The sequence below is a fragment of the Mixophyes fleayi genome, chromosome 1, assembly GCF_038048845.1.
Source record: "Mixophyes fleayi isolate aMixFle1 chromosome 1, aMixFle1.hap1, whole genome shotgun sequence".
NCBI classification, from domain to species: Eukaryota; Metazoa; Chordata; class Amphibia; order Anura; family Limnodynastidae; genus Mixophyes; species Mixophyes fleayi.
Window position 1 is genome coordinate 270917118 of NC_134402.1, and position 117017 is coordinate 271034134.

Below are 117017 nucleotides of genomic sequence, written 5' to 3' on the forward strand. Positions count from 1 at the left end.
GGAAATTGCCCATATTTAATGCCCGCACAATGTTACTGGCATTGTCTGACACCACAAATCCCCATGAGAGTCTAAGTGGGGTAAGCCACTGGGAGATAATTTCCCTCATTTTCTCTAATATGTTGTCAGCGTTGTGCCTCTTATTAAAGCCTGTAATGCACAATGTTGCCTGCCTTTGCATGAGCAGCCATTTTGTAGATGCTGCTACTGATGCAGCTGTTGCTGTTGCTGCGGAAGGGGATGCATCTACCCAGTGGGCTGTCACAGTCATATAGTCCTTCGTTTGCCCAGAACCACTTGTCCACATGTCCGTGGTTAAGTGGACAGTGGGTACAACCGCATTTTTAAGAGCACTGAGGACACTTGATCGTACTTCTCTGTACATTTTTGGTATCGCCTGCCTAGTGAAGTGGAATCTCGAGGGGATTTGGTACCGGGGACACAATACCTCCATCAACCCTCTAAATCCCACTCCACTGATGGCGGACACCGGGCGCACGTCTAACACCAACATTGCAGTTACAGCCGCAGTTATACGCTTTGCAATAGGGTGACTACTATCGTATTTGGTGGTCATGGCAAACGACTGTTGGACGGTCAATTGTTTTGTGAAAGACTTAGCGGTCTTACGACTTCCCCTCTGGGAAGATGACCGACTAACAGCAGCAACAGCAGCAGTGGCAGTAGTAGGCGTACCGCTGCAGGATTCCTCGGATGAATCCCGTATTGAGGAGGACTCAGTCTGGCTGCTGACTTGGGCTGCAGGACTGAATCTGATGGAGATTGTGGAGGAAGTTGACGAGGAGGGTGTTGCTGGTGTGTATCCAACTGGACCACGGGATTTAGGTGTCCCTGTACCGATGAGGGTCCTAGCCCCAGTTCCTGAACTAACCACTGAACTATGAAGGTTATTCAGGTGACGTATAAGGGAGGATGTTCCTAGGTGGGCAAGATCCTTACCCCTGCTTATTTGAGCTTTACATAAGCTACATATTGCCATACATTGGTTGTCTGGATTTGGATAAAAATAACTCCAGACCGAAGAGGTGCATTTTTTGGTCTTCTGACCAGGCATGACGATGGGCTTTTTCATCCCATGGACATCAGCTGTTTCCCCCCCTGGTGCCTCATTTACAATAACCACATCACCATCCTCATCATCAAGTTCCTCCACAGCGCCAGCTACATCATCAATAGCCTCCTCCCGAGCCACCTCTTCCCGTACAGTGATGGGAAGGTCAGGCTTGACAACCACCAACACCCTTGGACTCGCCTTGGGGATTTGTGATAATTTCTCTTTAGAAGGCAGAGTTGTTTGCTGTTTTGTTGCTGACAGCATAACTCTCTTCAATTTTTTGTAGGGGGGGGGAGGAGGAGGAGGGCTAAGATCCGTGGGTGAAGCTGAACCACTAGTCATGAACACGGGCCAGGGCCTAAGCCGTTCCTTGCCACTCCGTGTCGTAAATGGCATATTGGCAACTTTACGTTTCTCCTCAGATGATTTTAAGTTTCTCTTTTTGCTACTTTTTCTTAACTTGGGCTTTTTGGATTTTACATGCCCGGTACTACGAGATTGGGCATCGGGCTTGGAAGACGACGTTGATGGCATTTCATCGTCTATGTCATGACTAGTGGCAGCAGCTTCAGCATTAGGAGGAAGTGGGTCTTGATCTTTCCCTACTTTATCCTCCAAATTTTTGGTCTCCATTATATGTAGCACAAGATACTGCAGAATGTGTGAACTTGGTAATATTGCAGTACCAATGGACTTATACTGCTGTATTGGTTTTGCAAATTTGGTTATAATTATTATATATTTTTTTTTTTTTAAATTTTTTATTTTTTTTTACTTTTTTTTTATTTTTAAAAAACTTGGGAATAATGGGGAAATAACTATGCCCTTAGAAGCACAGAGCACAGGACACAGCACCACTGGACTGAACAGGACACGGCACAGGACCCAGCAGCACTACGGAACTCAGCAGGACAGAGCACAGGACACAGCACCACTGGACTGATACTGCAGAATGTGTGAACTTGGTAATATTGCAGTACCAATGGACTTATAATGCTGGATTGGTTTTGCAAATTTGGTTATAATTATTATATATTTTTTTTTTTTTTAAATTTTTTATTTTTTTTTACTTTTTTTTTATTTTTTAAAAACTTGGGAATAATGGGGAAATAACTATGCCCTTAGAAGCACAGAGCACAGGACACAGCACCACTGGACTGAACAGGACACGGCACAGGACCCAGCAGCACTACGGAACTCAGCAGGACAGAGCACAGGACACAGCACCACTGGACTGATACTGCAGAATGTGTAAACTTTGTAATATTGCAGTACCACTGGACTTTTACTGCTGAATGTGTGAACTTGGTAATATTGCAGTACCAATGGGCTTATACTGCAGGATTGGTTGTGCAAATTTTGTGGTAATTAAAAAATATTAAAGTAGTTTTTGGTATTTTTTAAAAAAACTTTTTTTTATTTTTTTAAACACAGGGGAATATTGGGGAAATAACTATGCCCTTAGAAGCACAGAGCACAGGACACAGCACCACTGGACTGAACAGGACACAGCACAGGACCCAGCAGCACCACTGACCTCAGAAGGACAGAGCACAGCACACAGCACCACTGGACTGATACTGCAGAACACAGCACAGCACAGCACAGCACAGCACTAAACAGCACAGAACTAAACAGCACAGAACTAAACAGCACAGAACTAAACAGCACAGAACTAAACAGCACAGAACTAAACAGCACAGAGGACCACCTAACACACCCTCCCTCTACCCTGATCAATGCCCGAGTGAAGATGGCGGCGACTAGCGGGGAATTTATAGGATCCGAGTATCGCGAGATCCGACAACGGGATTATGAGTCAGAGCCTCAGTTTCACTTTTGAATTTGGCGCCAATACCCGGATCTGTCTCGGATCCGACTCGGATCCGCAACGTTCGGGTGGGCTCGGATTTCATAAATCCGAGTGCGCTCATCCCTAGTTATAATGAGCATTTATAGAAAAATAATGTGATTTAACTCTTGCTCATGGATGTGGTACTAGTTGTATGCCACTTAATGAGGCATTGCCCACCACGTGTGGCCAGTATGGTGTGTATCATTGTTTAGTAATGTTTGGAATTAGGAGGCATGCAGCACCATTCTTTTACCAGAAACTCAACTGAAGATGGTGGTGGAAAATTTTGCCTCGGGTGACATTCCAGAATATTCCTTATATGCTTGATCAATTGAGACCTGATAACTCAGACAGGCATGACCTGGGATAACATTAATGTCATGCTCATCAAACCACTGGATGACCACACGAGCTATGTGGATGGAGACATTGTCCTCCTGGAAGCCACTCGCCTCCTAAATTAAAGAACTGCTGCCAGTGCCGTAACTAGACATTTTAGTGCGAGACAGGGCACCGGCCCCCCCATCTAAGTGGGAGTGGCATTTGACAAGTGGGTGTGGCCAACCTAATGTGTGGGTGTGGCTAGCACTTTACGGAAAGAATATATAATATATATATATATATATATATATATATATATATATATATATATACACACACACACCCACACACTCTGGTGGGATTCCATTAAGCTAGCTTTTTTTTTATATAGAAAGGAGAAGCCCTATGCCATACATTGCTATTTTAATATAGTACACTAAAAAGAGGCAAGATGGGAATATTAGGTCAAGTAACAGAATAGATCTTATAGGTCAGAGGGTAGTAAAGAAAATAAATGTTCACCAGTGTGCCTCCTTTAGCACTCACAAGCGCCCACAAGCAAAAAGGATATTTAATTTTGCAGAACACAAATTTTTTATTTTTTTTTATATTTTACTTTTTTTTCTAAAATACAATTGACCTACTAACTTGCTGGATAAGTTAATAAATAAGCACTTTGGGTACATTCCAGATCGCTTATAGATCAATTGTTTAGTAAAACAGTTACTGGATTGTTGTAAAAGGCATTTTGCAAAAAAATGCTGGCTTTTGAATATTGAGTGACCTCCTAAGCTGAGTAAAAATACATAGCTTGCCCACACACACATAATATAAATACAATTTTACTTACCCGTCCTGTGTCCTGTGCTGTTACGCTGCCTCTGCCCCAGCAGTGCTCCTCGCTGAATACGACGTCACATTCAGTGGGAGCGAGGAGACTGCCGGGAGCCGCCGGGAGATCAGGTGACTTTCTTTTTTTTTTCTCTCCTTTTGTATTAACTTTATTGACACGGCTGCAATTTCCTTTTTTTTTTTTTTTTTAATATGCCGGTGGGTAGGGGAAGGTAGCGGGCGGCTGCTGCGCCCTCTTGGGCTTGCGCCCGGGGCGATGGCACCGCCCGCACCACCCTAGTTACGGCTCTGACTGCTGCAACATGAATTGATGCTCTCTCAGTACCATTAAGTATCAATTAGCATAGACTTTGCCTTCTGCATCCAAACCATGCCAGGAAAATGCACGCCACAACAGTATGGGACCACCCGAACCCCTCACTCAGTGCTGTAAAGTTCTTTCGGTTGGCGCCACATGCATACTTGTTTGTTAGTCGAGAACATGGTAAAGATAATTTTCTGATCATATCCCCTTCCTCCGCTGCTTGTTAGCCTATTGCCTGTGTTCTTTGCACCATTGAACTCACAAGTCCATAAGACAAGTGATGTTTAATGCATTGCAGCCAATGATATATCCTGCTCTCTAGTTCTCAATGGACTGTTGTTGATGAAACTAGCTGCTAAATCTACAGGTTGAAATTTGCAGTTGCGTGCATGATTTGCCTTGCACCTCGAATTTATGCACAGAATTAACAATTCTGGAATATGCACTTCTTCCCACTGATACCCTTTGCTGTTAATTTTTTTTCCCTTGGAGTTCTTTGCATATATAGCTATTTAAAGAGCTACTTACTTATGCAAAATATATCTAGCCATCATCTGTGCTGTATGTCCTACTATTTTGCTTAAACGTACTGGAAATTAGCTTAATTCATTAAGGAAAGTTTAGCAAAAACTTGAGTAAGTTTCTTACTCAAGTTGTCTTATTTTATACATAAGGAAAATACTGTCTTTTTTTCATGTAGCACACAAATACTTGATAGCTTATTTAAAGTTGATCTAGGACATGACCTACCCCAAATATACATCTGCCATGACATTTTAAATTTACCTCCCCCTCCAATGCAACATGGTTTTGCCTTATTTACTTTTGCTTAACTTTCCTTAATGAATCAGGACCCTGATATAGTCATTAAAAGCCATTAAGAGGTCTGCATTGTAAACTGCAGCTTATACTAATGATTTCACAAACAGATTCTCAAGAGTACAGTGAGCATGCTGCCAATACATCGTTCATGCACACTTTAGTACTCATGATATTTTAAATATGTCCAGTAGATGGCTCTGTTCATTTAACTACATGTAGAAAGGTGAATATACAACCATATGGATTTAACATTAAATATATCAAATGCTTAGATACACTGTGTGGGCACTTTATTAGGTACACCTGCTTATTAATTCAATTATCTAATCATCTAATCATGTGGCATCAACTCAATGCATAAAAGCATGCAGACATAGTCAATAGGTTCAATTGTTCAGAATGGGGAAGAAATATGATCTAAGTGACTTAGACTCTGGAATGATGCTTGGTGCCACACATGGTGGTTTGAGCATCTCATAAACTGCTGATCTCCTGGGATTTTCACGCACAGCAGTCACTAGAGTTTATAGAGAATGGTGCACTAAACAAAATCAAGCTGACAGGAAGACGACAGTAATTCAAATAACCATGCATTACAACAGTGGTATGCAGAAGAGCATCTCCAAGGTTTGACAGGCTGTGCATTTGAAGTGGATCGGGTACAGCAGCAGAAGACCACACTGGGTTCCACTCCTGTCAGCTAAGAACAGGGAAGTGATGCTACAGTTAGCACAGGCTCACCAAAACTGGACAGTTGAAGATTGGAAAAATGTCACTGGTTAGCTAAATCTCAATTTCTGCTGTAACGTGCAGATGGTAAGATCAGAATTTGGCATAAACACATGAATCCACGGATCCATCCTGCCTTGTGTCAACGATACAGTTGTGTGTAATGGTGTGGGATATGTTTTCCTGGCACACATTAGGCCTCTTACTACCAATTGAGCATCATTTAAGTGCCACATCCTACCTGAATATTATTGCTGACTATTAATTTCCTTCTGGCTACTTCCAGCAGGATAATGCACCATGTCACAAAGCACATGTCATCTCAAACTGGTTCCACAAACATGATTTCAGTGAATGACAACAATTTTAGTTTACTTGAGTGGCCTCCACACCAGATCTGATACCACCACATCCCAAGGGTGCTCTATGGGATTAAATTTGCAGCATGAATGTGCTGCCGGCAAGTTTGCAGTAACTGCTTAATGTATAATGTTAACATGGACCAGAATGATAAGATCCATGTTGACATTGTAGCATCATGTAGCAGATTGTTGAATCCATGTCATGAAGAATTCAGGCTGTTCTAGGGACGGTACTACCCATACTTGAAAGATGTACCAGATAAAGTAGCAACTGAGTATATATGCTGCTTTATATCTGTTAACTGTGTTAAAAACAGTTCCATCTTATGTTAAGAGATACACTGGTGGGCCTTAAATGGAACTAGGCGTTTGGCATGCTTATCATGAGGAAATCATGTTAAGAATTACTTTCTTACATGAAAGCCCCCAAATCCATGATGGGCATTTTAAGGGCCTCACTTTCACCACTTACCCCTCCAAACAGTCTCACATGACATTTAGAGGGTGGTTTACAGTTGGGCAAAAGATGCTCTTCTGTGCATAGAAACCCGTGCATCTGCATTTTCAGTAAGACGCATCTTATGATAAGTGCACTTTTAAATATGCGCTTTTTGTGTTGGTGGGGATCTTATGAACACGCCCCATATCAAACTTCATCCCCATGACTCTTCTTTTATCTTTCATCGCCTTGTTATGAGCAGTAGGAACTATAGTGTGATTTTGCCTCTTGTGGACTGCTCTGATACTATAGATGCTTCCAAGTTTGAAGTGCTATCATATATAAACTCTACAGCCGAATCTAGCTGTGGGGCTTAGCTTCTAGGGAGCAATCTGATTGGCTGCCTCCATCCTTATACTATAGGTTGCTGTACCCCTCATTGCCCATTATAGGTGCATTTACATTTACTTGGCTTGTTTTTGTCCATTCTTGCTTGTCTTCTGCCCTGGTCTTTGCCTGAAAACCGGAACTGATTCTATACCCAGGGCGTCATTAAGGGATCAAGTCGCCCTAGGCTAATAAGCTCAGAGCACCCCTTGCCTTCTACATTAGGCTAATACACAGTAGGCAAAAACAAACTTGTCCTTAATTTAAAATCCGGCTTCTTTCACCCCTCCCCCCACGTCATGATCTAAACCTTACAACATTTTTCTTTCAGGTTTTCTTTTTACTTTGAAAAACAACTATTCACTGATATTTTAAAATTAATTTCAGTTTATACCATTCCCTGTCACAAAAAAAATTGAACCCCCCCAAAAGCCTTGCGCCCTAGGCTGCAGCGTAGCCAGCCTACTGGATAATCACTTACTGTCTATACCGTACCACCCTGACCTCTGCCAGATGTTTGAACTCTCCTGTCATTTATATTTAAATGGTGTGAGTACCTGCTTTGCTCTGTGCACAACTAGTTCTGTGTGCATGTTTTGTTTATCTGTCAGGACTAGACTGGTTCTAGAGGATTACTGAGGATTTTGGTGTCTGGTGTAACACTCCCTAGATCACTACTTCGCAACTTGTGTCCCTCCCCTCCTCACGTCTATGCTCCCTTTCTCCCAAGTCTCCTTTCTTTTACTCTCCCAAGACTCAATTCCTCTTACCATAGTCTACTTTCTACCACTTGCTCCTTACATCCTTAATTTTTATAGCTAGTAAGAATAGAAAGGGAAACTTTATTTTAAATATTTATATACAGTGTTCCCTGCTTTTTTACCAATGTTTTTCTTCCCTCTGGCCCACCATCATTGTCACCAATCAGTGGATTGGGAATCACTAAAGGCATTATCAGATTGTTGTAGAATGCCATCTTATTCAGACCAGGAAACCATGGCATTCTAAAGTGAAGAGACTCTCAGTCAGAGTAACATTAAATTGTATAGGTAATGCTGTTTCTCTGTCACTCTGAAGTGATTCTACTATCAAAACATAGTATGAACAGCATTCCTAATTAATTTTAATGTGTTACTGTCTGAGGATATCCTCACTTTAGAACGCCGCAGATTCCTGGTCAGAAAATCTAATACGTTTATCTGATGCCGCTCTTTTTAATACGTGGATGATGAAATTAATGAAACTGGATGTCTTTCAACATAGGTGATGTACTTTAAAATAAAGTTGTATGATAATGCAAATCTATACTGTTTCAAGTGTAATTAATTAAATGTCCTTGATTAAGGATGTGGGACAGTTTTGCACAGAAATTTAGCAACATGCAGTTTGCAAATATTTAATAATTTTCTGATTAACCACTGCTTTTCTAGGGAAAGCAGTAGAGTACAGTTTTCCCTCACTTACAACATCAATTTTTTTTTCAAGTACAATTCCTTATCAAAAGTGATCTCCCAGTTGTTAGGAGATCTACAAAACATGCACTATAAGACAGTTTTCATGGATGAACCGAATGCACTCTAAGCTGTGCCTGTAAATCAGTAACAATACAGCTGGTCTGTACTTAAGTTATTTATCTGCCTTCAGCTTCCAGTTACAGAATGCATAGGGAATTCCTTTAACTAACTACTGCAAACATTTCATCGTTTGTCTATTGTACCTATTGACACACCTAACTGAGTTGCCAATGTTAACCTTCCTGTGAAAGATAGCAATAGCTGCCTGCTGAACTTGGCCCTCTCATGGTGATTAGAAAGTTAATGGCACACCCAGTTTACAGTCTATACGTTACACACCCACAAAGAACTCTGTGACAAAGTCATCAGGTTACATTTTGACAGGTAAGAACAAGAGTTAAAAAAAAAAAAAAGAATTTATAACATGGTAGAAAACCTATAGGTGTTAATTTGTTTGTATTAGAGAAGTTAATACATTTATTGTAGATAAAATCAAAACACAATTTTGATTATCAAGTAAATCAATAAATATCATTATAAAATTGTTTCAAATACAATATCCAAAGTCTAAAAAAAAGTTTGAAGTGGTACGTTTGACTGTGAATAGGACAAGTCCTAAACAAAAACATTTTGCAAGTATGACACATTAAAATACAGGAGAGATTGGTATGGTTTTAAGGCTGACAAATCTTTGGAAATTAGGTATCAGATAGCATTGCTACTGTTATCCCAAAAAGAGATAAACAGTCTAACAAGAGAATATATTGAGGGAAATTTACTAAACTGCGGTTTGAGTAAAGCTAGGTATTTCAACAAAATATCGTGCCACTCACACAATAAATGAGTATTAGGTACGATACTGCATTAGTGTGTACGCTCCCACGATCATGTTTTTTTGGTACCAAAGCACATTGTATCGTTTGATTTGATTTAATAAACTGATTAAAATTCACTATCAACGATGGATCGATGTTGGGTAAATGTGGAAGTGTGTATGCACTCACAACCAGCAGTGTAGGCAGATCGCTATGAAGTGTGCAGAGTCACAATCTTTTCAGCAGATGCTTATGACATATGAAGAGCACAGATCTGAAGGTAAATCGTGTAGCTGTGTATGCATAAATCTGAATGCTCATCGTAACAGAAATCGCATGTGCAGTAATTATCTGTAGTGTGTACCCAGCTGAAGCCAAAAGTTTTCATGCAAGTTGGTGTGCAGTTTGTAAATCATGCAATTTACTAAATGCAAAACTGCAAGAGAAAACGCATGAGACAAAACTGCAAGTCACAAACTACATTTGCAGTTTGGAGATCTTGCTGGGAGACAAACCATTCCATTTATCACGTGACAAATTTGCCAAACCGCATGGCACTTGTGGCCATGGGCACTAGAATAAATAATACCAAATATAGCACAAACTCTCGAAGAACAACAAGCCTCAGCATGTATATGAGCAAGATGTATGTCCTTGTCCTAGTAATAGAAGTATTGCCCTTTTCTTTATGTAAAAGATCCCACGCTTACGCCTTACTTGGGCACTTTAGCTTCGTATTCTGTTCCTGGATACGCTTGTTACATAACCATACGCTTTTATACTTTAAATGCCTAATTCAGTCAGTTTATCCTAATTTACTGTATCTCACAGATTTTGATATATAATCTCCTGTATCAAGACATTAAAAATTCATACCGCTGATTTTATATATATATATATATATATATATATATATATATATATATGAAATAGGACCTTTACTTGTACAATAATGTAATAATATAATTTCAACAACAATCTTCAACATGGTATATATAATAGATGACACTCTATGTGTTGGTCCAAAATCTTATTAATTTCTTGCTAATTATGTATGTGTTCGTGTGGGTATGTTTCTCAGAATTCATTACAATTCACATGTTGGCTTTGTTATCTCAACATCAGTGCTTGCCAAGACTACCCAGTCTCTGCTTAAATGGTGGACCTCATACCATGCTTTGTTGTGAGCACATGCTAACAGCATGTGGCTCTCTGGTGGCCATTTTTCTAACAATGCAACCTTCACAACCATAGGAACAGGCCCAATCCTTAACTTATTAAACTACACAACCAGTATTAGTAATAAATCTCCAGTAATACAATACAACACAATACTTGCAAGTCCACCACAAATATCTCTCTATCTAGCAGTCATTACACATTTTCCACCAATCTCTCACAGAGATGGTCTCACAGAGTATTAACACAAAACCATGTAGCAGCCATTACACATTGTCCTCTTTACACGTCTCACAGCTTCCCTTACGGGGAGGGGGTGAGAGCACATGCTAGCAAGGCAAATTATACAATACAGCCCGTATTAAAATCAACAACCATTAGTTGGCAATATTAACCAGGGATGGGTGATCGGGGCAATCGCTTTCCCTAGCAGGAGCTTGCTGCCGACAGCTGCACACTGTGCAGGTCCGCTCGGCAGTGGCAGTATGCTGCCCGGCTACTCTGATTTTTAAACACAATCATAGCAGCGGGGCAGCACACTGCCACTGCCGAGCGGACCTGCACATACTGTGCAGCCGCCGGCAGCCTTAGAAATCAGAAAGGGGGCGCAGCATAAATTGCCCCCCTAAAATCGCCCCGGGTAGAGCAATTGCCCCTGCACCAAAGTTCAATAAAACACTGCAATCTTTGTAAATATCCACTTGCTGCCATATTAAATAACAAAACTGAACTTATTCCATGTAACACTGTGTCCCATAATTGTACAGTATTGTAGGAATCACTGTATCTAGCCACACTGTTCAAGTATAATGCTATCTCAACAATATATTTCCAGTGTTACTCAATACAACTTGTATCTGTAGCTTGCAGATATTCTCAAGCTATATTATAGACACAGTCAAATACAATGTAACTATATTTCATACTTGCCAACCTTATGTTGGCTGGGTTCAGGAGATCCTGGAGGGCAGAAGGGGTGTATGAGTGGAGTGGGGCGGGGCTTCACACCATTTTGGCCCCGCCCCCGGTGACGTAATGCCTGTTTTGGGTCTTTTAACAGTGAAAAAAACAAAAACCCAAGCATTACATAACTGGGGGCGGGGCCAAAATGACGCGAATCGCGAAGCCCTGCTCCCTCCGCCCGTACATTCCGGCTCTAATTTTATTGAAGTGGGCAGATGGGCCAGATGTGGGAGAATCGCCAGCTCTCCCGGGACTCCGTGAGACCGACCCGAAATTCGTGAGTCTCCTGGACATTCCGGCAGAGTTGGCATGTATGCTATATTTCTCGAATAAGAGTTTGCAAACACTTAAACTAACTTATCTTATTTAAATTATATCTTCCAAAATAACAATATCTCTTACTTTTCATTCACTTACAAAGTAACACTTCTTAAAAGGTAAACCACATGGCCTATGACTCTGTCGGCCCTTTTTAACAAAGACATATCTCATACAAGAACCTCTTCTATCTTAAACTAAAACACCATAACACCTTTATGTCCAGCAAGGACATGAAGGTCTATTGTATTGGCACAATCAAACTCCTAAAGTATTACTAATTTCAATTTACTTAAACTGCATTACTGCGTCACTCCCAGGGCCGGACTGGGACTAAAAATCAGCCCTGGCATTTAAAGCACACAGGTCCACCTCTGTTGAAAAAAATGTGTGCGACAGTGCAGTGGCGGTGCCGCCAAGGGCGTAGCTACATTATGTTGGGGGCGTGGTCAAAATGGTGCGTTGATACATACATTATAATAAAACATTACATTTATCAGACCCTCCCCATCCACATTACGCCACCCCTACAGATACATTATGACACCCCCAGCCCACTGTACTTATCTATGCTTCTGATGCTGCTGACATTCCTGTAGAGTGAGCAGGGAAGCTCTTAGTTTCACGAGATTAATAAATCTCATGAGACTTAGAGCTCCTCGGCTTGCTCTGCAGGCTGTGTCCTGGGCGGAACTGGGAGCACAAATTCCTCCTGCTGACCAGAACTGGATTAAGGCTCGGGGGCCCGGCACTTAAGTCATAGGGGCTCCTATAATGTAATTTGGCTATTAGACAAATTTTAGACAAATACACAGGCAATACTGTGTGCACTACTGTTAGGTGCACGCAGTTCTGCCTTAACAAGCAGTACAGTGTGAAGTAGGACATATCTCCCAACTGTTCTTGTAGTCAGACCAAATCCTGACTAAGCGGGACAGTCACCCACCAAATTCAGAACAGTTGGCAGACTGTCCTGGTCTCTCCTACCTGTCTTGTCATGGTCACCACTTGTGGCTGCTGGTGTCTTTAGATCAGTTGCTGCTTGTCTGGATCCTGGAATGTTGGATGCCCTATTAGGAGAAAAAGTACATGAGTAAATGAAATTTAGCCCTGGTGTTAAATCAATATAGCATCCACGTTTTAAAATTAGGCCTCACTGCAGTCACTCATTAAAATACTAGTATTCACATTTGATAAATAAATCTATTTCCCTCCAACTAGCCCTGACATTAAATTGCATTCCCATTTAATAAATAAAAATATTTTCCTCTCTCCAAACAACCCCAGCAAGAAATTAAATAGCATTTAAGTTTAATAAATATATCCATTTCCTACAACCACCCCAGGCATTAAATAACTCATAATCACATTTAATAAATAGACCTCATTTTCCACACACAGCCCCACATTCAATTAATAGCTCCCAAACTACCCCAGCATTAAATTAAAAATCCAATCACCCCATCTTAAATTGATAGGCCCCACTATTAAATTGCCCCTCCATCCCCCCACAAATTGAATAGCACCCAATAATTAGCCCCTACCTGCAATTCACCATTAGATTAACCAGCCTACCTCCCACATTATATTAAGACCCCCCCATCCACACATAGTCATACACCGATCCCCCCCCACACACACACACACATTATAGTCGTACGCCGGCCCACACACACACACACACATTATGGTCATACACTGACCCCCCACACACACATTATGGTCATACACTGACCCCCCCACACACACATTATGGTCATACACTGACCCCCCCACACACACATTATGGTCATACACTGGCCCCCACACACACACACATTATGGTCATACCCTGTCACACACAAAACATACTATATTTTCACTGTCACACACGTACACACTATAATCATACCCTGTCACACACACATACTTTACATACCCTGGCACCCACATACTTTACATACCCTGGCACCCACATACTTTACATAATCTGGCACATAAACTACCCCCCCTCCCTCCTTACCTTGTGCGCTCCGCGGCGCGCTGTGCAGTCTTTCCTATCACATGGGACGGCACCTATCACGTGGTGCGCGTCCCATGTGACATCGCCAGATCCATTCATAGGAGAGGAGGGGAGAAGAGGACGCGCGGCCACCAGGAAGTAAGTATACAGCCGGCCCCATTTCTCAGCGCACAGACTGTCATGCAGGAATTCTGGCATGACAGTCTGTGCACTGAGCGATGGGGCCGGCCAGCTAGCAACCGGCCCATCTGACCATCGGCCCTTCTGGCATTTGCCAGAAGTGCCAGATGGCCAGTCCGGCCCTGGTCACTCCTATTGCTACTTCACTTTCTATGCTTACAGTGTTACACCAAACAAAACTGCATTACCATTACCATCTTCATCATCATTTATTTATATAGCGCCACTAACTCTGCAGCGCTGTACAGAGAACTCACTCACATCAGTCCCTGCCCCATTGGAGCTTACAGTCTAAATTCCCTAACACACACACAGACAGACAGACAGACAGACAGAGAGAGAGAGACTAGGGTCAATTTTTGATAGCAGCCAATTAACCTACTAGTATGTTTTTGGAGTGTGAGAGGAAACCGGAGCACCCGGAGGAAATCCACGAACTCCACACAGGCCATGGTCGGGAATTGAACTCATGACCCCAGCGCTGTGAGGCAGAAGTGCTAACCACTTAGCCACTGTGCTGTCTATTAGAAGAAGGAGATAGAATAAAGTTGAGTACATTTTGATGACAGAGACATTTCCCCAGAAAATGGAGGGGGTGATGGAGAGTGCTTGTATAGCCCCTGGGAAAATTTTATATGGTGCTAACTAAATAAACTGGGCATTGAATCCATCCTAGATGAACACCTATCAGAGAAATCTTAATGAGAATGGTACCAGGTGAAGATGTGAGACAACACTTGAGTAATAGTGTAGTCAGAGAGTTCTCATGCCTCTGCCATAATCATGACCAGTAAATAAAATGAAGTCATCAGAATGTGTGGTGACTAGCATACCATTGACAATATAATGATCCATGACCAATATACAATTACTTATATTAATGAGGCCCTGATTTTCCTGTAGGGAAGCCAGTTGTTCTAAGTACTTAATCCAAGGAGTTGTTACTATCAGAGATCAAGGAGGGAGGTTGATAAAGAAAAACCGCCTTTGTACGTCACCTGGGGTTCTACCAACTTGACAGAGTGCCTCAAGGAATGTCTGGATGCTCTCTTATTACCGGTCAAGGGAGGAATACACTTACTAGAAGTCATTGCAGAAGTGTTGCCAGCTCTTTGCAATCAAATAACCTGGTTGGAGATGGACCAATTAATTCAAATGAAGAAACATGACTTGATCAGATTGCAGTGGGATGACCTCTCCATAGTGGCTGTATGTCACGGTTTAGGAATTTGGATCCTAGGTTTGCCTAGATTAGCACTACTCCAAGAAGGTGCAGAGTCTAACAGGGAGACGGTTTTCACCAGGGACCGCTGCAAGGTGGTTTGGTCTTAGCTGCGTCTATGATGCAGGTTGCGGACATCACTAAGAGTACCAGGCGAAACACTTTAGGGAATATACAGAAATGGTCAGCAATAGCAGACAGCACAAAGAGAGGAGAACTCACTGCCAGCAGGTAATATAGGAACTTAGATACAACTGAGAGAGGAATAGTCTGCAGGCTGCAGGGTTACCATTGAGATAGTGAAGAATATGTGGAGGTATAACAGTCGCTTTTCCCACATTGAAAATGTGGGAAAAGTCAATATGGTTGTGTTTATTATAGGGTATAGATTTGCAAAGTGCAAATATGAGTACTAGTGGGAAAAAAGTGTGAGGTGATATACAGTCACAGGGAAAATGTATGAAAAAACAAACTTTGTTCTGTGCAGTGTAGTGAAACACAATTAACATTAACCTTAATTAGATTGTCATTATTAATATATACTCTGTTCATATATTAACAGATTGTTATCAGGTAACACTGTTATTGAATAATGAAATAACACACACTATATACAATGCTATAATACAATGCTCTTGGCATATCTATGCTTGTAACTGACAACAGTATGGCATGTCTTTCTTTGTACATGGTTGATCCTGAATTACTTATTAAACACTCTTACATAGTAACTCAGTCATCATTACTGTGGATGTATGTGGGTAGAGTGTTAATAGCTCTAATAAAGCCACTAAACAATGGCCTATTACCTGTGGGTTTGTATATATACACAGCAGTGCTCAAAAATGTTTTTCCTCTAAATATAAGGTGAAATTAAAAACAGTATTTGGTCTCCAAATTTTTTTTGCTTAATAGACTGAATTTTTGTTTTTTTATTTGAAATTTAATGCTGTATGTCCTATTAAATCAGAAAATGCAAAGAAATTGTATTAACAGCCTAGACTTAACATTTGGTAGCACAGCTGTCACGGCTCTGAGGTTTTTTGCAGATCCCCTGCCTCACTATCGAGGATGGTGGAGGCAGAATACACTGATATTCACAGGATAATTTCACGGCTTACAAGCATCAATAATAACACAAGAGAAAATAGAAGTGCTGCAACGTAGTATATTTAATGTTGGTACAACAGGAATAGATAGATTATATATATATATTGGCAGAAATGAATACACGGCAATTCGTAGTAATGCAGACACAATTCACATATGCTACTTCATAGTCGATAACCCTTGGCAACAGCATGAGATGATATACAGTTCAACGCAGTGATGATAAACAAGAACACTAGGATCCAATAGAGAACCACACAGCAGATGAATGTGAATCACTGGTACAGCTTACAGTCCAAACAGTAGTATATAGAACCTAGCTGATCCGACAGTAGAGATGAATCAACATAGCAGGTGGTACTGGAATCGCTGATCCTTATTAAGTAAAGCAGTAAGCATTAAACATCACCCAAGGACTTGGATGAACACTGACACATGCAGTAGAATGTTGCCTAGAAGTAGCAGAGACGTGAGTAGTATCTGAATCATGCGTGGAACTACAGGTAGCAGGATTCGTTGTAACTGCAATGGTAAGTTCGCTGTAGTATGGAGCAACTGAACAGAGACAGGCAACTTGAGCTCAAGTACTAGCCACCGGCACAACAAGTAGTTCACAATTACAGTCCAGTAACCAGGTAACAGCAGAGTAAGGATAACCTGTGTCATACGTGGAACTACAGATGACAGGCAACTTGATAGTAGCTCTAACAGTGAGATGCAGCGATCTTAGCCAGCCAGCAGTAAAGTTGAACCAATAGATAAAGCACAGGTTTAGCAACAACTCACGATACTCGTTCAGCGTGCAGATGAATAGCGGAGAGAAGTAACAACTTGCAGGTGAACAGCAGTGAGAAGTTTGCAGCTTGCAGCTGAACAGCAGTGAGGAGTTTGCAGATTGCAGCTGAAGAGCAGTGAGGAGGTTGCAGCTTGCAGCTGAAGAGCAGTGAGGAGTTTGCAGCTTGCAGCTGAAGAGCAGTGAGGAGTTTGCAGCTTGCAGGTGAACAGCAGTGAGGAGTTTGCAGCTGAACAGCAGTGAGGAGTTTGCAGGTGAACAGCACACAGAAGGAGAGGTATACAGCCAGATCCAAATGCAATCAGAGTAACACGAAGAACAGGCAATGAGCCCATAACCATGGGAGGTTAATATAGTGCTCCAGGACCAATGAGGTTCAGGAGGAGGTCCAGATCACAGTAGCCAGGAACACCTGTGAAAGTAATGTCTCTGAGGCAGAAGCAAGCAGACTCATGGTTCTTAAAGGGAAAGTGACAGCGCCGGCACCTAACTATGGGACCGGCATGTGATAACAGCTTTTGCTCAAACAACTGCTATACACAGCTTCCTTTAGCCATGGATGGTCTTCCTGTACCTCTCTACTGGCAGCTTGGTCCACTCAAAACTGCTCCAGGTCTCCCAGATTGGAAGGGTCCCTCCTCACAACTTCTGTTTTCAGATCTCTCTGCAGGTGTTCTATTGGAAATAGATCTGGACTAATTGCTGGTCACTTCAGAACAGTCCAACATCTTGTCTTGAACAATTTCTGGGTGATCTTTGAAGAGGCCCTTGACCATCGATGTAGACCCAGCTCTCTGACACTGGGTTCAACATTGTGCTCCAAAATGACCTGGTAATCTCCAAATTTCATGATGTCATACACATATTCAAGTCATCCAGTGCTAGATGCAGCACAGCAAAACCTAAGCATCACTGAACCTCCTACATGTTTGACTGTAGGAAGGTGTTATTTGTTCTTTTCATTTTGTTTTCTGTAAGCATAGGGATGTCGCACTTTACCAAAAAGCTCTAAGGAATTTGGCTTATCAAGGTGTGTTTTGGCAAACTCCCGTCAGGCATTTTTATGTCTCTCAATCAGCAATGGGGACCTTGTGGTCTTCCTATATACATGTAACCCCTGGGGATGCTGCAGTTGGACTTGAGCACCCAGGGGCTAATAATCACACTTGCATCAGTAAGAAAAGAGATGCATATAGCTATTTACCAGTCAAGGAGAAGGAACTACATCTCCCAGAAAGCTGTTATGAAGAGGGGGCGGAGCCTAAGAAGACTGAGAAACCTGAGGGCGGAGAGAGAGAGGGAGAGAGGAGCATCCTGGGAGAGACTGAGCTGTGTGACGAGTTCAGATAGGTGACCCTAGGCAGAAGGGCACTGGATGAGTGATCTGAGCAGAGAGAGCAGTCTGCAGAGATATCAAAGCTCGGTGCAGTTCTGAACAGAACCTGCTGGAAGCCACAGTTTGAAGCTGTAGGAGGAGGTTTGCATGCATCTCTGAAGAAGGACATTTTACAAGTCAGCCATTTTGGAGATAATCAAGTTCAGACCTGTGACACACTGGTGCAGATAAGTTACTGGTTATTTTTATCTATCTGCTGTTGTTCAAGTGGGGTTTGGACTATATCTGGCCACAAGGGCTGAAGAGTTAGGGATAGATGGGTGGGCAGGTAAATATGCACCAAGTGTGTGTCTAATCAGCACTTGTGGAACTACAAGTCCCAGGATACAAATTAGAAAGGATTTTACAGTTGTTGCTAGAGGAGGGTCTGCATACTGTGACTGCTGTACCTCACTGCAAGTGATTTAAAGACCTCCAACATCTGCAAACTGGACACATGATGTTTCCATGCCATGCTGCATACATACAGAAGGGCCCCAACTTGCAGTGCACTGCTCTATTTGTGTGGTGTGTTTGAATACTGCTGTGTGTGTTTGGCAGTACATTGTAGGGCTATAAGGGAAAATATATAAATTCACCCTGCAAGATATTCACAATATCAGGAGCAAGTAAGATATCTGATATATTTTTTCATGTGTATAAAGCTGTGACAGTTAATGGTTATATTGTTATATATTATATTATATTGTATGCTGTTATTGATTTATTGCGAGTTTTTGTGTTAACTTGGTGTGCATAGTAAGAAGTGGTGCGCCACTTTCATCCACACTGTTTTATTACTGTATTGTATTGTTTGCACTATTATTTCAAATTATACCAAAGTATATTTTTCTATAAAATTACAAAGCTGCATTTAGGATTTCCATTTAAATAAATGTGCCTGGCTGGCTTTTGCAGCACACATTTTGTCACAGAGTGTTAATACTGGGCAGGGGGTTTCCCGAATCTCCCCCTGGTGTATCTTTTGAACACCCCCCAGAAGAGAAAGCAGAGATTCGGGTGGAGGCACTGAAAACCAAGTACCAAGGTGAGAAGCATCTGCGTGGTTCAATATATATATACCCTCACAACGCTTAATACACAAGGGGGTGTTACAGTGGAGGCACTGCTGAGATACTGAAGACACACTCAGTGAAACCCATCAGCACAGACGTCATGGATAGTATAAGAGAAGAAGTGTTTCTGTGGTGTGAACAACAGACTGTGGCCCCAACTCGATGTTTAGGGATCTATGGTGACTCTCAGGGAGTGACAGATGAGGAAGTCCTGCATGTGCTCCACAGGATTTATGGGGTAGAACATCCTAAAATCCTTGGATGGAAAGGTAGAGATCAGCATAAGACCAGTCTGATCCTCTGTGAGACGCAAGCAGAATTGGATAAAGATTTTCTTCCCTCCCTCGTTTCTGGGCCACAAAAACAACATTGGCATATTGTGATACCGTTAAAGCCAAAACAGCTAGTCGCAGCACCTCTTAATGCTAAACTTCCAGATGGAGATATTAACCGACAAGTATTCCCTCAGGCCAGGGAAGAGAATTCTCAGTCACCCTCCAGTACTAGGAAAACTGATGAGGATCAAAGCGAACTGTTCCTCACTGCTGTACAGAAACTGGTAGACCAGTTAGGAAAGTCACAGCATGAAGGGGGCTACAGAAGGCTCCGGCTCTTCTCAGGAATAAAACCAGTCCCTACTGGGGAAGAAACTTACGAGGCATGGAAAGAGATGGCTTCCCAATACCTGGAGGAATGGCATTGCTCCGAACCCTATAAGAGACAGCGGATCGTTGAAAGTCTGCGAGGTCCCGCTGGAGAACTAATCCAAGCTGTACGGAGAAGTGACCCCCAAGCCACTGCACGACACTACTTAGCGACTCTAGATCAGGAATATGGAATGGCAGAGGATGCAACAGATCTGCTCTATCAGCTACGCCACACCTATCAGGAGTCAGGGGAGACATTGTCCAATTATATCTATCGGCTGGACAAGCTGATCCACCTTATTGTGTCAAAGAAAGGAATACCCCTAGCAGAAGTAGACGACAGGCGTATGCAACAGTTGTTACGGGGTGCTCTGTCCCATGACCCAGTAGCGATGAAGATAAGAAATGCTCAATTGGGACAACCATCACCTACTTTTCTTCAGTTGATACAAGATGTTAAACAAGAGGAAGCTATAGTTAAATCCCGAGAGAGGGTGACCAAGAAAGTCAAGGTCGTACAGTCAAAGCCCGAGGCTGACCTTCCCAGCACTGAGTTAATGAAGATTGTGGAGAAACAAGGTGAGCAGATTGCTCAGTTGTTGGAGATGCAGAAGCAGATTCAAGCACAGATGCTGAAATACCACACTACCGAGCAACTGCACCCGAACATCCACCCCCGGCAAGTTCTCGAAGCTAACACTACTCGGAAACAGAACAATTGTTTCACTTGTGGAGAAGTTGGGCATCTCGCTAGACAATGTCCTCAGAGGAAGGGAGGAAGGTGGTCACCCTCACCATCCCACCGGGATAGGAAGCTTTCGGAAAACTGAAAGGGAGGACCAGGAACCCCCACACTGGCCCTCTAAAGAAAGCTGACATTAACACTGTGGGGAACTCTCACCTGGAATGGGGTCTTTTGCCCAAAGGATTGCTGGGACCCTCTCCTCACGTGCCGGCATGTCTAAATGGGAGACCTTGTATGGCCTTGCTAGATAGTGGTTCACAGGTGTCCATTGTGTTCGAGAAGTGGTACCGAGATAATCTATCTGACTTGCCCATAAAGCCATTGTGTGGACTGACCATCTGGGGTCTGAGTGACAAGAATTATCCCTACCTTGGGTACATCACTGTACCTTTGTAGTTCCCACGGGAAGTAGCTGGAATAGAAGAAGAGGTGAACGTGCTTGCACTTGTCTGTCCTGAGGCCGAAGGAGAACCTCGAGATGTCTCAGTGATTATTGGAACTAACTCCCATTTGTTCGAGATACTGGCCAACTGGTGCCAAGAGGTGGGAGGAGCAAGTTATAGTAAAACACTTAAGATTCATCCTATGTGCCTTGCTGCTTATAAGAAGAAAGAGGAAAAAAAATCTCAGAAAGAAACCACATTACAAATAGGAAGTTTTGATCAATGCTTTAATGGTAGTGATGCTAGTCAAGAAGACCGACACTGGCTAGTTATGCAAATGCTACAAAGAGAGGCTGCCTTCTCTTCGGGGGACTGGGATTTAGGTCTAGCGACAGGAGTGGAGCACCACATAAGGCTAACGGACGACAGACCTTTCCGAGAACGGTCAAGACGCCTAGCCCCTGCTGATTTGGATGATATTCGGGAACATTTAAGGGAGATGCTAGAGAATGATGTGATTGAGAGATCTGAGAGTCCCTATGCTTCTCCTATTGTGGTGGCTAGAAAGAAGACGGGAAAAATACGGATGTGCGTGGACTACCGGACATTAAACAAGCGCACGATTCCTGATCAGTACACTGTCCCTAGGATAGACGAAGCCCTTGATTGTCTTCAGGGAAGCAAGTGGTTTTCTGTGCTAGATCTACGCAGCGGGTACTATCAGATATTGATGAGTCAGAAGGATGCTGAGAAAACCGCCTTCATCTGCCCGGTTGGATTCTTTCAGTTCAAAAGATTGCCACAAGGATTATCAGGGGCTCCAGCCACTTTCCAACGATGCATGGATGATGTTGTGGGTGACATGAATTTCAGGGAAGTGCTGGTATACTTGGATGATTTGATAGTATTTGGCCAAACATTGAATGAGCACAACGAAAGACTCCTCAAGGTATTGGATCGCTTAATAAAGAAAGGGTTGAAGTTGTCCCTTGACAAGTGTAGCTTCTGTAAAACCCAGGTCAAGTATGTGGGATATGTTGTGGATCGGGAAGGAATTTCTACAGATTCAGCGAAGATAGAAGCGGTGAAAGAATGGCCTCGACCAACAATACTAAAGGAATTAAGGTCTTTTTTGGGGTTCTGTGGCTATTACAGAAGGTTTGTCCCAAACTACAGTAAACTTGTCAAGCCTCTTACAGATCTAACTCGAGGTTATCCTGCTCCAAGAGGTTCCCATCGGAAAGAGAAACCATTGTTCCGGGTAAATGATGCGTTCGGGGAAAGGTGGAGTGAGGCTTGCGAACAAGCTTTTGAAGGATTGAAAACCTGCCTGATTCAAGCGCCTGTTCTGGCATATGCCGATCCAGAGTTACCATACATTCTGCATGTAGATGCCTCCTTTGAGGGACTTGGGGGAGTGCTATACCAAGTGCAAGAAGGAAGGTTAAGACCAGTCTATTACATCAGTCGAGGTCTCTCACCCAGTGAACGGAACTACCCGGTGCATAAGTTGGAGTTCCTGGCCCTTAAGTGGGCAGTTGTTGACAAACTTCACGACTACTTGTATGGAGTACCATTCGAAGTGCATACAGACAACAATCCCCTCACATATGTGCAGACCACAGCAAAGCTAGATGCAACTGGGCACAGATGGTTGGCGGCGCTGGCCATTTACAATTTCACAATAAAGTACAGGCCTGGGAGAAGAAATGTAGATGCCGATGCTTTGTCAAGATTACCGGGAAGGTTTGTGGAATCTCAGGAAGAAGAATGGATAGAGTTGCCAGCTCCAGAGGTGAAGGGGATGTGTCACGAGGGACGTGTGGTCGTGCCTCCAGTCAAAGAATGCTTAACAGCTCTAGGGGCAACGACAGATGCACTACCAAGACAATATTGCTGGCTGAGTCAAATGGAGCTCAGTGTTCTTCAGAAGTTGAGTTCAAGCCAAGTCAAAGAAGATCAGCAGAATGACTCCTCTATAGCAGCAGTTAGGTGGTCTGTTAAACACAGACAAAGAATCCACCCGAGTAGTTTGAAAACGGAGGAAGCTATTTTGCTAAGCAGACAGAGAGAGTCATTGGTGGTGAAGCAGGGGCTACTGTATAGAGAAACCAGCCGCAAAGATGGCAGAGAGAGGAAACAGCTAGTATTGCCAAAGAAGCACCGTCCCATGGTTCTCCGTGCGTTGCATGATAAACACGGCCACCTGGGAATAGAGAAGACCATGAGTTTAATTTCAGATAGATTCTACTGGCCGAAAATGGAGATAGACATTGAGAGTTATTGTAAATCTTGTGGGACATGCATACTTCGAAAATCCCTCCCAGAAAAGGCTGCCCACTTAAAGAATATATCCAGCAATGGGCCTTTAGAGTTAGTCTGTATTGACTTTCTATCAGTGGAACCGGATGAAAGCAACAAGTGTAACATTCTAGTGGTGACAGATCATTACACCCGTTATGCTCAAGCCTACCAGACAAAAGACCAGAGAGCTGTGACCGTGGCAAAAATCCTATGGGAAAAGTTCTTTGTCCACTATGGACTGCCTGCCCGCATTCATTCAGATCAGGGTCGGGATTTTGAGAGCAAGCTAATAAAAGAACCGTGCGAGGTCTGCGGGATAAAGAAGTCCAGGACTACTCCTTTCCATCCCCAAGGAGATCCGCAGCCGGAGAGATTTAATCGGACCCTTCTCAGCATGATGGGCACTTTGGACACTAAAAAAAAGGCACATTGGAGTAGGCACATCAGCCATTTGGTCCACGCCTACAATTGCACGAAAAACGAGTCCACGGGGTACTCCCCATATCTCTTAATGTTTGGAAGGGAGGCTAGATTACCAATCGATATCTGTTTTGGAATGGACACTGCTGATCCCCAAGAAAAGCCCCATTTGAAATATGTGGAGCAGCTGAAACAAGAACTAAAGGAGGCCTACAGACTAGCGGAAGCAGCTGCATCAAAAGCTGGACAACGAAACAAGGGTCGTTATGATCTACAGGTCAAGGAGCATATTCTGGAGCCAGGTGACAGGGTTTTACTTAGACACTTGGGCCTCCCGGGGAAACACAAGTTAGCCAATCATTGGCGAAAGGATCCTCATGTTGTGGTTGCAAAATTGCCAGACATCCCAGCCTATCGAATTAGGCCCGAGGGGCTAACAGGCCCTATAAAGACATACCATCGACATTTGCTTCCCATCAGAGATGGTGTCCGGTTTTGGGAGGAGCCTGAAACAGATGAGCCAAAAGTGTCCACACCCAGAAGATCACGGCGAATCAGAGAACCGACCACAGAAGAAGATGATGGAGATGATTGGGGGTATGATGCTCCAGGTAAATTGGGAGAAATAGATTGGAGACAAGATATCAGAAGGCTCACTAGGTCTACCGAGGGGGCCGCTGTAAGACCTCCACAAGTAGAAGAAAGGAGAACTATGCCTGCCATTTCAGATGAAAGTGTCAACCCAAGAGTAGCTGGACGGTTGGATTCTCAGTGTTCAGTAGAGGAAGGCTCTAACCAGGAAGTTGACATGGATGGGGACGTCGTTGATCCAGATGGAGGATGCACTGAACGCCCCAACAGGGTGTTGGGGGGAGAGGAAGGGAACCCACCAGTCCAGGGTCGGCCTAAAAGGACCCCTAGAGCCCCAATGATGTTGACTTATGATAGTCTAGGTCATATGACTGAGATTCCTAAGGTGATTCATCCTAGCTGGGTCTATCAGTGGCCATATCTGACTCCCATATCTGTTATGCCAGGGCCTGTTGTGTATGGATGTGAAAGTGTATTTAGACAGGATGTCTTAACCCCTTTAAATTTGCAGGATGTGGGACAAGCCTCATCATTTGTTCATTGTGGACTTGCCCCACAGGGGGAGTGTGTAACCCCTGGGGATGCTGCAGTTGGACTTGAGCACCCAGGGGCTAATAATCACACTTGCATCAGTAAGAAAAGAGATGCATATAGCTATTTACCAGTCAAGGAGAAGGAACTACATCTCCCAGAAAGCTGTTATGAAGAGGGGGCGGAGCCTAAGAAGACTGAGAAACCTGAGGGCGGAGAGAGAGAGAGAGGGAGAGAGGAGCATCCTGGGAGAGACTGAGCTGTGTGACGAGTTCAGATAGGTGACCCTAGGCAGAAGGGCACTGGATGAGTGATCTGAGCAGAGAGAGCAGTCTGCAGAGATATCAAAGCTCGGTGCAGTTCTGAACAGAACCTGCTGGAAGCCACAGTTTGAAGCTGTAGGAGGAGGTTTGCATGCATCTCTGAAGAAGGACATTTTACAAGTCAGCCATTTTGGAGATAATCAAGTTCAGACCTGTGACACACTGGTGCAGATAAGTTACTGGTTATTTTTATCTATCTGCTGTTGTTCAAGTGGGGTTTGGACTATATCTGGCCACAAGGGCTGAAGAGTTAGGGATAGATGGGTGGGCAGGTAAATATGCACCAAGTGTGTGTCTAATCAGCACTTGTGGAACTACAAGTCCCAGGATACAAATTAGAAAGGATTTTACAGTTGTTGCTAGAGGAGGGTCTGCATACTGTGACTGCTGTACCTCACTGCAAGTGATTTAAAGACCTCCAACATCTGCAAACTGGACACATGATGTTTCCATGCCATGCTGCATACATACAGAAGGGCCCCAACTTGCAGTGCACTGCTCTATTTGTGTGGTGTGTTTGAATACTGCTGTGTGTGTTTGGCAGTACATTGTAGGGCTATAAGGGAAAATATATAAATTCACCCTGCAAGATATTCACAATATCAGGAGCAAGTAAGATATCTGATATATTTTTTCATGTGTATAAAGCTGTGACAGTTAATGGTTATATTGTTATATATTATATTATATTGTATGCTGTTATTGATTTATTGCGAGTTTTTGTGTTAACTTGGTGTGCATAGTAAGAAGTGGTGCGCCACTTTCATCCACACTGTTTTATTACTGTATTGTATTGTTTGCAACTATTATTTCAAATTATACCAAAGTATATTTTTCTATAAAATTACAAAGCTGCATTTAGGATTTCCATTTAAATAAATGTGCCTGGCTGGCTTTTGCAGCACACATTTTGTCACAGAGTGTTAATACTGGGCAGGGGGTTTCCCGAATCTCCCCTGGTGTATCTTTTGAACACCCCCCAGAAGAGAAAGCAGAGATTCGGGTGGAGGCACTGAAAACCAAGTACCAAGGTGAGAAGCATCTGCGTGGTTCAATATATATATACCCTCACAACGCTTAATACACAAGGGGGTGTTACATACACTATATGGACAAAAGTATTCGGACACTTTACTATTACACCAACAGAGACTCTAATGACTTTGTATTCAAATACATATACTTTAATATGGGGTTGGTCCTGCTTTTGCAGGGATAACAGCTTCCACTCTTCTTGTAAGGTTTTCCACAACGTGTAGGAGAGTTCTGTGGGAATTTGTGCCCAATCATTCTGTAGAGCATTTATGAGGTCAGGCACTGACGTTGGACAAGAAGGTCTGGCTCGCTATCTCCGTTCCAGGTGTTAAGTGCGTATTGTCGCTAACCAATAAGGATTGTCGAACCTCGATTTGTGTTTCCAATGCACAAAGATTATTCGCAAAAAGTAGTATAATATGTTCAAGCAAAGTGATAATAAATACAGCCGTTACTTATCGCAGGCGCTCTGGATCCAGTGTGCAGTCATTCAATCCTGAAGTCTGGGGACAAGATGTCTGAACACTAGATGAGAAGCTGCTGCTTATATGCACACAGAAATACAGTAACACAATGGAGATGGTATAGCTTGCTTCTATTGGTCCAGGTTTCAGGAAGGTCCAAGGGGTTGTCATCTTTGGCTAGTTCATACTAAAGAATCCAAAGGAGGGGGTCATCTCTCCAGGGGGTATGCTCTGCTCTTCCCGCCAAGATTCCTTAGTCTTAAGTAGTTCATAATTCCCTATCATTCTAACTTGTGTATGCACTCTGCGATTACTTCACAGAGTGAACCAAACAGTAGCAAATGTTAAGAGGTTTATTATGATACCACACATGATATGATTCCTTCAACCTGTTCCATATATTTCACTAATGTGCATATAACTTATAATATATAACATAAATACTACTGTATTTCGACATAAATGACTATGTGTTGCAACTACCATTAATGTGTACTATTTTACAAGTATGCGTGTTTGTGCGAATGTATGGTAAAAGACCAAATACTGTTGCTGCCACGCGTAGTAGCTGCGTACACCCTTCCACGCCGTAGTGTGCCCTTGTATGCCGTAGCGTACCGTATGCATCTTTTCAGACAAAGACAACCAAGTTTGCTCGATTTTAATTGAAATTACTTTATCTAATTTGCTGACTTCGACACAGGTCATCCCAAAGGAGTTTGATGTGGTTGAGGTCAGGGCTCTGTGCGGGCCTGTTAAGTTCTCCCACATTGAACTCATCAAACCATGTCTTTGTAGTCCTTGCTTTGTGCAATGAGGCACAGTCATGTTGGAATGGAAAAGGGTCTTCCCCAAACTGTTGCCACAAAGTTGGAAGCATAGCAATGTCCAAAATGACTTGGTATGACGAAGCATACCCAAACCCTGAAAAACATCCCCATACCATTATCCCTCCTCCACTAAGCTTCACATTTGGCATAATGCAGTCAGGTAGGTAACGTCCTCCCGGTATCCACCAAACCCAGACTCGCCCATCTGACTGCCAAAAAGAGAAGCGTGATTTGTCACTACACAGCAGGGCCGGACTGGGACTAAAAATCAGCCCTGGGATTTAAAGCACACAGGCCCACCTGTTGTGAGCTTCATGCACTATATTGTTGCACACGGATGCTGGCGTAGTGTGCGTTGCTGGTGCAGTACAACATATTGTAGTAGGAGTGTGTGTGTGTGGGGGGTATTTATTTCTCCTAATGACCCGCAAACTTACATTAATAGTACCCCAATTACATCAATAAATACCACAACAATACATTATTTGTACCAAAATTACAACACTAAATAACCCCCCACACACACTCATACTACATCAATACCCACATTACAGCAACCAGCATTACCCCCCCTTCCCCACATTACAGCAACTGTCGTCACCCCCCACATTACAGCAACCAGCATCACCCACCCCTCCACCCCCCACATTACAGCAACCAGCATCACCTCCCACATTACAGCAACCGGCATCACCCCCCCACATTACAGCAACCGGCATCACCCCCCACATTACAGCAACCGGCATCACCCCCACATTACAGCAACCGGCATCACCCCCCACATTACAGCAACCGGCATCACCCCCCACATTACAGCAATACCCTCTCCTACTTATTAGCAATACTAAGCCCCAAACACTACAACATTGCCACCACCACGTCACCCCATACTACAGCAATACCACCAATTTTACAGGCGCCACTGTAGGAAACCAATGTTTTGCTATTTTCAAATCTCCCACAAAATAGCAACAACAGAATACTTACACACATATAGGTAACAGGTACCCTTTCCCCTCAATTAAATAGTAATGGCAGAATTTTCATGAATCATTCCACATGAAATAAAACTCTAACAAATATATCAGAAAAAACATAACTATTGAACGATCATTTGAACCCACACGGCTGCATTAAAAGTATTTCCATCTACAGCAAAATGTCAGAGAAAAATATATTTTTTACTACAGTAACTGGATATGCGTCTTTTCTAGTCATTTTAAATAACACAGTATATAAATTAAGGAGGGGTGGTAAAGGAGGTGGGTGAGAGATAATTGGATGTGATCCATTAGTTTGATTAGATAGGAAACATTTAGATTATTTACCTGGAGACGTCTACCCCCTTGACTCACAGGCAGGGCCGACAAGAGGAATTTTGGGCCCCGGTACAGCAACTTCTTTGGGCCCCCGTCATATTCAACAATGAGAGACTTGCCTTTGGCAGAAGTTCATATTATTCCACACCGTAGTGCCCCCAGTTCATATTATGTCACATCGTAGTGCCACATAATATTACCCTCAATTCATATTTGGCCATGCAGTAGTGCCCACAAATCATATTATGGCATAGTAGTGCCCCCAAGTCATATACCATACAGTAGTGCCCCCACATCATATTATGCCACAATAGTGCCCACAAATCATATTATGCCACAATAGTGCCCACAAATTACATTAGGTCATACAGTAGTGCCCCCAAATAACAGTATGCCATATAGCAGTGCCCCTCAATAACAGTATGCCATTGTAGTGCCCCAAATCAATAGTAGTGACCAGACAAAACTATCATTCACAAATAAAAATTGGTACAGCATATCAGATACTGAGAGTGTGAGTCCCAGGAGCAGCTTAATACCCCTTTTACAATGCAAAGAAAAAATAGATATATTGACACAATCACAGATAAAATGTATGACAAGCAGCGTTTTTTCCTCTTAATTAAAAATCTCTGTACAGATAAATATGCAAGAAACATTACAGCGCAATAATGAGCAATACATAGTTTTTTAAACATCATTGGATACACAGTAGTGTCCCCAGTTTAAGAAAGGATGGTTAAAAACACAATGGACATGAGAAAATATAAAAAAAAATATATGAACTTACCTGATTATGGCATCCTGTGTTCTGTTCTCCTACTGGGCGCGCTGGGCGAGGAGTGATCAGCAGCTGTCAGCTCATACAGGCAGTCGGGAGCAGGGACAGAGGGCAGTGGTCGAAGTGGAAATTTAGAAGTGGGCGTATAGAAAATATACGTGAATGGAGTATGAAGGCCTGATTTTTTTTTATTTTTTTTTTTAACACTTGTCCCCTCTGTGCATTCCCATTCTTCATTACTACTTGTGTAATATGATGGCTGCATCCCTGACATTCCCATTCTTAAGATGTCTCTCCCTTTACACTTCCTTTTAGCTATGCCCCTGCAGCATCTTATCCTTTGTCCCTCTCACCCCTCTTCCTGCACTCCCTTTCCCCTGGCTCTGTCACCATTCTTCCAGCACCCCTTTTCACCCTGGCTCTGTCACCCCTCCTCCAGCACCCCCTTTTCCCCCGGGCTCTCTCACCCCTCTTCCTGCACTCCCTTCCTCCCTGGCTCTGTCACCTCTCTTCCTGCACTCCTTCCACCCTGGCTCTCTCACACTCCTGCCACAACCCGGCCCCCCCCCCCCCAAAAAATTGCGGCACCCCCCTCGATATCCCGCCCCCCCCCCCCCCCCGCGCGAAAATCTGCAAACCGTGTCCACATTACAGGGCACAATGCAGAGGATAAGGGGAGAGGAAACGAGGAGCCCTGATCCTTCGCGCAACGGAGGTGGCTGGATCCTGGGTAGGAGCCTGCCATCAGAAAGCCAGGGGAAGTATCTCCACAGAACACATTTCAACTAGAGATGCTCACTGAGCCCTGTGTTTTGGTTTTGGATCTGGATTAACTTTGTGTTTTGGTTTTAGTTTTGGTTTTGGCAAAAGTGCCCTTGTGTGTTTTGGTTTTGGTTATGGTTTTGGATCTGTAATTTTTGAAATATTGCTAAAATATGCTAAAATCACATAATTGTGCTATTTTTTGTTCCTACATTATTATTAGTCTCGATAACACTAGTTTCCAGTCATTTCCAGTCAATTTTGACCACATCACAGGTCCCAATATTATTTTCATACACAGGACATCTAGGAAACATTGCTACACAGCAGTGGGATAAAAAAAAGAAAAGTGTTGCAAGATGGAACTGTCCTTAGGCTCTCCCACCCACCCTTATGTAAGATTGAAAAGGATATGTACGGTTTAACAAACGAAGCACTCCAGCGTCAAAGAGTGCCACTTTTGCAGCTGAATTTCTTGGTTTGTTCAGGCTCCCACAAAACAAGCTACCAATAGGTTAGCTGCCTTAAGCCCAACAGAGGCAGGATGATAAATATGTCCAGTTTAAAGAACAGCCAAGACACCTGAGAAACCAAATGGGTGTGACACCGGCCTCTGCATACGAAGATTTGGAAGATGAAGACGAGGAGATGGCCGTCACCTAGAGCACACAGCCGCTATAGGGAAACTGTATAATGGCTCATTAAATCAGTTATGGTTCCATTGATTGCTCCACCCGTTACTCAACAATTCTTCAGAGGAATCCTGAATAGGGGAGAAGTCATCTAGACTCAGCAACTCAGATGCAGGACTAGCTCCAATCACTAGTGAGGATATTGATGAGGAAGGTGTTGTCCGTGTGGCTTTACAAAGGCTACAATAGACCACAGTTGTCAGGATTGGGGAAAAATAATTGCACACATAAGAGGTGGACTTTTTGGTCTTATGCCCAGGCATGACAATGGCTTTCTTCTTATCATTGGCAAGAACTGCTTCCACTGGTGCAGGACTTACACAAACAACATCAATCATCATCAACATCTTCATTAGCGCCGTCGTCAGCTACACAAATATCCCCCTCATCCTGTTGCAAATACAAAGTGGTATCCTACATTTGTGTATCATTGGCTACACTAAGAGGCATACTGATGACAACCTGTTTGAAAAACTAAGGAATGTCATTGCAACATGGCTTATCCTGCTTGAACTTTCTTGAGGATATGTCATTTGTGATAATGCCACTAATATGCAACAGCATTGGTATGCTTATTAATATTTTGGGTAGAATGGCATGTTAGCAATTTTATGTTTTCCACAGTAAACTTTCAGCTTTTTTAGAGAGGTGTTTTTTTCTGTAAAAGGTACAAGCTTTTTTTGCTACATTTTTGTTTCCCTGACTTAAAACGACTGTGCACTTGAACATAGGGTTTAGCACATGACATAGAGGGAATAGTATCATCGTGACTGAGACTGGAGAGTAACAAGAACACTGTCACCCATCCGGTTTCTGTATGAGCTATGGCATAGTAGAATGTCACTGGAGACTTTTAAAAACACTGCCAGTCCTATTATTACAATTTTGGTTTCAGCACTGAAAAATGACACCTCTCCTGTTTCTGTGTGAGCTATGTCAAAGTACAATGTCACTGGAGACTGCCAAGAGCACTTCTACCCCTCCTCTTACTCTTTCATTAATGATGCTGCCCAACTGCACTGGAGACTGCCAATAACCCTGCCCTGCTACCCTTCTGTGTCTCTCTGTGAAATGGCGCTGGATCTCTGTGGCTGGCGGTACTTATAGAATCCAATACTTGCGAGATCCGACAAAGCAACAATGACGTTTTGCTTTGTTTTCACTTCCGAGGGCGCGCTAAACTACTCGGATCTGCGAAGTTTGGGTGGGGTTGGTTCTCGGAGAACCGAGCCTGCCTGAGCATCTCTAGTTTCCACTGCTCCACAGTCCAGTGTCGGTGTGCTTTACACCACTCCATCTAATCCTTGCATTGGTCTTGGTGATTTGAGGTTTGCATGCAGCTGCTCAGCCATGGAAACCCACTCCATTAAGCTTCCGGCACACAGTTGTGTTTACTTATTAATGCCAGTGGATATTCGGAACTCTTCAACTATGGAATCAGCAGAGAGTTGGCAAATTTTACACACCATGCGCCTTGACCCCGCTCTGTGATTTTACGTGGTCTTCCGTTTCATGGCTAAGTTCTGCTGTTCCTAAATGCTTCCTTTTTTTTTTTATTTAAAAAATAAAGTATTTTTATTGAGCTTTTCAGAACAAACAAACAAGTAGCTACATCCTAACTAACTAACTACCCCATCTATCTAATCATATGAAATGTGCCCATACAACACAAGATCATGCGAACCATTATTAACAAGTAGATCAAAACAAAGTACATCACTAGTATAACAAAGTATTGCAACTTATCAAAGTGTAATCTGCAACGCTCAACAGGTTGTCAACAAATTAAAATCTCAAAAATGAAGCTGCACATGTAGCTATGCAGGGCTCAAAGCTAAATATAATGACTTCTTAACCCAAACAGATTTCCTCATGAGGGATGAAAAAACTATTGTGACTCGTACAAGTGATGCCAAGCCTTGTGGTATTTATGCATGGCTTTATGGCTTTCATACATAACCCACTTGTGCCTCCATACTTCCGTCACCAAATTGGTCCAATGGAGGATTTTAAGGGGTCCGAACCCATCCATCTCCTAGCTATAGCCACCTTTGCAAGAGAAGTCAGAATAAATATACATTTAAAGAGCGGGTTGCCTAGGCGATCTTCGAGTGTGGTGCCAAATAGACAGACCTTGGGACAAAGTGGAAGGGACACAGGAATCATGGAAGTTATCCACTCCCATATCTTAACCCAAAAACTGGACAACAGGGCACGTTCATAACAAATGCCAGAAAGTGCCAGGGCGACGCTGCGTCTATGACATTCGGGACTATCATGTCGAGCCATCCTGCACAGCCTGGTTGGGGTATATATACTCTATGTACCATGTAGAAGTGTATTTAGTCTAAATGAGGACAGGAAGTAGCGTCTCTGGTACCCCCTATCACCATACTCCACTCCTCCTCAGTGATTACACCCAGATCAGCCTCCCATTGACCTTTTAGTAAGTCTAGGCTGCCCGGGGACACCTGGGGTAACAACAATGCATACAGAACAGATATTGTCCTACAGAAACCAACAGAGCGCAATACATTTTTAACAAGAGAATCTAAAAGTTGGGGCAATTCCGTCAGAATGCCAAGTTAGACAACTGAAAAACAATTTTCAACTGTTCGAATGACTGTAAATGACCACCTGTATATAATTGACCAATGGCATGTATTTCAGCCCTTTTCTAAATCACATTACCCTCCAGTTCCCCAAAGTTAGAATTGTGCCACAGCGCAGTCTCCGGATCTAGCCCCTAGGAGTAGTACCAGTAGAGTCCTGCCGTATTATAGGAGCGACCTGGCTGGGACCTTGCCTAGTTAACATAACCTGTATTGGTCCAAGGGATGGGTCCATCTGCTCGCCCAGAAGGTACCCGAGAGCAGTATCCCGGGATGCACTGGAACCAGGTGTGTAAGCTGGGAAGCCAGGTAATAGATTCTAATATTGGTGAGCGCAAGCCCTCCCGAGTTTTGGTCCTGCAAAGGGTATTAAAGTGTACCCTCACTCTCTAACCCCCCCCCCCAAACCAATTAAATTACTCATTAATTTTTTGAAACACATGAAGCGGTAAATATATAGGGGAGTGTTGCAGGGGATATAGAGATTTTGATTGCACAATCAGTTTTATAAGGTTAATCCTACCAGTAACTGTGAGAGGGAGTTTCTGCCAAGTATGGGATTTATTTTTAAGTTAATCAGTAATCTGGTCAATATTAACTTTCACATAATCGAATGCCTGGGCTATAATCCAAATGCCCAAATACTTGAACCTTGAGGTCCACAGCAGTGACCGACATGATACATTGTCCACCCCATGCGGAGGCTGCCATGCCAGTGGAAACACCAGTGATTTCTTCCAATTGATAATGAAGCCCGAGAAAGTACCAAAAGCCTTGATCACCTCTAAAAGGAGAGTCAGGGTCCTTCAAGAAGACCAGCATATCATCCGCATACAATGCTCTGTGGTCCATGACCTCTCCTATTCCGATACCTCTGATGTTAGTGTGGGAGCGGATCATACATGCCAAAGGTTCAATCGCCAATACAAACAGAGCTGGCGATAGTGGACAGCCCTGACGAGTCCCACAACCCAGACCAAACAGGAGGGTGAGAAAGCCACTGGACAAGGCTGAGAGACCGGGGTTCAACTCCAAAATTTTCAAGCACCTGCCAGAGATAGGCCCACTTGACCGAGTCAAAGGCCTTGGCTGTATCCAGGGACACAACAATTGCCCTCTCCTCCACTGACCAGACCCTCTGAATCTGAATGAACAATCACCTGACATTGGTAAGTGTGGACTTGCCCAGCATAAATCCCATCTGGGGGTAAATGTATGAACGTGCGGGTTCTTCAACACCCGCATGTTCAGCATGTTCAACGATTAAATTTCAAGCGGCGCTGCATTGTAAAGGGACGTTTCCCTTTACAATGCAGCGCCGCTTGAAATTTAATCGCCGAACACGCTGAACACACGGGTGTTGAAGAACCCGCACGTTCATACATTTACCCCCTGGTCTGGGTGGAAGACTTCATGTATGACCCTATTGAGTCTAATGGATAAATTTAAGTCAGAATTTTGGCAGCAGTTGTGGTCAAGGACATTGGGCAGTACAAATCAGGATACAAAGCATCTTACCCTGTTTAGGTATAAGGATAATAATGGCTTCTGACATAGGGGGGGGGGGAGGGAACCACCCTCCAGAAATTGGGAGTAATTTTCAAGCAATGTGGGACCAAGGAACTTTCTATATTGCTTATATACCTCAATCAGTATACCATCCAACCCAGGGTCTTAGTGTTTGAAAAAGAAGAAATGGCAGCCGCAATCTCCTCTTCAGTGATAGGGGAGTTCAAAAGTCCATCAACTCCTGTGAGAATCGTGGAAGTTTAACTCCACTCATATAGGCAGTGAGCTGGGTGGGTGTATATTGAATTTGTGAAGAGTAAAGGTCTCTATAATAGTCAAAAAATACTTCTGCAATTTTAGCTCTCGTAAACTGTTTAACATTATACTTATCTAAAATGACTGGAATTTATCTAGGGCATAGCTCCTTCTTTGCTAGACATGCCAGAGAACTACCTCCAATGTCACCTTAAAAATATAAATTGTGTCTGGAGAAGAGAAGTTTGACTGTTCTTATGATGCAGAAAATTGGAACAGTCAGACTGTGCTTGCAGCCAGCCCAGCCTGTCAGTGACAAAATTAAGCTGCTTGCGGACCAGTACCCCTATATAGTATATAGAATGAGTGGCGTGGTAAGCCCATCCCACCCAGGCCTTTTTAAGAGAGAGTACTTTCTTACCTGTAAGGCAGATTTCCAGGACACACACCATATCTGGATTGTACTTTCTGACCTGGTTTAGCACTAGAGAGCGTTTGATCTTATCATTTAATCCCCTAACATTCCAGGCGAGCAGACGGAGTCCCCTCCAAGCAGGTTTACTCACAATTGGGCTGGTCATAGAAATAGAACCACTGGATAAAAGGTCAGGAAGCATCCCAGCGACTGAACGTATGGACTTGGCCTCCTACTCCCCCACCAGCAGTGAGCAGCAAGAAAAACAAATGTTACAGCAAAACCTTTTGAAAAACGTATAGAATGTCAATAGAGAACAATCAATTACAGAGACATCAGAGGTAAAGTAAGCTACAACTATACCCATAAATCTACCCAACCCACCATGTACACCTGTTCTAAATAAGGCATACCCTATTCCCCTAAAAAAAAACAACAATATCTCAAATGTTTCCACTTTCTAATAATATCACTTACGGTTGACCATAAAATATCCAACAAGGATGAAATTTCACGACCCGTCTTATTGCAAAGATGGCATCCTATCTCAATGCCATGCTTGAAGTCACTGAGCTCTTTAGAACCACTCATCTTGTATCATAAATATTTGCAAATTGAGACTGCATGGCTAGGTGCTTGATTTTAAACACCTCTGCCAATGGGTCTCATTGAAACGCCTCAATTCAATAATTAACAGGTGTGGCCAAATACTTTTGTCCATATAGTGTATGAGTAACCCCCTTTCTTTGAGTTCACATCGGATGCTGTAGTTCAGTGTTGGCTAACCTGTGGCACTCCATGTTTTTGTGAAACTACAAGTCCCAGCATGCTCTGCCAATATATAGCAGCTTATTGCTGGAAGGGTATGCTGGGACTTGTAGTTTCACAACACCTGGAGTGTCACAGGTTAGTCAACACTGGTGTAGTTGAAACTGTCTGAAAGTCACCTTTTATCTGATTGGCATGAAGATTATTTCTAAACAATTTGAACTAATCTGTGCAGCAATCTTCTATCAAATTTTCTCTTTCCAGTGAAGTTGGTTACATTACCATTGGCCTTAATCTTCTTAGAAAACATTACGTACAGTAGAAACGAGATCATCAAGGTCTGGGGAGAGTTATTGTACCTGCTTGGTTGCAATCTTATGGCTGACCTCCTCAGACATTTCTTTTCTCCATGTTCTTTGCAGTACACACAATGCAACAAAACAGGAGAATGATTCATTTTATCTATTCAAACTTGTTTTACCATTGATTTTTCTATTGCAGGCACCTGTTATTCATCACAAGTGAGTTCAACTCCAAGGTGAAGAAAAATCATCTGTTTGAAATCTAATTAGTTGTAACTAATTCTAAAAGTTGCCAATAATTTTGTCTGGCACATTTAAGAATTACTGTGTGGAGTAAGCTATAACTTAGTATGTTTTTCTGCCGTTGGGGTTTTATTCCACTGAAAACCAAAGAAACATGCAGGGCCTGATCAACCACTAGGCTGACCAGGCTGCAGCCTGGGGCGCTGGGTCCCGGGGGGCGCGGCACTGTGGGTATTTTTTTTTTTTAAAAAAAAATGTAATTTTTTTTTTTTTTATTATTTTTTTTTTTTTTTCTTCATTCATTTTTTTTCTGGGGTGGGGGAGGGGGGGGTCGCTGCGGGGGGGTGGAGGGCTCGACGATCAAAAGCATTGGTGGTCAGTGGTTAGCAACACACAGCCAATCGCCAGGCTGCCTGTTGCTGTGCAGCAGACAGGAAGCAGGACGTCTTCACTTCCTCTCTGCTGATTTGAGGAGAGGAGCGACGCTGGCACAACTACAGGTAAGTGAAGGGGGGAACTGCCCTGCATATCTATAGGGAGGGGGGTGAACTGCCCTGCATATCTATAGGGAGGGGGGGGGAACTGCCCTGCATATCTATAGGGAGGGGGGGGGGGGAACTGCCCTGCATATCTATAGGGAGGGGGGGGGAACTGCCCTGCATATCTATAGGGAGGGGGGGGGGAACTGCCCTGCATATCTATAGGGAGGGGGGGGGGGAACTGCCCTGCATATCTATAGGGAGAGGGGGGGAACTGCCCTGCATATCTATAGGGAGGGGGGGGAACTGCCCTGCATATCTATAGGGAGGGGGGGAACTGCCCTGCATATCTATAGGGAGGGGGGGGGAACTGCCCTGCATATCTATAGGGAGGGGGGGGAACTGCCCTGCATATCTATAGGGAGGGGGGGAACTGCCCTGCATATCTATAGGGAGGGGGGGAACTGCCCTGCATATCTATAGGGAGGGGGGGGGGGAACTGCCCTGCATATCTATAGGGAGGGGAGGGGACTGCCCTGCATATCTATAGGGAGGGGGGGGAACTGCCCTGCATATCTATAGGGAGGGGGGGAACTGCCCTGCATATCTATAGGGGGGGGGGAACTGCCCTGCATATCTATAGGGAGGGGGGGGGAACTGCCCTGCATATCTATAGGGAGGGGGGGGGGAACTGCCCTGCATATCTATAGGGAGGGGGGGAACTGCCCTGCATATCTATAGGGAGGGGGGGGAACTGCCCTGCATATCTATAGGGAAGGGGGGGGGACTGCCCTGCATATCTATAGGGAGGGGGGGGGGAACTGCCCTGCATATCTATAGGGAGGGGGGAACTGCCCTGCATATCTATAGGGAGGGGAGGAACTGCCCTGCATATCTATAGGGAGGGGGGGAACTGCCCTGCATATCTATAGGGAGGGGGGGGAACTGCCCTGCATATCTATAAGGAGGGGGGGAACTGCCCTGCATATCTATAGGGAGGGGGAACTGCCCTGCATTTCTATAGGAAGGGGGGGGGGGAACTACCCTGCATATCTATAGGGAGGGGGGGAACTACCCTGCATATCTATAGGGAGGGGGGAACTACACTGCATATCTATAGAGAGGGGGGGGGACTACCCTGCATATCTATAGGGAGGGGGGACGACTACCCTGCATATCTATAGGGAGGGAGAGGGGGGACTGTCATGCATATGTATAGGGAGGGAGAGGGGGACTGTCATACAAATCTATAGGGTGGGAAGGGGGTGGGGGGGCTGCCATGAAAATCTATAGGGAGGTAGAGAGGTTGATATGTATGAAGGAGGGCAGAGGAGGGGGGCTGATATATGTGACTGGGGGAGTTTTGATGTGACGTGGGGGGATAGCTAGCTAGCAGAGTGGAGGTAAGGAAAATAGCTGCAAGGGGGATGGATGCAGGGTGGGAGGTAAAGAAAATGGCTGCAGCAGGGGTTAAGGAAAATGGCTGTTGGGGGGGGGGGTTGTGGTTAAGGAAAATGGCTGCAGGGGGTATTTAAAAAATAGAGCAGCTTTGGGGGGCAGAATCTCATGATTGTGTGGTGGTCACATGGGTGGTCTCAGCAATCACTAGAATACTAAATATTAGTAAGATGGGGCTGGTAGAGGTTTGTATTTGATTGACAACAAATATTCAGATATTGCTTATATATGCCTGTCCAATGGGGTACTTTTAGCTGGCCATAATGGAGTGTTTTGTTTTAACTAAAGGGCCTAATCATTCAGGGTTCGCATTATAATACATTTTTGCATTTTCAAAAAAGGACGCCAACTTTCCAGAAGCCAGCAAGAGAATAACAAAGTTGCAAGAGAGAAGAGCAAGGACAGGTAAGAGACAATGGCACAATCTGTCTAAATTTGAATGCTGGAGAATACACCTGAACATTCATATTCAAGAGTGTTCCTATACACCTATATATTCGGAGGAGGGTGGGGGGGGGGGGGCGCTGCGGCCGTATTAGCCTAGGACGGCCAGAACCCTTAATCAGGCCCTGGAAACATGTAAGTAGATGTCAAATTATTTTCTTTAATTTCAATAATCCTCTTCAACCGCTATCTATATTTTTATATACCCTCACATTATTTAATATATTTTGCTCATCCCTTTCACCTCCAGTACATATTTATGTAATGATTATATACTGGAATAATGTCTCTGTATTTCCCTGTTTGCATATATTACATACATATTGAACATATACAACATATTGAAACCAGAAGTACTAAATACATATGTAAAAAAAATTGTTATCAAATAACATTGTATTTAACTTCATACAATATTGCAAGTTGCTTGGTGCAAGTGCATGATCTTTGTCATTCACAGTTAGCCTACCCCTTTAATTACCGTTACCATATACAGGAGGGAGGAGCCTATAGCACTGAGCAAGCTTGCAAGATTCTTTTATAAACTCACTCAAGCTTGGATATTTTCCATACCTGAACAATGAGGTACCACAGATGATTTATTGCTTTTCTTTTACATACACTTATTTTTATTCTGCATCCTACTGTATATAAGTTATTGTTAACTATGAATTGTCATCTTTGTACTGTTAAGTATGTGCCTTCTATTAATAAGCTCTGTGACTGTGGGTCATGTAAGGACAGATTCCAAATCCTTTCATAGCATTTGTTTATCTTAATGTTAACCAACTCTGTGCTGGATGTATAGAACTTACTTTGTATATTTCTATGTGGCAGCTAAGTTTATGTGCACTGCTTTATAAGAAGATAAAAAACAGTGCATAATGACATAGTATTATTATTATTAACCTTTATTTATATAGGCCGACACACTACGCAGCCTTGTACGGAGATTGTTTGACTGTGGAAGTGGAGCTTAAAGTTTAATTTTTCTACAATGCACACACTCTAACATTAACATAGTGGCATGTTTCTGGGCTGAGAAAGGAACAATGGGAACTCTGTATACCCATGCAACCACTGGGAGAACATACTAACCCAACACATACAGTGCCCTGGTCAGAATAGAGCCCATGGATACACTTATTGAGTCTTAAAGGGTAATGCAACAAAAATACAAGTGTCTCTAAAATAAACGAGCTTTAAAGAATACATGATTAAATATCTAAAAATTAGAAAAACTTATTTCAATTAGAGATATTTAAGATAATGCTTTCATTGCTAATGATGCATTTTTTTGTACACACTCTATGAGTAAGCCTGATTAAGGACACTGTAGGAAAGCATTATTAGCCTAAATGGCTTACAGAAATGCCAACAAGATTTATTAATAAAAATGTGAATATAATGTCAAGCGTCTTAACACCTGCACTGATATAGATACTTTTTCATAAATACTTGAATGTGATACCATTTAAAATAATATCATTTAACAAGTTTGTATACACTTGTTTCCCTCAAGAAAATAGATAACAACAGTGTCTAAATATAAACAATATTTTTTACAAAGTTTGCTGACGTTGTGTCTCTAGTTTTCTTCTTAGACAAGTGTTACATTGTGACAATTGTTTTTCTGGGCTGTGCTATTTTGTGTGGAGATAGGCAGGTTCTAGTCATACCCCATTCATACTGCACCAAAATCCCGGGTTGTTGCCGGGGCGAGCTCAAACAACCCAGGTCTTGGTGCAGTATGAATGGTACAAGTCCAAAATCCCGGGTCTAAAAACCCGGGTCTTCAACCCGGGATTTATCGAGGGGTAATTCCCGGGTCGGACCAGGGTCGCCTGCACTATGAATGGTGCAACCCGGGTTTTTCAACCCGGGTTGCACAGAAAATAAGATGATTGGCTGTCTGCCTGTCAGTGAATCATGAAGAACTGTGGGGCAATGGTGAGGGGTATGTTTTATAGTACAGATCTGTGTGCAGCATATCTCACAGTGATTCTACTGTGCTGTGTACATACATTTTTTGGAACTGAAGGTGACCTCTCAGTTTTCTTTATTCTTTATTAAAAGGGGAAAGAGTAAAATGTAGTAATTGGGTTTGGATTGTGAGAAAATTAAGAACATCAACCAGAATAGAGCTACAAGTACACTAAATTTGGAATATAAGTAGTATATAAAGGTCATTTAGCCAGTCCCTGCAGCTGTATAATGCTCATTCTTCAGCCACAGAGGGGTCACAAAGCAGAAAGCTCAATGTACATGTCAAGTTGCTGCCTCGTTTTATTTCCATAGAGTAAAATTAAATTCTAAGCACCAATAGTTATTATCCCTGCACCTTTAAATCACAATATCTTGCCAAAATAAATTGTCAAGGCGTGTTGGAAGGCTGGCCTGAGAGTATGTTCTGCTGCAGTCTACACATTGGTCACACCTTCTTACCATACCTTTTTGTAAATATTGTGCCGGAATATAAATGATAAGTTCAGTCGCTGAGTGATGAAGAAAGGTACTTAGATCCCAAATATTATACACATTATTATATTGATTGCGTGAATCATCACATCCCCAGATTATGAGACATATAAATGCTGTGATCCAGCATTAACCAGTCACCTTTCAATGACATCACAATTTTTCAGCCAATGAAAACTGCTCTGGTGATGACTCCCACAAATTGCCAGGGCACAGACTTGTGCAGTATGAATGGGGTCAACCCGGGAAATTCCCGGGTCCGAGGTGCAGTATGAATGGTGTTTCTGAGCTGGGAAGCTCCGAGACCCGGGATATTGCAGGGGCGGCAGTATGAAAGTGGTATCAGTCTGTTATACCTGTTACCTGTCTTCCTGAAACTATTCCCCTCCTAGCCATGGAATAAAAATAACAGCACTTTCATGATTCTTAATTGGAAAAGAACAAGACAGAATAAAGTTTGATTTCTTTCTGTTAGAAAATATTAAAATAACATCATGTTTCCAGTATAATTTTAACTAAATGTTCTTATTCTGTAGGTGTTCACAATGTCACAGTACCACTTCTCTATTCCATGTTCTCGATGCATTTCTCATCCGTATGTTAGTGAAGGAGTGGATAATTTGGGTGACTGATATAGAGAACATGTTGAAAAGCATTTATGATATCACAATAGCAGTGTCAATCCCCATTATACTAGGCAGATCTATATGCAATATGTTGGGCATAATATTCCATTATGCTGTGATAATCTGTTGGAAATGATAATTATTGCCTCTACTGTCATGCTGCAAAATGATATGCTTGCAATGCAATGCAATGTGCATTAGAACACATATGATGTGTTGGTTATAACATCCACAGCCATGTCTATAGTATCACTGTTTACTTGTTATAATATGAGTAACAATAGATATGGTGTAAATGTTTTCTGGTTACAATATCTACAGCCACATCCAGTGTGTTATTGTATGCTGGTTACATTATCTACAGACACAGTTAATAGCACAAGATAATAAAAGCATTTGAGGGACGAGGAATGACTGCAAATAACAGAAAATGAACTAGATGTATTTTCACTGTGACTTTCCTGCTAAATGTAAGGCTTATTGACCACTCCTATAATTTTTCTGCCTCCAATATAGCAAATAGCAGGGCTCCTTCCTGCAGGACCCCCTAACCTGTTAAGTGCTGCTGGGAGTTGTATCACACTGCAACTAACAGTGTTGGAGACCTGATTCCATTCTTATCAGTAGAGCATTCCGTGTAGCTCTGCTGCCTTATGTTTCAATTTCCACATCTCCTCTAGATTATAAATTCTATTGAGCACAATACTCACCCCGCTACCCTTTTACATTGTTTTTCACTGTGTTCATTGTGATGTGCTCAAGTTATTCTCCCTGCAGTGAGCAGTATACACTCCACTTACTGTTGTAAAAACCTGCATACATCTTGCATTCAGTGGCTCCCCATTATCATCATATTCATTTATATAGCGCCACCAACTCTGTAGTGCTGTACAGAGAATATTTATCATTCACCTCAGTCCCTGCCTCATTGGAACTTAGAGTTCTAAAACACACACAGACTAGGGTTTACTTTATTAGCCAATTAAATCTACCAGTATGTTTTTTGAGCGTGGAAGGAAACCGGAGCAACTGGAGGAAACATGTAAACTCCAAACAGATATAGCCTTGATTGGGAATCGAACTCATGACCCCAGCACTGTGGCGCAGAAATGTTAATGCACTGTGCTGACCCCCCCAACCCATCCCCTTTGATATACTTTGTTGCATCTCTGTCAGAATATTGGAAGTAAAGCTGGAGAGCTGGATACACTGTGATACTGAAAGTGATATTGGGCAGTTTGACAGATATTGCAGTGTACATGGCCCCACATTGGACCCAGTAACGCCTGTTTTCTGTCAAATGCAGTCAGAAGATTAATACTAAATGGCCTGTGTGTATGCTAACTTCCCATCCCCAACAGACCCCAGTGGCATCAAAAGAGACCCAGATGCTTGTAGCAGCACCTACGTTTGTGGTCAAACTGGATAAGCGGCAGCCATCATAAGATCAACTATTTATAACACATGCATGGTGACAGGGCCGTAACTAGATATTTTAGTGACCTGGATGAGAAAGACCACTGGTGCCTCCCACCCAATATTGGTGGCAATAGAAGCTGCTTCCCAAGCACTGTCGGAGGAGAAGCAGCCACCCTACTGTGGGAGCTTGCCTAGACATTTACAAGTGCTAGACTGTTCTCAAACCCTACTGTTCTTGCAGCTTTAACCACCTGGCAGTGCTGCTGGTGTATTAGCTCAGTTGCCATTTGCCTGGATCCTAGAATGTTGGACCTTGTTTGGAAAACAGATAGTTATTATTCACCTCATGAAAAGCAAATAAACTAGTGAACACTCTAAGGGCTAGATTTACTAAGCTGCGGGTTTGAAAAAGTGGGGATGTTGCCTATAGCAACCAATCAGATTCTAGCTTTCATTTATTTAGTACCTTCTACAAAATGATAGCTAGATTCTGATTGGTTGCTATAGGCAACATCCCCACTTTTTCAAACCCGCAGCTTAGTAAACCTGGCCCTAGGTCTCCCTCCCCCAGCCAGCCTGACAATAGATCTATAGCACCCATGTTTAATAATTAGGGGAAGGGAGAGAATGGAGGGAGAGACTCACAGTGTGGAAGGAGACAGAGGGGATGGAGGGAGAGACCCACTGGCAGAGGGGGAGACAGTAGGGAGAAACTCACATGGTATGGGCATTAGGGAATTACTGGAAGGAGAAGCTGGTGGGCTGTGCAGTGGGTGGAGCACCTTCTGCTGGGTGCTCCACATAATCATGCTGCCGGTGGTCTGAAGAAGATTGTGGGCTGGAAAAGATGGTGGGTGGGATGGTGGGCTGCCCAAAGGGGAGCAGAGCCCTATCATGAACGCTCATTAACCTCCAACCAGCATAGGCAACCCTGAAGGATGGGGAGTCTGGAGGGAGGATCGTCCTGTGCTGCACTGCACTGGAGCGCCGTAGTTCATTCTCACTCTGCCTCATGGCTCTGTAGCAGCACTCCATGTATGCCTGGGGGATTGTGCATATCAATCTTGCACCCTATATGGCCGCACCACCCTTCTTATGGTCCTGGATGGTGAATACCCCAATGATCAAGTGAAGAAAATCTTTAAAGTAAGTTATAATTGTGAACATAAGAATATCAAGTGAGTTCTGCATGTCCATAAAAAAGTTCAGACAAAAAGAACAACATCACATTTGTACATTAGGAGATTATTTGAGAAGTAAAATTAGTAATATGTTCAAATCCAAATTCAATGGAACATTTATTGATTTGCTGACGACGACAACATGTACCTGGCCGTGTTGTATCAATGTGTAAAAGGCTACTACAGGTAAACAATATCCTCAAATATTGAAGAAGTGGGGTAGATTTTGGAATATATAAAGAAGTGAAATGTTTATGCTTCGACAACAGCTACTGAACTAGTAAAAGTAAAATTTGAAGAATACATGCTATACACGAATTAAGGAACATAAACATATAGTTTAAGTAACACAGAATTACTTAAGAAATAAAGAGGTATTTTAGAAGTGTTTGGTTAAAGGACCCACTCGCTTAGTCATATGACTGGTCATTGATGACAAACCACATATAGATGTTGATCACTTCTTACAAATAGAGTGTTGAATCTTAGTGAACATATAGGTAGGCAATAGTTAATATTGAGGGTTTTAATCCATTACTGTTACTACAATGAGCAGACATGACTATACCTGTAAGTGGCATTCCAGTCTTTCCCAGCTCTGGGAAGAGGAAAGTCACAGTGAAAATGCATCTAGTCTATTTTATGTTATTTGCAAAGTCATTCCTTATTCTTTAAAAGTTGTTTTTTATGTGCTTATATTATTAAATTATGCCTTTTGCCCATATTTGTAACACAAATATTTGCTCAAAAACCAACAAAAGGAATTTACCCAGCTCTACGAAAATGTAAATAGGGATACGTTTTTGGCAAGAAAACTCTATGATGTGAATGTAGCTTTGTTATGTGGGCCAATAAAGCAGAGCAGATTTTTGTCTAAATGACTCCACCTCCTTGTTGATACAGTATTAAAAGACTTCCCAGGGTGCAAGCTGTTATTTCACCTGATAGTGCTGTTTAGTCTTCACAGAATGGTGCTGTCTCGTTCATGGACCCTGGTGAAGCACTTTGAGGGGGCACCAAAATTGTCAGACTTCAAGCTAAAGGAGGTTGAATTGCCAAAGATAAAAAATGAAGGTAACGCTGTGTTTCAAATCTTTACATGCTGCAACCGGATTAGTGTACACCTGTTCTTATGTTCCGGATAATGTTAGAAATGTGGAGAGTTTCAATTATTTCAATAACCTTAAATTAACTTTGAATTAACAAGACATGTTTGAATAAGGTTGAATATAATACATTTAAGTACATTTTAAAGGCAAGGTTCAACATCTTTCAATACTAATAGACATAAACAGGATTTGGCCAAACAATATTATTTCCATAAATTTTAGGAATAGTTCAATGAGTCTATTTAGGTAAGTCTCTACCAGTTTTGCACTTCTGGACCCTACAGTTTTTGGCAATTCTTCTTTGGATTATTTATATGGATTGTTGGTAAACAGCAACTTTCAAATTATGCCACAGATCCTTAATAGAATTGAGATCTAGATTTCCACTAGACCGTTACAGAGCATTCATTTATTTGTATTTAAGACGCTCCATTGTTGCTTTTAATAAATATAATCAATTAATTAGTGATCTTTCAGCACTGGCTGTGATGGTTGTTCAATGCTACTAGTTGTAGAGGATTGCATTCCCCAGTTCAAAAGACCAGAAAGCTAACATAATAAATACAACAGTGCACAAGAACTAACGTGTACATTTTTTTTTTTTTAACAATCATGTGCAGGTTCATATTTGCTCATTTATTTTCCTTATAGGTGGAACTCAGATTGGCCTTATTTCAATATTCAAGGAATCACTTTACTCTTATTGATTAACAGTATGAGTTTCTCCTATTGTCTCCTATTGAGATTGTGTCCAATTATTCTATCACGCAGAGATATTACTAAGGAACAATTGATACATCTTTTGTTATAGTTCCTATACTGTGCATCAAATACTAACAGTTTATATGTGATTTGTATTGCTGTTTTTTTAAGATTATTCATTTGCTATAAGTATATTAATATTGTCCATATATTTGATTGACTACCTAAGAATTGAAGCAATATGTTGATTCATGTGTATTATGAGTATATGATATATTTAATTGGTTTATTTTAATTTATCCACGAATCTTTTTCCATTGTGGCTTTTGCTGGATACATTGGGTCATTGTCTTTTTGGAATGCAAACATTCCAAGTGCTAGATCTCTTGCAGACAGCAGCAGATTTTCCTACAAGATTTGACTATCTGTTTTATACATTTTTTGACAACCCCATAGTAATATGCACCTGCAATCATGCTTCATGGTAGGCATAGTATTCTTGGGATGACTTAGGTTTGTGCCAAAGAGAGCACCAAAAACCAAAGCAGATGTAGCTAAGCAATAATAATAACAGGGTAACTGAGAAAGGCCTGTCTATTGGACTAAAAAAATGAGTCAATAAAGCAAGGTTTGGAAAAAAATCTAAGAAAAAGATACAGTATATTACAAAATATTTCCTGCCCAACGATCATTCCCTTTACTTTCATCAGTTAATATTGAACAAGAAACAGTCTAACCCAGTGGTTCCCAAACTTTCTCAGTTCGAGGCATCCTTAGGGTCACCATAATTTTTCCAAGGCACCCCTAAGCCAAAATGATTACCGGGTAGTCCCATTTGTTTAGTAGTTGGGTCAAAATGACGTGAGATGCATTAAGACCCCTTCACCATCACATTGTGCCCCTTTATCATATCACTGCGCCCCTTCACCATATCACTCTGTATTCCCTTCGCCATCTCACACACTGTGTCCCCCTCTTTGCCATCTCACACACTGTGTCCCCCTCTTTGCCATCTCACACATTGTGTCCCCCTCTTTGCCATCTCACACACTGTGTCCCCCTCTTTGCCAGCTCACACACTGTATCCCCCTCTTTGCCAGCTCACACACTGTGTCCCCCTCTTTGCCAGCTCACACACTGTGTCCCCCTCTTTGCCAGCTCACTCTGTATCCCCCTCACCTTCTTCAGCGTCTCTCTCTGTGTCCCCATCCTCTCCTTCAGCGTCTCTCTCTCCGTGTCCCCCTCCCCTCCTTCAGCGTCTCTCTCTCTGTGCCCCCTCCCCTCCTTCAGCGTCTCTCTCTCTGTGCCCCCTCCCCTCCTTCAGCGTTTCTCTCTCTGTGCCCCCTCCCCTCCTTCAGCGTCTCTCTCTCTGTGCCCCCTCCTCTCCTTCAGCGTCTCTCTCTCTGTGCCCCCTCCCCTCCTTCAGCGTCTCTCTCTCTGTGCCCCCTCCCCTCCTTCAGCGTCTCTCTCTCTGTGCCCCCCTCCCCTCCGCCAGCGTCTCTCTCTCTGTGCCCCCCTCCCCTCCGCCAGCGTCTCTCTCTCTGTGTCCCCCTCCCCTCCTTCTGCGTCTCTCTCTCTGTGCCCCCCTCCCCTCCTCCAGCGTCGCTCTCTCTGTGTCCCCCTCCCCTCCTCCAGCATCTCTCTCTCTGTGTCCCCCTCCCCTCCTTCAGCCTCTCTCTCTCTGTCCCCCTCCCCTCCATCAGCGTCTCTCTCTGTGTCCCCTTCCCCTCCTTCAGCGTCTCTCTCTGTGTCCCCCTCCCCTCCTTCAGCGTCTCTCTCTGTGTCCCCCTCCACTCCTTCAGCGTCTCTCTCCGTGTGTCCCCCTACCCTCCTTCAGCGTCTCTCTCCGTGTGTGTCCCCCCTTCACTCTCCGTTCCTTTACTTACCTTATTCCTCATGTTCTGCTGTCTTCTTTCCTCTCTGCTGCTTACTGACACTGTCGGACGTGATGACGTCACGCCCGGCAGTCAGTGAGAACAGTGAGGAGGAGGATCCGGCACTGGATGATCGGCAAGTTCTTCTTTTTTTTTTTTTATTTATTCCCAGGGCGATCTATCGCGGCACCCCTGTAATAGCACCGCGGCACCCCAGGGAGCCGCGGCGCACACTTTGGGAACCGCTTTTCTAAGACACTATTGCTAAACTTTTTTTTATCATGAGGCACCAAGAATAAGCTGTCCAAATTACATACACATATGCTCATACAGTGAATAAAACATATTTTAAACAGTATTTAAATACAATTGTCAAAAACAAATTGCAAAACATATCAAACACAAAATCAACCTAATATTAATTATATAGCAATACAAACAATATAAACATTATCAGCTCACTGCCCTGTTGTGTTTACCATAGCAACCATTCAAACAGACATCCACCATTTCAGAAATCTTTAGCGACTGGCAGATGTCAATATCAGGAGACATCAGGTCCCATAATGCAAACAACGAGGAGAAAAGTGTCCTTATTAATGTCAAAACGTATCAGATGAATATGTTTTAAATCCATAATCTCCTCTGTCAGCTGCCACGTGAAGGGAGAAGTTCCTCATAGTATGTGCACAAGTACAGACACAAGGCACATCAGAGCTGTCAAACACAGTTGTTGCCATGATTATGAGCACCAACAATGAGTCATTCATATTTTTAACACAAACACACCAACTCTTATGTAGTCAGTGTGAACTATCAATTATAAGGTAGCAGTAATGATCTAAGGGACAAAAATGAACAGAAAGGACATTATTGCAATTATCAATGCCTATTCAAAAATAGTAACAAACACTTAAAAAATAATTACATTAAATAAAAAATAATATGAAACCTAGCCAAAAGAACAAATATAATTATAAAAGAAGCAAAAAATATAATGAATAAAACAAAACAAAAAATAATCAATAATAAAAAATAAATAAAAAAAACCCAAAAATACTAACTACTAGAAAAAAAAAACAATGAGAAAAAAATCATCATAAAAAACAACTTAACTTAAAATTCTCATTTAATCCAAGGGGAGCCAATGTTTTTAGTTTATAAATTCATCTGATTACAAGTTGCAACAATAGATTATCCATGTTGTCCCCTCCTTAGGGGAGGGATATGATCAACAGGGGTGGGGTAAGTTATTTTGACGCTTTTAAGACCGACTATGAGGATATACACAAAATAATTCCGATTACAATAACATAGACATGGTTTAAAAGCAGACTTATATTAACATAGACAAATGACATTTCCGAAGATACTGTAATAATGACTAGTATTGATTGCGAAAATACTGAAAGTTAACACTTAACTTTGACGTCACTAAAGAGAGCGACATAGAGATTTCTGAATTTAAAGCGGTAATGGAAGGACCCGGCACCTAAGCCTAACCCAAACCCTTAGATTAAATGGTCCAGTTGCCGGGTCCTGACATTACCGCTTTAAATTCTGAAATCTCAATGTCGCTCTTTTAGTGATAACAAAGTTAAGTTCCGCCTCTTAAGTGCCTGTCTATGTTAATGCTTTTGAACCATGTCTACGAGTTTATTTTAACCGGAATTGCTTTGTCTCTATCCTCTTTGTCTGTCTTAAAAGCTTCGGAATAGCAAGAACCACGATCAACAGGGTAGCATGTTAAATCACGAATAGAGTGTCTGTCACTCACCGGACTGTGAGTGCCATTTCTCCTGTGTTCAGGAACCGTGGCCGTCCGCCATCCTGAGGGTCTGCGCATGTGCAGCCCTTATGAAACCTTCAGTACCTGTTGCTTTTAATTAATTGGATGATCAGGCAACCCTCCCTATTTAAACCACCTGTGATCATTACCTAGTTGCCTGATCTTGGAGTCTCATTCCCCATGAGCCTCTGAAGGTGTTCCTGTGTTTCCTCGTGTATTCAGCTCTAGCTGATTCCTGTCTACTACGATTGTGGTTTCCAGACCACTTCAACTCTCCTGTGTTCATCGTGTCTGCACTCAGCTGATTCCTATCTGCTACTGCTGCCGGATTCCAGACCACCTCAACTCTCCGGTGTTCAGCGTGTCTGCTCTCCGCTGCTTCCGTTGCTACTGCCGGGTTCCAGACCGTCTCAACTCTCCTGTGTTCATCGTGTCAGCTCTCCACTGATTCCTATCTGCTACTGCTGCCGGATTCCAGACCGTCTCTACTCTCCTGTGTTCAGCGTGTCTCCCCTCCGCTGCCTTCGCTACTACTGCCGGATTCCAGACCGCATCTACTCTCCTGTGTTCAGCGTGTCTCCCCTCCACTGCCTCCGCTACTACTGCCGGATACCAGACAGCCTCAACTCTCCCGTGTTCATCATGTTTCCAGTTCTACTTACTACTGCTTCCTGAGTATTGCTCCTTTGATTATCGGTTACCTTTCGTGCGCTGCACCAACCTGATTACCGCTTCCATCCTCCAGTGATCTCTCCTCCTGCCGGCGTTCAGCCGTTCAGGTATCCCTGCACTTCTCCTTGACAGCCTGCTCTCCTGAACCGCGGTATGCATACTTTCCATTGACTTTGCTATTGTATTGCATATCCGTCTGGACTGGGTTGTATTCATCTCCGGAGTCTTTTATCTACTGAAGCTATTGTTACTATTGACTTTGTTTCCTATTACCTGGATCTCTATAGTGACTTTGCATACTTCAAGCAGCGCTTGTCAGTTATTATTGTATTGTGGTTATCATCGTGGGATCAAGTTCCGTGTGGCCCGTGTATCCTCTGTATTCCATTCATCTCCTCGTGCCCCTCCTCACATATATATAGTAGTGGTACAACTTGCTATAAGCAGACCACTGACTTTCACTACCCCCTCTCTACTCCTGGACATTCCTCCTCACTATAGCAGTGGTACAACTTGCTGTACGCAGACCACTGACTCTCCTCACGTTTACTTGTCCATCTGGTTCCTCGTGTTCATACATCTAAGTCATTACCAGTTGCTGCTAGTCATAGACTTTCCTTGAGCATTCTCTCACCATCTGCTGATTCTCCTGTTCCGTTGTCACCCTGCTACCAGAGGACCATAGTACCAGCTATATTACTCTGGTAAGAACATCATCTGGTGATATCCTGGGCAAAGACTCCTAGTGCCTGTGACAGTGTCATCTCTCAGAAAAATGTTTAGCCACAGGCAAGTGCTTAATCTCTTTCATTGTAGATGACTTTGTAGTTGATTTTTTTAATGGATGACCCATGGTGGGCCAATTTCTCCTTTAACATGCGGAATGTTTTTCCCATATAAAGCAGATTGCACAGACATTTCAGAATATAAATCACAAATATACTTTCGTATTTGTGTAAGTTTATATTTAAGATTATATACTTTACCAGTAACTGGATGTATAAAGGATTCACCACAGTACAGGTATTGACGATTGGTACATCATAGACAACGATAAATATCAAGTTTCTTTTTCAGCCAATTTGAGGAATTTCAGTTAGGATGTGTAACAATGTCAGTCTTTACTAGCATGTCACACAGATTTTTGCCTCTCCGATATATACAAATCTTGGAGCAGAGGATACCTACAATGTGCCAATGTCTAAGTACCATATTCCGTATATGTTTCGAGGCAGTGGTATAAGTGGAAAAAAGGTTGCTTATCTTACCATCAGTGTCACCAACTTTCGTATGAGATGTCAACAATGTCTCTCGGCTTATTTTACCCACTCGTTCAAGAGCCTGCTCAACTTCTTTTTGAATGTAGTCTTGTTAAATGAACCGTTGACTCATGGCAGACAGTGCAACGCCAATCTTATCCGGATCAGATGTAATTCAAATAACTCTTAAAAACTGTGAAAATTGCAACTCTCTCTTCAGGAAACTGGTTGCATGTAATAAATAATTATTATCCATATCTTTAGCAAACAGCATGGTCTCCAAGTTATTTTCTCGTACTTGAATTTTTACATCAACAGAGTGTATAGTGTCACTGCTAGTATTGCACGTGAATCTGATGGTTCCTGGAATCTCATTAAGTCTTTGTACAAATTCAATGAGTTTTTCTACACTAACTCTCCAAGTCAGGAAGAGATCGTCAATATGTCAAACAAAAAATCTGATATAGCGAGAATAAAGTGAGTCTGACAGGATATAACAATTCTTGTATTGTGTCCTATAGATATTTGCATACGATGGTGTCATGTTGGAACCCATTGCTGTTCCCCTCAGCTGTAAATAAAATTATTTACAAAGTTAAATAAAAATGTATAAAGTTATTTTGGAAGAGAAAGTTCTTTTGTAAAATTATGTCAATCTATTTCATCATAAATTCACACAGAGGGCCACAGTATGCTATGTACGACTCAATAGCACCTTTACAAGCCAATAGTCCCAAGTCATGTGGGATATTTGTATACAAACTGGTGGCATCCAATGTCATCAATTGCCATCTGTTTTCAAATTGACCAAAGGAGGACATGCCTTTAAAAAAATAAATAAATAGATGAAACTGCTCTAACTCTGGACAATAGGCTGAAGATATATATGGACCAATTGTGAAACCAGTTGGCACAGCGAACCCCTGGCTGAAATTATAGGCCTCCCAGGGGAATACATTAGGCTCTTGTGGACCTTTAGCAAGGTATACAGAATCGGTTCCTTTGGGTGTGTCTGGGTAAGGAAAAAAACTGTTTCTTGTTTAATATTACCTGTGATGATTCCTAAATTAATGACCTCATCAATATCTTTTTTAAATTGGTGAGTGGAATCAAAAGTAAGCTTCTGGTAACAAGATACATCTGAGAGTTGACACAAAACTTCATCAGAATCGCTGCCAAATTGGCAAATTGCCAAATTGGGATCCACTATGTGGAACCAGATCCTCAACAGGATCTGAGTCACTAGAAGAAGTTTGCGATCTGCTGTCCAAGTCAGAAAAAGGGACCACAGGATTGCGTTTAAATTGTGGTAAAAATGGTGTTCTAGATTTAGTAAAGTCAGACCACACCAGCCATGAATATACACGTTTCTCCTGATAGTACTGCTTGACCATACAATATTTTTCTTTTTGAAATGGAGAAGATCTTGTTTATATTTTTATAAGTCATTATCCAATTTGTTAAAAAAAATCAGCAGGTACATCATTTTAAAGTCACTGGTGTCAATGTCAGAGATTTCTTTCCTAATATTGGTAAGATCACTACCAACCTGTTCAATAACTAGTAACATCAAATCAAAGGAACATTTATTCAGAATATTACACCACTTAATACAAAAGTCCTTATTATGTAGGCCTAAAGTTGGTAAGAATTCTAAAACCCCTAGGGATGAGTTTTTCTTTAAAGTATTAAGACAGCGTTAAAGCATGTAGATATAGATCTGCTTCCCGTTTCTTTAATCGCAGCAAGTCCTTAAATAATTTGTCTGTGATCTCCTTATCAAACGCTAAAGCACTAGTATCAGTAAAAAGAATTCTCTCTGCATCTGCATCTCTAAACATATCCATATTCAGAAGAACCAATTCCTTACAGCACAAAATCCTCTGTCTGAAACATTATATCCACACAAAAAAAGATTTATTTTTCTTAAAAAAACAAAAAACAAAATACAGAATAAAAAAATGTAAAATAAAAAAATTACTGAATGATATGGTGCAAAAATCCACATAAATAAACAGGCACAAAAATGGATAGAGGTGTATGCACTCAATTGACTATCAAAAAGTAACAATAAAGTGTTGTGCATAGTCCATATATTAAATTATATAGTCTCCATTATTCAAATAAAATGAACACACCAGCACCAGCAAATCAGAATACAAAAATACAAAATCATTTGAATAGAGATATAGAAGAATACAAAAAAGTCCAAATAAATTAAAGAAAAACATACATTGAAAAATATTTCGTGCCCAACGATCATTTCAGTTCCCTTTACTTTCATCAGGGACAATGGTTAGACACTATTGCTGTCCTTTTATATCATGAAGCACCAATAATCAGCTATCCTAATTATATACACATATGCCATTACATTAAATTAAACATATTATAAACAGTATTATATTTAAATACAATTGTCAAAAAACAAATTGCAAATATCCAACACAAAATCAGCATAATATTAATTATATAGCAATACAAACAATATAAACTTGATCAGCTCACTGCCCCTTATAGATATACACTTAAGTAGTCCTGCAGCAAAATCACAAACATCATGATGGATGCAAATATAGAACAGACATATGTGATGTATAAAAAGGAAAATAAATCTGCATACCTGTCTTTGTTATATTAGCAGTATTATTATTCGTTTTATATGTATGTTACAATACATAGTTTGTCATATACAACAGATAATGAGGAATTTAGTTTACTATTACCATACTGTTTGAATATTGTATGTCACTAATTAATGCTATGAATTTGCATTTCACAGAGGTACTGTTGGAAGCAGAGTGTTTCAGCGTGGACCCCTATATGAGGTATTAATATTATAAATATAAATATATGTAAGTTCTTGACTACCAACATCATAATTGAATTCTACTGGGAAAACTTACAGAAAAGAAAGGCACAAGGCACATGTAACCTCTTATCCTTAGAATCCACTTGAGAGAGGATGGCTCCAGAATTTACCTCTATGATAAAAGGTAATTCTGCATTAGGGTGGCGAAGCACTGGAGCAGAGTTAAATGCTTTTTAAGGCAGCAAAAGGTCGACGTGACCAAACTGCTTTGTGAGCCCCCTTCTTGATCAGGGAAGGGATGGGTGCAACCAAGACAGAGAAGGAATGACTAAATCTTCTATAGTTGTTGGCAAAACCTTGGTACCGTTGGAAGGCTACAAGATTGGTGGGTTGAACCCAATCTAGGACACCCTGTAATTTACTGGGATCCATAGAAAATTCTTCAGAGGAGATAATGTATCCAAAGGAAGGCAACCATGGCAACTTCAAAGTCAAATTTTTCCATTTTGGTAAATAACTGACACTCCCGAAATTTCAGAAGCACCTCTTTTACATGAAGCAGATGTAATACAAGAGAAGAAGAAGAAATTAGAATATCGTCCAGATACACCGCAACAAATTTGCCCAGGAAATCTTGAAACACGTTATTAATTAATTCTTAGAAGACTACTGAAGCATTGCAAAGACCAAAGGGCATAACAAAGAATTCATAGTGTCCAGATTGAGAATTGGGTGCAGTTTTCCACTCATCTCCCTCTTTAATATGAATTAAATTGTAGAATCCACGGAGGTCAATCTTGGAGAAAATGGTTGCAATCTTGAGTTGATCAAACAATAGATCAAGGGTAAAGGATAAGTGTTTTTGATGGTTATTTTATTTAAGCCCCTAAAGTCAATACAGAGACTAAGATTCCCATCTTTTTAACAATAGAAGAGAACCCGGTTACAGCGTGGGACTTAGAAAGCCTTATGAATCCTTTACTGAAGTTCTAGTGGATATATTCTTCCATGGCTTTATTTTGTGGACAAGAAAAATTATGAAGCCTCCCTTTAGACAGTTTGGCCACCGCAACTAATTTGATAGCACAGTCATATCTCTTATGCAGAGAAAGTGTTTCAGCTGCTTTTTTAGAGAAGACATCAAGGAATTTGTGGTATGGACGAGGAAGATTAGGTGGAACAGACTGAAGCATCTGTACAGGTAAGGACAAACAGAGGCTGCACGAGAAGACACCTAATGAATAATCTCTCCATTAGTCCAGTCGATGAGAGGATTATGATTAAACGACCGCAGATGGCCCAAGATGAGAGGAACTGTCGGACAATTAATCAAATACAGTGACAACTGCTTCAAAGGCAGACTACCTATGAATAGATGTATAAGTGGAGTTTTGTTCAAAATTATACCCCGACTACAAGAGTACCATCATGACCACATACATTGATAGGAGGGTCTATCTTGCAGAAATAAAAACTTAAGGGTTCCAGCAAGCCCAACATCAAAGAAGATTCCAGCAGCTCTACTCTCCAGGAAAGCAGAAACGTCAGCAACTTGCTTATCAAAAGACATGCGATCAGGAAGAAGACGAAAATTTTTAGAAGAGATTAATTATAAGCATAGGTAGACCCCTGCCAAATCCACTAGGCTTGGTATTTTTTTGGCTTATTGGGGCAGGTGCAGGCCATGTGACCCTTGGCAGCAGAATACAAGCAAAGTCCCAAAAATCATCTCCTGGATGTCTCCTCTGGAGAAAGTCTGAAAGCTCCCAGCTACATGGACTCTACCGATCCAGCCATAGCAGGAAAATATATAGGAGATGGGTTAAAAGAAGAGGATTCCTTCTCCATTTTACTTTCTTTGATGCGTCTGTCTATCCTAATCGATAATTACATTAATTTTTCCAAAGTGTCTGGGACAGGGTACTGGACCAGGGAGTCTTTTATGTTTTCCAAAGTCCTAAACGGAATTGGCTGCGCAGAGTTGGATTGTTCAATTCACTGTCTGTAGTCCTGCATCTGAATTCCACACAGTATTTCCCTGCTGTCCTGTGCCTTATTTGAGGGATCACAGATGACATTCAGTGGAAGATACCCTGTCTGGGTCATCACAAAATAAACCAAGGGCTTCAAGAAATGCATTTACAGAGAATAATTCAGTTCGGACTGAGATCAAAAGCTAATGTTTGTTGGTCTCCCTGGAGTAAGGAGATAACAATTCTGTCACGGGCACTAGGAGTCTTTACCCAGGGATCACCAGGTGGTAGGCTTACCAGAGCAATGTAGATGGTAATAGGGTACTCTGGTAGCAGGGTGATCACGGAACAGGCAATGGTAGATGAGGAGATGCTCAGGAAAGTCTATGACTAGCAGCACTGGTAATATGGAGGTAATAATACACGAGGAACTGTATGGACAAGGGCAAGTGGAGGTAGTCAGTGGTCTGCGATAGCAAGTTGTACCACTGCTATAGTGAGGAGGAATGTCCAACAGAAACGAGGAGGTGATGAGAGTCAGCGGTCTGCGGATAGCAAGTGGTACCGCTGTCTGAGTGAAGGAATGGAATCCAAGTGGAGGTATCCGGGAAGTCAGTGGTCTGCGGTAGCAAGTTGTACCACTGCTATGTGAGAGGAATGGAACAGGTAATACAGGAACAGGAATCAGTGGTCTGCCTTCAGCAAGTTGTACCACTGAATATATATGTGAGGAGGTGTACGGGGAGAGACTGCAACACAGGATGTACACGGGCACATTAAACACGATCCACAGTAATATGCACAATATATATAAATGACTGAACAGGTCTGCAAATGTAGAAAGTCTCTGAAGTAATCCAGCACAAGGTAACACAGTCAATGATGGCAATAGACTCAGCGGATTGCAGACTCCAGAGGAGAACCAACACAGTCCAGCAAAATATGCAATACACCAGCACAGTCAATGAGAAGTATGCATACCGTGGTTCAGAAGGCAGTCAGATAGGAGTGCAGCGATACCTGGGCGGCAGGAGGCCGACAGGATGAGAAGTCCCTGAATGGAAGAGGCAGGGGTCTAGTAGGTGCAGCGCACAGGTAAGTAGACCAACAGGGACACGAATCCACAGGAATCAGTAAAACGTGGAACTGGACTCATGGAGGACCCAGGAGAATGGAGATGATCTAGCAGAGGAGTAGCTGATGAGATACGAATCCAATGCTGACAGGAGGGTAGAGACCAGCGGGGCCCAGGAAGGCGTGGAGAGCGGATCAGCAGAAGATGGACGATAGCGCTGGCAGCAGCCGCAGGACTCTGCGGACACACGGGAGAGATGAGATGAGGCTGACGTGCACAGGAGCAGCGGATAGGAATCAGCTAGCAGTCACGATGATGAACACAGGCGAGTTGCAAGGTGGAGACTGTAGTGCACGGAGGCAGCGGATAGGAATCAGCTAGCAGTCACGATGATGAACACAGGCGAGTTGCAAGCTGGAGACTGTAGTGCACGGAGGCAGCGGATAGGAATCAGCTCACAGTCACGATGATGAACACAGGTGAGTTGCAAGCTGGAGACAGGAGTGCACGGAGGCAGCGGCTAGGAATCAGCTCACAGACTTGATGATGAACAGGTGAGTGGATATGGAGAGAAGGCTGTAGTGCACGGAGGCAGCGGATAGAAATCAGCAAACAGTCACAATGGAATATAATAGCGTTGAAGTGGTATAGAAGACTGTAGTGCACGGAGGCAGCGGATAGGAATCAGCTCACAGTCACGATGATACAGTTGATGGTAGAAGTGGTTTGGAAACCACAGAGGTAGAAGTGGTTTGGAAACCACAGGAATCAGCAGCGCTGAATACACGAGGAAACACAGGAACACCTTCAGAGACTCATGGGGAATGAGACTCCAAGATCAGGCAACGTGGTGTTGACCACAGGTGCTTAATATAGGGAGTGTTGCCTGATCTGCCAATTGAGTTAAAGGGACATACACTGGAGTATAGGAAAGGGCTGCGCATGCGCAGACCCTCAGGATGGAGGACGGCCACGGTTCCTAAATGTCCGGGAAGAAGCACTCACAGTACGGTGAGTGACAGTACCCCCCCTTTTAAAGGTGGGCACAGAACGCCTGGAACCGGGCTTGTCCGGATTTTTGGAATAAAACTTCTTCAAAAGGGCAGGAGCATTAAGATCTTCAGCTTTGATCCAAGAGCGCTCCTCAGGACCAAAGCCCTTCCAATGAACGAGGAAACGGAGGACTCCTCCCGAAATTTTTGCGTCTAGTACCTCAGTAATTTCGAAATCCTCCTCCTGATGAACTTGAACTGGCTGCGGAGCTGAGGGAGGTTTTGAAAAACGGTTGATAATAAGAGGCTTGAGTAAGGACACATGGAAGGCATTAGAAATCCGAAGATTCTTAGGAAGAAGAAGTTTCACACATACTGGATTGATTACTTGAATGATCCTATATGGACCAATAAAACGAGGGGCGAATTTCATAGATGGGACCTTCAAACGAATGTTTTTAGTAGATAACCAGACACGATCTCCAATTTTTAGTGGTGGAATAGCCCGCCTCTTCTTATCTGCGAAAGATTTATATTTGATAGATGTTTTCTTCAAACAGGTTTTGATCTGAGACCAGATATTTTTAAAGGTCTGACAGGCAGTCTCCACCGCTGGAACTTGGGTGGGCGGGAGGGCAGGAAATTCCGGAAAAGACGGATGGTGACCGTAGACCACAAAAAATGGAGTTTTGGATGATGACTCATGGTACATGTTGTTATGGGCGAATTCGGCCCAAGGAAGCAACTCTACCCAGTTGTCTTGATTGGCTGAAGAGAACATCCTTATAAAAGTCTCAATATCTTGATTGACACGCTCAGTCTGTCCGTTAGATTGCGGATGGTAAGAAGATGAGAGTGCTAATCGTATGCCCAAGGTTTTACAAAGGGCTCGCCAGAATCTGGAAACGAATTGTACTCCTCTATCTGACACAATCTCAGACGGACATCCATGGATGCGGAAGATCTCTTTAATGAAATGTTCAGCCAGGATAGACGAGGAAGGCAAACCAGACAGAGGGACGAAATGAGCCATCTTCGAAAATCTGTCCACCACCACCCAAATAGTGTTATGATTCTTACTAGGTGGTAAGTCAGTAACGAAATCCATACTAATATGGGTCCACGGCTTGGACGGAATGGGTAGTGGTCGCAGCAACCCTGCTGGAGTTCTGCGGGAAGATTTGAACTGGGAACATAATTCACAGGAAGCAATGAACTCTTTGACGTCTCTCCTCATTGAAGGCCACCAGTAACTTCGAGAGAGCATCTCAAAGGTCTTGTGTTCACCGGCGTGTCCAGAAAAACGAGAGGCATGGAACCACGAAAGGATTTTCCTCCTTAGAGTAGGAGGCACGAGAGTCTTCCCAAATGGTAGCGTTTTGGTGGATGAAGCAGCCAGTGAGATACATTTGGGGTCTAGAATGGTATGGTTGGAAACCTCTTCTATATCAGAGGACGTCACAAAAGCTCTAGATAAAGCGTCAGCTTTTTTGTTCTTGGCAGCTGGTTTGAAGGTTATTATTAATTCAAAACGGGAAAAGAAAAGAGACCATCTTGCTTGGCGAGGGTTCAAGCATTGGGCAGACTGAAGATATGACAAGTTCTTATGATCCGTGAAGATCGTCACCGGATGGCGAGCTCCTTCCAATAAGTATCTCCACTCCTCTAATGCAGCTTTGATAGCCAGTAATTCCTTGTCCCCGATAGTATAATTCTTCTCTGCGGGCAGAAGACCCCGAGAATAGAAGGCACAAGGATGGAATTTTTGCTGTTCAGAGCGTTGGGAGAGAATGGCTCCCAAGCCCACATTAGAGGCATCTACTTCTAGAAAGAAGGGGAGTGTCACATCAGGTTGTCGAAGGATTGGAGCCGAAGAGAAGGACTCTTTGAGTGTTTGAAAGGCTTGAAGAGCCTCAGGCGACCATTGCTTAGGATTAGCCCCTTTTCGAGTCAGGGCCACAATAGGAGATGCAATGGAAGAAAAGTCTTGAATGAAGCGTCTATAGTAATTGGCAAAACCTAAAAAACGCTGGATAGCACGAAGAGTAGTTGGCTGGGGCCAATGTAGTACAGCATTCACCTTGTCTGGATCCATCTTCAGGCCAACTCCGGAAACTATATACCCCAAGAATGGAATCTGGGGCAATTCGAATGAACATTTTTCTAATTTACAGAACAATGAATTTTTCCGTAGCCTGGAGAGGACTTCTGCCACATGTTGGTGGTGAGAAGGCAGGTCCTGGGAAAAGATCAATATGTCGTCCAGGTAGACGACGACACATACATATAATAAGTCCCGAAAGATCTCATTGATGAAGCCTTGAAAAACAGCGGGGGCATTACACAGCCCCAAAGGCATTACCAGATATTCGTAATGCCCGTCTCTGGTGTTAAACGCTGTCTTCCATTCGTCACCGGAACGGATTCTGATTAAATTGTAGGCACCACGAAGATCCAACTTAGTAAAAATACGGGCTCCCTTGATGCGATCGAATAACTCAGTGATCAGCGGAATGGGATACCGATTCTTGATAGTAATGGCATTGAGTCCACGAAAATCTATGCAAGGGCGTAATGATCCATCCTTCTTTTTGACGAAGAAGAACCCAGCTCCAGCGGGAGAGGTGGAAGGTCGAATAAACCCACGCTGGAGGTTCTCCTGTATATACTCAGATGTAGCTTGAGTTTCAGGTAACGAGAGTGGATAGACCCGGCCCCTGGGGGGAGTCTTGCCAGGTAGAAGGTCGATCGGACAATCCCAAGAACGATGAGGAGGAAGACGTTCAGACCGAGCTTTATCAAACACATCGGTAAATGAAGCATATTGAGGAGGGAGTCCCGGTGAGGTAGATGAGATGGAAGATTGCTGTACTTTGAGAGGAATAACTTGGGAAAGGCAACGATGGTGACATTCAGGCCCCCAAGACGTGACTTGAGGGGTGCGCCAGTCAATCTGGGGAGAGTGACACTGAAGCCATGGAAGGCCTAAGACAATCGGACTTGTCGTAACAGGAAGGATTAAAAACGATATTTCTTCATGATGCAGGGCACCAATCTGAAGTGTTACTGGAGACGTACTCTGAGTGATGAGACCGTTGATGAGACGTGATCCATCTATAGCCGTCACAGTAATGGGTGTTTTTAAGGTAATCACTGGTAGAGACCATTGATTTACTAATGATTTGGAAATAAAATTTCCTGCTGCTCCGGAATCAATTAATGCCTGTGACTCAAAGGTTTTGGTAGCAGAGGAAATCGTAACATCAAAAGCGCAGACTTTAGATTTCATGGAAGATGGAGAGGACTCCAGGGACCCTAACTTCACCTCTCCAGAACTAGTTAGGGCCTGGCATTTCCCGATCTCTTAGGGCAAGAGCTGAGAATATGAGTGGAATCAGCACAATAGATACAGAGTCTATTCTTTACTCTTCGTTTTCTCTCCTCGGAAGATAATTTGGAACGTCCTATCTCCATGGGAATCACAGAGGGTGAAACTGGACGAAATTGAGGGTTAGAACGAAGAGGTGCTTTAGCAGAAGTTGTTTTCTCAGCCTCTCTTTCACGAAATCTCATATCAACACGATGGCATAGAGAGATCAAATCTTCAAGTGACGAAGGAAGCTCTTGAGTAGTCAGTGCATCTTTAATTTTATCGGAGAGCCCCTGCCAGAAGGCGGCAACTAGGGCTTCAGTGTTCCACTGAAGTTCAGAGGCTAAGATCCTAAATTGAATGACGTACTGGCCTACTGTATGAGATCCTTGTCGCAGGCGGAGGATGCTGGAAGCAGCGGAGGTCACACGACCTGGTTCATCGAACACACTTCGGAATGTAGAAATGAATTTGGCACTATCTTGCAATATTGGATCATTTCTCTCCCACAGAGGGGAGGCCCAAGCCAGGGCTTGTCCTGAAAACAAAGAGATAAGATAGGCCACTCTGGAACGATGGGTAGAAAAATTTTGAGGTTGGAGCTCAAAATGGACTGAACATTGGTTCAGGAAACCCCTACAAGTTTTGGGGTCTCCATCGTACTTTGACGGAGTAGGCAGGTGAAGCGTGGAAGCTGTAGACACCTGGGATGGCACTGGGGAAACGGAGGAAAGCACAGAAGCCTCAGGAGTAGCTGTCACAGTCTGTCCAGATGTTCCTTGGGAGGTTAATGACTGATAACACTGAAGTAACAGCTGTTGGCGGGCATCCTGTTGCTCCACACGGCTGACCAGATGCTGCAGCATCTCTTTGGCGGTAGGTTCCGTATCTGGGTCTGTCATGGCCTGATCTTACTGTCACGGGCACTAGGAGTCTTTACCCAGGGATCACCAGGTGGTAGGCTTACCAGAGCAATGTAGATGGTAATAGGGTACTCTGGTAGCAGGGTGATCACGGAACAGGCAATGGTAGATGAGGAGATGCTCAGGAAAGTCTATGACTAGCAGCACTGGTAATATGGAGGTAATAATACACGAGGAACTGTATGGACAAGGGCAAGTGGAGGTAGTCAGTGGTCTGCGATAGCAAGTTGTACCACTGCTATAGTGAGGAGGAATGTCCAACAGAAACGAGGAGGTGATGAGAGTCAGCGGTCTGCGGATAGCAAGTGGTACCGCTGTCTGAGTGAAGGAATGGAATCCAAGTGGAGGTATCCGGGAAGTCAGTGGTCTGCGGTAGCAAGTTGTACCACTGCTATGTGAGAGGAATGGAACAGGTAATACAGGAACAGGAATCAGTGGTCTGCCTTCAGCAAGTTGTACCACTGAATATATATGTGAGGAGGTGTACGGGGAGAGACTGCAACACAGGATGTACACGGGCACATTAAACACGATCCACAGTAATATGCACAATATATATAAATGACTGAACAGGTCTGCAAATGTAGAAAGTCTCTGAAGTAATCCAGCACAAGGTAACACAGTCAATGATGGCAATAGACTCAGCGGATTGCAGACTCCAGAGGAGAACCAACACAGTCCAGCAAGATATGCAATACACCAGCACAGTCAATGAGAAGTATGCATACCGTGGTTCAGAAGGCAGTCAGATAGGAGTGCAGCGATACCTGGGCGGCAGGAGGCCGACAGGATGAGAAGTCCCTGAATGGAAGAGGCAGGGGTCTAGTAGGTGCAGCGCACAGGTAAGTAGACCAACAGGGACACGAATCCACAGGAATCAGTAAAACGTGGAACTGGACTCATGGAGGACCCAGGAGAATGGAGATGATCTAGCAGAGGAGTAGCTGATGAGATACGAATCCAATGCTGACAGGAGGGTAGAGACCAGCGGGGCCCAGGAAGGCGTGGAGAGCGGATCAGCAGAAGATGGACGATAGCGCTGGCAGCAGCCGCAGGACTCTGCGGACACACGGGAGAGATGAGATGAGGCTGACGTGCACAGGAGCAGCGGATAGGAATCAGCTAGCAGTCACGATGATGAACACAGGCGAGTTGCAAGGTGGAGACTGTAGTGCACGGAGGCAGCGGATAGGAATCAGCTAGCAGTCACGATGATGAACACAGGCGAGTTGCAAGCTGGAGACTGTAGTGCACGGAGGCAGCGGATAGGAATCAGCTCACAGTCACGATGATGAACACAGGCGAGTTGCAAGCTGGAGACAGGAGTGCACGGAGGCAGCGGCTAGGAATCAGCTCACAGACTTGATGATGAACAGGTGAGTGGATATGGAGAGAAGGCTGTAGTGCACGGAGGCAGCGGATAGAAATCAGCAAACAGTCACAATGGAATATAATAGCGTTGAAGTGGTATAGAAGACTGTAGTGCACGGAGGCAGCGGATAGGAATCAGCTCACAGTCACAATGGAATATAATAGCGTTGAAGTGGTATAGAAGACTGTAGTGCACGGAGGCAGCGGATAGGAATCAGCTCACAGTCACGATGATACAGTTGATGGTAGAAGTGGTATGGGAGCCACAGTAGTAGAAGTGGTTTGGAAACCACAGAGGTAGAAGTGGTTTGGAAACCACAGGAATCAGCAGCGCTGAATACACGAGGAAACACAGGAACACCTTCAGAGACTCATGGGGAATGAGACTCCAAGATCAGGCAACGTGGTGTTGACCACAGGTGCTTAATATAGGGAGTGTTGCCTGATCTGCCAATTGAGTTAAAGGGACATACACTGGAGTATAGGAAAGGGCTGCGCATGCGCAGACCCTCAGGATGGAGGACGGCCACGGTTCCTAAATGTCCGGGAAGAAGCACTCACAGTACGGTGAGTGACAAATTCCCACCTTTTCTTGTTCAGACCCAGAAGAATTATAGAAATATAACTTGCAACTCTACTTGAAGTTGTGGAATAGTTTGCGTTCCCCTGAGAAATGGTCAGGAAATTTCAATTCAGGCTCTAATGCTGGACTTCCGGAAGCTTGGGTTGCCCTGGGGGTCTCTTCCTGGACAGACAAACAGACAGCTGCTGTACCACTTATGAGAGTGTCTGGATTTGGCTAGTCAGCACTTGAGCGGGGCTTGGTTGTCCAGTCTCCATGGGAATTCCTTTTCCCTCTATGGCCAGTGTTATAATAATGTTATAACTCCCACTGATACCTTGATAAACATTTAGACCAGAACGAGAGAGAGATCTTCACCTATAGCAAACCGCCCTTTCTGTAGAAAGAGATGCTCTCACAGGTACTCGGATGTACCCAGGATTTAAACTCAGAGTAGTAAAAGCTCACCACAGGTACCAGGGAGTGTAGATTTATAGAGACTGGAAGTACAACACACCACACTGTATACAGCAGATACACCAGTAATGATGAAAATTGTAGAGTGCAGGAAGAGAGCAAGAAATAACTGCAGGGAAGCCAAAAGGTCAAGGCGGGCAGCAAACAGGGATTGTCCAAAAACAAGGCAAGGGTCGAAGCCGGCAGAGAACATCCAGGAACAAGCAGGAGGTTGGCAACAGGTAATCAAGTCAGCAAATATACAGCAAAAGGAGCAGGTAACCAGGTGCAGGCACAACAATATAAACAGCAAGGAGGCCAAGCCCTCACTGCCGTTTAAATTAGAGATGGCCAATCAGATTTCTCCATCGCAAGCCCTCCTTGAGTGACAGGTGACTGCAGTCACAAGACTGCAATTCGTGATCAGAACATCCTGGCTCCTAGGCAATGGTCCATGACAGAAGGGGCAGTGAGCCCAACAGGAATCTACACCCCACAACATCCAGGGCTGGCGGGTGAAGGTAGCGTCCTGACTGCTTAGCAACAGCCGGGACAGAGGGAGTGAAGATACAGGGTTCTATTATTGACCAGACACAGAGCTGATGAAATTAAATGATTTTGCACTGTATACAAAGATCGATAATACACAGGAAGAGGGTATGAGTTTTGCGAGATGACAATATACCAGTAAGAGTCCAAATAGAGTGAGTTATGGATAGAGTAGAGTTTCTCACAATATTCTCATACAGGGAATAATGATAGATACAATAACAGATGTTCCCACACAGAAACAGAGTTGCGCAAGTCTAAACAGGAAATGAAAGAGCAATTCCACACAGGAATAACGCTGAAAATAAATCTACACAGGAAGTAAAGATGCAATCCACAAGGATCCATGGCAGAGTATCGCCCCCTAGCTAAAGTCAGTGACTAACATGAGGATCTGGCTTGGGTAACCACCTTTTAAACCCACCAAATACCCACAATGATGGTGACAACCCAGGGGAGGGACACAGGGTCCTGGTTGATGGGGTCCCTTATCCTGTTCCTTCCTATTATCTCCCCCAGAATTCCTTCTCTTGATGCCCCGTGCTAGGACAGGCTCCAAAATGTCTCTTAAAGTCGAGAGAAGAAAAATGGAAAGCAAATAGAGGGAACAGTGACAGGGAAATTAGTTCAAGTCCTGAGTGTTCCCTGTGGAGATGGGATTTAACAATCAGCTTCTTTTTCAGTGAGATGTTGCCTTTCCCTCATGGGTACTACCTGTGTGGAAGGTAATGAACCACTCAATAACAAACTCCATTTCAACTCGTCAGTACTTGGGAACGAAAGGGAACTAAAAAGTAGTGGCCCAATGTCAGCTTACTGATGGGTGTCATTTTCTCACAGAGGGTTTTCAGAGTGAGCCATCGCAAGTAGCGTGACAGCTAAATAACACTCTGAAGGTATCCCGTGGCATCTGAGATTGGACCAGACAGCTAGCCGTCACTTACCGTGCTCCTCTAATCAAAAGATGCAAATTTTTTCACTCATGCAGACAACACCATCGTGATGCACAGAGCCATTCGCTTTACATTTAATAGTCATATTTTCACAAAATAGGCTTCTGAAGTTGCAATACAGGAAGTTATCCTTAGTGAGTGTTCTACAGCAAGCATAGGTTAAAACATGTTGAATATCCATAACCATGCCAATTTGGGACTCTGTTAAAGTTGTATTAAAGAATCTGTAGCAAGTTATATAGCGTTTTTGGGCTTATAATCAATGATGATAAAGTTTGTAACAGTACACAGTTGCCTATATCATCAAATCTTTCTGTAGCTTTTTACTTTCTATAAGTGAACTAATTTGTGTGATATGTATCATTTTTATTTTTTTATTTTATTTAAATAGGCCATACAGTAAGAGAATGATGAAAGAGGGAGATATCATGATGGGCACCCAGGTTGCAAGGTAACATTTATACATTGGTTTCCTTCCTGGATGATGAAAAACATTTATTAGGTTTATATTTGCCAATGAAAGTGGCTCTCTGTCATTCTCCACCTTCTCTGTCTGGAAAAAGTGTAATAATAATAAGCGTCCTTTTGAAGACCATGCATATGAAGGCAAGAAACTTCCTGATAAAAAGCTTGATGTGAATTACCATCTACTTAGTTTGATATAAATTATACCCATACATCATTGGGCTTACTACCGTGGCCTTGTTAATAACTTGATATATTTTTGTAATTTTTTTACCTACACTTATACAACATAGGCTTCATTTAATTAGGAGCAGTTGTTGAAGTGGAAATTTAGAAGTGATGGTATAAAAATTTAGAATTAAGTATGAAAAATGTAAGTGTATGAAATTAGATAGTCTTTCAATTAAAGCCCTGTCCTGCCATCACGAATGGGACAACAAAACAGCAGTGAACGGGGCACCCTAGTGCTTAACCCACATCAGACATGGCATTACCCACAGCGTTCTATGGCCATGACTTTGTCTCGCTGCCAAATAGACCAATGAGATGTATGGTAGGGGAAGTGGCATTATGGTATACCACCTTATACCAACCGACTTCAACCTCTGGTTAGGAGTAAATCCAGCTAAGAGGTAACCTTGACAAAACCATGTGTGCCCAGATTTTGATTTGGGAGTGGGTGCATCCTAGTGCAACTATAAATTGTAGAATTAAAATATGTATGTTATGTGCTAAAGCAGGCAGTAGTTTCCCAGTATACAGAAAAAACCCAAAACAAATAACTGTAAATGATGCCCATAATTGTTGTATACACATGTCATGTGCTTGTACATATATAACTATATGTGAATAGGCAATTTTAAATTGTATTATTTGTACTTGTACTATTGAAATTATATAAAAAAAAAAATACAAAAAATAATGGGTTTCTAGTTGCACCTCATAGGGCATATACGATTACAGGAAAAATAGAATAAGAATGACTTAAAATTGACTTTACTTGAAAGTTCTATAACTATGTATAGCATTTTAATAAAATAAAAATAGTGTAATAAATTATTTTTAGTTATGTATGCAAGTAATTTTTTTGGTTTCATGGAATTTGACATTGATACTAGTTTTTTGTTTTATAATGCTGAAAATGAAAAAACAACCGGAAGAGCAATCACACCATTTATATAAATTATAATGTAATTTTTCCTCCAGAAGTCTCTTATGCCTTTTTTTCTCTAAGAAATATTACAGCATCATTTATTTTTATTCTGGATTTCTTCAGCAAACTTTGACAGTTGTACTAAAATAAAATCAGATGAAATGATGATTTGTGAAAAAAACAGGATTAAATTGTTTTATAAAAAATATTTTTTACCAGTTATGATTTATAAGCCCATTTTTGGTATATATGAAACTCCTCTGAATTAAATATTTTACATTAGAGAGGAGTTTAGAGCTTGTTAAAAGCCTAAATAATTTATACTGTTCTGTCTACATTTATTAGGGATTAGTATTTTGGTTTATGCCTAAAGCAAAATATATGATATTAGGCATCAAATCAATAATGCTCTATTTGCATTCATGGTTTACATGGTTTACATTATAAACACAAAGCCTATTATTTTTTTCAGTGTTTATGTTTAAATTATAGTTCTTGTAGCCATTTTCATCATAGCAACTTAATTTCTTGGAACTTTTCTCCTGCTCTCTATGCTTTTAAATATTACCATTATGACTTCTTTTCCAAAGGGTTTTGGAAAGTAATAATTCTGCATTCCCAGTCTGTAGCTATGTTCTTTCAAACGCTGGCTGGACAACTCATTCCATCTCTCAAGGCAAGGATTTAACTCCATTACTTCCAAATTGGCCTGACAATGTCCCAAAGTCTCTGGCTCTAGGAACAATAGGTATGCCTGGGTAAGTATAAATGTAATTAATGCATACTAGCGAGTTATGAGTTAAGAATATATTATGCTTTCATTATTTTGGTGTGAACTGGAAATTCATCTAGGCATAGTCTTATTAGATGTCTACCCATAGTCTATTCTTTTGTTTTGTTGTATATTTTGCTTTATACAACTTTGAGTAATCTGCAGTAACATGTTACACTTATTTATATATTAATTGCTGTATTTTAGAATTTAATGAATGAAGATGGTATTGTATACTTATTGGGCCTGATTCATTAGCGGACGAATCTGTTGCAGAAGTTGCGATGCATATTTTAAGAACAAACGGGGAGATAAGAAAATCGCAAATCAATAAGGAACAGAAAGTTCAAAAACATGCCCACCTTCAGTCCTTTACGCAACGGAATATAAGATGCAACGGATCTTAAGCAGTTAGTCCATTTTTAAGATTTGCTTCTTAACATCCTTAGCTTAATGACAGATAAGAAAGTGTAACATAATGGCTAATGTGGGAGGTGCGAACGGTTTGTTTCCAATTGTAAAAACACAATCGGAGTGTATTATGCAGTACTATTGTTACTTTTTTATTTGTTGTAGCACTTCGTGTTTATATAGCCTGGGACAAATGACTTTGCAGTTTAATCTGCTAAATTAATACACCTACATGAAAGTTCATATAAGGAATTTAGATTTGAAGTAAAAATGTTGATGCAAAATCATCTCTGAATAATTCACTACCATAACTAAACATGCATATTACAATTTTTATAAGTGTATTATATACAAATTTATATCATTAACATTAAAAAATGCGTATGTGAGTCAGGAATCAAACTCATGACTCCATTCTTGGAAGGTGGCTTGACTAACTACTAAGGCAAAATTCAGCTGAAAATATAAATACATTCTATAGACTAGAGCAAGAAGCACAACAATACAGCATGTGTGCAACAGATGTAAGAGCTACACAATAGTACTCTTCCTTATTACCCATAAATATATGCCAGTTAAGATCTGCACAGGTACCTTAGTGGTTAGTACTCATGGCTCACAACACTGGCGTCAGGAGTTCAAATACCAAGCATGGCCATAGCGTCTTTGTGCAGGTTGTGAACCTTATTCATTTATGAAAGGAACACAAGAAACTTTGACCAAACCAGCCTATATTTTGCTTTTGCAAATGTAACACACAAACACTTGTGAGCTTGAATTCTACTCTGTTGTTCAAATGACACGCTCTACCACAATGATAAATCTGTCCTCCTATTTTACATGTATCTCCCCCTCAAATGCCACTTTCTTAGGGCAAGATGCATTTTTTATTTATTACAATGTTTTACTTTCAAAAAGAATGATGCCCCACAGGTCACATTCACATTATTATGTGCATGCTGACATCTATTACTATGAATGGCCTAAGACTCAGAGGGGGCTGGCTTGATTTTGAGGGGACTTTCTTGGACTAAAATGCAACATTGTTTTGAAACCTTGTTTTTTCTCCATCTACAGCTTGTATGTGTTATGTTATGTACTCAGCTTTACCAAAAATCAATGCAGACCAAAGGGGAGCAGCACGTTGGTTTAGTCACTTACACTACTGTCTTACAGCACTGGGGTCATGAGTTCAATTCCCGACGATTCCCTTATATGTGTGGACTTTGTATGTTCTCCTCCATGTTTGTGTGGGTTTACTCTGACATTCTAAGTTGATGTACGCGATGCTGTTTTTTCTAGTTTTAATTGGACCTCATATTTAACATTTACCTCCCCCTTCAATGCAAGATGGTTTTGGGAAGATGTTAATTTGGTTTGCCATTTGGTATATGCCTTCCTTAATGAGTCAGACCCCCATGGCACCTTATGTGTATGATATTACTATGAATGACCTACCTTTTGGAGGGGAGGGGTGTTGTTGTGAAATGCAATTAGCATCTGCCAACCTTATTTTCTTCATCCACTGCTTGTATGTTATGTCCCCAACTTGTAAAAAAAACCCACTGCAGCCAATACTGGGTCTGCATGGTGGCTTAGTGTGTAGCACCTCTGCCTTCCAGTGCTGGGGTCATGAGTTTGTTTCTGTTACGAGCCACGGCAGTGCCCAGCCGCCGCGACTCACTCACCCGCGTCCCGGCCGTCGCCATGGCGACCGGGACGTCATTTCCGGCCATAACCCGGCCGTTGCCGGGGCAACCAACAGACGCTTCAGAGCTGCGTCCCGGCAATAGGAGGAAGCCGGGCGCAGCGATTCTACAGCCTGTGGGCTAATTAATAGGGGCAGATCATAGGAGGCAATTACAGGCATTAGCCTGCAACTGTGCAGGCCAGGGGCAAGCCCTGATTGGCTCTATTAGTGACTGCTCTATTAACCTGCAGGAGTGTGTTCAACCTGTGATTGGTTCAGCTGGGTATTTAAGGCAATGAGGTCTGCTGCCTCATTGCCGGTTATAGCTTCTGTGCTCCAGTCTGCTGACCTGCTTGTTCCAGTTCCTGTATCCTGTATCTACGTTTGTCTTCCCGTGTATGACCCTTGGCTTCGTATTGGACTTCGCTCGTGTTTCCTGTGACCCTGATCCTTGGCTTGTTTACCCGTTCTGCTACTTTGCCTGTGACCTCTGACCTCAGCTTGTTCATCATTACTGTTACCTGCTGCCGGCCTTTGACCTCTGCGTGGACCTGACTCTTCTTGCCTGGGTTCTCCCCAGCCGGTACACACTTCACGACCCTCTGTCAGTCTGCAGCCCAGTCTGTCCCCACCATCAGGGGCTCCAGTGAACACCTGACTGGCAGAGTAGACTCCGGGTTGTGTTGTGCCGGCTGGAGGGGTTCCTAACATTATAACCGGCCCACTCACGGAGACAAGATTAGGATGGATGCAAGTGGATCCACACCGTCTCCGGCACAAACCCTAGCAGGCCATGTTGAGTCTTTGTATCAGATGATGCAGGGATTGGCTGAGCGTATGTCTGTTCAAGAAGAAGCCACAAAAGCTTCACAATCTCCTCCAGATCCCATCTGTGAGCCCAAAATGAATTTACCGGATCGGTTCTCCGGAAATAGAACCTTGTTTCGGAACTTCAGGGAGAGCTGCAAGCTCTATTTTCGGATGAGACCCCGCTCCTCCGGTTCAGAGCAGCAACGAGTTGGGATTATTATTTCCCTTCTACAGGGTGACCCCCAGTCTTGGGCGTTTTCTTTGCCACAGACCAGTCCGGCCATGCAGTCCGTAGACTCCTTCTTTGAGGCATTGGGTTTACTGTATGATGACCCGGATCGAGTGGCCTCCGCGGAAGCTCACCTACGGTCCTTGAAACAAGGCAGACGGTCGGCAGAAGAATACTGCGCGGAATTCCGTAGATGGTCACCTGACAGTGGATGGAACGACCCTGCCTTACGTAGTCAGTTCCGTGTCGGCCTATCTGAACAGATTAAAGATTCGCTAGTGCAATACCCGTCTCCTAGCTCTCTGGAGGATCTGATGCACCTCTCCATTAAAATTGACAGGAGATATAAAGAGCGGAAAACTGAAAAGGAAACGTCATCACCTCCATCCGCCTTCGTTTCTATCTCCCAGGATGGTGAGGAACCAATGCAATTGGGAGCATACCGTCTTTCCTCTGAGGAGAGGGACAGGAGACGGTCACAAGGCTTATGTTTATATTGTGGCGCAAGAGGCCACTTCTCCCGTTCTTGCCCAAACAAGTCGGGAAACGGGCATGCCTAAGGAACGAGGGGAGAGTTCACTTAGGTCTACAAATTGTCTCCCAGAAAAATGCACTATTGGTCCCTGCACAGCTCACGTTCAGTGCTCGTTCTACGAAACTATCAGCCTTCATTGACAGTGGAGCTGCTGGCAACTTCCTTGACATCGAGTTTGCCCGCTCTGCTGGGATTCCGCGGATTAAACTCCAATCTGCCATTACGGTATGTGGCTTAGATGGTAGTCCGTTGCCAGGAGGCAAGATTACTTGGGAGACCCCACCACTACAGTTGAACGTTGGCGCTCTCCATTCGGAATCCATAGTCTTACGTCTTATCGAATGTCCATCGGTTCCTTTAATTCTGGGCCACCCTTGGCTATCCTGCCATAACCCCGTCATGGATTGGGCAAAAGGAGAAATTGTCCAGTGGAGCCCCCATTGTACACAGTCTTGCTTGACACTACCTCTACGTATTATTCAGTCTATTCCGGAGCAGCTCCCTTCTCAGTATCATGACTACTGGGATGTTTTCTCCAAAAAGGCTGCTGACACACTACCACCGCACCGCAATTTCGACTGTGCCATTGAGCTCATTCCGGGCTCTAAATTACCCAAGGGACGCTTGTATCCTCTCTCCGGTCCAGAGACCAAATCCATGCAGGAGTATATTGACGAAAACTTGGAGAAGGGCTTCATCAGGCCATCCAAGTCCCCAGTAGGAGCAGGGTGTTTCTTTGTACCCAAGAAGGACGGTGGACTCAGACCCTGTATCGATTATCGAGGGCTGAACCTTATTACGGTTAAGAACACCTACCCCCTTCCCCTCATCTCCGTTCTTTTTGATCAATTAAGAGGAGCCACTATCTTCACAAAAATTGATCTTCGTGGAGCCTATAATCTCATACGTATTAGAGCAGGTGATGAGTGGAAGACGGCGTTCAACACGCTCTCGGGCCATTACGAATACCTGGTCATGCCGTTTGGCCTGAGTAATGCTCCTGCCGTATTTCAGGATTTGATTAATGAGGTGTTACGTGAGTTCCTGGGACACTTTGTTGTTGTTTACCTTGATGACATCCTCATATATTCAAAATCGTTGTCTGCGCACCAGGGTCATGTCAGACAAATCCTACAGAAATTACGGGAACATCACCTCTACGCGAAACTCGAGAAATGCGAGTTCGAGGTCCAGAAGGTATCCTTCCTCGGTTATCTAATCTCCTCAGAAGGTTTCTCCATGGACCCAACCAAGGTCCAAGCAATTCTGGATTGGATTCAACCGAATAACCTCAAGGCGGTCCAGAGATTCCTGGGATTCGCCAATTACTACAGGAGGTTTATTGGCGGCTTTGCTGATATCGTGGCTCCTATTGTCACCTTGACCCGCAAAGGAGGTGATCCAACTGTTTGGTCACAACAGGCAATAAATGCATTCAAAACCCTGAAGAAAGCTTTTGTGTCTGCTCAGGTTCTCAGACATCCGGATCCTAGGGTACCGTTTGTTCTTGAGGTAGATGCTTCTGACGTCGGTGCTGGGGCTGTCTTGTCACAAAAAGACCCCCAGACCCACCGCTTACATCCATGTGCCTTTTTTTCCCGTCAGTTCTCATCAGCGGAAACCAACTATGACGTGGGAAACCGAGAATTGCTGGCAATTAAATGGGCCTTTGAGGAATGGCGACACTGGTTGGAAGGCGCTGCACACCAGATCTCCGTTATAACGGATCATAAGAACTTACAGTATATACAGTCAGCCAAACGTCTGAACCCCCGACAGGCTCGGTGGTCGCTGTTCTTCACTCGGTTCAACTTTATTATCACCTATCGTCCTGGTTCCAAAAATATTCAAGCGGACGCCCTGTCTAGAAGTTTCCTGGCACATCATGCTCCGGTCACCTGCTCAGAGCCTATTGTTCCTGTGTCTATGATTCATGCCGGATTAACTCAAGATTTGAGCTGTACCTTACAAAGGTTCCAGAGGTTGGCTCCTGATAACACTCCGGCAGGATGTTTGTTTGTCCCAGTTCATTTAAGGAAGACAGTCCTTGCTGAGGCACACAACAGTCGGACTGCTGGGCATCCTGGAGTCTACAAAACACTGGAAATCCTTTCCCGTACTGTATGGTGGCCGTCTCTGTCTGCTGACGTCAAGAGTCACGTCCGGTCCTGTGAAGTTTGTGCCAGGAACAAAGTTCCCAGGACTCGCCCGGTAGGTCAGTTAGTTCCGTTGGCCGCCCCTGGTAAACCTTGGACACATCTGTCCATGGACTTTATAGTCGATCTGCCACCCTCTGCGGGACACAATACCATTTGGGTCGTGGTAGACCGGTTCAGCAAGATGGCACATTTCATTCCACTCACTAGGCTGCCTACTGCTCGAGATTTGGCAGTTTTGTTCATTCAACACATTTTCCGACTCCATGGACTCCCTACAGACATCGTCTCCGATCGGGGTTCCCAGTTCATAGCGCAGTTCTGGAGATCATTCTGTACCCTTCTGGGAATCAAGGTCAGTTTATCATCTGCATACCACCCTCAGTCAAATGGGCAGACTGAAAGGGTTAACCAGTCCTTGGAGAAGTTCTTGCGATGCTACATATCGGAGTTCCATGACAACTGGTCCTCCTTGTTGCCCTGGGCAGAATTTGCCTGTAACAACTCCTGTCACTCATCCACGAAAACCTCTCCGTTCTTTTGCAATTATGGTTTCCACCCCAGATCTAACTCTTTGTATTCACTCCAGTCCGTTGGTATCCAGGAGATCCGTTCCACTGCCAGGGATCTCAGAGTTGTCTGGAAGAAAGTACATTCATCTTTAAAACAAGCCTCACTTGTTGCAAAAAAAAATTCGGACCGACACCGTACCCCCTGCTCCCTTAAGGTTGGCCAGAAAGTCTGGCTGTCTACAAAAAATATCAGGCTCAGACAACCTTGCAAGAAATTGGGCCCTAAGTTCATCGGGCCGTTTCTTATCATCAAGCAGGTGAACTCCGTCGCATTTAGGTTAAAAATTCCAGGCTCGTTAAGAATTCCAAACACCTTTCATTGTTCTCTATTGAAGCCAGTGCTTTATCCTGGTCAAGCCCAGTCTTCAAGTGTGCCTGGGAGAGGTTCCAGTGGGCCACAAAAATTCGTGATTCAAAAGGTCCTTGATTCTAAAAATGTTCAAGGACAGGTGCATTTCCTTATACAATGGAGGAATCGCGGATTAGAAGAGCGATCTTGGGTTCCACGGAGACAACTCCATGCCCCAAAGAAACTGAAGGAGTTCTTCAAAAAATTCCCTAGGAAACCAGGATGTCGGGGTCCCTCGACCCCTCCTCAAGGGGGGGGTACTGTTACGAGCCACGGCAGTGCCCAGCCGCCGCGACTCACTCACCCGCGTCCCGGCCGTCGCCATGGCGACCGGGACGTCATTTCCGGCCATAACCCGGCCGTTGCCGGGGCAACCAACAGACGCTTCAGAGCTGCGTCCCGGCAATAGGAGGAAGCCGGGCGCAGCGATTCTACAGCCTGTGGGCTAATTAATAGGGGCAGATCATAGGAGGCAATTACAGGCATTAGCCTGCAACTGTGCAGGCCAGGGGCAAGCCCTGATTGGCTCTATTAGTGACTGCTCTATTAACCTGCAGGAGTGTGTTCAACCTGTGATTGGTTCAGCTGGGTATTTAAGGCAATGAGGTCTGCTGCCTCATTGCCGGTTATAGCTTCTGTGCTCCAGTCTGCTGACCTGCTTGTTCCAGTTCCTGTATCCTGTATCTACGTTTGTCTTCCCGTGTATGACCCTTGGCTTCGTATTGGACTTCGCTCGTGTTTCCTGTGACCCTGATCCTTGGCTTGTTTACCCGTTCTGCTACTTTGCCTGTGACCTCTGACCTCAGCTTGTTCATCATTACTGTTACCTGCTGCCGGCCTTTGACCTCTGCGTGGACCTGACTCTTCTTGCCTGGGTTCTCCCCAGCCGGTACACACTTCACGACCCTCTGTCAGTCTGCAGCCCAGTCTGTCCCCACCATCAGGGGCTCCAGTGAACACCTGACTGGCAGAGTAGACTCCGGGTTGTGTTGTGCCGGCTGGAGGGGTTCCTAACAGTTTCCTGCCCATTGCCTTATCTGTGTTGAGTTAGTGTTCTCCCCATGTTAGTGTGGCTTTCCTCGCAAAATCCAAAGACATACTAGTAGCTTCATTTGTTGCTAATAAATTGATCCCAGTCTGTCTGTGTTACGGCTTTTAAACTGTAAGTTCTTTTGGGACAGATTGCCATTTCTGTACAGTGAGGCAGACTTAGTGGTGCTATATAAATGTGGAAATAATGATGTAGTAGTAACAAAACAATCTACCTTAAAGGTTATTATTGTATTATTGCAATCTCCATTCTTTATTGTCCTAATACCCACATGTTGTGCAATTGTAATAAATCAATAAAGACACCCACACCAATGATTATGTTTGAATAAAATATATCACTATCAAAATATATAATTTATTTTATTTTTTTTGAAAAGTCAACCATTCAGGTCATCTAATAATTTTAGCTCCTGCTTAATTTTTTTTGCTACTTGGCAGAATACTGCCTGATGTGGGCAGATATCACCCCCACCGAAAGCGGCTGCCGCAGCCTGATGGAGGTGTATTTGGGAGCAGAAAAATAAAATAAAAAAATAAATAAAAACATGCCTACCAAATGTTGAAAACACATAGGAGTTAGCAGAGACATGTACTGTTATACCACTTTCATACTGCCGCCCCTGCAATATCCCGGGTTTTTGAAGCCGTGTTTTTGCAGGGGCTCGGAGCGTCCCAGCTCAGAAACACCATTCATACTGCACCTCGGACCCGAGAATTTCCCGGGTTGACCCCATTCATACTGCACAAGTCTGTGCCCTGGCAATTTGTGGGAGTCATCACCAGAGCACTTTTCATTGGCTGAAAAAAGGTGATGTCATTGAAAGGTGACTGGTTTGTTGACGCATTAAGATGATGCAAAAGTGGGTGGTGATTGTTTACCACATTACTTTCCATCATGGCCGACGACTCACTTTTGTGTAGCCCAGAGTTCATGTTTACTAGTATTTTTTTGCTGTTTTATGCAGCAAATCAGAGTTTGCTGCAGTTGCTGACACTGTGCACTCTTGTACAGTCCCAGTTCAGGAGGAGGAAGGCGAAGTTTATGGCACAACAGAAGAAAACTCAGTGTCTGTATATGCGCAGGAGGAGAGCGTTGCTCAGGGCCAGCATTGCCTCAATTTTGAGATTCAGTGCTGCCAGTAACCGAACCATGCGTGCCAGAGAGCGTAGCCACGGAGAATCTTTCTGGTCTACTGTGGAAGCGTTTGAGGAACAGCAGTGGATGCAACACTTCAGAATGTCACGTGGGACATTTAACTATGTGCTGGACCTTATTACCCCAGCACTTTCCAGGAAGGCCACTAACTTTGGGAAACCTATTCCACCATGTAGGCGCCTTTCTATTGTGTTGTGGTGGTATGCTACCCCTGGAGAATACCGGACAATCTCCTGCTTGTTTGGAGGGGGGATATCCACAGTGTGCACTCTAGTGCATGAAGTCACCACGGCATTGCTGGAAGCCCTGTATCATCGCTTCATCTCCTTACCGCCTGGATGATACAATTGCAGGATTCCTGAAACGTGGGTTTCCACAGTGTGCTGGAGCCATAGACGGGACACACATCCCCATCATTGCCCCCACAGACAACCATGCGGATTACTGCAACCGCAAAGGCTGGCATTCCATCATTCTGCAGGCTGTGGTTGACCATAACTATTGGTAAGCATTTTTTATGGGTTTTTTTTATGTGACTGTGCCATGCGTATTGTAAAACATTGCTATATGTATTTTTTTATGTTAGTTTCACAGATGTTTTCATCGGGTGGCCTGGACGTTCCCATGACGCAAGAGTTCTAGCAAATTCAGACCTTTACCAAATTGCTGAGGAAAGACAAGATGGCTGGCTGTTCCCTAGAGAGGTAAATATAGGGGTAATGTTGTATCGTGTTTTTGTAATTGAAGCTTATATACTATTGTTTGCTATCAATATTGTATGTATTTACTGCCCCTTTTTATATACAGATGTAACACTTGCAAAATGCATTTTCACCATATAGTACCAAGTGTACTGCGTTATTTGACCAATATTTTTAACATGGTGACGTGAAACTGCATGTTTTTATTTACAGAAATCTACGTTTGTTGATGGTGTGGAGATACCGGTACACATCATTGGGGATGCTGCTTACCCTTTGAGGCGCTGGCTGATGAAGGGGTTCACTCAGCAACATCACCTGTCTCAGGAACAGATCCGGTTTACACATACCCTCAGCTCGGCTCGGATGGTGGTGGAAAATGCTTTTGGGCGCTTGAAAGGACGTTGGCGCTCTCTATTGAAGCGCATAGACACCAAGCTTGTGCCCCACGTGGTTGCTGCTTGCTGTATTTTACATAACATTTGTGAAATTCAAAAAGAGCAATTTCTACCTGAGTGGAATGTGCAGGAATCTGAAATGCCAGTGCTGTCAGTGGACTCCAGTACTTTTGAAGGAGAGCGCACCAATACCTCTGCTGAACTTATTAGGACCACCCTCACTGCCAATTTGACCTCACTTGTTTGAATGTACCACACAAATGTTAAAATAAAAAATATATGTTTATTTCACATATTGTATTTTGTTTTGTACATATTACCTCATATGTCTCTTCATCAAAAAATATAAAATGACACAATATAAAAGTGCTTACTTGCATGTAGAAAAAAAATAAAATATATACATAAGTAGTAAACCGAAGACATAAATGTGCCCAAACAGTAAGCGTATATGTTTATATGTGAAGCTAACGGTGTGATTCCAGATCACATGTAACATACATGATAACAATAAACTGTGAAACATTTGACCATAAAACATGATTATTACAATTGCCTATATTGTGGCATTTCTGGTGGTGGAGTGGTTTGGAGTGGAAAACCCGGTGGATATTCTATGTTGGGGTTACCCATAGGTTGAGCATGTTGTGTATTCTGTACCGGGTTTGGAGGGTTATTGCCTAACATGGGTTGCCCCCGCTGGTACATAGGATAATGTCCGTCATAATAATGACTTGAAGGAGGTGCCTGCACCCGTGAGAGGAGTCTGTCCATGAATCCCATAATACACTCACGATTTTCGCGTAACACGCGTTCCTGCATGTTCATGATTTGCATGAGGAAAGAGTCCTGCAGTTCCCGCTCATTGTCCATGAAACGCTGCAGTTGTGCATTCTTCTCGTGTTCCCTCATGATGCTGTCCATCTCCCGCAGTTGATCCATCATGACAGTTGTCATTGTTTTAGTTGCTTGGTCCATTTTGTTGGGCCTTTTGCGTTTTTTGGGACCGTTGTAAACTATACGTAGAAAAAACACAGTAAAACATACATTAGAATATATAATGTGGCAGAACAAAAAAGCAGTGTTGTAAGCTGATATGTGCTTGAAGCCTCCTCCCTCTTGATCAGTAGTTTTGCACTGCAACATATGCGTGTTAATGTTTTAATACTTTGGAGTGTATTATATTTGTCTTTTGGGCTTTTTGTTGATATAGTTCTCTTTTTTTGACAGTTATGTTCAAACATTTTTTTTTTTTTTAAAGTTATGTAGATATATTTATTGGTATTTGGCTTGCATTTCGGTTGATATAGTTCTCTGTTTTTGGGACTGTTGTTTATACAGTTCATTTTTTTTTTTCAATTATGTAGATATATATGTATGTATATATGGTTGCTTATTATGTGAGATTATTAAAGATACTTACTGTTGGAGCGTAAACTGGGACCTGGCGTAGACTTTGACACCGGCACTGGTTCTGGCTGCGTTTCTTGCGAAGTTTCTGTAACAACTTGCGCAGCAGGTAATGGCTGTGAATCGTTCAATTCCTCCCAAGACATGTTGGTGTCATCTGTTGTGGCAGAGCACTCCAGTTCTGGGGTGTCTTCAATAGAATCTTCTATTATAATCGTTGCGGTCTCGCTTGTCTGTGTGCTCTCTGGTGGTGTTGGTATAGCCGCATCCACATTGCTAGAAGATGACAGTGCCAGTCCATTCTTTCAGCGCCACTTTTGCGCCTGTTGTGGTCATGGACTTTAGTGTACTGCTTCTTCAGGGACTTCAATTTGTTCAGGACTTGTTGCTGTGTCCTCTTTATGCCACGTTGTGTGAGTATTTTGACGATGTTGTAGTACACTGTGGCATCCTTCACAGTCCCAGTCACTTGCCTTCTAATTTCTTCCTCCCCTCTGACATTCAGCATCTCACGCACCTCTTCCTCCATCCAGTGTGTCATAATTGCTGTAAATAAACACTGTTTTTGTAAACTAATAAAAGCAATTTTCTCCCTAAAAAAACGCTTCTGCTTCAGCTTTATGTTGAGAACACCATCCACCATCTCTCCTAAAAAGCTTCTACAATGCTCCACGGGCTTCCAACGATGACATCATCCTCCAGAGACAGGCAGACAGCCAATCAGCATGTTTTCTGTGCAACCCGGGTTGAAAAAACCCATTCATAGTGCAGGCGACCCGGGTCCAACCCGGGAATTACCCCTCGATAAATCCCGGGTTGAAGACCCGGGGTTTAGACCCGGGATTTTGGACTTGTACCATTCATACTGCACCAAGACCCGGGTCGTTTGATCTCGCCCCGGGAAAAACCCGGGATTTTGGTGCAGTATGAATGGGGTATTACTAGAGATGAGCGCACTCGGATTTATGAAATCCGAGCCCACCCGAACGTTGCCGATCCGAGTCGGATCCGAGACAGATCCGGGTATTGGCGCCAAATTCAAATCTGAAACTGAGGCTCTGACTCATAACCCCGTTGTCGGATCTCGCGATACTCGGATCCTATAAATTCCCCGCTAGTCGCCGCCATCTTCACTCGGGCATTGATCAGGGTAGAGGGAGGGTGTGTTAGGTGGTCCTCTGTCCTGCTATATCTCGTGCTGTTCAGTTAAGTTCTGTGCTGTGCTGTGCTGTGCTCAGTCCAGTGGTGCTGTGTCCTGTGCTCTGTCCTTCTGAGGTCAGTGGTGCTGCTGGGTCCTGTGCTGTGTCCTGTTCAGTCCAGTGGTGCTGTGTCCTGTGCTCTGTGCTTCTAAGGGCATAGTTATTTCCCCAATATTCCAAAGTGTTTAAAAAAATAAAAAAAAGTTATTTAAAAAAAATACCAAAAACTAATTTAATTTTTTTTTTAATTACAACAAAATTTGCACAACCAATCCTGCAGTATAAGCCCATTGGTACTGCAATATTACCAATTTCACACATTCAGCAGTAAAAGTCCAGTGGTTCTGCAATATTACAAAGTTCACACATTCTGCAGTATCAGTCCAGTGGTGCTGTGTCCTGTGCTCTGTCCTGCTGAGTACAGTAGTGCTGCTGGGTCCTGCGCTGTGTCCTGTTCAGTCCAGTGGTGCTGTGTCCTGTGCTCTGTGCTTCTAAGGGCATAGTTATTTCCCCATTATTCCCAAGTTTCTAAAAAATAAAAAAAAAGTTATAAAAAAAATTAAAATAAAAAATTAAAAAAAATAAATAATTATAACCAAATTTGCAAAGCCAATCCAGCAGTATATAAGCCCATTCGTACTGCAATATTACCAAGTTCACACATTCAGCAGTAAAAGTCCAGTGGTACTGCTATTACAAAGTTCACTGATTCAGCAGTGTATAAGTCCAGTGGTACTGCTATTACAAAGTTCACTGATTCAGCAGTATAAGTCCAGTGCTACTCTCCTGTGCCGCATATAATTTTTAAAGGCTTTGCCGACTGTGTGTGGCTTAGGGGTACGCTCTCTTGTGCTACATATAATGGAAAACCAAAATTTGGAGGATAAAGTAGGGAAAGATCAAGAACCACTTCCTCCTAATGCTGAAGCTGCTGCCACTAGTCATGACATAGACGATGAAATGCCATCAACGTCATCTGGCAAGCCCGATGCCCAATCTCCTAGTACAGGGCATGTAAAATCCAAAAAGCCCAAGTTCTCAAAAAATAGCAAAAAGAGAAACTTAAAATCATCTGAGGAGAAACGTAAAGTTGGCAATATACCATTTACGACACGTAGTGGCAAGGAACGGCTTAGGTCCTGGCCCGTGTTCATGACCAGTGGTCCAGCTTCACCCAAGGATCTTAGCCCCCCCCCCTACAAAACATTTAAGAGAGTTATGCTGTCAGCAACAACAACAAAACAGCAAAGAACTCTGCCTTCTAAACAGATGACATCACAAATCCCCAAGGCGAGTCCAAGGGTGTTGTTGGTTGTGAACCCTGACCTTCCCATCACTGTACGGGAAGAGGTGACTCCATCCAGCATTTGCAGCACGCCCTCTGCATATGCTGGAAGGATCACCCACAGTCCAGTTACAGATTTGGCTAATGAAGGTGTGAATGTTGTACACCGGGAGGAGGATATTGATGTAGCTGGCGCTGAGGAGGATGTTGATGATTATGCAGACAGATACCAAATTGCCTTTCTCAATTTCTGTTTATATTCTAGATTATATAACGGCTGAAAAGTTTTCTGTTTTACTCCTAGTGGAGAGGGGATCTGATGCAGACAGATACCAAACTGCCTTTGTCCATTTCTTTGTATATTTGAATTTCTAGTTCTACAGTCTATGCAGGCTGCTTTATTTATATTCAACTACAAGTGTAGGGCGGGGGGGGGGGGGGGCATAGATAGCCACCAAAGTAACGTGGTCCATTTAATTTCACTTTCTAGCTCCACAGTCTGTGCAGCCTGCTTTTTTTATCTTCAAAGTATTTATATTTACAAGCCTTGCAATCTAAATTAACTAGAGGTAGTGACGTGGTAGAACTCCAAAAGGCAGTTTGAGAGCCCCTGTACAAACTGGCTCTATTTTTTAACTGAGTTGTCCCCCCTCCAGTGTGTACTCGGAAAGAGTTTTTAGTGCAGCGGGGAACCTGGTCAGTGAGCGGCAAAGGAGGTTGCTTCCTCACAACGTTAAAAAAATGATGTTTATAAAAATGAATAATCAATTCCTCAATGAAGTACAGCACTGCCCTCCAGACAGTACAGAGGGACTGTGGTTGTGGAGTCCAGCGGGGACGAATTGATAATGTGTGAGGAGAAGGAAGTACACACTGTAGGGGGAGAGGAATCAGAGGTTGAGGATGAGGACGACATCTTGCCTCAGTAGAGCCTGTTTAGTTTGTACAGGGAGAGATGAATTGTTTTATTGGTGTGGGGGCCCAAACAAACCAATCATTTCAGCCACAGTTGTTTGGTAGGCCCTGTCGCTGAAATGATTGGTTTGTTAAAGTGTGCATGTCCTATTTCAACAACATAAGGGTGGGTGGGAGGGCCTAAGGACAATTCCATCTTGCAACTTTTTTTTTGGCATTATGTGACCATTCAACAGTCGTTTGCCATGTTCAAAAAGTAAAAGAAAATGCCAACAAATTCAATAAATTAAATCAAAAGTTAAATGCCCTGTCATTATTTAAAACAAGAGGTTTTGACGTGCTAGAATTAGTGTAGTGTTAAGATGTTATAAACACTACACTTGGAAATTGGAGGAGGTATTGTGGCCCCGGTATCAAATTGGGTACCAGGGCCACCCCACTACGCAGTCCAGATACTTGTTTGGTGGAATTCAGACCAGTTGAGGGTTTTATTATTATATTGTGGGGACCACTCTATCTATACCACACTACAACTCTATACCACTCTATTTAATACTTTAATTCTATTTAATACTTTAATTCTATTACTAATTCCCATAAAGAGGAACTGCCGCTTCTATTTAATACTTTAATTCTATTAGTAGTTACCATAAAGAGGAACAAAATAAACCAATTTTACCAAAAGTATAATATGACTTACAAACACTACACTTGAAAGATGGTGCCTTTAAATGAAAAAGTCAGTCTTCATTGCACGACTATGTGCAACAGGGACAGTTTTTTGGTTTACAAAGTCAACCAATAACACTTCGACCCTGTCTGTCTTTAACATACTTGATGGGATCTCAATGACGAATGGTCTGTACCATGTTTGGAGGAGGTATTGTGGCCCCGGTACCAAATTGGGTACCGGGGCCACTCCACTATGCAGTCCAGATAGAGGTGTATCAGATATTAAACAACGTTGACTGTTGCTGCAAAAATTTTAAATAATATTGTGGGGAACACTACACTACGCAGTCCATAAACTTTTTGGGTGGAATTCAGACCTGTGTAGGGTTTTTTAATAATATTGTGGTGACCCACTCCTCTACGCAGTCCAGGTACATTATTGGTGCGAATCATACAAGTTCAGGGTTTTTAATTTATATTGTGGTGACCCACTCCTCTACGCAGTCCAGGTACATTTATTGGTGTGAATCATAAAAGTTCAGGGTTTTTAATTTATATTGTGGTAACCCACTCCTCTACGCAGTCCAGGTACATTATTGGTGCGAATCATAAAAGTTCAGGGTTTTTAATATATATTGTGGTGACCCACTCCTCTACGCAGTCCAGGTACATTTATTGGTGCGAATCATAAAAGTTCAGGGTTTTTAATATATATTGTGGTGACCCACTCCTCTACGCAGTCCAGGTACATTTATTGCTGCGAATCATACAAGTTGATGGTTTTCTTATTATATATATTGTGGTGACCCACTCCTCTACGCAGTCCAGATACATTTATTGCTGCGAATCATACAAGTTCAGGGTTTTTAATATATATTGTGGTGACCCACTCCTCTACGCAGTCCAGGTACATTTATTGGTGCGAATCATAAAAGTTCAGGGTTTTTAATAAATATTGTGGTGACCCACTCCTCTACGCAGTCCAGGTACATTTATTGGTGCGAATCATAAAAGTTCAGGGTTTTTAATATATATATTGTGGTGACCACTCCTCTACGCAGTCCAGGTACATTTATTGGTGCGAATCATACAAGTTGATGGTTTTCTTATTATATATATTGTGGTGACCCACTCCTCTACGCAGTCCAGGTACATTTATTGCTGTGAATCATACACGTTGATGGTTTTCTTATTATATATATTGTGGTGACCCACTCCTCTACGCAGTCCAGATACATTTATTGCTGCGAATCATACAAGTTCAGGGTTTTTAATATATATTGTGGTGACCCACTCCTCTACGCAGTCCAGGTACATTTATTGGTGCGAATCATAAAAGTTCAGGGTTTTTAATATATATTGTGGTGACCCACTCCTCTACGCAGTCCAGGTACATTTATGGTGCGAATCATACAAGTTGATGGTTTTCTTATTATATATATTGTGGTGACCCACTCCTCTACGCAGTCCAGATACATTTAATGGTGCGAATCATACAAGTTCAGGCTTTTTAATATATATTGTGGTGACCCACTCCTCTAAGCAGTCCAGGTACATTTATTGGTGCGAATCATACAAGTTCAGGGTTTTTAATATATATTGTGGTGACCCACTCCTCTACGCAGTCCAGGTATTTTATTCGGTGCGATTTATACCAGTTGATGGTTTTCTTATTATATTGTGGGGACCACTCCACTACGCAGTCCAGAAAGATACCTCGTTGCAACGTTTTGGACTAATAACTATATTTTGAGGTGTTCAGAATACACTGTAAATTAGTGGAAATGCTTGTTATTGAATGTTATTGAGGTTAATAATAGCGTAGGAGTGAAAATAAGCCCAAAAACTTGATTTTTAAACTTTTTATGTTTTTTTCAAAAAAAATCCGAATCCAAAGCCTTAAATCCGAACCGAGACCTTTCGTCAAGTGTTTTGCGAGACAAATCCGAACCCCAAAAATAATGAAAATCCGGATCCAAAACACAAAACACGAGACCTCAAAAGTCGGCGGTGCACATCCCTAGGTATTACCTAACTTTCAAATTACAGCAATGTCTAATGGGATGCAAAATACATTTGGAGCAAGAGGCCTTAGGATTTTTGGATGCAAATTTAAATATGTACACATTTCTGTTGTGGCCAGGGAAGGTAGGGAGGAGAATGTATTTTCCAAAAAGACTTCATCATTATAGAAGCCTGTCTGTTAGAATAAATATAACATATAAGTGTATTGTTCAAAGATCAACCTGGTTAACAATTATATAGATGTAGTCCAATAATAATGGGATCAGACATTGTGAAACATTTATTTTGCACCACAGATAAAGATAATCTTTACCAAAAGGATATAAACACGACAGACACACACCACTTTCACATGGCCTGTAACAATGTTTGCTTTAGGCTTAGGGATGTGAAAATCTCAGTTTAAGTTTGTAATTATTTAATAGTCCCATTTTTTGGGCCCATCGTAACTAAATCAACCAGATCATTTCTGACTGATTAGAGACATATAATACAAGAGGTATTTGCGTTTGGCCTGCTAATATGTGAAATCATCTTAGGCCAACTGTGAGTGTGAGCATTGTTCACAAAGATGGCGTTCAACTCTTTTTCCAATATAATACATCTGCAATTAAAAATGTCTGTAAGGTAATGTCAGCACCTTGCCTTAGGGGGTAGCACTTCTGCCTCCCACCACTGGGGTCATTAGTTTGAATCCCAAACATGGCTTATTGGTCTGGAGTTAGGGCCTCAAACATTAAGGAAAGTAATTGCTGCACCATAAAATTAGGATCCTGGGGCCTAAGTATGTGGCATTGGAGAGGGATTAACACTTCTAATATGGAGACACATTTATCTTTGGGGTAGGGCACCTCCTTGGCAAGCTTTGACATTAAATTATTCTTACGAATAAAGCAAGTGTTTGTATTACAGTATTTTATACGATTAATAGCGAACTCACATCTTACAATCTCCTCTCTGAGCTCCGCCAAAACCTGGGGCTGGCGCCGGCATAGGTCGCTCCAGCGACATTGCAACTGGACGACCGACCGCACCTTCTGGTATGCCCACAACTTTAATTCGTTACTGACGTGCCGACCAAAGGGCATGCTATCCATACCCTCGGTCAGTACTCTTAGCTCCCGTCTGGCGAAAGTCGTCAACCGCATAATTTTTTTCACATTAAACACAAACCAGTACTCTGCTCTGTGATTGGTTCGCAGAGCACATGTAGGCAAGCTCACGTCACTAGAGATCTTTTCTACACCTGTGTGTAAAATGTCTGTCTGTCATTCAACCACAGTATCCTAGCAAAGGGGGGTGTGTGGACATTTTACGTTGAGACGTGTACTCCATGCTTAGCTATTAGGATGAGACATGTACACCTGGACTTGCAATCCAATGTGTATTTAGAAACAGCTGTGCTCCTTCTTTAGTCCTGCTCTTTGTGAATGATTTGTTGCAGAGACATTTGTTTGTTTGGGACTTGTAAAACATTATTGCAGTGAGTACTATTCGATATGTCTCAATAGATATTTCATAGCTGGTTAGTAATAGGAAATTAACTTTTTATACATCAAGCAATGTAAGTGTAATTGTCACTTTACATGAGTCATGTATTCCTGTATATGCTGGTGTAAAGTATCACACTCTGCTAACACAAAACCCAGGAGTATACCATTGTTGGCCTGAATCATTGAACTGTCTTTCCTGAATAACTTTGGACCAAAAAAAACATGTTAAATATCCACATCAATATAAATAATCCTTATGCCTCTCTTTTGCCCTCTTCTTAGATTTTTTGGCCAAATATATATTAGTATTTTGGGTGCTCCGGGCCCTGATTTGGATATTGGTGAGTACTCTCAGCCGTAAACAATGCAGATTAAGTAGCTATAGGAATGGAATCTATCCAATTTATCAGGTCCTCAGAAGAGGGGGTGTGGACCGTTATGGATGGATGAGAAATGAATTGCGCTATTTGCAATTACACACACCTGTATTGATAATGTTTTCAAACCTTATTTCCTGACGTTTTGTACTGATGCATGTATAGGTTATTTACTCCTTTTCTGTTTGGTGATGTTGCATTTGCCTATATATAAGCTTTGCTTTTTAAAACAATCTGGGGGGGGGGGATTACAATGTAAGTTAGCTCGAAATTAGTTTTTGAAGTACTTGTGAAAAGGTGAATCTCTGATAAGCCACTTTTGGTCATGTTATAAACGTTACAGGTCTATAATTTGAATGCTTAAGCATTTACATAATAATGTTCTTGTACTTGCAAACTATGTATGAGCCTGAGGAATGCATTGTTTTTCTTAAGCATGCAATCAAATAGATTTAGGGGAGGGGGGGTGGGGGGATTAAACAATGTAAATGTTTTACATTTGTTGTTGATTTATCATTTTTACTACTCTCTTTATATTATAGATAAAATATCAGATGCTGGGCCAAGTACTCCACCAGGTCATGTTGAAAGAACAAGGTTCTGGCCTAATTTTTCAGACCGGTCGAAATGGCCATGGAAAAGTTTCATTCTAGCACAAGACGTATGTCCGCCTCTTTGAAAATGTGCCACTGGGAAGAAATAACTGTACAAGTGAACGCCATCACTTCGTGTCGGCGGAAGCCCCATGAAGTACAGAATTTAGAATTACTCTAAACATAGTACTTAAGTCTGATAACTGTTACCGTGACACATATTTTGCCAGTGTAAGTCATTTGAATTTGAAGGCCAGATTTGTACCTATGAAATGTCCATTGTGTTGTCAAAGTGTAGTCATACAAATTTACATGTCACTTTGTGACAATTATCCACCCAGGACAAAGCACACCCATTTAACAGTGTTGTGTGAGTATGATTTACGTGTGTAAATTTAAAGTCTACACTATTATGTACCATGTTTTTGGAAAGCAACCCGTTTTTACCCCCCCCAAAATATTTTTAGCTTTTGGACGGCTGGACTGACTATAAACAGAAGTTAAAAAATAAAATCTGTGACGGAAGGAGGCACGCTCAAAGTACCGATGGTGGGCCACCACAAGATCTAGAATTAACCCCACTGGAGGAGCGAGCAAGTGTCTGTTTTTCAGAGGAGTCTCTGATTGAGGTGGGCTGAATTGATACCAGCTGCGACCCACCCCTAACACGACTGTTATCTCCCCTAGGTAAATTTTGACAATATACTATTTGTGTCGGTTAATGTTTCTGTTGTGTTTAGGAATATGTGCCACCTCTATCAATATGTGGTGCTTCCTTGCCAATAATACTCAGCTTGTGCAGCACATCACTGTGTGAGTGTAATTTCAACACTGATTCTCAATTGTGTAAATCTGTTGGTAAAATCTAACCCTAAACATAAATATGGCTCTTTGATAATGTCAAAACAACATATACTTAATTGACGTGGGTGTTAGGTTGGAATACCAGTGCATGTTTGTTGCTACATTCCCTCAAGTCATAATGTTCTAAATGGATGCATCACAATTATCATTCATTTTAATAGGAAATCTTTTCATTTTTTGGTGTTGTTTAATCAAAAAACGAAATTACTGTTTTGTATTAACTTTTTACAGAACGGGAGGAGGTGGAGGCTGGTGATGTGCCTGTTCATAACATTCAACAAGTGGGGGCGCCTGCGGAGATGTGGAAGAGCCTCGGAGTGAGGATGCACGACTCTTGAGGCAGCAGACACTTTCGCACATAAGCCATCATTTTGAATCTGCAACTCAGTCCTTAGACAAGCATGTTATTGAAATATACACTACCCTCATCTGTCTGGAGCACAAATTTGACTACTACATAAGCACTTTAAATTCTACACTCACAAAATGCAACCTCTTGTCACAAATCTTACAGCAGCAGCACACCTCACAACTTCCTCCCCTAAATGACACTCCTTACCCCAATTCAACACAGAACAGACATGCTACCTTTTCCACCCCAGAACCTCAGCTCACTCATCATAGTATTTCACCCCTTTCTAATCCTTTGGCTCCTTCCCCTTCTCTGGCTCCTGCCCCTTCTCTGGCTCCAACACACGGCACGTACCTCGGCACACATTTCCTATCCCCCTTTCTATCTCCCTTCCTACCCACCCCCTTCCCATCCCCCTTCCTTACCCCCTTCCCATCCCCATTCCTATCCCCCTTCCTATCGCCATTCCCATCCCCCTTCCTATCTCCTAGCCCATCCCCCTGCGCCTTCATCATGCTGTCGGTCACACCCTGCTGACCAAGAGAGCTCTGATGCTTGCTTCAAGCCCTCCACATCACGGGTGACTTGAAGCCAGCACATATACGCAAACCAAAGCTTGGGCAAAAACACAAAAAAATATATATTTTGTTTCTTCCATATGTTTATGTTTTTTAAATATATTTATTAAACATTTATTGTAATGCTAATAAAATTACACTCACAATTCTAACTGTTTGCTTGTCGGTTATTAGATAAATATTATGCTTTAATGACAAATTGTAACATATTGCGGTTTGTGAGTACACTGTTACATCAGTACACCGAGTCTATTAGTGCTTTATGTACACTGACATAAAGCACTAATTTCCAAGTTTGTACAAATATATTTCCTATACAAATGGCCCTGCAATGTGTTTGCAAAGTCCAAGCCTATGTATTATTGTGGGTAATTTTTGGGGGAGTGTAATCATACACATATCCAAGCATCGCCCCCCCACAAGACAATACCACCAAACTCCACGGTACATAGTAAACAACAAACCCTAGTTTAGGGCACTCAAATTGTTTCAGTCACAGGGCCAAGGGTGTAACGTAAGAGTACACTATAACTTTTATTAGTGAGTATGATGGATGCTTAATTGTGGCATTTCTTATAAATAAACCTACATTTAGAGCTGTCCGTCCCTTATTGCGGGGTCCATAAATGTGTGTACCTCTTAATGTAGAGCAAGCAAAGATTTTATTGTCCTGGGGTCTGTGTTGTATGTACAGGTTTCTTTTCGGCTCTTATGTGCCTAATTCATTAAAGGAAAAAATGAAGCAATAGGCAGTTTAACCAAAAGATGTGGCCTTGTAGTGCGCTTTAACTGTAAAATGTGTGGTGCGATGTGGATTGTGATAAAACAAACAAACTGTAACTTATATACAAAATAGAGTCATCATTTGCAGCACTTGCAGTGTAGCATGGTTTGGTCCTTGAGATAACTTGTAGTAAAATATAAAGAAAAAAGACTTAGGGAATGAAGGGAAGATTTGGAGTAGGGTTAGGGCTTGTCCTAGTATATATTTGTGTTTTGGGTGGGCAATGTGAATATATTCACACTGTATTTTAATTTTGCTGTAAATACCTTATTTTATTATCCATTGCTTTGTGACATGGTTGTGCACAGTTTAAATTAGACAGATTGGTAGTGCTTTCCTTTCCTTTAGAACTCACTCCCACTAGGTCACCGTATGGCCATGCAGACATTGAGTATTCATGCCCTTGTAGTATAGTGCTACTTTGGCTAAATCTGCCCATCCTGGGACCTAGAGTGGTCCAGTTAACTTTTACGTACATGGAAAATTGTTATCCCACTCACACACTGTTTAGTTAAGGGATATATTATTTTCATATCATGGGTGGATCCCCCTATGTAGGGGGGGGGGGGGAGAGCTAGCAGCACATCACCCTAGGAAATGTAGGCCAGTGCAGACTAATTGGCAGGGGGACACTATGCTTGTGGATGCAAAGCAAATTGCTGATTATTAGTGAAGTTGTCCGCTCAGAATTTGGTACACTGTTTGGAATAACTTTTTGGACAGATGTTTAGGCTTTAGGGGGTATAATATCTAACTTTGTTGGACCTTTGTCTGTACAAATGTTTTTTTTTTATGTTAGGCAATTGTATTTTTAGGATGTTAGAGAATTTTAAAATTGTGATATAAACCATATTAGATAAAAAAAATTACCTTGCAAATCAGTCTGGAACCTAAAGTGGCCTGTCTCCACACTATCAGGAAGGCTAGGGATCTGTTGGATAAACATGCAACATGGAGAAGTGCAAAAACACATAAGGATAATCTTAATAGATATTAGATTGAAAAGCTTCACAACACCCCCCCCCCCCCCCCGCTCACACACACACACACACAATAAAAAAAATACAAAATGTATAATACAAACAACACACACATTAACATAAAACATAAAATATCTTACAAACACAACTATAAAAGAGTAAGCTAAAATATAACTCTCAATACAAATAAAAGACCACTATACAAATCCATACCAGTAAACTCCACTACAGAGTCCTAACCAACTAAAGGTGTGCATGAAGCAGTCTTTTATAGTTGTGTCACGGGCACTAGGAGTCTTTACCCAGGTATCACCAGATGATGGACTTACCAGAGCAGTATAGTTGGTAATATGGTACTCTGGTAGCGGGGTGATCACGGAACAGGAGACAGCAGATGGTAAGAGAATGCTCGAGGAAAATATATGACTAGCAGCACTGGTAATAGGTAAATAACTGTACACGAGGAACTGGATGGACAAGGGAACGTGAGGGTAGTCAGTGGTCTGCGGATAGCAAGTTGTACCACTGCTATAGTGAGGAGGAATGTCCAGGAGTAACAAGGAGGTGATGAGAGTCAGCGGTCTGCGTATAGCAAGTTGTACCGCTGTCTGGGTGAAGGAATGGAATCCAGGTGAAGGTATCCGGGGAGTCAGTGGTCTGCGTTAGCAAGTTGTACCACTGCTATGTGAAGGATACTGGGAACTGGTGACACAGGAAACAGGGAACAGTGGTCTGCCTCTAGCAAGTTGTACCACTGAAATATATATGTGAGGAGGAGCACGAGGAGATAAATGCAATGCAGAGTATACACGGGCACACTGAACTTGATCCCACGATGATATGCACAAAATGATAATAACTGAACAGCACTGCACAAATATACACAGTCACAAGAACTATTCAGGCTAAAAGGAATCACAGTCAATGATAGCAATAGCCTCAGTGGATAGGAAACTCCGGAGGAGAGCAACTCAGTCCAGCTAGATATGCAATACACCAGCACAGTCAATGAGAAGTATGCATACCGTGGTTCAGGAGAGCAGGCTGTCAGTGAGAGGTGCAGGGATACCTGAACGGCTGGAGGCCGGCAGGATAAGAAGTCCCAGGAGGGTGGAAGCGGTAACCAAGTAGGTGCAGCGCACGGTAGGTAGACCAGCAAGGATGTAAACAATACTCAGGAAGCAGTAGTATATAGAACTGGACACCTGGAGAACACGGGAGAGTTGAGGCGGTCTAGCTGAGATGAAAGCAGCGGAGCGTTGACCCGATGCAGACAGGCGAGTTGACACAAGTGGGAACACTGTAGAAGCACGGGAACAGCGGCTCGGCTGGCGGCAGACACGATGAGTACTGGAGAGTTGCGATGAGCAGGACTCTGAAGAAACACGGAGGCAGCGGATAGGAATCAGCTGGTGCAGTCACGATGAAACACGGGAGAGTTGAGGTGAGTAGGATACTGTAGAAGCACGGAGGCAGCGGGTAGGAATCAGCTGGTGCAGTCACGATGAAACACGGGAGAGTTGAGGTGAGCAGGATACTGTAGAAGCACGGAGGCAGCAGATAGAAATCAGCTGGTGCAGTCACGATGAAACACGGGAGAATTGAAGTGAGCAGGATACTGTAGAAGCACGGAGGCAGCAGATAGAAATCAGCTGGTGCAGTCACGTTGAAACACGGGAGAGTTGAAGTGAGCAGGATACTGTAAAAGCACAGAGGCAGCGGATAGGAATCAGCTGGTGCAGTCACGATGAAACACGGGAGAGTTGAAGTGAGCAGGATACTGTAGAAGCACGGAGGCAGCGGATAGGAATCAGCTGGTGCAGTCACGATGAACACAGGAGAATTGAAGTGGTCTGGAAACCACAAACGAACAACAGGGATCAGCAGGGGCTGAATACACGAGGAAACACAGGAACACCTTCAGAGGCTCATGGGGAATGAGACTCCAAGATCAGGCAACGAGGTATAGACAACAGGTGCTTTAAATAGGGAGTGTTGCCTGATCAGCCAATTAACTAAAAGGAACAGGTACTGAAGGTTTTGAAAGGGCTGCACATGTGCAGACCCTCAGGAAGGTGGACGGCCACGGTTCCTAAACACACGAGAAGTAGCACTCACAGTCCGGTGAGTGACAATACCCCCCCTTTTAAAGGTGGGCACAGAACACCTGGAACCGGGTTTGTCCGGATATTTGGAATAAAACTTCTTAAGAAGAGCTGGAGCGTTGAGATCTTCAGCTTTGATCCATGAGCGCTCCTCAGGACCAAAGCCCTTCCAATGAACGAGGAAACGAAGAACTCCTCGCAAAATTTTTGCATCCAATATATGAGTAATCTCAAAGTCCTCTTCTTGATGAATTTGAACTGGCCGAGGTGCTGAAGGAGGGACCGAGAAACGGTTGATGATGAGAGGTTTGAGCAAGGACACATGGAAGGCGTTGGAAATACGAAGATTCTTAGGAAGTAGAAGTTTGAAACAAACTGGATTTATAACTTGAATGATCCTATATGGACCAATAAAACGAGGAGCGAATTTCATAGATGGGACCTTCAAACGAATATTTTTGGTAGATAACCAAACACGATCTCCGATTTTCAGTGGTGGAATAGCCCGTCTCTTTTTATCTGCAAAAGACTTATATCTGGCAGATGTCTTCTTTAAACAGGTTTTGACCTGAGACCAAATATTTTTGAAGGTTTGAAAAATAGTCTCTACAGCAGGAACTTGGGTGGGAGGGAGGGCAGGAAATTCCGGAAAAGACGGATGGTGACCGTAAACCACAAAGAATGGAGTTTTAGAAGATGACTCATGGTACATGTTGTTATGAGCGAATTCAGCCCAAGGAAGCAATTCTACCCAGTTGTCTTGATTGGCTGACGAGAACATCCTTATAAACGTCTCAAGATCTTGATTGACCCTTTCAGTTTGTCCGTTTGATTGAGGATGGTAGGAAGATGAGAGTGATAATCGTATGCCCAAGGTCTTACAAAGGGCCCGCCAGAATCTGGAAACGAATTATACTCCTCTATCTGACACAATCTCGGACGGACATCCATGAATACGAAAGATTTCTTTGATGAAATACTCAGCCAGGGTAGAAGAAGAAGGCAAACCAGTCAAGGGAACGAAATGCGCCATCTTCGAAAATCTGTCCACCACTACCCAAATAGTATTGCAGTTTTTACTAGGAGGAAGATCAGTAACAAAATCCATACTAATATGGGTCCATGGCTTGGACGGAATGGGTAGTGGTTGAAGCAAACCCGCTGGAGTTCTGCGGGGGGTCTTGAACTGGGAACACAATTCACATGCGGCTACAAACTCTTTGACATCTCTCCTCATAGAAGGCCACCAATAACTTCGAGAGAGGATTTCAAAGGTCTTGCGTTCACCAGAGTGTCCAGAAAAACGAGAAGAGTGAAACCACGAAAGGATTTTCTTCCTAAGAGCAGGAGGCACGAGGGTCTTCCCAAATGGTAGCACTTTAGTGGAAGAAGCAGCCAGAGAAACACATTTGGGGTCTAATATAGAGTGGTTGGGACCCTCTTCAACGTCTGAGGACGTTCCAAAGGCTCGAGATAGAGCATCTGCTTTCTTATTCTTTGCAGCTGGTTTGAAGGTTATGATTAACTTAAAATGAGAAAAGAAAAGAGACCATCTTGCTTGACGAGGATTCAAACATTGAGCAGACTGTAGATATGACAAATTCTTATGGTCAGTAAAAATTGTCACAGGATGACGAGCTCCCTCCAACAAATATCTCCACTCCTCTAATGCTACTTTAATAGCCAGCAACTCCTTGTCCCCGATGGTATAATTCTTCTCCGCAGGCAGAAGACCCCGAGAGTAAAAGGCACAATGATGGAGTTTTTGTTGCTCCGATCTTTGGGAGAGAATGGCTCCTAGACCAACATTAGAGGCGTCTACTTCTAGGAAGAAGGGAAGCGTCACATCAGGCTGTCGAAGAATGGGAGCAGAGGAGAATGACTCTTTAAGAAACTGAAAGGCTTGAAGAGCCTCAGATGACCATTGCTTAGTATTGGCCCCTTTACGAGTTAGGGCCACAATAGGAGATGCAATCGAAGAGAAGTCTTGAATGAAGCGTCTGTAGTAATTGGCAAAACCTAAAAAACGCTGAATTGCACGAAGAGTAGTTTGGCTGAGGCCAATATAACACAGCATTCACCTTTTCTGGATCCATCTGCAGGCCAACTCCGGAGACAATATATCCCAAAAATTGAATCTGGGACAACTCGAATGAACATTTTTCTAATTTGCAGAATAATTAATTTCTCCGGAGTCTGGAAAGAACTTCTGCCACATGTTGGTGATGAGAAGGCAGGTCCTGTGAAAAGATCAATATGTCGTCCAGATAAACGACGACACAAATATATAACAAGTCCCGAAAGATCTCATTAATGAACCCCTGGAAAACAGCGGGGGCATTACATAACCCGAAGGGCATTACTAAGTATTCATAATGCCCATCTCTGGTGTTGAAAGCTGTCTTCCATTCGTCACCGGACCTGATTCTAATTAAATTGTAGGCACCACGAAGATCCAACTTGGTAAAGATCCGAGCTCCCTTAATCCGATCAAATAGCTCAGTAATAAGTGGAATGGGATACCGATTTTTGATAGTAATTGCGTTAAGTCCACGAAAATCTATGCAGGGGCGTAATGATCCATCCTTCTTTTTTACAAAGAAGAACCCGGCTCCAGCGGGAGAAGTAGAAGATCGAATAAATCCTCGCTGGAGATTCTCTTGGATGTATTCAGATGTAGCTTGAGTTTCAGGTAACGAAAGTGGATACACACGGCCCCTAGGAGGAGTCTTGCCAGGTAGAAGATCAATCGGACAATCCCATGAACGATGAGGAGGAAGACGTTCAGACTGAGTTTTGTCAAATACATCGGCAAACAAAGCATACTGAGGAGGGAGTCCCGGTGAGGAAGGTGAAATGGAAGATTGCTGTATTTTAAGAGGAACGACTTGGGAGAGGCAACGATGATGACATTCAGCTCCCCAAGACGTAACTTGAGGAGTGCGCCAGTCAATCTGGGGAGAGTGACATTGAAGCCATGGAAGGCCTAAAACAATCGGACTTGTAGTAACAGGAAGAATTAAAAACGAAATTTCTTCTTGGTGTAGTACACCAATCTGAAGGGTTACTGGAGACGTACTCTGGGTGATGAGACCATTGATAATACGTGATCCATCAATAGCAGTCACAGTAATAGGTGTCTTCAAGGTAATCACTGGTAGGGACCATTGATTCACGAGGAATTTAGAAATAAAACTTCCCGCAGCTCCAGAATCAATCAGTGCTTGGGACTTAAAGGATTTGGTAGCAAAGGAAACTGCAACATCGAAAGCGCATACTTTTATTTTCGTAGAACATGGAAAGGACTCCAGGGACCCTAACTTCACCTCTCCAGAACTAGTTAGGGCCTGGCATTTCCCGATTTCTTAGGGCATGAATTGAGCATATGTGTGGAATCAGCACAATAGATACAAAGTCTATTCTTTACTCTTCGGTTCCTCTCCTCAGAGGTTAATTTGGAGCGTCCTATCTCCATGGGTATCACAGGAGATGAAGCTGGACGAAGTTGAGAAGTTGAGCGAAGAGGTGCTTTAGCTGAAGTTGTTTTTTTAGACTCCCTTTCACGAAATCTCATGTCTACACGATGGCAAAGAGAAATTAAATCTTCTAAAGAAGTAGGTAGTTCTTGAGTAGTCAGTGCATCTTTAATTTTATCAGAAAGCCCCTGCCAGAAGGCGGCAATTAACACTTCAGTGTTCCACTGAAGTTCAGAGGCTAATATCCTAAATTGAATGACGTACTGGCCTACTGTACGAGAACCCTGACGTAGACGGAGGATGCTGGATGCAGCGGAGATGACACGACCTGGTTCATCAAATATACTTCGGAATGTGGAAATAAATTTGGCACTATCCTGTAATAATGGATCGTTTCTTTCCCACAGAGGGGAAGCCCATGCGAGAGCTTGTCCAGAAAACAATGAAATGAGATAGGCCACTCTGGAACGATGAGTAGAGAAATTTTGAGGTTGGAGCTCAAAATGAACTGAGCATTGATTGAGAAAACCCCTACATGTTTTGGGGTCTCCATTATACTTTGACGGAGTAGGCAGGTGAAGCGTGGAAGCCATAGACACCTGGGATGGCACTGGGGAAACGGAGGAAAGCACAGGAGCATCAACAGTAGCTGTGATGTTTTGTCCAGATGTTCCTTGGGAGGCTAACGCCTGGTAACATTGCAGCAACAGCTGTTGGCAAGCATCCTGTTGCTCCATACGGGTAACCAGATGCTGCAGCATCTCTTTAGCTGTAGGTTCCGAATCTGGGTCTGTCATGGCCTGATCTTACTGTCACGGGCACTAGGAGTCTTTACCCAGGTATCACCAGATGATGGACTTACCAGAGCAGTATAGTTGGTAATATGGTACTCTGGTAGCGGGGTGATCACGAAACAGGAGACAGCAGATGGTAAGAGAATGCTCGAGGAAAGTCTATGACTAGCAGCACTGGTAATAGGTAAATAACTGTACACGAGGAACTGGATGGACAAGGGAACGTGAGGGTAGTCAGTGGTCTGCGGATAGCAAGTTGTACCACTGCTATAGTGAGGAGGAATGTCCAGGAGTAACAAGGAGGTGATGAGAGTCAGCGGTCTGCGTATAGCAAGTTGTACCGCTGTCTGGGTGAAGGAATGGAATCCAGGTGAAGGTATCCAGGGAGTCAGTGGTCTGCGTTAGCAAGTTGTACCACTGCTATGTGGAGGATACTGGGAACTGGTGACACAGGAAACAGGGAACAGTGGTCTGCCTCTAGCAAGTTGTACCACTGAAATATATATGTGAGGAGGAGCACGAGGAGATAAATGCAATGCAGAGTATACACGGGCACACTGAACTTGATCCCACGATGATATGCACAAAATGATAATAACTGAACAGCACTGCACAAATATACACAGTCACAAGAACTATCCAGGCTAAAAGGAATCACAGTCAATGATAGCAATAGTCTCAGTGGATAGGAAACTCCGGAGGAGAGCAATTCAGTCCAGCTAGATATGCAATACACCAGCACAGTCAATGAGAAGTATGCATACCGTGGTTCAGCAGAGCAGGCTGTCAGTGAGAGGTGCAGGGATACCTGAACGGCTGGAGGCCGGCAGGATGAGAAGTCCCAGGAGGGTGGAAGCGGTAACCAAGTAGGTGCAGCGCACGGTAGGTAGACCAGCAAGGATGTAAACAGTACTCAGGAAGCAGTAGTATATAGAACTGGACACCTGGAGAACACGGGAGAGTTAAGGGGGTCTAGCTGAGATGAAAGCAGCGGAGCGTTGACCCGATGCAGACAGGCGAGTTGACACAAGTGGGAACACTGTAGAAGCACGGGAACAGCGGCTCGGCTGGCGGCAGACACGATGAGTACTGGAGAGTTGCGATGAGCAGGACTCTGAAGAAACACGGAGGCAGCGGATAGGAATCAGCTGGTGCAGTCACGATGAAACACGGGAGAGTTGAGGTGAGCAGGATACTGTAGAAGCACAGAGGCAGCGGGTAGGAATCAGCTGGTGCAGTCACGATGAAACACGGGAGAGTTGAGGTGAGCAGGATACTGTAGAAGCACGGAGGCAGCGGATAGGAATCAGCTGGTGCAGTCACGATGAAACACGGGAGATTTGAAGTGAGCAGGATACTGTAGAAGCACGGAGGCAGCGGATAGGAATCAGCTGGTGCAGTCACGTTGAAACACGGGAGAGTTGAAGTGAGCAGGATACTGTAGAAGCACGGAGGCAGCAGATAGGAATCAGCTGGTGCAGTCACGATGAAACACGGGAGAGTTGAAGTGAGCAGGATACTGTAGAAGCACGGAGGCAGCGGATAGGAATCAGCTGGTGCAGTCACGATGAACACAGGAGAATTGAAGTGGTCTGGAAACCACAAACGAACAACAGGAATCAGCAGGGGCTGAATACACAAGGAAACACTCACAGTCTGGTGAGTGACAAGTTGATTGTAATGAGACAAGTATATGCAGGTATATGGGCCACTGTGGTTTCAGATGACGAGATCTGATGCTGGGTCTATGAAACGCTGGTTACGTAAATTTGTTGTTTACTTTTATACTGATTTAAAATTGTTTGCATTTATTCTGAGATGCATTAGCACAGACTTTCATATTTTAATCATCTTCTTCTTCTTCTTCTTCTTCTTCTTATTCTTTTTCTTTTTCTTCTTCTTCTTTCCATAGCAAATTATTTAAACTGTGCATGTACCAGGGATTTAGGGCTAGAATATTTCAATGTCTAATTATAGACATTAAAAAATATTATAAAACAAAAACAGCTTGCTATGAGAGAAGTTCATGCTCAGCTTTTCGTTGTAGTCTGTATCATGCACATATTGTTTCCACCTGCACGTTGGCTTAGTGGTTAGACAATCCACCTCTCAACAGTTTGGACCTGAGTTCGAATCCTCACTCTCGGCCTTATCTGTGTGGAATTTATATATACTTCCCATGTGTGTGGATTTTCTATGTGTCCCTTATGGAAGAGTATGCTTGGTTTAATTTTGCACAATCTATCCGTACAATTTTAATAAATTAAGCTTTCTTTTGCATTATTATTAGCCGTTTTATTAAATATTTTAAAAGCTATAAGCTAACTATTAGATATTATACATCATCCACTTTACATTGCAATTTATTACAACTGTGCATCCACCATGGTTGTTTTTAAAAGATTACATTGTTTAATGTTTAATAATATTAAAAAAAAAATAAAAAAAATGAAGTGTATTAAGATGTATGTTGTGGTTATTTAGTTGGGAGTGTTGAGTTTTTTAAACAAACAATGCTTTTTGAACAGTTTGGTGTTGTTATTGAGTGCTGCTGCTCTAGCTGCTTTGGACTTAAACATGACCCCAAGCTTCCTTAAGTTTAAGCAATAAGTTAAGCTAAAACTGTGCATTTCTTCTTAACTACCTGACAGATCCGGAGGTAAACGCCTACTCTGGACCTCCGCCCATTCCCCTTTCATCTTAAGTTAAGAAATTCTTAGCTTATGCAACAGATTTTCCTTCTTATCTCCCTTTTATGAGCATGCGCAGAGAAGATTTTCGTATTATCTGCAAAAAACGGCAGTTAAGATCAGTAATGAATCAGGCCCATTGAGAATATAATAATCTTAGCAGATAAAACAAATCATGATTAGTTCTATATATTTTATTTCTGTACTTGGCAAGCATGGAGTTTAGCATGTATCAGATGAATAAGCATTACAACTTTGTAAAAAGCAGAATTGTCATACTACAGATACAGTCACCTACATTATGTGGGAATTGAGGCAACCTTCAAACCGCACACAAGCAGCACAACTACTGTATGTTTATAACAATATTCTGCTTCTTATATTTCTTACAGTTTAACAGCTTACTTTGGTTTAAAAGAGATCTGCTTTGCAAAAAAAGGTGAAATTGTTCTGGTCAATGGAGCTGCTGGAGCTGTTGGGTCCTTAGTTGGCCAGATAGCGAAAATCATTGTGAGTACTGTTACCACTAACACCATTTTAAATCCAAAACCATATTATCCAAATTTGCAGCCCTTCAATTCTGGACATACAGATAAGGGGCATGGCCACATCACACACAGATTAATGCTACCAGTTCCACAAGTTATGTATTATATATATACATATATATATATATATATATATATATATATATATATATATATTGTGACATAGGCGCTGAGAAAAGGCGCTATTAAAAGCAGAATTCCCAGTATGAATTCCACAGAGACTAGTTATACTTGAAACACAAGTGTCTTTATTATAAATAGAGATTACACAGGTAAAACTAGGCGCAGTCAATGGTTGAGTAGCAAGCACAAGTCCATAGGAGTAGCAGGTACAGGAGGGCAGTATTACCATGTTAGCTGGGAAGCTGGAGAAGAGGCATAAATAGGATGACTGCAAATATGATTATTATCAGGTTTAGCTACTGAAGCAGGAGATACCGAGATCCAGGTATAACAGATGAAGTGCAAGTACAAGGAGACTAGGTTACCAGGTTTAGCCACTGGTGCAGAGCAAAGCAAGGGAGTAGACAGGAAAAAGGTCAAACCTAGGCAGGGTCTGAGTCACAAGAAACAGTGCAGGACAATGAAACAAGCAGAAGTCAGATGCAAAGGAAAAAACAGGTCCAAAACACAGAAGTTTCACAGAAACCAGCAGCAGAGACAAATGATGAACTGGCCTAGTTTGCTCTAACAGATAGTCTATTACAAGTCAGACACAGGTGATTAGGATCCAAGTTCCATGATGAGAAGTTAACCATTAGCAGGCAGGATCTGGAGAGGGAAAAGCAGCATCCACAGAGAAGAGGCTGCAGTGTAGCCTTAGGCAGGTCGTGACAATATACAATACTGTGCAAAATTTTTAGGCAGGTGTGAAAAAAATGCTGTAAAGTACGAAGTTAAGAACTCTTTCAAGAATAGAAGTGTTAATAGTTTATGTTGCATCAGTTAATAAAATGAAAAGTGAATGAACAGAAGTGAAATCTAAATGAAATCAATATTTGCCTTCAAAACAGCTTCAATTCTTTTAGGTACACTTGCACAAATTCTTTTAAGGAACTTGGCAGGGAGGTTGTTCCGAACATCTTGAAGAACTAACCACAGATCTTCTGTGGATGTAGGCTTGCTCAAATCTTTCTGTCTCTTCATAAAATTCCAGACAGACTTGATCATGTTGAGATCAGGGTTCTGTAGGGCCATATCATCACTTCTAGGACTCCTTGTTCTTCTTTACGCTGAAAATATTTCTTAATGACATTGGCTGTATGTTTAGGGTCGTTATTTCACATTTTGACTAGTCAGTCCAGAGCATCTGCTGTCATTTTTCTGCAATTTTCCAATTCCTATGTTTTCATGCATAGTTGAGTCGCTTGGCCTTGTTTCCATGTCAAAGGTATTGCATTCAGCCCTCAATTCTTCCATGAAGACCACTTCTGGCCAGACTTCTCTGAAGAAGTAGATGGTTGTACCTGGGTCCCACTGTTTTTTCCAGTTCTGAGCTGAATACACTGATGGACATCTTCCGATTTCATAGGGAAGTAAGCATGATGTGTCTTTCATCTGATGTACTACGTTTCCTTGGCTGACCACTGCATCTATGGTCCTCAACGTTGCCTGTTTCTTTGTGCTTCTTCAAAAGAGCACATCTTGAAACCCGTCTGCTTTGAAATCTTTGCTTGGGTAAGACCTTACTGGTGCAGTATAACTACCTTGTGTTTTTTTGTTGTACTCAGACTTGCCATGGTGTGAAATGAAACTGTCTTCCACAACCTCACCTTTGCAGCAGAGTTTGGCTGTTCCTCACCCAGTTTTAAGCCTCATACACAACTGTTTCTGTTTCAGTTAATGACTATGTTTCAACCTATATTTGAAAATGATGATCATTATCACCTGATTGGTATTATTGGTTAATCATACACCTGACTATAATCCTACAAAATACCTGACTTTGTGCAAGTGTACCTAGAAGAAGTGATGCTGTTTTGAAGGCAAAAGGTGGTCACACCAAATATTAATTTGATTTAGATTTCTCTTATGTTCATTCACTTTGCATTTTGTTAATTGATAAAAAATAAACCATAAACACTTCTATTTTTGAAAGCATTCTCACTTTGCAGCATTTTTTCCACACCTGCCTAAAACTTTTGCACAGTATTGTATATCTCACAGTCTTTTGTCTTGTACGTTTTAAAACCCCAGGGAGATTGTCTCTGTCACTCACCGGACTGTGAGTGCTACTTCTAAGGTAGCTAGGAACCGTGTCCATCCATTATAATGAGGTACTGCGCATGTGCAGTCCCTTCTAACCTTCAGTTCTGTTCCTTTAACTTAATTGGCTGATCAGGCAACACTCCCTATATTATGCACCTGTGGTCAATACCACGTTGCCTGATCTTGGAGTGTCATTCCTCATGAGTCTCTGAAGGTGTTCCAGTGCCTCCTCGTGTGTTCAGCTTATGCTGATTCCTGTTTGCCGTTTGTGGTTTCCAGACCACTTCTACTCCTCGTGTTCCTAGTGACTTCAGCAGCTGATTCCTATCCGCTGCCTCCGTATATCTACAGTTACAGATTACTGCAAACTCTCCTGTGTTTCATCGTGACTCCAGCAGCTGATTCCTATCCACTGCCTCCGTGTGTCTAACAGTTACCGATCTCTCCAACTCTCCTGTGTTACATCGCTACTGTTCCAGCTGATTCCTGTTAGCTACTTCAGCGTGTCTACAGAGTCCTGCTCATCTCAGCGCTCCAGTCTGCATTCTACCTGCCGTCAGCTGACCCGCTGCCTACTGCTTCTACAGTGTGTCCATTTGTGTCAACTTGCCTGTTAGCATCGAGTCTACGCTCCTCGGCTTCCAGCTCTGCTACATCGCTTCAGCTCTCCCGTGGTCTCCTGCTGTTCAATTCGATATACTACTGCTTCCTGAGTATTTTGTCATCCTTGCTGGCCTACCTACAGTGCGCTGCACCTACCTGCCGCTTCCATTCTGCAAGGACTTCTCATCTCGTCAGTTCCCTGCCGCTCAGGTATCCCTGCAGCTATCTCTAACAGCCTGCTCATCTGAACCACGGTATGCATACTTCTCATTGACTGTGCTGGTGTATTGCATATCCATCTGGACTGAGTTGTTCTCCTCTGGAGTTTCCATCCTCTGAGACTATTGCTATTATTGACTGTGTTTCCTTTTGCTGGACTATTCTAGTGACTTTGTTTATCTGTGCAGTGCTGTTCATTCATTATTATTATTGTGTGCAGTTCAACGTGGGATCAAGTTCAGTGTACCCGTGTAGACTCTGCATTGCATTTATCTCCTCGTGTCCTTCCTCACATATATATTCAGTGGTACAACTTGCTAGAGGCAGACCACTGATTCCTGTTTCCCTGTGTCACCAGTTGCATATATCCTCTCACATAAGCAGTGGTACAACTTGCTACACGCAGACCACTGACTTCCCCGTTACCTTCACCTGGATTCCATTCCTTCACTACAGACAGCGGTACAACTTGCTATACGCAGACCGCTGACTTCCACCTCCTTATTACTCCTGGACATTCCTTCTCACTATAGCAGTGGTACAACTTGCCGTGCGCAGACCACTGACTACCCTCACGTGTCCTTGTCCATCCAGATCCTCGTGTTCAGTTACCTATTGTTTACCAGTGCTGCTAGTCATAGACTTTCTGAGCATTCTCTAACCATCTGCTGTTTCCAGTTCCATGATCACCCTGCCACCAGAGTATCATATACCAACTCTACTGCTCTGATAAGACCATCAGCGGGTGATACTGGGTAAAGACTCCTAGTGCCCGTGACAGTCTCAAAGTTTGTTTCCAGCTTTAGGAAAAGCTAGTGTAAAGGTCCCTGGGGTATGAATGGAGAGAGATGGGTGGGCTCCATTCATAAGGCCCATTCCTGGTCTTCCAAATTACCTATATCAGTGCTGGTTAACCAGGAGTTGCACCTGTGTGGTGCTGGCACAGTCTCCCAATACCCGGGAAGAAGTATCTCTCAGATGGCTCCTGAGAGATACTGAAATCTGTGATCAGTAAGTTCTGTTGTTTTGTGTATGTGTGGGACTCTAGGTCACTCACTTTATAGAGTTCCTGTGTATTACTTAGACGCCAGACAGGCTTGTTTATGCTTTGTTTAGTTTCATGCTAGTGAATAAAACTAGCTGAGGTTATTTAAACTAAAGCAGTGGACTGGTGTAACATATTTGGCTGATTGTTTGTAAAGAGCAGCCATCTACCCCAGGAGATGATACCCATAACCTGATGACCTTATTGAACTGAATTTTACTAAATAGCCTTTTATACAAGTCACATTTTTGCGTTACACTCTAAAGCTAGCCTTTTGCTATTTTATATTTTTAAGCACTTAAGAATTTTATATGAATAGCAGTATCAAACATTATCCAGAATGCCTGGGGCATAAGGTTGTCATAATTAAGAGCACCCTGCCTATATACTTATATCCGAAGACTGCATTCTCTATCTCCTTTCCTTGTGTGACACCACACAAGGGTATGAGGGGATACTGAGTGATCTTTGTTGTGCAAGGAGAGATGTGGAGCAGTTGGCAACATGAAAAATTTGCAGCATTTTTTAAACAACTTCACGCTCCAGTTCTTGGTGCATTCCACCAAAGTAGTGTCCATATGGACGTAGCTTAACACTGAGCAGCAGGATTTATTATACCTACAATATTTGAATGTATTTGCTATATTATATAATGTACATGTACAGTACTATATAGTGAATATTGCTACAATAATTTCCTTTTGGTCTCTCAGGGTTGTAAGGTGGTTGGCTCTGCTGGTTCAGATGACAAGGTTGAATATCTGAAAGAAATTGGTTTTGATGAAGCCTTCAACTACAAGACAGTGGGATCCTTGGAAGAAGCCTTGAAGAAGGCATCTCCAGAGGGTTATGATTGTTTCTTTGAGAATGTAAGTTAGTGTTATTGAATTCAAGTGGAATTATAGCTATTAATCTCCTAAAACAGGAAGTATAACTGTGACTCATTAAGGGTTTGTTTGGTTGCGTGTGCCTTCACTGACAATCTCAATAACTTCATAATATGATATCATTTTTTAAAATTGGATAGTATTCGGCCAGTGATAGGTTCTAAAATTCCAAAATAGACAATAGTTTACTTTAATGTAATGTAATGTTTAATGTTCAAATAAAATAAAAAAATGGAAAATGTAACAATTTAAGCTCAAAGTGACACATAACATAACATTTTTATAATTTTAACTGCAAATGTGAAGGTCAATTTTGAATTTATGAATTACAATATTTTTTACATTGAATTTCGGAATGGTTTAAATAACTCAGATACTGGCCTGGAGGCCTATGATACCTAACATATTTATTGTTTGTTTAGCCTATTGGTGCACCGGGACATATTGTATGCCTTGTAGTGCATCACACGGTAAGCAGCATTTGTGCAAACACTGCCTTTGCCTCTGGCGCTGCCCACTCCGGTCATTTATTTTTCGTCACTGAGCACTTAGTACAGGTACCTCATCCCTACCTTTATTAACTCATTAACACATACATTATCTTTGGTGGGAAGGCCACCTTGACCCGTCAAAATAGACACAATTGCTGGTTTGGCATTATGGCAGGAGAACCCCACAATATGGGTTTCCCTGCTAAAATGCCACCAGCCCAGGCTGGCAAAGCCTAGTGCTGGGGATAGTAAAATCGGGGGGACCACATGCTTTTTTGTCCCCCGATTTTGCTAGACTGGCAGCACTAGGGTTGGTTAAACTGTTTGGGCAGGGGGCACACAGTTTGTTTTTTTTAACATGTATTGACTTATGTTGACATTTTGGCTGACGACTTTACAGGACTGTACAAATTTTAAATGTCGACATGTGTCAACCTTATGAACATGTTAACATTTCAATTTTTAGATGTAAAAAAGTGAAAAGAACCCTGATTTTTTTTTTTTTTTTGTAGGTTGGTGGATATTTTGCAGATGTGGCTTTACTTCAGATGAGAAAATATGGAAGGATCGCTGTTTGTGGAGCTATTTCTTTGTACAATGATTCAGTCCCTAGAAAAGGTAGTAGTTTGTTATTTCTAACAGTGACATATTGAAGACTGTCCCCAGACTTCTTCTCTATTCCCTTCTACTTCTATCTCAGAAATGTGTCTTTTTGAGATACTACAGTCTGACACTCTAATTACAGCAACTCTCAGTGTTGTGACTGTAACCCAAACATACTTGTGGACATGTAGGTTTAAGAGTAGATGTTCCTTAAGCAGTCTACAATATTTTTTTTTTTCCATTGTCAAATTTTTGTTAAACCAGGGTGTCCAGGGTCTCAACTGTACAGCAAGTTTTGAGTGATTGTTTATCCAGCCAATACTATGTTTAACCTCAGACAGAGGCTGGTGTTTATATAAAACTATACATATCAATACACAAGCGTTAAACTAAAACTCATTTACTAAAGTTCTAAAGCGGAAGTACAAATGATGTTTTGTGATGTCAAGCACCAACTTTTGAAGAAATGCACAGATATTTACAGGCAAGTTCATCGATTTGCAAGTCACAATGGAATGTATGCACAGAGGAGATAGCTGCACGTCTGCATGGAGGAGATAAGGGGATGGAGGGCTTATCCTTAACTTAAGTAAATTAAATAAATAAAAGGGGGGATGAGAATAAAAAAGCTGTAAAACCTCAAACCACCAGCAATAAAGACTTGTTTATTTATTTTTTAAAAATCATATCAGGTAGTTTGTGCAAGTAACATTTGTGAAGTGTTGTGTTGTGCTTCACCCAAAGGACATATCTAACAAACAATTTACCTGCCAGTGATAACCAGGCAGCGCAGCAACAAAATCTCTGCTACACTGCTTGATAAATAATAAGGTCTGCCAATTAGAAGCATGGGGGCCCAAACATTTGTGATAACAGTGTGAATAAATAGAGCAAAGCAAAAAAACGCCTACTGCTGCAATAAACATCAACATCATCATCATCATCATCATCAGTTAATAGCCATCTCCAACCTTGATCCCAAACTACTCAACTACACGCTCTGTGCAGAGATCACACATGATCATGTAAGTGACATCTCGTTATCACATGTGTACACACGTATGTATTCAGTAGGCACAGCGGGGATCTGTGAGGCGCATGTTGCATCTCTAGTTGAAGTTTTGTAGAAAAGTGTATTTCTAGGCAAACTTCAACCAATGTACTAAAACAATCAAACACACAAAGGGGTATATGTAAAAGACTGTTCTGATGCCTTTTTCAAACCATATTCTAAGAGATAAAAAGTTGGACAAATGCGTGGGGTACCCCCAATTGTACTAGAACCATCACTAAGCTGTGCCAGCCGGGGCTGGTGGCACTATAGCAGGGCTTTGTTTTACAAGATAACGAGGACAATATGGTTCCTTCACCACAGACACTCCAGTAAACCTTGTTACATTTGATTCTTTCATCTATAGATTAAAATTGTTAATCAAAGATTATTTTACTTTGTTTGCGATGTGGCAGTTAAAACATCAATAACAAAGACTTCTATTATTGCAGGCGAATATGTCCACCTCCCTTTAATTTTCCAAGAGCTACGAATGGAAGGATTTACAGTTCAGCGTTGGCTTAGCAGATACAATGAAGGTCTGGAAAAACTTATGCAATGGGTTGTTGAGGTAACTGTTCCTTGATTACATCATTTGTAAATGATTTCACTGAACCAGCATTTGGGGAGTATAGGTAGCACAATTATCTTTGGTCCAGAGCCTTCTGGGGGTGCGGAAGTCCTGCCTCCCCTGATTTACAAAAGAAATAACTTGCTGTTGTTAAAAAGTAGCATACATTCCAAATGGCAGTTTTGGGCACTAACCCTAGAAACAACCAGGCTGGAAGGGCTGCAGAAGTGAATATTTCTGTGGGGTCCATAATAGAGACTAGGGGGTAAATGTATCAAGCTGAGAGTTTTCCAGCGGATTTGAAAAACCAGTCATATTCTAGCTATCATTTATTTAGTACATTCTACAAAATGATAGCCAGAATCTGATTGGTTGCTATAAGCAATATCTCCACTTTTCAAACTCGCCAGAAAACTCTCAACTTCATACATTTACCCCTAGAAATGGGTTTACATTGTTTAGTTACCACCAGACCTGGGGCCTTCATTGTTTACCAGCCACTTGAATATGGCTCTATAGTGTATGCTAGCTAGCAACAATTAGCTTTATTATAAACTAACTAGCTGCCAGAATGCATTTGCCACCAGAATTGGGGTTTGTAATTTACATTACTCACCAGAATTGGGCTCTGCATTATATACAAATTAGGGGTCTGCAGCTCCATCTCCCATCTCTTTGTTGGAGTGTCCCAAGAATTGGTCCTCATCCCACTAGTGTTCTGTTTATATCACCTCTCTTGGTAAACTGATACAGCAGCTATTTTACTGGCTCACAGCAAAGTTGCTGGGGAGATTTTTCTCTATTTTTTCCTTGATGGATAACCCGCACCCTTTCAAGCACCTGCTGTGAACCTATAAAATGATTGAGCAACTTCCATTTCTGTCTAATATTCATATGGAGCCTGTTTAGATGTACATGACTTAGATGTAAGTCCATTTGCGCCACATAAAAACATGACGTGTAGAATTTGTCACACTGTGCATGTACACAGATTACATCCGTATTTAGAATTGTGCGTATCTTAGACTAGCAGCTCCTTACACTGGGAGAGGTAGGTCAGGGACATTCATATTAAGATACTTATCTTTGTTGGTCCCATAGGCCTGGCGAAAATTTCAGCGTTGATGATTATGATTGCCGCATCCCTGAGCTGAGAGCAGAAATCTGTGTTAAAATTACCGCACTTACAGTAATGATGCGCACCCCGCGTTGTTCTAAAGGGGAAATAAATCTCCCCCATAGTGCTTGTCTTAATATCATTCACTTATTAATTATATGATATATAAAGTACTATGTTGACATTGCAATAACTAATATTGAATTACTTGTCACTTCACAGGGGAAGCTTAAGTACCATGAGCACATCACAAGGGGCTTTGACAACTTGCCCTCTGCATTTATTGGAATGCTTAAAGGAGACAACATTGGAAAAGCCATCATAACTGCTAAAAAATGATTTAACATGCTGCGGTTTGCTATTGAGAGTTGCTGAAATAAGTTTTGCTTTGTTATGAAGTGTGAGTCTGATTTTTATATACTGTGTCTATTAACTTTAAATCTTTGTAATGTGTATATTGCATTTTAAACATGTTATGTGCTGTAATCTGGATGGCTTTTGGTCTGGAGTATCATGAACAATGATAATGAATTAATAAACTAAAGGAGATTCCAGCCAGAACAATATTTTAATAGATCAACTTCTCTGACATCCACCCAGGGGAATGTGGGCAGTCCATGATTTTAAAACATAGGCAAAGTGGCTTTCTATTAAAATATTACTCTGGCTGGATCTCTTTTAATTGAAATAAGTAAATACACTAATAAGTATTAGAAAAATTGAAATAACCACTTGGTTTATGTAAGCAAAATACATTGTTGTCCTATGTTAACCAATTGAAAATATATAGTAACTTGCATTTGAGTTGTAAAAACACCAAAAAGTAATTTAAAAGGAATACCAACTAGAAACTAGCTAAAAGACCCCTCGCTCGAAAAAAATAATTGACACTCAGTGCAGTCCCAGTAGTCACATGTTTTGTGTTCTCCTGCGTTGGGTAAAGGGCATGTTCAAGGACATGGCAATAGCGGCAGACTGAAAGGTATTACAGCCCCATATAGCATATCATCATCATCATCATCATTTATTTGTATAGTGCCACTGATTCCGCAGCGCTGTACAGCGAACTCACTCACATCAGCCCCTGCCCCATTGGGGCTTGCAGTCTAAATTCCCCAACACACACACAGACTAGGGTCAATTTGTTAGCAGCCAATTAACCTGCCAGTATGTTTTTGGAGTGTGGGAGGAAACCGGAGCACCTGGAGGAAACCCACGCAAACACGGGGAGAACATACAAACTTCTCACAGATAAGGCCATAGTCGGGACATGACCCCAGTGCTGTAAGGCAGAAGTGCTAACCTCTTAGCCACTCATCATTCTAAAAATGATGCTGCTGTTTATTGAACTACTCACTATATTAGTAGAAGTCAGCATGTCAGAACCCTACTGATTTTCTGCAGCATGACATTTTGCAAAAATGTAATGAAATGATCTTTAACAACTTCATGACCAGAGATATTTTTTACATCATACAATTGTTTTGTTACATATAAGTTATATTGAGAATAACTTTTTCATTTGTAAGAGTGTACAGTGCTTCTAGAAAAAATTCTTCCCCTGTCAAAACCATTACCTTGCCACATTACACCTTGGAAATTGAAATAAATTAAATCAAACTTTTTCCAGCTGTATTTTCACATAATAACCTGCACAAAGCAAAAATAACATTTACAAAAATTCTTAACAATTAATACAATTTAGTTACTAAAGTACTTGGTTTGGATAAGTGATTATACCCTTAGAGTGACCATTATAAGCTTGCCCAGATATGATTCATCAAAGTAAAACTGGATGTTCATTGAGGATTCAACAACTAGTAGTGCAGGGTAAGGCAAAGAATTCACCATGGTTGGAAAGGTGCTTTCAAAATGGGTCCAGGTTAAAGCTGTGAAAAGGCCCAAGTTAGGATAAAGATACAAAAAAACTTTAAAAAGCTTGAACTCTCTCTGAGTACTGTTCAAAGCATTAAGATGTGGAAAGCGTATGGCACCACCAACAACTTGCCTAGGTCAGGCCGTCCCTCTAAATTGGATGGCAGAGCCAGGAGGAAATTGATCAGGGAAGCTACCAAGAGGCTAATGACAACTTTGAAGAATTTAAAAGTCTTTATGGCTGAGGTCGGACTGTGCATGTGACAACTATATGATAAGCTTTACACAAAACTTATGAGCTTCCTTGTATGTCTCATTTGCTCTTTGCATAAAAACACTTGAAATATTCTGACGCCATGTGGAAAAAAGGTTGTATGGTCAGATGAGACCAAGATAGAACTTTTTGGGCTGAACTCCAAGCACTATGTTTGACCCAAATCAAACACAACACACCACCCAAAACACACCATGCCTACTGTGAAGCATGGTGGTGGCAACATTATGTTGTGGGGTGTTTCTCTTCAGCAAGGACAGGGCGATTGATTAGGTTTTAAGGGAAGGTGGATGCTGCCACCTACACCCAAATTCTTGATGAAAACCTCTGCTAGACACCTGAAGATGACCAGGTGCTTCACCTACCAGCACAACAACAACTCTAAACACACAGCCAAGAAAACAACACAGTGGTTTAAGTATAGGAAGGTGAATGTCTTTGACTAGCCAAGTAAGAGACATGCCCTAAATCTGATTGAAAATCTGGGGATGGACTTGAAGAGAGCAGTCCATCAATGCTCATCATGAAGTCTGACTGAACTTGAACAATGCTGTAAGGAAGAATGGGCAAATATTGCACAATCTAGGTGCACAAAGCTGGTAGAGATATATTCAAGCAGACCGATGTCTGTAATTTGTCATGGTTTAGTAATGGATCTTTTGGTTTGCCTAGATTAGCACTACTCAAGTAAAGCGCAGAGTCTAACGGGGAGACGGTTTTCACCAGGGACCACCGCAAGGCATTTTGGTCTTTGCTGCGTCTGTCCCACAGGACAGGTCGCGGCCCCTACTAAGAGTACCAGACGAAACCTTTAGGGAAATATGCAGAGATGGTCAGCAATGGCAGCCAACATGAGGAGAAGAGAAGTAGAGGTCAGCAGGTTACCACTGGAGGAATGGCTGTGAGATACTATGTAGAGCGTCAGTTCTGCGGACAACAGGTTACCACTGGAATGGCGGTGAGTACACTGTGAATTATGAACTCTGCGGTCTGTAGGTTACCACTGGAATAGCGGTGAAATGCTCTGTAGAGTGTCAGCTCTGCGGACAACAGGTTGAAATAGAATGCAATCCACCAGAAGGAAGAAAGCACAGCAGGAGAAAATGGAGCCACGTCTAGCACCTGAGAGGTAACTAAAAGAACAGGCACCCAGGCCCGGCGCTCCCATTAGGCAAGGTTAGGCACTTGCCTAGGGCACCGGGCTCTGGAGGGCACCTGGAGGGCGCCACAGAATTCTAAAATACTTTAAAACTATGCGGCGACCGCTGACCATACCTGTCACGGCCGCCGCACAGCATTCAGATGCACGGGGAGGGGGGGGGAAGAGGCTAATTTGTCACCACCGCTGCCTCTCTGCTCTGTCTCCTCCCCTCCACTTACTAGTGTCAGTGAGTGGAGGGGAGGAGACGGAGCAGAGAGGCGGCGGTGGTGAGACAAGGTAAGGAGAGGAGGGAGGAGGGGGGAGGGCAGCGATTTTTGTGGGGCGGGGGAGGGCGGCGATTTTTGCGGGGGGGCGCCACTTTTTTAAAAATGCCTAGGGCGCCGTGGACCCTAGCACCGGCCCTGCAGGCACCAAACATCAGGAGGAGGTGCCTTTTGAATTTTGGAGCCAAAATACATTAAACAATAGGAAGGGAGCAGAGGGAATGAATAGATCGGGTCTGCGCATGCGAGATGGCGGCGGCTGGGACGGAGAGAGCCTGGCCTGTGACATAATTACAGCAAAAGGTGGCTCCACAAAGTATTAAATCAGGGGAGTGATCACTTTTCCAACCCTGTTATTATAGTTTTTAATTTTTTAAAACTTTTTAGAACTTTTGCCTTTTTTGTGTAAATAAAGCTGAAAAACGTTTGATGTAATTTATTTCAAGTTCCATGGTGTAATGTGACAAAAGTAATAATTTCGACAGGATATGATGATTTTCTATGGGCACTGTATATACTGTGTGCACAAACAGTGGAAGTCAATTATTATGGGCAAAACTGCTAAGGCACTATGCAAAATCCACTTTGGTGAAGTCATATGCCTATTTATGTGCAAGAGTGACTCATTTTGCATAGAAATTAATGGATTTGGGCAGTGGTGAGATTCAAATAAATTAACAACCAGTTCTCTGCCCTAATGACAGTTTTAAGTATACAAAAATATATCACCAAGTTGTGCGTGTGTGTATAAAATATTTCTTATTTTATGCTGCTAATATCGAGATAATAATAGTAATGAGTCATGTTATGCCACACAGTAGTGCCTCCATTTCATATTAAGCCACAGTAATGCCCCCAGTTCATATTATGCCACAGTAATGCCCCTCTTCATCACACTCTGCTATGCT

At 42.6% G+C, this 117017-nt stretch overlaps 1 protein-coding gene across 1 annotated transcript; it reads left to right on the plus strand.

The window, feature by feature from the left end:
- Window positions 1–40525: 40525 nt before the first annotated feature.
- LOC142153687 (prostaglandin reductase 1-like) lies at window positions 40526–112953 on the plus strand. Its single transcript, XM_075210890.1, has 10 exons — window positions 40526–40590; window positions 46668–46783; window positions 55897–55942; window positions 68542–68601; window positions 70359–70526; window positions 103585–103702; window positions 108529–108684; window positions 109706–109811; window positions 111300–111418; window positions 112758–112953. Exons 1-10 carry the CDS (start codon window positions 40586–40588, stop codon window positions 112872–112874), a joined length of 1011 nt encoding a protein of 336 aa, XP_075066991.1. The 5' UTR covers window positions 40526–40585; the 3' UTR covers window positions 112875–112953.
- The last annotated feature ends 4064 nt before the right edge of the window (window positions 112954–117017 follow it).

What these genes read in the sequence shown, in the direction of transcription:
- LOC142153687 (XM_075210890.1), top strand. An exon ending in GCCAAAGATAAAAAATGAAG is followed by an intron (nt 46,784 to 55,896) that starts GTAACGCTGTGT and finishes TGCATTTCACAG; the next exon opens with AGGTACTGTTGGAAGCAGAG. An exon ending in ATGGGCACCCAGGTTGCAAG is followed by an intron (nt 68,602 to 70,358) that starts GTAACATTTATA and finishes TCTTTTCCAAAG; the next exon opens with GGTTTTGGAAAGTAATAATT.